At 50.8% G+C, this 121896-nt stretch overlaps 10 protein-coding genes, 2 long non-coding RNA genes and 1 other non-coding gene across 38 annotated transcripts; 3 read left to right on the plus strand and 10 right to left on the minus strand.

Moving 5' to 3' along the window:
• Window positions 1-29840: 29840 nt before the first annotated feature.
• S100A6 (S100 calcium binding protein A6) lies at window positions 29841-31007 on the minus strand. Of its 2 annotated transcripts, none has more exons than XM_045454264.1 (3): window positions 30873-31007; window positions 30360-30518; window positions 29841-30065 (listed from the first exon to the last, which is right to left on the minus strand). In XM_045454264.1, exons 2-3 carry the CDS (start codon window positions 30495-30497, stop codon window positions 29931-29933), a joined length of 273 nt encoding a protein of 90 aa, XP_045310220.1. In that variant the 5' UTR covers window positions 30498-30518; window positions 30873-31007; the 3' UTR covers window positions 29841-29930. The 2 variants fall into 2 exon arrangements, with proteins under 2 accessions (XP_045310220.1, XP_045310221.1); XM_045454265.1 differs by lacking the exon at window positions 30873-31007 and adding an exon at window positions 30688-30857.
• A 957-nt stretch (window positions 31008-31964) lies between these two features.
• S100A5 (S100 calcium binding protein A5) lies at window positions 31965-34197 on the minus strand. The gene is made up of 2 exons (XM_045454266.1): window positions 33917-34197; window positions 31965-32228 (listed from the first exon to the last, which is right to left on the minus strand). The coding sequence occupies exons 1-2, from the start codon at window positions 34052-34054 to the stop codon at window positions 32085-32087; spliced, it is 282 nt and encodes a 93-aa protein (XP_045310222.1). The 5' UTR covers window positions 34055-34197; the 3' UTR covers window positions 31965-32084.
• Window positions 34198-37203: 3006 nt separating this feature from the next.
• S100A4 (S100 calcium binding protein A4) lies at window positions 37204-39620 on the minus strand. 2 transcript variants are annotated; one of them, XM_045454267.1, is made up of 3 exons: window positions 39492-39620; window positions 38466-38621; window positions 37204-37501 (listed from the first exon to the last, which is right to left on the minus strand). In XM_045454267.1, exons 2-3 carry the CDS (start codon window positions 38604-38606, stop codon window positions 37337-37339), a joined length of 306 nt encoding a protein of 101 aa, XP_045310223.1. In that variant the 5' UTR covers window positions 38607-38621; window positions 39492-39620; the 3' UTR covers window positions 37204-37336. The 2 variants fall into 2 exon arrangements, with proteins under 2 accessions (XP_045310223.1, XP_045310224.1); XM_045454268.1 differs by lacking the exon at window positions 39492-39620 and having other exon boundaries at window positions 38466-38843.
• Window positions 39621-41160: 1540 nt separating this feature from the next.
• S100A3 (S100 calcium binding protein A3) lies at window positions 41161-43126 on the minus strand. Of its 3 annotated transcripts, none has more exons than XM_045453282.1 (4): window positions 43063-43126; window positions 42664-42795; window positions 41863-42008; window positions 41161-41491 (listed from the first exon to the last, which is right to left on the minus strand). In XM_045453282.1, exons 3-4 carry the CDS (start codon window positions 42001-42003, stop codon window positions 41327-41329), a joined length of 306 nt encoding a protein of 101 aa, XP_045309238.1. In that variant the 5' UTR covers window positions 42004-42008; window positions 42664-42795; window positions 43063-43126; the 3' UTR covers window positions 41161-41326. The 3 variants fall into 3 exon arrangements, with proteins under 3 accessions (XP_045309238.1, XP_045309239.1, XP_045309240.1); XM_045453283.1 differs by having other exon boundaries at window positions 42649-42795; XM_045453284.1 differs by lacking the exon at window positions 42664-42795 and having other exon boundaries at window positions 43063-43101.
• Window positions 43127-46661: 3535 nt separating this feature from the next.
• LOC123586022 lies at window positions 46662-54465 on the plus strand. The gene is made up of 2 exons (XR_006706542.1): window positions 46662-46762; window positions 53800-54465. It is a non-coding gene; the product is annotated as an uncharacterized LOC123586022 (long non-coding RNA).
• Window positions 54466-55423: 958 nt separating this feature from the next.
• On the minus strand, window positions 55424-78411 carry S100A2 (S100 calcium binding protein A2). Of its 4 annotated transcripts, XM_045454291.1 has the most exons (4): window positions 78406-78411; window positions 77814-77816; window positions 56477-56624; window positions 55424-55663 (listed from the first exon to the last, which is right to left on the minus strand). In XM_045454291.1, the coding sequence occupies exons 3-4, from the start codon at window positions 56615-56617 to the stop codon at window positions 55511-55513; spliced, it is 294 nt and encodes a 97-aa protein (XP_045310247.1). In that variant the 5' UTR covers window positions 56618-56624; window positions 77814-77816; window positions 78406-78411; the 3' UTR covers window positions 55424-55510. The 4 variants fall into 4 exon arrangements, with proteins under 4 accessions (XP_045310247.1, XP_045310246.1, XP_045310249.1 ...); XM_045454290.1 differs by lacking the exons at window positions 77814-77816; window positions 78406-78411 and adding an exon at window positions 59299-59320; XM_045454293.1 differs by lacking the exons at window positions 77814-77816; window positions 78406-78411 and adding an exon at window positions 57900-58024 and having other exon boundaries at window positions 55424-55660.
• A 7985-nt stretch (window positions 78412-86396) lies between these two features.
• S100A16 (S100 calcium binding protein A16) lies at window positions 86397-91593 on the minus strand. Of its 3 annotated transcripts, none has more exons than XM_045454294.1 (3): window positions 91398-91593; window positions 87316-87493; window positions 86397-87063 (listed from the first exon to the last, which is right to left on the minus strand). In XM_045454294.1, exons 2-3 carry the CDS (start codon window positions 87466-87468, stop codon window positions 86905-86907), a joined length of 312 nt encoding a protein of 103 aa, XP_045310250.1. In that variant the 5' UTR covers window positions 87469-87493; window positions 91398-91593; the 3' UTR covers window positions 86397-86904. The 3 variants fall into 3 exon arrangements, with proteins under 3 accessions (XP_045310250.1, XP_045310252.1, XP_045310251.1); XM_045454296.1 differs by lacking the exon at window positions 91398-91593 and adding an exon at window positions 88143-88254; XM_045454295.1 differs by lacking the exon at window positions 91398-91593 and adding an exon at window positions 88102-88213.
• Window positions 91594-92648: 1055 nt separating this feature from the next.
• Window positions 92649-94866, minus strand: S100A14 (S100 calcium binding protein A14). Of its 3 annotated transcripts, none has more exons than XM_045455851.1 (4): window positions 94747-94866; window positions 94221-94329; window positions 93650-93796; window positions 92649-93434 (listed from the first exon to the last, which is right to left on the minus strand). In XM_045455851.1, exons 2-4 carry the CDS (start codon window positions 94248-94250, stop codon window positions 93297-93299), a joined length of 315 nt encoding a protein of 104 aa, XP_045311807.1. In that variant the 5' UTR covers window positions 94251-94329; window positions 94747-94866; the 3' UTR covers window positions 92649-93296. The 3 variants fall into 3 exon arrangements, with proteins under 3 accessions (XP_045311807.1, XP_045311809.1, XP_045311808.1); XM_045455853.1 differs by having other exon boundaries at window positions 94221-94344; window positions 94747-94840; XM_045455852.1 differs by lacking the exon at window positions 94747-94866 and having other exon boundaries at window positions 94221-94403.
• Window positions 94867-97204: 2338 nt separating this feature from the next.
• Window positions 97205-104288, minus strand: S100A13 (S100 calcium binding protein A13). Its single transcript, XM_045455877.1, has 3 exons — window positions 104158-104288; window positions 103388-103547; window positions 97205-97609 (listed from the first exon to the last, which is right to left on the minus strand). Exons 2-3 carry the CDS (start codon window positions 103538-103540, stop codon window positions 97466-97468), a joined length of 297 nt encoding a protein of 98 aa, XP_045311833.1. The 5' UTR covers window positions 103541-103547; window positions 104158-104288; the 3' UTR covers window positions 97205-97465.
• LOC123587034 lies at window positions 98795-98899 on the minus strand. The gene has a single exon (XR_006707104.1). It is a non-coding gene; the product is annotated as a U6 spliceosomal RNA (small nuclear RNA).
• LOC123586670 lies at window positions 99742-103381 on the minus strand. The gene is made up of 2 exons (XR_006706886.1): window positions 102571-103381; window positions 99742-99956 (listed from the first exon to the last, which is right to left on the minus strand). It is a non-coding gene; the product is annotated as an uncharacterized LOC123586670 (long non-coding RNA).
• A 568-nt stretch (window positions 104289-104856) lies between the features above and the next one.
• S100A1 (S100 calcium binding protein A1) lies at window positions 104857-108503 on the plus strand. Of its 2 annotated transcripts, none has more exons than XM_045455878.1 (3): window positions 104857-104969; window positions 106959-107111; window positions 108199-108503. In XM_045455878.1, the coding sequence occupies exons 2-3, from the start codon at window positions 106971-106973 to the stop codon at window positions 108340-108342; spliced, it is 285 nt and encodes a 94-aa protein (XP_045311834.1). In that variant the 5' UTR covers window positions 104857-104969; window positions 106959-106970; the 3' UTR covers window positions 108343-108503. The 2 variants fall into 2 exon arrangements, with proteins under 2 accessions (XP_045311834.1, XP_045311835.1); XM_045455879.1 differs by having other exon boundaries at window positions 104864-104969; window positions 106949-107111.
• Window positions 108504-109688: 1185 nt separating this feature from the next.
• On the plus strand, window positions 109689-119420 carry LOC123586666 (chromatin target of PRMT1). Of its 14 annotated transcripts, none has more exons than XM_045455861.1 (7): window positions 109741-110028; window positions 110660-110741; window positions 112300-112453; window positions 113139-113222; window positions 115312-115498; window positions 116316-116453; window positions 118120-119420. In XM_045455861.1, exons 2-7 carry the CDS (start codon window positions 110677-110679, stop codon window positions 118323-118325), a joined length of 834 nt encoding a protein of 277 aa, XP_045311817.1. In that variant the 5' UTR covers window positions 109741-110028; window positions 110660-110676; the 3' UTR covers window positions 118326-119420. The 14 variants fall into 14 exon arrangements, with proteins under 14 accessions (XP_045311824.1, XP_045311828.1, XP_045311831.1 ...); XM_045455864.1 differs by having other exon boundaries at window positions 115315-115498; XM_045455862.1 differs by lacking the exon at window positions 109741-110028 and adding an exon at window positions 110104-110347.
• The last annotated feature ends 2476 nt before the right edge of the window (window positions 119421-121896 follow it).

Consider the following 121896-nt stretch of genomic DNA (forward strand, 5'->3'; position numbering starts at 1 on the left):
AACTGGTCACTCCGAATCTGTGTAAGAGAAGCCCACCTGTAGCTGCAGAATCTTATGTTAATTCTGCTGTTTGCTTTTAGCTGAATATAAATAAAAACATTGTGTGGATGAAAATTAAATAAAATAAAATAAATTCCAGCTGGGTTAACAACTTGAATGTATAAAAGAAAACTTTAAATCTTTTAAAAGAAAATATAGAGAAAGATGACCTCAGGGTAGTGAAGATTTTCTTAAGCAGAGAGAAAGAGAACATAAGCCAGAAAAGACTTGACTACATTTAAATTTAAAATTTATTTTCATCAAAAGACACCATTTAAAAACATACAAACCATAGACTAGGAGAAAATATTTGTTACACATATAATGGACAACGGTATAGTATCCAAAATATAGAAAGAACTCTGATAAATTAACACGAAGAGACAACAATGTGAGAGAAAATGTCTAAAGGGTAAGAACAAGCAGTTGACAAAAGAGGAATGATGGAAAAGCAAGTGTTGAGTAATCACTTAGATGCAGGGTCAGGAAAAATATTAATCTGACGATTAGGACTTCGAGCAACAGAAACTCATAAGCTGCTGGTGGGAATATTAATTCGCATAACCTCTGTGGAGGAAAATTCAGCAATACCACATGTAGTCAGAAATACACATTCCCTATTGATATTTATGGGATTGCTGTTTGTAACAGCAAAAAAAGAAAGTGGTCTATCTGGTAGGAGATAGGAATAAATAGGAGAATTCCATGAGAATAGATAGATGAATTGCACAGAATTCACAAGGTGAAATAAAACACAATAAAGTGAAAATTAGTGAACTAGCATGATGCATATCAACATGACTCTCACAAAGATAATGCTAAGCAGAGATAAATCAAGTTTCAGAAGTATAAAATTTGAAACAAAACTAAATGAAATACACAAAGGGAACAATACACATCAAATTCAAGATGTCAGTTTCTCTGAGGGTAGTAGAGGGCAGTGGGAGTCAAGAGGATTCAACTCTATTTGTAATGGTTTATACAGTTATTTTAATCGTGGTAAAACACATATAAAATTTGCCATTTTTAAGGGTACAATTCAGTGGTAGTAAGTGCATTTATACTGTTATGCAACCATCACCGCCATTCATCTCCAGAACTTTTTTCATCTTGCAAAACTGAAACTCTGTCCCCATTAAACACTCTCTGCTCCAACCACCCCCCCAACCCCCGACCAACCTCCAGCCCCTGATGTCTGCCATCTACTTTCTGTCTCTGTGAGTTTGACAACTCTAAGGACCTCATATAAATGGAATCACACAGTGTCTGTCTTTTTGTGACTGGCTTATGTCACTTAACATGATGTCCTGAAGGTTCATCAGTGTCATAGCATGGATGACAAGACTTCCTTCCTTCTTAAGGTTGAATAATATTCCATTGTATGTATGTATCACATTCTGTTTATTCATTCTTCTGTTGATGAACACTTGAGTTGCTTCCTCTTTTTGTCCTTTGCAAATAATGCTGCTCTGAACATAGATGTACGAATATCTCTTTGAGACTCTGCTTTTAATTATTTTCAATATATACCCAGAAATGGATTGCTGGATCATATGATAATTCTACGTTTAATTTGTTGAGAAACCGCCACACTATTTTCCACAGCACCTGCAACATTTTATGTTCCCACCAACAGTGCATGAGGGTTCCAATTTCTCCTCTTCCTCATCAACATTTGATTTTTTCTGGTTATACATTATATACAATTATATACTGCAGCCCTAAAGGGTATGAGGTGATATGTCATTTTTTATTTGCATTTCCCCAAAAATTAGTAACATGGAACATCTTTTCATGTGCTCCTTGACCATTTGTATATTTTCCTTGGAGAAATGTCTATTCTAGTCCTTTGCCCATTTTTTAATCAGATTGTTCGCTTTTTGTTATTGCTGAGTTGTCAGAGTTCTTTATGTATTCTGGACATTGACCCCTTAAGAGATGTGATTTGCAAAGGTTGTTTTCTCCCGTTTCATGGGTTGCCTTTTTCACTCTCTTGATTGTGTCCTTTGATGCACAGAAGTTTTATTTTGATGGAGTCCAATTTATCTATTTTTTCTTTTGTTACCTGAGCTTTGAGTGTCATATCCAAGAAATCATTGCCTAATCCAATGTCACAAAGCTTTTCCCCTATGTTGTATTAACAAGAGTTTTAAAGTTTTAGCTCTTACATTTAGGTCTTTGATAATGGTTTACATCTTAAGCTGGCGGGTAATTGGCTATTCCTTGTGTTATTTTTTATATTGTTACAGTGAACATGTGAACATATGCTGTCCCTCTTCTACTCCACTTGCATTTCTAAGATCATATGAGATGAGATCTGATCAAGCTCTCCTTGCCACGGTCTCTGCTCTGCTACCTAGGAATCACCTTCTGTATATCTTATTAAAGCTTATATTCATTTTCTCTGTCTCTGAGATAAGAGCAAATAACAAGCAAAAATCATCTAAAGAATGAGGGTCTTTCCCCCATCCAAGTGCTAACCACCCAGAACACCAACAGCACTGAGCTGGAAGCACTCCCAAATTACGAGGAGTAAAAGAGACAACAGACATGTGTATGGTAAACTGACATTCCCCTCCTCTATTGAATCTCCTGCACTACTCCTTGCCCTAGACTCACAAGGAAAGAATAAATCCAGACACAATTGGGCCTCCTCATGCAACAGCTTGAATATAGTATGGAAATTATAAGAAAGTTCTGGAAAGCTCATGCACCCTGGAGGGAAGCCCAGATGTGCCAGTTTCTTTACTGTATTAAAATCACATGTCCTGGGCTCCTGGGTGGCTCAGTCAGTAGAGCATCTGGCTCTTGATTTCAACTCAGGTCATGACCCCTGGGTCATGGGAACAAGCATCATGCTGAGCATGGAACCTGCTTGAGATTCTCTCTCTCTCCCTCTGCCTCTCTCTCCTGCTCGTGCCTCTCACTCTCTCTAAAATAAAAAACAAAAAATAAAAAATGAATCGCATGTCCCAAATGCCAGGCTTACGATGCAAGGTCTTTGTGTGCTGGAAAGACATGGGAGACTCTGTCTCTGTGCTGAAGAAACAACACAGGTGAGGAGGCTGGTGTGTGGGATCCCACGGTGAATGGCACCAGCCTTGGGAGCCAAACAAACACAGGCTTGAATTCTGGTTCCTTTGCCTCCAAGCCATGTGGCCAAGTTACCTCTCTGAATCCTGCACCCTCACCTGTAAAATGCAGATAATAAAATGGACTTCACACCAAGTGCCTGTCTGGCTCAGTCAGTGGACTACGTGACTCTTGATCTCAGGGTTGTGGGTTTAAGTCCTACATTGGGTATAGAGATTGCTTAAAAATAAAATATTTTTAGGGGTGCCTGGGTGACTCAGTCGTTAAGCGTCCGACTTCAGCTCAGGTTACGATCTCGCGGTCCGTGAGTTCGAGCCCCGTGTCGGGCTCTGGGCTAATGGCCCAGAGCCTGGAGCCTGCTTCTGATTCTGTGTCTCCCTCTCTCTCTGCCCCTCCCCCGTTCATGCTCTGTCTCTCTCTCTGTCTCAAAAATAAATAAACGTTTAAAAAATTTTGAAAAAAATAAAATATTTTTAAACATAAAAAATAAAATAAACTTCGCAGAGTTGTTAAGGATTAAATAAGACAACACTTACAAAGTGGTTAGCATGAAAAAAGAGGTGGTGGGGGGGGCGCCTGGGTGGCTCAGTCAGTTAAGCATGTGACTTCAGCTCAGGTCGTGATCTCACGGTTCGTGAGTTCGAGCCCTGCGTCTGGCTCTGTGCTGACAGCTCGGAGCCTGGAACCTGCTTCCGATTCTGTGTCTCCCTCTCATTCTGCCCCTTGCCCACTCACGCTCTGTCCCTCTCTCTTTCTCTCTCAAAAATGAATAAACGTTAAGACACAATGGTTGGCATGGTGCCTGGCACAGAGAGAGTCCTCCGCGAGGGGTCTGGTGTCCACTGGAGGTGGTAGTAGCAGCAACGGTGGAGGGTGTGATGCCACCAGACCCGCATTCGACTCCATCCACATTTAATCAGGAGAGACAGAGAGAGAGAGAGAGAATTAAAACAGTCCTACCGACTCGGTCCAGGTATGAAATAGGAGGTGGAAATCACAGCTCTTCAGGCCATTGGGCTCGCATGGTGGGTCATCTCAAGATACGGAGGATGACATTAGTGATAACGAAATGTCTGTCATACAACATGGCGCCTCAACCCAAACCGAGTGCCTTATCTGGGGCTTCTCTGAGGAAACAGCCACCCTTCCCGACAACTGAAGAGCCTGGCTGTGTTAGCCGGGTTGAGACACGGTGTGTAGTCTCCGGGGGAACAGCGCCCTGGAGAGTTTGCAAAGATATGAATAGTTAATGCTTATCCTTCAGTTTACTTTGTGCGAGGCACTTTTCTAAGGCTTTACACATGGACTCGTGTGATCCTCACAACAAATTTAAGAGGTAGGAAACACTATCTTCACTCCTACTTCACAGACGTGGGAACTGAGGCACGGTGGGCTTAAGTAATTTGCCCAGGATCACACAGGTAGTAAATGGCAGAGGCTAGATTTGAATTTAGGTCGCCAGCCCTAGGGTCCATGCCCTGAATTGCTGGACTCTTCTATTTTAAATATGCTTATTTTTATGTCTTATGCTAGCAATGTTGTCAGCCATGACTCTACAGTAGCAGAGCAGCAGTGGCAGGGGGGTTAGTATAAATCATAATCAAAGAGCTCAAGAGTATGAAGGGGACATTCAGTCACAACCATAAAGTGGAACCACAAGACTTAAAGACTCTAAAATCGAACCTTGAAATGCTGAAAGAGGAGCTGACAGCGCCCTCCCCCCACCATCTCCTCCCCCACGGATACCCCTGCTGCGTCTCAGCCAGGAAGAGAGGCCAGCAGACATCAAGCCTTTCCTGGCCACTTGCAGGAACTCTGGAGAAATGCAGGTTCCTTCCCCCTGAGGGAAATGCCCTCCTTCCTGGGGATTAACGCCTTGTGTCTCTCCCTGTCCCATGGACTTCACAGACTACAAGACCGTCTCTGCCCCAGTTAGTTCTCAAGACAAGTCAGGGTGGTGGCTCCTTCTGGGTCTCAGCCAGGCCCTCAGTCTAATGTTAATCCCTGTCAATGGCTGAGACGTGACCCATCCTGTTTTGGCTTTGCACTGTGGCTGCTGCTGCCATCAGTCCTGCACCTGGCAAAAATTAGCAAATACGTAGGTGGAGGTGAATGGCAAAATCTCTGAACTGACAGCTCAGCAAGAAAATGGGAGGGGCGCCTGGGTGGCTCAGTCAGTTAAGCATCCCAGCTCTTGAGTTCAGCTGGGGTCATGATCCCGGGTTCACGGTGTAGGGCTCTGTGCTAACATCACAGAGCCTGCTTGGGATTCTCTCTCTCCCCCTCTCTGTCCCTTCCCTGCACTCTCTCTCCCTCTCTCCCTCTCTGCCCCTTCCCCATGCTCTCTCTTTCTCTCTCTCTCTCTCCCCCCCCCCAGTCTCTCACTCTGTCTTGTAAAATAAATAAATAAATTTAAAAAGGGAGAGGGGAAGTTAACATTCACTGAGCGTCAGCCAGGTGCCAGGCACGGCCTTAACCCTCTAGATAACCCAATGCCCATCTCTGGGTGAGAAAACCAAGCACGGAAAGAGGTTAATCTGTCTGAAGTCACCCAGCTAACAGAGGCTGAGCTGTGGTTCCAACTGTGGTCTGTTCCCCTCACCTCCCACAACAGCCAAGGACAGCACCTCTGGTTTACAGATGGTGAAACTGAGGCTGGAGAAACAAGTGGCTTGCCCAAGGCCACACTGCTGGTGAGGGACAGAACCAAGTCCTAGCTCAGAGCTCCTAAACCCTAACCCAGACACTCATGCTTTCCTTGGAGGCATGGGGTTTTTACTCCTGAGAGAGACAACACCTATGCAATTTGCTAACCACTTAGTTGGCAAGGCAAGAAGTTTGCTGACACACAAGATGAGAAGCCTCCTCACTTCTGTTAGGGTGGCCATTCCCAGGGTCTGGAGGTTGGGCTCAGGAGGAAAGCCCATGCTCACCCCCAAGCATGTTTAGAGAGCTGCGTCTCAGACCTGGAGTGAGTCACCCCCTCTTCTGTGCAGCTCTGTGCTCAGCCACGCCAGGACAGTGCAGAGTGAGGTAAGAAGGTTCCTGCTCACACTCACTGGCCCCACAAGGGTCCTGGCAACTCCCAAGGTGGCCAAATGAGTTGCCATTTTGCTTTATAAGCTCTCACCCTAAACTTCCAGATCTGTTCTTCTAACCCCTCCCAGGCCTTTCCCTCGCTGAGCGCACCTGATCCCACTCTTCATCTAGCAACCTATCCAGATTTTCATCACACCCCCAAAAGTCCCCCAGTGAGGGCCCCTGACTTCCAGCCAAGGCCTTATTGGAGTACCAGGTCCCACTACCCCTTACAAAGATGGAGACTCCCCCAGGGCAGGGCTGTTTCCTCCGCATCAGACAGGCAGCTGCCATGTGCTATATTTGCACCACTGTCCTCCTACTGCTCAGGACAAGACATTCAGATTTGGAAATCCAAGAAAGGAACACGTTCTGCTCCTAGTTCTTCATTCCCACCTATGCCCCAGGGAATTCCCCATAGAGGAGGGGAGTATATTGCCAAAGATACAATTCAAGCCTCTGCCCCTTGGGTTCAAGGTGAGTCCTTGTGGTTGAAACTGGCAGGAATTAAAACAAAGACTGAGTTGGCTTCGATCTCATATTTACAAAAACCCCAACATGGGGGACACTCCTCACACAATGCACAACCCTCTGTTACACATTGGACCTGTGTGTTCTGTTGAGCTCCCCACCTCTTCCTCCTGCAAGTCAGAGGACTTGGTCTTCTGGCTTCTCTACAACAATTCTCCTGCCCCTTCACCATCTGCAGCACCCACCAGACCCTTCTTGTTGGCAGATCACCTTCCATGAGGAAGGCTGAAAATGCCAAGACATTTCAAGGCTTTCTTTGCTTCTGGAACCAGAACCTGGTTTTGGCCAGTGGCATGAAAGAGAAGTCTTCCAAAGAATTTACAAGAAAGATATTCTGCCTTTGTAAGAAAAAAAGTTGCAGAAGAAAATGATGTGGGAAACAAAGGCAAAAAAAATTACATTTTCTTGCTGCAGACACCCCATTGACAAGTCCTTGAAAGAGGCAATGACCTTCCTTTAGGAATTCAGCTGCCTTGATGATGAATGGCACTTTGCTCAGGGCAAAAGGCAATCTTAGCTTAACATCCCAAACCCCAGGATCCTGTAAGTCTACTTTAACATACAAAAATTCTTTGGGTGACACCTGGGTGGCTCAGTTGGTTGAGCATCTGACTCTTGATTTCAGCTCAGGTCATGATCTCACGGTTCATGGATTTGAGACCTGCAACGGGTTTCACACTGACAGCACAGAGCCTGCTTGGGATTCTCTCTCTGTCCTACCCACTGCCCCATCAAAATAAATAAACTTTTGGGGCGCCTGGGTGGCGCAGTCGGTTAAGCGTCCGACTTCAGCCAGGTCATGATCTCGCGGTCCGGGAGTTCGAGCCCCGCGTCGGGCTCTGGGCTGATGGCTCAGAGCCTGGAGCCTGTTTCCGATTCTGTGTCTCCCTCTCTCTCTGCCCCTCCCCCGTTCATGCTCTGTCTCTCTCTGTCCCAAAAATAAATAAACGTTGAAAAAAATAAATAAATAAATTCTTCCACATTCTTAACCCTGATCTTATTAAATAAATAAATAAATAAATAAATAAATAAACAAACTTTTAAAAATTTCCTTTGGAAACTTCCTTTATCTCCTCAAACATATGTTAGCAATTATACTCCAAGCATATGTCCCCCTAACGTACATCTGAAGGTCCTCATGACTGAGCTTTTACTAAACAGTAATAAAGAACATTTTCCTAACAACAGGCTCCTCAAGGTCCTAGAAACCTTGCTTCCAAAATTCCTTAGAGATTTACACTATCCCTAACACCCTTCCAACCTGAAGGTATATAATGAGTCACTCTTCACAACCCCAGTACACCTCTTTCTGCCCACAGGTCCTGTCCCCATGTTTTAATGAAACCCCTTTTTTGCACTAAAGATGTCTCAAGAATTCTTTCTTGGCCATTGACTCTGAACCCCAACATTTCCACGTCACTATATCATGAGTCACATGCAAAATTCAACCTTTTCCTCATTTCTGCCCAAGTCAAAACACAATAAATGAAAAACATATGAAGTACTCATGAATGTAAATGATGTTGCTAAATATTTGGAAGGGAAAGTCTCAGGGGAGGGTCTTATCAGTTAGTAAAGAAACGCCAACAGACTTTCCTGAGATTAGAGAAAATGCAGCCCTGCCCTGGGGGAGTCTGCATCTTCTCTGCATCTTCTCTCACTGGAAGAGAGAAGAGGGTATTCTTCATCAAAACCAGGTATTACCGGAAGTGGGTGGAGGTGGAGGAAAAGTCAACCTCCCCCACCCAGAATCCAGTAAGACAGAGCTTCTCAACTTCTGGTGAACAGAGCCCTATGGCAGGCAGCCCAAGAAGACCACTCAAACCTAAGACACAGGATGGGCACCTCCCTAGCTTCCTTTACCTTGTGCCCACCAACTGCCACCAAACTGTTCCCCACCCTCTCTCTGAGAGCCCCCAGGATCCCACCAGCTTCCTCCTCCACCTGTCCATTCTCCTGCTGAAGTAATACTGCTGCCCCCTCCTGGCCTGCCTCGGAAGTGGCCCCAGGCTGCTCTACAGTTGGCTTCCCAGGTCCTGCCTGCTCTTCTGAATTGACAGGCCTGATGTCCCCTCCCTTCATACATACCCTGTCTCCCAATACTGCTCCCAGGAGGCCAAGGGTACATCATTACCTTCATGGCATTACACTGGAGAGCAGGAAAGGGATTGATGTTAGGCTTGCTCTGACCCACTGAGAGAGAAGCCCTATCCCTACCATTAGACCAGCAACTCAGGAGACAGCCCTCTCAGAGCAGGACTTGGGCCTCCCCTCTTAGACTGGGAACTTCCTAGGGGACACTCTGTGGTTAAGGCCACAGCCCCTCCTTCTGCTGGGTTCCTCCGGTGGCTGAGGGGAAGCTAATGGGGCAAAGTGTTTGCAGCCAACCCTCCAGCAACAGGTGAGGGTGAGCACGGTTGGTAAACTCCCAGCCGATGAGGACAGGCTGGGGTCATACCTGCTCTGAACTTTACAGAGACAAAGCGGATCCACTCCCAAGGTATGTTGAATTTTACCCAGAGAATAATCCCAGTATTAAAGTGTGGAACACATAAGCTCCTCCAGACTGCTGTCAAGGCTTCCCCACCAGCTGCCATGAGAGCAGGCAATGACTTCACCCTTCCCAGGGCCAAGGGCCTTTATTACCCCAGTGGCCCATGCCTCACCCCTACCCTCATTCCATCACCTTATTGTTTTCTGTTTTAGTTGAAGTCTCTAACTGCTTGGGGTTTGGGTTTTTTGTTTCTGGTTAAGAACAGACATCTATGTTTTTTACATTATATCACTATATATCTTCCAGTTCCTAATTCCATTGCAAGAAATTTTCCCACTGAAGTCATTTTTCTGGAAACCCACTTTTTGAAATCTTTCTGAAGACACAGTTCTCTCCTACATTTTCTCTGCATTTTCTTCTTTGACTGTAGGTTATTCTGCGTGTTGTTTTCTCCGTTCTCTTTTGTGCTGCCAGTACTCTTCACGGGCTGGTGATTTTATTTCCTTACGAATGAAAGACTAACTTAGTTTTCCTAGGTAGCTCTTCTGGCTGAGGCTTTCTTTCCTATGCGCACATCTGTTTTCCCTGAGTGGGAAGGTCGTTCAGAAGTGCTGTTTACGCGGCATGAGAGCTGCACTTCGCTGAACGGACAGGGAACCAGCTGCTCATGCCACAACTGGGAAGGCTGTATCCTGGGATACCAAGAAAGAAGTTCCAGAGTGCTTGTTCGTTTTCTTTAGACAAGAGCTGGGCCCGGGGAACTACTGCTCTGCAGGCAGGAAACAGAAAAGAGGAGACAGGTGTGGCCAGCTCACTGGTCTGCAGGCAGACTTTCAATTGCCCTAAGCATCACCAGCCCCACTTTTCATCCCATCCTTGGAGCCATTCATCTGAAGTCTCTCTGGGTTTCCAAAGTGGACGTCAGGTCCCCTTGCTTTTTTTTCTCCATGCTTTTTCAGGTCTATAGCCCTCCCTCCTACCATACCGTCCCAGCCGAGGGCCAGCACCTGCACACTGGGGTTGGTGTCTTGACACTGCCCCCAGCCCTGAGCCATGGACACATGGCACCTCTCTGAGTTCCTGTGTCCTCACCTGTAGAGTAGGGTTCACCTGTCCTGCCCAGCCCACCTCCCTCACAGAGTTACTTAGAAAGCCAAATAGGTGAAAAGGACATTCGTACAAGAACAATCTCATAGTTATTCCCAGTTATATGGTCAGCAGAGAGGGAGACAGTGACCCAAGAGTGTGGGGAGAGGGGAGAGGAGTCACTGAGGATTTGAGTTGCTATGATAAAATGTGAATACAGGGCCTGCCTTCTGAGGGGATGTCTTAGTCAGGACTCTGGGCTGGAAAGAACAAAACTCACCAAACAGTACCTTCAGTTAAAAAAGAGCTCACACCACTGGAGAACACAGGAAAATTCCAAGACTCAAATAATACCACCTGTTTTCTAGATGGATGGGTGGATCCCGCGATGTCCTGCCTCTTTTTTGGAAGAACCGGTTGTCTCTTACCTTAGGAGGGCGTCCCCACCCCCCATGAGAAGGCACACAGCTCCTGGCTTTTATTATCCACAAGTGGAAGTCCCAGGGGAAAAAGAACTTGTTTCCCTAGCAGCCCTCCCCCAGGGAAGAATCCTGATTGGCCCCACCTTCAAACAGTCTTGGTGGCCAGAGTGACCTCATCCACAAGAGCTGGATTTGAAGCTTAGAGAAAAGAGTGTTCTGACACTTCCCTTATGCAAAGTTTATAGTTATAGCAAAAGACCCAGAGAATTCTACTCCCACACAACATTCCAAAGGATGTCACTTTGGAGGACGTCCTCCAAATAGTTTTTCCAAATCTCCCTCACGGTCTCAAACCTGTCACGCTGAAACTCCAGCACAGTTACCTGACATGGTTTCAAAACCTGCCTTTAGGAAGCCACATCACCTGGAGCTAAACCTCCAGTGCCCAGATACGACTTCTTCTCGGCTATGAACCCCTTTCTTGCTGCATCATTCACTTACACAGAGCCACACTGCAGCCGGGTCAGGATGGCCAGTTGGCCACCATCTATCAGTGCTCCTCTGTCACAGGGCCAGAAGAGACGGAGAACAGCAGGCTGGCCAAGGCCGTTGGCACCAGGGAACCGTGCTGATGGTCAGCCAGGCCTGCAGTCACATGCCTACCCATGCCGGGGCAAGTAAGAGTGAGGCAGTATAATTGGGAGCACCACCAGAATGGGGTGGAGATGGGGAAGGGAAGTTCCCCCAGGGGGTGAGGAGCGAGACCATCAGGAGAGGAAGAGACAGTGGTCAGACCCACATGGATGGAAACGAATACAGCAGTGACACTGGGGCCCGGCTGGCCTCCATGGCCCTTCGCAGGGCCCCCTGAACTTGCCGAGTCCTTTCACACCAGCCATCTGGTCCAGTGAGTCTCGCCAGCTCTGTGTAGCTGGCTTCCTTCACCAGCTCCATGAAGTAAGAGTTTCCATTTCCAAGACTGGCTAGGGGTGGGGGGTGGGGTGGAAACTTTCGCAAGAAAACTGAAAGAACACGAGTCAGCTGCCCAGGCCAAGGCCCAGGTCCCTATGCAGGTCAGCCAGAGAGGAGAGGCTGAGCCCATGGGGAGGAGTGGGGGAGGGAAGAACTGGGACTAGGGCTCAGAGGGCACAGGACCCCCTTCCCTGCCCACCAGGGCCACTCTCCAGAGGCCGGGGCTCAGGGCTGAGCTGTTCTCTCTCTCTCTCTCTCTCTCTCTCTCTCTCTCTCTCGTAAAAACCAACAGTGCCAATTGTCCCCTCAGACTGAGTGTGCATCCTCAAGGACAGGTGGGGGGGGGGGGCACACACTCAGCAAGGACTTGTCTCTGGCTTTCACCTTCAACAGCCACCCACCCAGGGGCAGAAACTGGTTTCCCCTACACTGAATCCTTCACCGTGAATCCCACCTCCCACCTGTCTTCCTCCTGATGCTTCCAGCCAAGCCAAGAAGCCTGAGCTCTTGACCTCACTCCCACCCACTCCCACAGCTGCCCCACCTCTGAGGAATCAAGAAGCCACACCAATGACTCTACCAGGGTTCCTTCCAATCTCCCGGGAGGCAACCCTGGTCTACCTCACCTCTGCATGGTAGGCTCCAGAGTGACCCTCATTTGAGAGAGGAGACAATTGTGAAAGACAATGAGAGAGTCGGGGTTCACGTCCAGGTCTGTCCTGTGGATCCCCAGCTGGGCGCCCTCCGCTGGTCTCCACCCACACAGCCTCAGCCCCCTGGCGGCAGGCCTGTCCCTCAGTGAGCTCAACCCAGCTGTGCGTGTGTTCTCCCACACCCTAAAATGACTGGGTGCAAAGAGAGAACCTGTTCACAGGCTCCCTCTGCGCTGTTAGCCCAAAGCAAGCACAAAGGGTGTCACGTTCCTACACATTCTGAAGAGAGGCTCTTGACCACCTTCTCCAGAAAAGGTGAGCCAAACGCAAAGTCCGGTGACTTGATGCATCCCTCACCTCAAAGGTAGGAAAGGCTCAGAGAGAGGAGTAAACTGGGGTGTTGGGGGCGGAGGGGGGACAAGGTGCTTCCCCTCTATCCTGAGGCCAGCGAGAACCACTGAGAGCACGGGCTGTGTCCAGGGAACTGGGGCATGACTCTTGACTTGCACCAAAATTCTGCAAGAGGAAGGCTGCCTGCCCCCCATGGGTCTGCACCGCAGGCTCCCAGGTCCTGCAGCCACATGTGGACCCCACACGGGCTGGCCCAGGCCAAGAGTCAGTGTGGAAACTCCTGCTGGAGGTCAGGGGCAGTGCTGATAGGATGGGGAGTTGTCAGGGATCCACCAAAGGAGGCAAGGGGAATCCGGGCAAACCCCCACCACCCAACGAGGACTCCGAGGCCGGGCTGTAAACACACTGGGAAGGAGGGAAGGTGAAGGGGCCGCCCTCAGGCCCCTCCCAACACAGCTTCCCCAAGGCAGGTGGGGGGTGGGGGCCTGACTGGGGCTCTTCCCCTCTGAAGAAACCCGGGCGACTGGAAAGGCTGTGGGACTGGCAGGGTTTCATTCTAGGGGAGAGAAGGATGGTGGCCAAAAGGAGTTATCGGAGAACATTTGGAGAGAACAGGGTTATGTCCATTTGCACCCCACCAGGCCCGTGCACTCAGTAAGCTGGTTATGATTAGCAAGAGGCTGCTTTAGGGCAAGCACGGTGCTGGGCACGAGGCACATGGCCTCCAGGGTTCCTCGTGCCCTCCTGGAGCTCACACGAGAGTGAGATTCTAGGTCTGTGCCCACCGGGAGCCGGGTCGCCCCACCAACCACTCAGCAGCAAGAGTGAGCCCTGACTCTATTCCTAAGATGATGCCTGATGGGGTCAGAGTCCTACATAAAACCCCTCCCACAGGTACTGGCCCCGCCCTTTATCCTACAACACTCTACAAAGTGGAAGCGTGTTCACCCCTTCGACAAAGGCTTGTCAAACACCTACTGTGTGCTAAGCCCTGTACTAACTAAACAGGAAATGGCATGGTCCCTTGCTCCATCCATTAGCTCACAGTGGGTGTCAGGAGAGGGGAGGGAAGAAAGGGGGGCAGAATGTTACACTGCCGGGTGATAAAGACCAGCATGGAGAGGTATGGGAGCTCTTACCTGTGCCTGGGATCTGAGATATCACAAAGGAGGTGACGTTTGAACCTGGGGTGGGCTTCAGGAAACAGGAGGAATCCCATGAACAACTTGTGGAACACACATGGCGAGATCAGAAGACCAGGGCAAGTGTCTGGCAAGTGAGCAGCAGTCTGTTGTCCCAGCGGAGCGTGTCCTGGAAGGACACCAGTCCCGTCACAGGGACTCCAGTCTCATGAGCTCATCCAAACCTGATCACCTCCCAAAGGCCCCCACCTCGAAATATCACACCGGGGATTAGGGCTTCAATATATGAATCGGGGGGAGGCGCCAGCATTCAGTCCATAGCAGAAGCCAGTATAAGATTTTAAGCTATGGAACCAGCTGTATTGGCAGAAAGATAAATGTGACAGCAATGTGGAAGATGAACTAGGGCCAGGAAGTCTAATCCAACTTTTTCCTTACACTGTGGACTGCCTGTCACTAGGGCTGTGTGGTCTGGCCCTAAAGACAAGCGGAAGGGTCTGGCTTCTGCTCCAGCCAGCCAGTGTCCAACATCCGGCCATCGGGTTCCCCAGGCCATCCCAGGGCAATCCGGCCGCCTCAGACCTCTCAGGCCGCTCCCACAGGCCGACCGCGCTGAGTGGCCAGTGAATGGTCAGCAGGGGGAGCCAAAGGACCGGCGATGGGACAGAAGGCTTGTCAGTGCCTCCTCCCACGTGGGGGAAAAGGATCCAGGTTCCAGGCCCTGGTGCAGCCTGATCCCTTGGGTTCCATCATTCCCAACCCTGTGTTCTGACCTCAGATGGGAGCACTAAAAGGGAGGGACGTTTTTCCCTAAAACCGGAGGCAAGGAATGGGGAAACACACAGGCACATATGCATATGCACACACATACCCAGATTTTTGTAAAGGCTTTTCCCAGTTTCTTGGAGAAGTTCTACTTACCAAACTTAATTTCCCCATCAAGTTTTGGATCATACATTTGTGTGTTCCTAAACTAACGCCATGGCTCTGAGCTGTGAAGGACACTTCTCAGAATATAAAATAACAAGCCAGAGCTGGACATGAGCCACAGAACTGACTTTTTCTGGTAATGATTCACACTCTTGAGACTAACTCCCAAGTAAACACTGCATTTATGAATATATTTAGCCCACATAATCTGTAACTGGTTGGAGGAAAGGGCACCCAGAAAAGATGTAAATGTCTAAAATTAAGGGACATCAACAGGGAAGAGCTGTGTGTTGTCATGAAAATGGTAATTATACATTTGTAGGAAGATTTGATAAGAAAACAGAAAGATTTTGTTTAGGGGCATTGCATTAATGAATTTTGACCATTTCTGGAGTTGGTTTCCCCAGGGCACACTGAGCAGGAAGCATCATCTTCCCTCTGCTGAGAGACAAAGCCACAGGGAGGAAAGTGGTTGTTTGCTTGTTTTAAAGGGTAAGTGATTACAATGCCTGGTTTCCATATTTCAGTATTCTGGTATACTGTGTAATTTTTAGGTACCAAAATATTAACATTTTTGTTGGTGTAGCAATATTACTTCAGTATTTTTTTAATCTGAAATTTTAATCATTTATATATTGAGATGTACCTAAGAATTATAGGTGATATCAAAATTTCAAATCAAAGACTTACTCTATCGGGAAACACTCTTCTACACCTTCATAATCTGCAAAAGAAGAAAGAAAATGCCAATCAACAAAGCAAAGTCCCTACGCAAGAATTATTCTTATCTCTGAGCAAGTGGTGGACAGACATTTCAGCACTGAAACTGAAACTAGTTTCTCCTTATTGGAATCTCTATCCATAAATGAAGTAATTAAGGAAGATGAAGCAAATTGATACTCTTTAATACAGAAACTACATCCAATTAGTGATAAAGGCTGCATGCCCTCAAAAAAATTCAAAAGCGTCTCATTTATCAAACACGAATTGGTATCATTTGAAGATGAAGTCAGTCGCCCCCACGTCGATCTCAGTGTAAAATCAGTGTTTTCAGCAGCTGGAAAACTGTCCAAAAAACCTACATTCACAGCCCAAGGACAGCACCATTGATGAAGATATCATTTTACCTTCATTTTCAAAGTTAAATTTTCTTTATTTTTGTATAACATTTAATTTACTTTTTGTCTGATGTTTTGTTAAGTTAACAACTTACTTAGATTAGAATAATAATGCATGTTTAATGTTTATATTTGAAGTTTTTCTGTTTCATTTGACGTTTTGTAGCATGTTTCTAATTTTTTTAATATATTTAATATGTTACATAGCTCCAGGTTCTTAATGTTATAGATCCTGAAAATTTTCACAGAGAATACAGGTGTTCATTTCCATACTTAATAATGTGTGAAAGAAATACCAAAATACAAGTATTGACATTTTGGTCCCATCAATCACTAAGAATGAGCCCTTCTGACTCAACTGGGTTTTGTGTTGCTGTGAACTTAAGGTACAGTTAGAACTGAGCCTCTGGCATGAATAAAGGTGACAGAAGGAAGCCTGGGACACCAGGACATGACAGAGAAGGAAAGCAGTCTGCAGTGTGGGCCACACGGAGGAGCACAACTGGAAGGACTGTCAGAGAGTGAGCGTGCATTGTCCAGGTGGCGCTGGGTGACAGGGCTGAGAGAAGGAACCAAGCATAAGACCTTGGCCAGTGCCCAGAAGATGGAGTGGAAGGCAGCCCCTGAGCATCTGGCCCTTCAATCTTCACCCCATTGGCACCCAAGGTCCCAACTGATACCTGCTCAAGTCTTCATGTGAGTAGAAACTCCTTTCTCTGCCCCAAGCACCCCACCAGCTGACCACCCAGTGAGCAAGACCTGGCCAGTGAGAGTCATCACCCTGACACACACACACACACACACACACACACACACACACACACACACACCAGGAGCACAGCTTTCCATAGCACCCCTGGGACAACTGTACACCCAAAGGGCACCCCTGGACACCTAGTGGGGCAATGGAGAGGAGCTCCTACTTCTGCACCTGAGAGAATAAAGAATTGAAAGCAGAGTCTCAAAGAGATATTCATACACTTATATGAAGTGCTTAGAGGAAGCAAATTCAGAGACAGAAAGTAGATGGTGGCTGCCAGGAGCTAGGGGAGAGGGGGATGGGGAGTTAGTGTTTAATGGGGACAGAGCTTCAGTTTTGTAAGATGAAAAGAACTGTTGGGGTTCCTGGGCGGCTCAGCCAGTTAAGTGTCCGACTCTTGATTTCAGCTCAGGTCATGATCTCACAGTTTGTGAGATTGAGCCCCACATTGCACTGTGTGCTGACAGCGTGAAGCCTGCTTGGGATTCTCTCCCTCTTTCTCTGTCCCTCCCACACTTGTGCTCTCCCTCTCAAAATAAATAAATAAGCATTTTCAAAAAGTAGTAATTTAAAAAGAGAGATGAAAATAATTGTGGAGGTGGATGGTGATTTGCTGCATGACAATGTGAACTGGACTTAACTGAACACTTAAAATGGTTGAGATTGTTGATTTTATGTTACATGCATTTTACCATAATTTTTTAAGGGGGGAGGGGGTGGAAAGAGTGAGGCAGGGAGGAATTTGACACAGACAGAGAGGAGGCAGTGTGACCCAAGGCGGAGTCTGGAGCAGGCAGCCTCAAGCCAAGCAATGAGCCACCAGACTCTGAAAGAGACAAAGAACCAATTCTCCTCTCCAGCCTCTGGAAGGAATGTGGCCCTGCCAACACCTGATTTAAGACTTCTGGCCTTCAGAATAAATGTCTGTTGTCCTAAACCCCCACCCAAAATACCATGGATTATACACTTAAAAAGGGTCAGCTTTATGGTATGTGAATTGTATCTCAAAGCTTTTGTTTGTCTGGTTTGGTTTTGGTTTTTCATTTTATTTTGCTTTTTCCCAGCTTTATTAGGATATAATTGACGCATAACATTATGTAAATTTAACACGTACAACATGTTGATTTGATACATTTATATGTTGCAGAATGGTTACCACCATAACATTAGCTAACACTTTCATCTTGACACATAGTTACTATTTTTCTTTTTTTAAGGTGAGCACCTTTAAGATCTACTCTCTCAGCAACATCCAAGTACATGATACAGTATTAGCTATCATCCCCATGCTGCACATTAGATCCCCAGAACCTGTTCATCATAACCACACGTTTGTACCCTTTGACCAACATCTCTCCATTTCTCCCACTCCCAAACTTCTGGTAAACACCACTCTACCCTGTTTCTCGGACTTTGACTTTTTTAGATTCTGCATATAAGTGCTATCATAGAGTATTTGTCTTTCTCTTTCCAACATTTCACTTAGCATAATGCCCTCAAGGTCCATCCAAGTTTTGTGAATGGAAGGATTTCCTTCTTTCTTGCAACTGAATAATATTCCATTGTGTTTGTATGCACCACATCTTCTTTATCCATTCATCCACTTATGGTCACTTGGACTGTTTTCATATCTTGGCTATTGTAATGCTTCAGTGAACATGAGTGTGCAGGTGTCTCTATGAGATCTTAATTTCAATTCTTCAATACAGTTGTGTTTTTAAAAAAGAAAGACTAGGGGCGCCTGGGTGGCGCAGTCGGTTAAGCGTCCGACTTCAGCCAGGTCACGATCTCGCGGTCCGTGAGTTCGAGCCCCGCGTCGGGCTCTGGGCTGATGGCTCAGAGCCTGGAGCCTGTTTCCGATTCTGTGTCTCCCTCTCTCTCTGCCCCTCCCCCGTTCATGCTCTGTCTCTCTCTGTCCCAAAAATAAATAAATGTTGAAAAAAAAATTAAAAAAAAAAAAAGACTAAGCTGTTTTTTTCTTGAGAAGAAAATATTCCCTAAGTGAAGTGCTGGTCTCTAGATGGGGGGCACCCATCAGGCCCAGGAAGCACCATGCCAAGGGTGCTGGAAATGTGCTCATCTTCATTTCTTTTAAAAACACAAGAAATTTGAATACAACAGTAATGATTATATAATAATGAGTCCTTCTTGGTTTACATTTGTCTTTATACTAACACCGTCACAAAATATAATGTTTAATAGTTTCTGTGGAGAAAAGAGTCTTGGAAGCAGAAGCGCCAAGGGCCGCTGGGTCATCAGTGGCCCTGCTTCCGAATAACCCGGAAGGAAATCAGTCACAGCCGCCAGAGCCGCCATTCCTGGGCATGGAACTCGCCCCCCCCCCCACCACCACTCCAGATACCCCCCCTTCTCCACCAGCCGGCAAAGCCTGGTTAGGGAAGCTCCGTTAGCACTCCGGAGCACGGGGGAAGCCCGAGAAGAGCAAGGTGGCGGCGCCGCAGACAGGCGCAGGGCAGCTCGGGAGCTTCCGGAGGTCGGACTTCCGGAAGAGGGAAGGGTGCCCCCTGAGGCGGGGTGGGGGCAGCCCTTTGGAACCCTCTCTGTCCCAAAGCCGTCAACTGAGCCTGAAGGCAGGAGAAAGCCGTCCAACAGCTGTGACTCTGGCCTTCTTGAGGAAAGGAAGGGGCCCTCTCACCTGCCCTCCTCCCCCTGGGCTCTGGGAGGACAGGGCAAGGAAGTTGGGCTCTCGGAGGCCGGGGCGCGGGGATAAAGAGCTCCTTGGACGTCGCACTGGGAATGACCCCCGGCTCACTAAAGTTTCTCTTTCGCTTGTCCCTGCCCACCTGCCACATAGCATTAAAACAAAGATTTAGCCATTAAAACTAAGATTTAGAGCTCTGCCGGCTTGACTTGAAGGGATTTCCGTGATATATGGCTAAATGAGAAAAAATAAAATGAGAGTGGTATCTTTCATGATCCCATTTTTATAATGTAATTACATTGTACAAAAACACCTATGTTGCATCTTAGTGCAGCTATACATGTAAAGTATAAAGCACATAAAGACATCTACAGAAGAATGCATTTCAGTTCATTAACAGTGGTTGGCTGAGTCTGGAAATAAAACTTCAGGGCAGTGCCCTGTGGTGCAGTACAAGCCCTAGCCTCCTGAGACTCGTCACATACCTTGAGGATTATATTTGTAGCCATTTGTGTAGTTAAGTGCTCTGATCCAAAAGAATAATAAAACTTCTCTTATCTCCCAAGGGAAGGTGCTTACCACCTGGAGTAGGTCCCTATGCCTAAGGTGCCTGGGAGACTGGCAGGCTATCTTGCTAGGTATTTATACTTCAAAAGAGATGAAGAGGCAGAATTTAGAGACATCTCTGGGACCTAAACCAGAGCTGTTTGCTTCCTGGATAAATTTTATTCACATTTCAAAGGGTGGTGTTAAGATTCAGGCCTGTGATACTTCCAAGGAGACTCTTTCAGAAAAAAAGAGGACAACTGTCCTCTTCCCCTTGTTAAAAAACAAAATTCAACAAAGTAAAACTTAAAGATCTTGTTGGCTTTATTCAACGATTCACAAATCAGGCAGCATCCCATCCAACAGATAGGAGCTCCAAAGAGCTGTACAAAATCGAAGGCTTTTATAGACAGAAGAAGGCAGAAGAAAAAGACATTTCTACCAAAAAGGTGGGGGGGGGGGGATTGTTTGAGGCAAGTTCATCTTCGTATGGGGGACAGACAGGGTCTATCAGTGATCACCTCACTAATGCTGGCCAGATAATTCCAGATTGACTAGCTAAAGTTCACCTTCCTGGGAAAGGTTGAGGCTGCAGTTGGGTCAGGTGTTAAGTCTTGGTTTATTGACTCCATTTGTGGCCTGTTCTCTCTTTTTAAACCCACTTTATAAGTAAAGAAAAATCATTTTTCCTTGTTCTAGCCTTGGATGCTGCTCCCAGAATGTGGCCTGGCCCAGGGTGACATCTGAGCCAAGGCAGCCCTGACACCTTGGTTATGTACTTAATTTAAGGTCATTAATAAGAAATCTTGTCTCTGTCTGCAATGCCTCATGTATACATTCAGGACAAAATCAATAAAGATAAATATTAAAAACCCAACATTGAAAGAGAAAAGAAGAGGAGTATGATGTTGTGATATAAGAAATATGTATTTTTGGTCATTCAAATGACCAACGTATATTTCTCATTTATACTTAGACTTTGTCCAGTTTCTGGCTCAGAACTCCCAAAAACGTTGGAATTTCTTGAGTAAGAAGAGCAATGGAAGCATCTTTTGTTTAATATTTCATCTCTTGTCTTCAATTCCTGAAAAATGCTTCGGAGCCATAAAGAGGGTTTCTTACTATCATAACCAGTGCTTTCAGCTCAGGTCATGATCTCACAGTTCTTAAGTTTGAGCCTCACATGGGGCTGACAGCACAGAGCCTGCTTGTGATTCTCACTCTCCCTCTCTCTCTACCCCTCTCCCACTAGTACTCTCCGAGTCTCTAAATAAATAAATAAATAAATTTAAAAAAAAATAAAGAGCATTATTAAAGATAAAATAGTCACATATTAATACAAAAATCCCCCAAAGACATAACAACTCTGAACTTTCTGCATTTAATAACATAGCCTCAAAATATATATAGCTGACGGGGCGCTTGGGTGGCTCAGTCGGTTAAGCATCTGACTTCAGCTCAGGTCATGATCTCGCAGTTTGTGGGTTCGAGCCCCGCGTCGGGCTCTGTGCTGACAGCTCAGAGCCTGTTTCCGATTCTGTGTCTCCCTCTCTCTCTGCCCCTCCCCCGTTCATGCTCTGTCTCTCTCTGTCCCAAAAATAAATAAACGTTGAAAAAAAAATTAAAAAAAAAAGAAAAAAGGAAATAGAAAACTATAGAATACATGTTCTTCTGAAGCTCTACACTTTTTTTTTTTAATTTTTTTTTCAACGTTTATTTATTTTTTTGGGGGGGACAGAGAGAGACAGAGCATGAACGGGGGAGGGGCAGAGAGAGAGGGAGACACAGAATCGGAAACAGGCTCCAGGCTCTGAGCCATCAGCCCAGAGCCTGACGCGGGGCTCGAACTCAGGGACCGTGAGATCGTGACCTGGCTGAAGTCGGACGCTTAACCGACTGCGCCACCCAGGCGCCCCTGAAGCTCTACACTTTTATGCAATTGACTACATGCTAGAGGAAGGAGAATGGACATCTCAACACATTTCATAGGATTGATGTCATACCTGTTATGGGACTACAATTTAAATAAGCTAAAAATTAATAACAAATGGATACCTAGAAGAAAGGCATATGTTTGAAAATTATAGACTTTTAAATATTTTAATACAAATATAAGCTTTTAAAAAGTATTCATTAAAAGATGGAAAATCATAATTAAATTAGAAAATGCTGGGGCGCCTGGGTGGCGCAGTCGGTTAAGCGTCCGACTTCAGCCAGGTCACGATCTCGCGGTCCGTGAGTTCGAGCCCCGCGTCGGGCTCTGGGTTGATGGCTCAGAGCCTGGAGTCTGTTTCCGATTCTGTGTCTCCCTCTCTCTCTGACCCTCCCCCGTTCATGCTCTGTCTCTCTCTGTCCCAAAAATAAATAAATATTGGAAAAAAAAAATTAAAAAAAAAAAAAAAAAAAGAAAATGCTTAGAGCTTAACAATTCAATTACATATTTATATACAACAATACAACAATATACACATTTTGGGGTGTGGCGAAAACAGTTCTTAGAGGAAAGTGTACAGCCTAAAGTCATATATTAGAAAAGACAAAATTTTACAAATAAATGAGTCATCTCAAAATAAATCCAAACTATGCTGAAGGAAGAAAATAAAAGAGCATAATTTAATAAAATATAAAACAAAAATACAATAGAATTGATAAAGCCAAACTTAGTTTATTAAAAACACTGGAAGAAAAAAAAAAGACATCCCTCTAACAATATTATTCAAAGAAAATGAAAAGAAAGGAAAGGCACAAATTAACAATAGGAACCAAAAGAGGAGTTTTCGTGTTTCCAGTGTATAAATAATAAGAGTATATAATGAATAATTTTATATCGATAAATATTTATTTACTTATTTATTTATTTATTTATTTAGGGGGCTGTGGAGAGTGAGGATCTGAAGCAGGCTCTGTGCTGACAGGCTGACAGCAGTGAGCCTGATGTGGGGCTTGAACTCACGAACCGCAAGTTCATGACCTGAGCTGAAGTCAGACGCTCAACCAACTGAGCCACTCAGGTGCCCCTATATCAATAAATTTTAAAATGTAGATGAAATGGGTAAATTCCTAGAGAAAAATCTCACCAATCTGGCACAAGGAGGGAGTAGAGAGACTGAATGGCTCAATGACCATGTGAAATGGCACCAGTAGTTCAAAGTCTATGACAAAGAAAACTCCTGCCAGATTTTACCAATGAGATTCATGAAAACCATTCAAGGAACAAATTTCAGGTTTCTACACAATATGCTTAAGTTTAGAAATGGAGGAAGAAAGGGGTGCCTGGCTGGCTTCGTTGGAGGAGTGCACAACTCTTCGTCTCAGAGTCATGAGTTGGAGCCCCATGTTGGGTGTAGAGATTACTTAAATAAATAAAAGTTAAAAAAAAGAAAGAAAGAAAGAAAGAAAGAAAGAAAGAAAGAAAGAAAGGAGGATAGAAAACTTTCTCCCGTTCATTTTATGAGGTCAGTATAACCTTTATATCCAAACCTGCAAGGATAATACAAGAAAGGAAAATTATAAACCAGTCTTACTCAAGAGTAAAAATCTGAAATACAATGCTAGCAAACCAAATTCAGCAACATATAAAAACTGACCCGTCATGACTAAGATGGGTTTATCCCAGAAATATAAAAATGGTTTAATGATAGAAAGTAGTTATAGGGACACCTGGATGACTTTGTCAGTTAAGTGTCTGACTCTTGATTTCGGCTCAAGTCATGATCTTAACAGTTTGTGACAGCAAGCTCTGAGGCCAGCTCTGCACTGACAGCATGGAGCCAGCTTTGGATTCTGCCTCTCGTCTCTCTCTTCCCCTCCCCCCAAAAAATAAATAAACATTTAAAAATATAGTATTTTTAAAAAGACAATAAAGTTATATAATTCATTAACAGCTAAAAGAGAAAATTAAGCAATCGTCTTAATATATGCAGAAAAAGCATTTTAAAAATATAAATTCATGATTTTAAATGAAAACTCAGAAAACAGAATAAAGAGAACTTTAATTTCTGTTAAAAAAAACTACAGTAAATATCACATTTAATGGTGTAGCATTTGAAAGTATTTCTTTTAAGATTAGAAACAAAAAGGTGTATCCACCAACACTGCTCTTTAACAAGGTACTAACAAAATACAAGAGGTCCTTGCCAAAGCAATAGGAAAGAAAAATAAATAAAAGTCATATGTATTATAAAAGAAAAAGGGAAATTTTGATTTGCAGATTGAAATAATTGGCTCTAAAGAAAACCCAAAAGATTCTAAATTATTAGAAATAATACAATTTTAGCAAAGTTTCTGAATATAAAATCAATACAAAACTCAATAACAAAAAGGAAAGAAATCTTGTCACATGTTATATATGAATGAACCTTGGAGACATTATGTTAATGAAATAAGGCAGTCACCAAAAAAGATAATACTGTATAACTCCACTTACATGAGATAATTAAAGCAGTCAATTCATAGAAACAGAAAGCAGCATGCTGGAGCCAGAGACCAGGTGAGGGGTAGAAAATGGGGAGTCTTTGTTTAATGGATGTGGAATTTCAGTTCTGCAAGATGAAAGAGATCTGGAGATCTGTTGCCCAACAACGTGAACACACCTAACACTACAAAACTGAACACTTGAAAATGGTTAAAATGGTAAGTTTTGTTTTGTTTTATATTTAAGCATGTAGAAATTCAATTACATTTCTATACCAATAACAAAAACAAACATTTTTTTAAAACATGCCATTTGCAACAATGTCAATAAATCGTACAATTAAGTGTGCATTGGTGAGAATGATCACATGCTATTCAAAGACATTAAAGATCTGGGGCACCTGGGTGGCTCAGTCGGTTGAGTGTCCGACTTCGGCTCAGGTCACGATCTCACGGTTCGTGAGCTCGGGCCCCGCATCGGGCTCTGGGCTGATGGCTCAGAGCCTGGAGCCTGCTTCCGATTCTGTGTCTCCCTCTCTCTCTGCCCCTCCCCCATTCATGCCCTGTCTCTCTCTGTCTCAAAAATAAATAAACATTATAAAAAAAAAAAAAAAAAAAACAAAGACATTAAAGATCTAAATAAATAGAGAGGTAAACCATGTTCATGGATTGGAAGATTCAACATTCTCCACAGGCTGATCCACAGAATCTATGCAATGTCAAACAGAACCCCAACAAGTTGTTCTGTGGGACTTAACAAGATCACGCTGACGTGTATATTTTAAAGTAGAGGACCAAGAAACACCAGAGCCTTCAGTGTGTTGCAAACCAAGCCAGTAATGTGTGATGTGCAAAAGAGAGTGGCCCATGGCATCACATGCTCCTGAACACTGTCCAGTGGACTGAAGCAATGTGAGGCCATTTGTGTCATCTGCAGGGAAGATCATCAAGGATGACACAATCACACATGGCAGGTTTTTAATGGACTAGAAGATTGAGGACAGTTTCCTTCTGGAAAATAAAGACAGAAGGAGTAGAATCCAAAAATTAATTAATTAATTAATTAATTAATTAATTAAAGTAGAGAATAGCAGAGATATACCTGAAAATGAAGAGCACGGTGAGAGATTTGCCTCACCACGTGTCAAGGATTATTACAGAAATATAAAAATTTTTTAAAGATGGAGTGGCATTGGCATAGAAGTAGACTGATCAATGGAACAGAAAAGAGAGCTTGAAAACAGACCCTCCTACATTTACTACACAGCGGACATTACAGAGTGATGAACAGATGGAATTTTTAATACATTTTTCTGGAACAGAAGATTAAATATTTAGTATTTAATACTAAAATATTAGTAGCAAAAATATTTTTTAAACACTTCTCTTGTTTAATGTTTATTTGCTTTGAGAGAGACTGCAAGGGCACTCTCACACACAGGAACATGAGCAGGGGAGGGACAGAGAGAGAGAGGGAGAGAGAGAACCCCAAGCAGGCTCCTCACTGTCTGCACAGAGCCCAACTTGGGACTCAATCCCGTGAACTGCAAGATCATGACCTGAGCAGAAATCAAGAGTTGGATGCTTAACTGACTGAGCCACCCAGGTGCCCCAGGAGCACAAATTATTATTGAAGAAAGAAGAAATGATAAACACAATGACGAGGCAATGGTTCCACTGGAAGAGAGGGAGATGAGATGGGGAAGGCTATCCAGGGGATTGCAAAGTAAAAGTAACATTCATTTCTTAAACTCAAGGGTTTTGCGCACGATTCTTATTTCTTAGATGTGTTCCATAGATCATTTTGTACACAATTAAAACACGTAAAAGAAAAAGATGAAGCAAAAATGGCCAAACTACGTCATGATAAGATGCACACTAGTGAACTGAGGGGAGGGGGCGGCCAAGCTCTGACCGCACCCCCAGGTAGAGGCACTTAGTTACCTGTAACTTAGTCTTTTCACTCATTAAATGGGGCTAACAATACATACTACACACAAACCTGAGGCTCACAAAAGACAACGGATACAAAAGTGTCTTATAAAAGTAAAAGTGCTACACAAATGCAAAGTGGCATCATCTCTAACAATTTCAGATTTGTTGGACAGAGAACAGAGCTACGTCCTGTGACTCAGTTCTGCACCCTCTTCCTGGCCCCGTCCCAGCTTACAAAATGGGCTGCCCTGTGGTTTCAGCCTCAGGGTGTCAGGATGACTAGGTCGAAGGGGGTCATCCACGGGGGAAAGAGCCTCAGCTACGGGAATGGGGTCACAGCCACTCCCACCGTCCCACCTGCAGGTGAACTGGACTTCCCAGATCAGCCTCAGCAAAGGGACAGAGCATGAATGAAGCCCCCGGCTCACTTCTGAACGTCTCCCTCTCCTCTAAGCCCAGACGCCCACACCACCGAGTGAGCACACAGGGCTTACTTCAATTTTACGTCAATTAAAGGCAAACAAGATAAAAATGAGCAGTCCGTGCTCATTTCCACCCCCGATTCCACGTTTAATGTCTTCACCTACCAGATTCCTTTAGAAATACTGCTTCCTCCCACCACCATCCCCCCCCCCAGAAAAAACCTTTTAAAATTTTTTTAATGTTTACTTATTTTTGAGACAGAGACAGACAGAGCATGAGCAGGGAGAGAGGGAGACACAGAATCTGAAGCAGGCTCCAGGCTCTCAGCTGTCAACACAGAGCCCCACGTCGGGCTCTAATCCACGAACGGAACTGTGAGATCATGACCTGAGCCGAAGTCGGATGCTTGACTGAGCCACCCAGGGGCCCCTAAAAACCTTTAAAATCATACCCTCAGGTGCATGGCTGGTTCAGACGGTAGAGTGTGAGACTGTTCATCTCAGGGTTGAGTTTGAGCCCCAAGTTGGGGGTAAAGATTACTTAAAACTGAAATCTTAAAAAAAAAATGGGGGTGCCTAGGTGGCTCAGTCGGCAGGACGTCTGATCTCACGGCTTGTGAGTTCGAGGCCGGAGCCCCGCATGGGGTCTGTGCTGACAGCTTGGAGCCTGGAGCCTGCTTCGGATTCTGTGTCTGCCTCTCTCTCTGCCCCTTCTCTGCTTGTGCTCTCTCTCTCTCAAAAATAAATAAGCATTAAAAAAATTTTTTTTAATCACCCTTAAAGCCAACAAAAAGTTTTGCTATTTACTTGGGGTTGGTTTTATTTTTTAAATCCATGCGTCCGTTCCCTCCACTGCTGTGGAGAAGCAGAAGCTGGGGACCACATGCTGTTGATCTAGCAGGTGGGCTGTGTTCGGCCTCTAGGGCTCTCTGGAAACGTGGGCTGAGCCTGGCCTGAGCAGCTCCTCCTCCCTCTTTGCACCAAGTCTTCCCCTGAAAGAGGGAAGAGGAGGTGCGGGCTTCAAATGCTATTTGTCGCCTTTCTTTCCTTGACTCACGCAGGCTTGTCTTAGACAAAGTCGAGGGGCTTTATGTGGGAATCAATTGCTGGAGCCAAAAGATCCCCTGCTGACATTCCCTGGGCAGCCAAGTCCCATCTCCCTCCTCATAAGACGGGCTCCGTAAGGGCCAGAGCTGTGGGTTCCATCCCCCCCGCGCCCTCCCCAGGGCTCAAGAAGACCGATCCCTCTTTCCCCCAGCACGCTGCTCTCTGCCCACACGAGGGCGCGGGCTCCACCACTTGGCAGCCACTGTGGGTGGGGAAGGTACTTTTCCAGAGGAAAATGAGTAGAGCCAAGCAAGGCTTGGACGACGCCCTGCAGACCCGGAGCTCGGGGAGCTCGGGGACCCTGGGTCTCTCCTGCTCCCACCAGTGTCACTTCCTACTCCCTGGAGGCAGGAGAGGCGATGAGAGGAGGGGCTAGTTGCCCTCTTCGCTTCCCCACAGAGAAGGAAGACAACGCCACTAAGTTGGGCCCCCAGGGAAGTGGGGAAGAGACAGAGGAAGGAGACCATGGCCCCCCTCTGAGGTGCCTAAAACAGAGGCGCTGGCCTGGCTCGGACTAGGCCTGGAGGGCTGAGCCCAGTGACTGAGACACGGTTCACCCCGAACCCCCAACCCTGAAAACACAAATGCAAACAATGGACTCAATCATTCAGTCAGTCACCCTCCCTGACGGGGCTGAGAGCCAGGCTGCGTTCCAAGGGTGAGTCATTATGCTGAGGCTGCAGGGATGGGCCAGCTCAGTATTGACTGAAAGACTTGAACCTGCAGTTGGCCCCCCCCCAGGGACCCCCGCCCTGCCCCCTTGGTGAGCACCCCGCCCTGCCCCCTTGGTGAGCACCCCGCCCTGCCCCCCTCGTGAGCACCCCGTCCTGCCCCCTTCGTGAGCACCCCTCACCCTGCCCCCTTGGTGAGCACCCCTCACCCTGCCCCCTTGGTGAGCACCCCTCGCTCTGCCCCCTTGGTGAGCACCCCACCCTGCCCCCTTGGTGAGCACCCCACCCTGCCCCCTTCGTGAACACCCTGCCCTGCCCCCTTGGTGAACACCCCTCACCCTGCCCCCTTGGTGAGCACCCCTCACCCTGCCCCCTTGGTGAACACCCTTCACTCTGCCCCCTTGGTGAGCACCCCGCCCTGCCCCCTTCGTGAGCACCCCTCACCCTGCCCCCTTGGTGAGCACCCCTCGCTCTGCCCCCTTGGTGAGCACCCCACCCTGCCCCCTTGGTGAGCACCCCACCCTGCCTCCTTCGTGAGCACCCCGCCCTGCCCCCTTTGTGAACACCCTTCACTCTGCCCCCTTGGTGAGCACCCCACCCTGCCCTGCCCCCTTCGTGAGCACCCCTCACCCTGCCCCCTTGGTGAGCACCCCTCACCCTGCCCCCTTGGTGAGCACCCCTCGCTCTGCCCCCTTGGTGAGCACCCCACCCTGCCCCCTTGGTGAGCACCCCACCCTGCCCCCTTGGTGAGCACCCCTCACTCTGCCCCCTTGGTGAGCACCCCACCCTGCCTTCGTGAGCACCCCACCCTGCTCCCTTCTTGAACACCCCCTGATTTATCTGTGCAGGTACCTGCTCCTCAGATCACCACCCCCAACACAAAGGACCCTGAACCTAAATACAGGGACAGACTCCTAAAGTAGGCCCCCCAGCTCTGACTGGACTCAGCCATACAGTGTCCTCCAGGGCCTCGGAACACTCTCCAGCCAAGCTTTGGGCCAGATGTGCCCTCTGCTCCGTCTCACCGTGGTGAGAAAGTGGATGGGTCCAACCGAACCCTCAGCACACTCAGAACAAAACAGCTTTGTGTTCAGGGACCCCGGCCAGACTATGTCTGCCCCACTCTGGACCTAGCACGGCCTGGCTCAGGAACCATCTCCTTCGGCACTCCCATCCCAGAACCCCCTCTGCTGGGGACCCTCTACTGGGGACTTCCTTAAGATGTCTTCGCCCCAAGTGAGACCCTTTTCTAATTGATGTAAAGGCACCTTATGAGTTAGTAGCGGCCTTGTTAGGGTGGCCCCAGGCAGGGGACATCGCTGAGTCACTCTCAGAGGTGACCATGAGCAAACCGTATGATGGCTGGTGCAGCACCGAGGGGAACAAATCACTAGGAAGCCAGGACAGAGGAAAACTTGACCAAAAAAGGTATTTATTGAACAATTACCCACCACTGGATTTGACTTAGGACCGACAGAGGGTGTCTCCACCTTCCTGATTTCTTTTCAGCCGTTGAGGGCATCATTGTAGATCAAAGCCAAGGCCCCCAGGAAGGTGACATATTCCTGGAAGTTCACCTCCTGGTCCCTGTTCCGGTCAAGGTCATCCATCAGCTTTGCGATTTCAGCATCCTGCAGCTTCTAACACGTTAGAATGGGAAATCCAGACTCAACAATGGTGAGAGCCCTGGGTTCTCTCCCTTTCCCCCTCCCTCACACAAGTGGCCCTGTGCCGGCTTGTCCACCTCGGGGTCACTTGGCTGTACTGCTCGCTCCTGCAGAGTCACTCAGGGACAGCAAGCACGGGGCTGCATAGGACTGTCCAACCGTCCCAGTCAGGTATGCGACTTGGGCCCCAGGACGTGGACACCTGTGAGTCCCATGGCACCTCCCCTTCTCCTGATCCTGCTTCTGGGGCCCCGGGGGGAGACTCACCGGGCCAATGGTGAGCTCTTTCTGGATAAGCTCCTTCAGCTCCTTCTTGCTCAGGGTGTTCTTGTCGCCTTCCCTGCCCGAGTACTTGTGGAAGATGGCCACGAGGAGGCCAATGGCCTGATCCAGGGGGCACGCCATGGCTGGGCGCTGGGCTGGGAGCTGGGGTGGAGAGGCTGGTCAGGGCCTTCCCACCCTCCCACATACCCCAGAGCTCGGCCCCCACCATCCCGCCTGGGACTGCCTTGCCCAGCCGCGCAGGAGTCAGGAGCCAGCCCAGGACTTGGGGCGGGGGGCGGGAGGGACTGGGGGGAGGCTGGGAGAGGCGGACCTCAGTCCTGGAGGAGAGGTGGTCGGGGCGCAAACGGGGCACCAGCTGAGACCCGGCCTCCAGGGGTCCCGCAAGTTGGGGAGGAGGGGACTGGGGGGCAGCACACACGCGGTGCCGACGCTCCCGGGGCGCACTCGCAGAAGCCGCCCGCCGGCTCCGGGCCGGACTCACCCCAGGGCACTCACCGCGCGGCCGGACAGCGTCGAGCGACCAGCGGGGCGGCGTCCAGGGCGCCTTTTAGCGGCCGCGGAGCGGAGGCCGGGCGGGCCAGCGCCCACCCCCGGGGCCCCGGGCACCCCCCCGCCCCGGTCCCGCCCCCCTCCCCAGGCCAGCCCCGCCCCCACCCCACCCTTCCGCCGAGGCCCGCCGGGCGCCAGCCGTCTACACCACACACCCCCGGGGGGCCCCCCTCCTGCCCGGGGCTGTTCCGGGTTCCGGGGCTGGAAGAGCCGGTGGAAGAACGGGAATCCTACGGGAGGTCGCTGCATCCAGGGACATCGAGCCCCCGGGGCAGGGGGCTGGGGTCCCCAGACGGTGTTCAGGATCAGCCCTAGATGAAGGAGGGGGGCAGCCAGGGGTCTGCGGGATTCGATTTAAAGGTATCTACAGCGCCCACGCCTCGGCAGAACTCCCAGCACCACTCTCACAACCCTTCTTCCTCCCCAGCCCTCAGCCTGCACCCCCTCAGCCCCGCAGCCCCGCGCCCTCCGCGCCCCCCTACCTGGAATCCCACCTGCAGTACCCGCCCCCCCCCCCCGCCTTTGTGTGCACACTGGCCCTGGCCTTAGTTATTTACGCTCCAGTGGAAAGGTTTCCAGATCTTCTCCTGAGAAAGGACTTTCATAACGGGAAGTGGGGACAGCAGAAAGCACTGGACCCCACAGATGGGGGGGGGGGGAGGAGCTTGCTGCTGAGGGGGAATTGGGGGAGACGGAAAGGGGGCTGGCAAGGGTGCTTGTCAGGGTGGCCTCCTGTGGCCTCCGACTGGCTTGCCCACCGCTGCACTCAGGAGCCACACCCCAGCCTCCCCCCCCCCCCACCCCGCCCCGCCCCAAGCTCTTCCCTTAGCTTTCTCTTGGAAGCGAGTGAAACCTGGCCCAACTTCCCCATTTTCTGGAAGCCCAGTAAACTCGGTGACATCCACACTGAAGGAGGGCAGGAAGTAGGGGCGGAGCCCAGGACCCTAACCCCAGAGGCTCTCAACCCCCTGGAAGAGAAGCTCTGCCTTGTGCCACACACCCCCAACCCAGGTGGACAAGATATCTTCAAAACCAGCCTGGAATCAAACATTTTTATTTCCCCTGCCAGAAGGGAAGGCCGAAGCAGGGTCTGTCCGGAAGGGAGAGGAGGGCAAGGGTCCACAGAGGGTCTGTGACGGGCAAGGGGCTGAGCTCTGGTCACTTGCTGTCCTCCAGGAAGAAGTCATTGTAGGCCATGCACAGAGTGGTCAGGAACACTGAGTACTCCTTGAAGTCGATCTCCTGGTCACGGTTCTTGTCCAAGCTCTTCATCAGGTCATCAATGCTGCTCTCCTTCATCTTCTTAGAGAGCCCAGAGAGAGGGTCCGGTCAGCCACCCTGCCCAGCCTTGCCTCACCACTGCACTGTGCCACCCACCCCCTCGGGGCAGCCTCAGGGTGACCCTCGGCGGGGTCAGCAGCACTCTGAACATCTCGACCCCCAGACTCCCCCAGCCCACACCCAGCACAGGCCTGGAACCATGCAAGGGTTCAGTGGTCTGACTCCTGAATCTAAGCAAATGTCAGTAGGAAAGCCCGTCCAGCCTCCCTTTTCCACAACACTTTCCACCACCCAAAGAAACAGTCTCTAGATTTTATACAATGTCTAGCAGAAATGTCTCGGTGACCACGTGGTACTGAGCATGATCCAAGTCTCAGGCTTACCCCATAGAGGATAGTTGAGGACCGACCCGGACAACACGTCCTGAGATCAACGTGCTGGATGTGAGCAGCCGCCCCAGCCTTCCCTTGCGGGGAGAGCCTGCAGCCCAGCCGTGTGGACTGGAGTCCCTGGCTCAGCTACACCCTGTCCGGTCCCTTGCTCTCCCAGCCCTGTTCCGCCAAGAGGGTGGAGACAGGGCCCTCAGGTGGGACAGGAAGAAAATACAGACACACTCTGCCCTCCCCTCTTCACTGCCCCCAGCTCCCGCTTTCCCACGGGAGACAGACATCAGGACAAATGGAGACGGAAACAGCCTCTCTGTGACGAGATCCTTGTCCCCAGTCTGGGCTCCTGTTAAAGTTAGGCCTTCCCCCAGGGCTTCTGTCCCCCTGTAATTAACCCCTAAGGGACCCGTGCCCCTTCCTTTGCCCTCATTAACTCCAGGATGCAGACAGCCTGGCGGGAAAGCAGAGGGCAGGCTCAGTGATACCCACACCTGCTCCAGTCGCTGCCCAAAGGGCCAAACTCAGAGAGAGTCTCTCTGGGGAGGTCCACCAAGGTTCAGGATGTGACCAGAAAGGACCCCACCCTGGATTTTCAAGGAAAAAGGGAGTACTCGCCTCTCACTAGTGTCCTCGGACAAGTTGGATCATGTTTCTGAGCCTCTATTTTTTTTAACTGTAAAAATAATAGAGTAATTTCCTCATAGGCCTTCACTCCCACCCACCCTGGTCAGCTACCTCCCACCTTCACCATCTGGCAAGAAGCAATCTGTCTCCTTCCAACCTTGTGTCACAACTAGCAGAATGACCCCTTTTGTCCCTGTGTCAGTGCCAGCTGGGAGTCCCGGAGACATGGAGAGTCAGGTGCAGGCCCTGGCCTTGAGCTGAACCCAGCTCGAGCTGGACACCCTCGCCCCTCATCCCCCACGATCCCTCTCAAAGGCTCTTCCATGGCTGCCTGGGCCTGGCCTCAACACAGAAGGCTCTCTGACTTCTAAACTTTCACACGGAATGTAATGCGCCCTCTGGACACCACCCTTCCTCCTTCCCAGTGAAACACAACTCATCTCCCAGCATAGAGCTCTTGCATCTGTTGGCCCAAGATGTCCACACTCTGCTTTAGGTCTCTGATGGTTCCCTTGAGCTATCCTGCTCCTGGCTGAGACTAGAGCACTTGGAGGGCAGATGTGTGTCCCTGTAGCTTGGGCTTCCAACAGCACAGGAGGGGAGCCCTTGACAGTGATACGGTGCTTCCCCTTCTCTCCTCCTCCCCCATGATGTACACAGGGAGCACTCGGGCTTTGGGGTGGGGGTGAAGTCACCTACCTCTCCAAGACACAGCTCCTTCTTGATCAGCTCCTTGAGTTCCTTCCTGCTCAGGGTCAGTTTGCTGCCTTCTCTCCCCGAATATTTGTGGAAAGTGGTGACCATAGTGGTCAGGGCCTTCTCAAGAGGTGTCTCCATCAGTGTGTGGCTCTGGAGGGTGAAGGGGGAGGAGAGGATCACCGTCCTCCGGAAGCCGGACCTTCTGCTTCCCCATCACCAGCCCAGCCCCAAGGCTTTCTCTAAAGGACCAGAAACTGGAACCCTGGGTGAGACAGAAATCTACCAACAAATGGACCCAAATGTGCCAGGGAAGGTTGTAATAAGACCCAAGGCAAACTTGGAAGAGCCGGGACAACGAGACTAACCATCCCCCAAAGGAGCCTACGCACTCTCCTGCTTAGGAGATGCTGGAAGAGGGCTCTAGGGGCAGGTGACAAGAGGACTTCCCCAGAAGATGAACTGGAGGCAGATGATGGAGTTGAGAAGGGTCCCTGGCCCATCTAGCTTGGGCACTTGTTTGTCAGAGGCAGCCCTCACCCTAATCACCCTCCTTGGCCTGGGTGCCTGAATCACCTGTTAGTGGGGAGTGTCCCATTATAGAAGTGGAGGACAGGGCAAAGAGAGAGTCCAGAGTTTGGAGGGGGCTGGGGCTGGAACTGGGAGATAATATCTCAGCAGGACACTGGGGAGAGGTCATCCGACTTGTCCAGCTGGTCTCCAGTCTCTGGCCCTGAGAACTGCACACACAGACCAACAGTGGGGCAGGGGCGGGCGGGCACTGTTAAAATCTCCAGCATCACTCTGAAAGCTGGATCCAGAGGTTGGGTTTGAAAGGGTCCCCTGTGTCCCTCAGCATTGTCATGCCCACCAGGGGAAGCGGCAGCTGGAGCTCCCATGACTCAGACTTGAAAACCACTCCCCACCAGACTTGAAGAAAGGGACAGCACCCAAGGAACCTGGGGACACCAGGTAAATCTGTGTGGAGTCCAGAGCAAGAAGGAGGAGGCAGCTGGCTCTTGCCTTCAGCCCAAAGCCCACCTTTTGATTCTTGAACTGGATCTGTCATTCACCTCTTACCACCCCAAAACCTCAGCCTCTCCCCAGCTCCAGGAGACTCAGCCAGGACCACAGCGGAGGGAAGGGCCTCTGGGCGTCTGCAACAGCATCCTGGCGGTTCTGATCACACCTCGGTGCCCAGAGCCACTTCTCCAGAAACTCTGACAGCCACGATTCCAGGCTCCGCCTTCCCTCCTGAGCACATGCCCGCTCATCAGGCCAGGTCTTCCTTGCTGGTGGTCACCACAGCCTGTCACCCACTGACCTCAACGCCCAGCTTGCCCCACCGTACGGATGAGCAAGGAGGTGAGAAGGAACGACTCACCAGGAAAGGAGAGGGCAGACAACAGCAGAAACAGTCCCCCTCCCACTACTCCCTGCCTTTATTCCCTTGCTCTGGTCCCCAGGAAACCAGGGGAAGGAAAGAGCCAATGAGAAGGGCAGGGACCTAAGAAGGCCGGAGTCAGAGCCTCTTGGGATGGGGCTGGGGAGAAACCCCTCTGCCAGGACCTTCCTGGTTTCCAAACAGAGGGGAAGGGAGCATGTAGGGTTCATCATGGCACACACATCGTCAGTCCCAGAAACTTTGTTTTCCCAACCACAGATCACCACTCACAATCTGATGGGACAACAGGATGGAAGAGAAACCAAAATCCCTGGACAAAAGACCCAGGAAGCATGGGCCAAAAACAGCGTATCTCCTCATGCCCTAGTCACTCTCCACATTGGGGCCCTCCCACCCACACCAGGAGCAGAGCAGATACACCTTGAGATGGGTCAGAAGGGAAGATGTTTCCTGCCAAGGGCGTGGTCAAGGTCATTAGCAAGCATGGAGCCTAAGGTTTTTAAAGGGCTTTTAAATGAATGATTTCTTCTAAACCTCACTCGTGTTCGTGGGAAAGAATTGTCAGAGACTTAGAATCAGGGACAGGGAAGGGACCCAGGAAGAGTTAGGGCCCAGTGATGGGTAGAGGCTGCGGATTGAGGAAACAGGTTCAGGGTGCAGGAATGAATGGGGCAAGAGTCAGGGGGAGCTGCCTGAATCGCAGGAGGGACATCGTTCCCCCCTCTGTTCTCCCTCTCTCTGAGAGCAGAGCTGGCCGATTAGGGGCTCGCGCCTGCGGGTGCCACAGCCTCCCCTGGCCTGCCTGGGTGTTCCTTGCTGCCCCCACCCCCCCACCCCCGCCCCAGCTGGCAGGCCTGGAGAGGCCACAGGGACTGGTCGCTGAGCAACAGGAGTTTCCGAAGCAGAGAGATGATGCAGGAGAAGGCTCCCCGGAGGGCAGACGGCAGCCAGGGGGAGACAGAAGGGGAGGAGGCAGGCTTCTTCCTGGACCAAAATCCTACCTGGGCCTCTGCAGTCACACTCAGGGAACATCTGAGTCACCTGCCCCACTCCTCTGACACTTGAGAGAAAAACATAATGTAATGAGAAGAAAAGGGAAAGCTTGAAAGGTCGAGAAAACCAAAATCCCCTGTTGCTGGACACGACCTTTACCCGCCTCCTTCTGAAAGGCCCCCAGACCACCCAGGCGGCCAGCAGTGTGGGGTCAGTTACCCACCAGCCTTTAATCCGAAGGGAAGGAACATCATGACTGATATTTTCTGGGGGAAGGAAAATTCCCATTTCATTTATCAGATCATGTGTCTGGAATTTCATCTCAAAAATTATGGTCACCCCCCAACCCCCTCACTTCCACCCTCCTGTCGCCCCTTTGAGGCCCTTTGTCCTTCTCTGAAGGACCAGGATCCTAAGTGACAACAGCCCTCAGCCCACGGTTTGGGGGGCAGGAACAAAGGTTGAGAGGGTGATATCCTCAGCCTGCTGCAATGGTGTGGCCTCCCAAGGGTGGCAGGGCCTGGCAGGGCAGGGCCCTCCTGACCCAGCCCTCCCCCCGCCCCCCAACCCAGGCATGACCAAACTCCATTCCAGACCCCAGCCAGGAGCAGATATGACCTTCAGTCCCTCCAGAGGTGAGGCTGGGGTGGGAGGAGACAGTGTGCTGGCCAAGACCCCCCAGCTGGGGTGTTCCAAGTCTTAGAGGGTTGTTTCCTTGCCCTCGGCCCCTTGGTCAATTCCATCACGCACACATACACATGGACGCCCTTCCACTCACCCCTTCCTTCCTTCGCTAGTTGGCTCCGCACAAAACAGCTGCCAACAACCAGGGCTCCCCACCCCCACATGCCCCTCAACTCCCACCCATACTCAGAGTCTCAGACCGTCAGCCTCAAAGCTTCCAAGAATCTTTATTGAACTTATCCACATCGTGCACACACCTGCTGGAGCCAGGGTGAGGCCCTGTGGCCACTGCCAACAGGCGAGACCCCAGCTGGCAGGCCCCCCACCCGCATGACGGGCATTCACTTCTTCCGGGGCTGCTTATCCGGGAAGCCTTCAAAGAACTCGTTGCACATCATGGCGACACAGGACAGGAAGACACAGTACTCCTGGAAGTCCACTTCATTGTCCTTGTTGCTGTCCAAGTTGCTCATCAGTCTCTGAAAGGCCGCATCATCCGTCCTTTTCTGCAAGGAAGAGGCGACAGATAGAACCACAAAGCCTGGATGGAGCCGAGTCTAGACCAGGGTTCCATCTCCAGATGGGGGCACAGGAGAGCCACTCCCAGGAGGCCTGCCCTGGGCGCTCTGCTCTGGGCTCTCAGGGGCTGAGCTGGGGCCACAGAAGGCCAACCCGAGGGGTGAGGAAGTCTGAGTACCTGGGTGCAGCTGGAGAGGGGGACCGCAGCGTCTTCCCCAAGGTTGTTTCAAGAATCCAGTCAGACAATAGGCACGAAAGTAAATGTACAATGTTTATTTGTTTACTGGGGGGGGGGGGGGACACCACGAGTGGGGGGAGGGGCCGAGGGAGAGAGAGAATAACAACCAGACTCCACACTCCGCACGGAGCCCAATGCGGAGTTCGAGCCCTCAAACCATGAGATCATGACCGAGCTGAAATCAAGAGTCAGATGCTTGACCTACTGAGCTACTCAGGCACCTAGAAAGTAACGCATAAACTGCATAAAGTTTGATATAGATGGGAGCTGTGATTGAGGGGGGCGCAGTAAGCATGTGTCTCCATAAGTGTGTCTTCACATTCACAAGCCAGACTCAAAAATTGTTCATTGCTGGACTGATGGCAACAGGACAGTCCTGACTCGCGGGTCTCGGCTTTGCACTCTGCCTACCTTAGGAAGTGATTTAGCCTCTCTGAGCTTTTGTTTCCCTTCAGTTAAGCTGTGCAAAGCACCTGGCAGAGTCTGGTCCGCAACCTACCTGTTCATTCCCAGCCCTCTTCCTGCTGGGCTCTAGGAACAGAGTGGTGGGTGCTCAGTGTGTGTCCAACCAAGCCGTCAGGGCGAGCTCTCTGCCCCAACTTCCCCATCTCGGTGACAGATGCCTGCTGTGGCTACAGCCCCCACCCAGGCCTTGCCCCTCCTCGGTGGGGAAGGGGACACATGGGGCCTACTCCCAGGCAGTGGCCACTCACCCCTAAGAAGCTGGGCAGCTCCCGGGTCAGCAGCTCCTTTAGCTCTGACTTGTTGAGCTTGAACTTGTCACCCTCCTTGCCAGAGTATTTGTGGAAGGTGGACACCATCACATCCAGAGCCTTCTCCAGGGGGTACGCCATGGTGGCAGTCAGGATCTGAGGACAGGGTCCCAGAGACACCCTTATCTTCCCCATCCGCACCCTCAACTTGTGTTCAGAATGTCAGAATGTCTCATCCCACTCCCACCCCTCGGGGAGCACTTGATGACACTCTGCTGCCACCAGAGGAGGACCCCAGAACGGTGGGGCTCAGCTCCTGGTGGGGAAGGTGCACAGTGGGAAGCGGATGCTTCAGGCAGCAAACTCGCCAGCCTCCCTCAGGCTGGGCCTCTCCAACAGACGGCTCCACCCCTCACTCAGGCCTCCCGTGACCACAGCAGCCGCACCCTGGTGCGGCTGGAGGCCTGCCCAGGGGCCTGCAGCGGAAAAAACCAGCGACCAAGCCCTAGAGTAGGGAGGGGCAGGGTGAAGTGGCGGGGGGCAGGGATGCAGGGGAGGGGAGGGGAGGCGAGCTGCCTCTGGCCGGGCTGCCGGGTGCAGGGCAGAAGCTCAGAGGACACGACCAGACAAACGGCCACAGTTGCCTTCACTTGGCTCCCCACACTCGAGTGTGCACACACAGGCTTGTGCAACCAGCAAACACAAGCCGATGTGCACACCCACATGCCACACACACACCATCACATACTACAGCAACAGCATGTGCAAAAGCCAGCATCTCAGTACCGCTCAGCTCGGTCAGATCCAGCCACCTGCACTTCTGTTTTGTGTGGGGTTTTTTTTCCCTCTTGCACATGCATGCACACGGGTGCACGCACATCCACACACACACCCCAGGGCCTCCACATCGGAATCTCACACTGGACCCATTTAGCACTCCTGGCCCCCACCAGCCGCTCCTTCTGCCCAGCCTGCCCCAGCCTTGGCCTGACACCCTTGTGTGCTAGTTGGGAGGCCACGACTCACCAGGCGAAGAGGAAGAGACGAGAAGAGAGGGTGAGAAGAGAGGAAGAGTGGGGAGAGCCCAGCGGTCTGTGCTATTTATACCCTGGCCAGGCCCTGCCCATGGCAGGGGTTGGGGAAGAGGGAGAGACAGTCCTCCTGCGGCCCCTCCACCAGCCCTGCTGGAAACCCAGCTCCCTGCCCTGGGTTGGCACACTGGACAATGGGGAGCCCACACGGGCAGGGCTCTCAGGAGAGTGGGCACCCCCCCAGTGGCCCAGCACAACCTGAGCTTTCAGGAGCCAGAAGAAGTCTGTGCCATGGGTGTGGGGGCCAGGGAGGAAGCGGTCCCACTGGGCACCTAGAAAAGGGGGTACGGGGTGGTGAGTGAGACATTGCCCTGGAAATGCGCCCGGCTGGCTCAGATGGTAGAGTGTGCCGCTCTCGATCTCGGGGTTGTGTGATCCCACACTGGGCGTGGAGCCTGCTTAAAAGAATAAATTAGGGGCGCCCGGGTGGCTCAGTCGGTTGGGCGTCCGACTTCGGCTCAGGTCATGATCTCACGGTCCGGTCCGTGAGTTCGAGCCCCGCGTCGGGCTCTGTGCTGACAGCTCAGAGCCTGGAGCCTGTTTCAGTCTGTGTCTCCCTCTCTCTCTCTGACCCTCCCCCGTTCATGCTCTATCTCTCCCTGTCTCAAAAATAAATAAAATGTTAAAAAAAAAAAAAGAATAAATTAAATAAAGCCTTAAACAAAATTTGCCCTAGAAATGTGGCTGCCCGGGAACTATGGGGGGGGGGGGCACCCAGGCTCAGTGCTCGTGCTGCCTTTCCCCTCTCTAGAGGGTTCTCTGACATGCTGAGTGAGGCCCAGGGCAGGAGCTGGGAGTCTGGAGGAGGAACAGGCCAACACCCAAAGTCGCTGCTGGGACCATCCCAGGCGTGTCAGTGGACGAAGGTCCTGGCTGAGGCGGTGATGGAGTGGGAGTCAGGTGCAGGGCTCAGGGATGGACTGCAGCTACCCAGGGTGGTGGGGAAGGGGCATCTGGAGTTGGGATGGTGTTAAGGTGAAGCATGCACGGTGGGGTGCAAAGTTAAAGGAGCAATCCCACAAAACAAGGAAGGCAGGGAACGGGGTCAGCTTCTCAGTGCCGTAGGAACCCGCATTGACCTTCCCGTGGCTACAGCCTCAGGGGCGGGGTCTGTCTGCAGGCGTCCCCTTCCCCCTCCAATGCAGGGCACCACACGCCTCCCTGGCCAGGAGCAGTACCCCAGTCAGACCTCAGACACCCTAATCCTATTAGTTCTGCTCTCTGGACTCCCACAGCCAGGCAGGGACAAGCCCGCCACACCCCTACGCCCCACCCCTACCCTCCTCCTCAGAGTGGCCTCACAGAGGACTGAGCTCTGTCCCCAGGGAACGGATGCCCTGGCGTCCTCCTTGGCAGCCCAAGGGAGCTTCAGAGAGCGTTGGTGGTATAGTGGTGAGCGCAGCTGTCTTCCAAAGACCCCAGAGAGACGGAGAAAGAGAACCCCCCAAAGCCCCTGGACGCTGTCCTTGTATTGACCCCACCGCTCTTGCCAGAGCTGGAGACCAGGCTGCTGCCAAGCTGACACCTGCCCTGAGACCAGAGAGAAGGGAAGACTCTGCCCCAGGCCCCGGCTGTCCTCCCAGAAGAAGCAAACCAGACCAAGCGACACCAGCACTTTATTAGGGGTTGAATGTGCCCTTCCCCACCACAGTCACGGCCGTGGGAGGGGGCGGCAGCTCTGTGACTCTCTAGCTGGGATGCTGGAGGTGCAGGACGGGGGGTGGGGGGACAGGTCCTGCCCGAGCAGACCCCTGTCCTCAGGAGCAGAGCCTACTGGGAGCAGGGGGTCACGGGGGTCACGTCCTTGAAGTAGTCGTGGCAGAAAGTGCAGAGGCAGGCCAGGGAGCGCACGTACTCCACAAAGTCCACCTTGCAGTCCTTGTCGGTATCCAGGACGCTCATGAATGCACTGTAGTCACTCTCTCGGAGCCCCATCTGTGCAGTGGCGGGGGGGGGGGGGGGGCGATGTTGAGGACAGAGCATGCCACCACCCCCCCTCCCCTCCTGGGTGGTCCCACACCTCCCCTGAACCTCAGTGCCCCCTGAACCCTCCTTCTCAGACCCCCCCCCCCCCGCTGGCTGCTGAGTGCCTACTATGGGTCAGGAACTCTCCACAGTGCTGTGAATCAGTCCTCCCAGCAGCCCTGCAAAGCAGCAGGTGCAGTGACTGTCTTCCCGAGACACGGATGAGACCTCAGGGGCCCACGGCCTCGCCTGTACCCCACCTGCCGGGGGCTTGTCCCCGGCTCCGCCTCTGCAGAGTCCAGGCAGTGCTGCCCTGCAGCCTGGGCCCCCAGGGGGCTCACCGGGGTCCAGGTGGGCAGCTCCTTCTGTAGCAGCTCCTTGAGCCCTGCCTGGCAGAGCCCATGCTTGCCCCCGGAGAGCTCTGCGTATTTCCGGAAGGTGCTCACGACCGCAGCCAACGCCTGCTCCAGAGGTGTGGCCATCCTCACTGTGGGAGAACAAGGGCTGACTCACGCCAGAGGCCCAGGGCACCTCTGCCCGCTGCGCTTCCCAGGGTCTGCTCCCAGTCCTGTCTTAATCTCCACTCGGCTTCCAGCCCCACAAGCTCCACCTCCTCTGAGCAGCCCTCTCCCTTAAGCTCTCCGGCTCCTTCTAATTTTCCCCCTACTGACCCCGCTGTTATTCTCCCGGCAGAGGTCTCGTTTCCCTAACATCACTGCACACTTCTCAGGGAGAGTGCCCTGTCCCCTGACTGCACCCCCATCCTGGGGATCCCCGAGGACTCCCCAGTTCTCTGCCTTTGGGCATCCCTGACACCCAGGAAGGGCTCAGCCCCAACCACCCCATGAGATCCACAGCCCCCTGGCCTAAAGGATCCCAGCTCCTTCTGTAGGAAACAGCCGGAGGGGAGGCGGGGCCGTTCCCAGGGGAGCCCAGGGCCTCCCTGCTCGGTCCCCCCGGGGGACAGGAGTCTGCAGCACGGCTGCCAGTGCCAGGGCTCTCTCCCTGATTCCCCTCTGCTGGGCCCTGTGGAGTGAGAGGCGCGCATGGCTGGGGGCTGCGGTCCCTTTGTGACAGCCCTGTGGCGCAGGGCGTCTGGGTTCTCAGTAGACGAAAGGGCCACACACCCAGGGAATAGCAACCTCAGAGGTGCTCAGCGGCCCTTCGGGGCTCCTGCCAGCCGGGCTGATGCCACCGCGCTTGATCTTTCAGAAGCTGGGTGCCTGGAGACTGGAGGGATTCCTCTTCCCGGCGTAGCCCTGGCCTGTCTCAGGCTTCAGCAGGAAGGGGGGGGGGGGGACAACATGGAAAGGGAGCCAACACCAGTGCTTTTAGCCCGCGGCCCCCACCCCTGCAGACCTCAGCTCTGCACACCCCTGAGTGTACAAAGAACCCCTGAGCCCACCATATGTGACTGCCCTCACCTCTCTGGTCCCTGCTGTGCTCATCACTCTGCCCCCAGACCCAGACCTGGGCCAGGAGACAGACCCCGAACTGCCCAGCACCCAATCCAGGGCAGGACCCAAGCAGCTGGCACTCACCACTGGTGTCGGCGTTTCAGTTGTAGGAGGCAAGAGACAGGACATCCCTATTTGTACTCTCCCATGGAAGGAAGGAAGCAATTACGGGGGCCCAAGTAGGTCAAGCTGAGGATGCCCCCAGGGGCTCCCCTGCCTCTTTCCCTGGCGGCCCTTATTACCAGCCCCACTACCCCCCCCCCCCATCCATGCACACATCAAAGGCCAAGTCTGGGCCACAGACACTACCCCCTCATTGCCTGCCCCCAGAGTTGGGGACCGGGCGCAGCACCCCACCCCTGATCTTCCAGCGCCCGTTGGAGGAGATAGGCTAACCCCTCACATCTGTCCCCACCTCTTCACTCTGAACAAGCACCCTAGAAGCATGCAAAGTGGGGGCACACTTAGCCTCACCCCTAGGGAACCCCTGTGCCAACGGGGATCTTGGAGGCATCTGCTTAGCCCCCCCTATTTACAAGTGAGGACACTGAGGTATGAGACACCCTCCCTGCCTGGCCTCTGGATCAGTGTCCTTGGTCACTTTCAGCTGTGAACGGCTCTCCCCCATGTGAGACCTTCTTCAGCGGGCCTGGAGCAAGAGGAAGGCCAGTTGCCGCCAGAGCCCTTCCACGGTCATGCTGACTCCTCTGCGGCCCCCATGGCCCCCAAGAGCTGCGAGTGACCTCAGACCCTGCACGGCCCCCTGTGCGTACAGCCTGAGGTCTGTGTCCTGCCCTCCATTCCGGGAGGGTCCGATGGGGTGGGGCTGGGTTTCCTCTGGCTCTAGCTGGAGTGTGGAGCCCTTTGGGGTCCCAGCATCATGGGGGCTGCCCCTGTGTCTCCTCTCCTCAACGAACGCTGGGCTTCAGGCTCTGTCTTCCTCACTCCACAGACTGTGAAACCAAAGGTCCTTTTGGCTTAGTGGGGCCAGTGCTCTCAGGGCATGAGGGGCCCTGGTGTCCTGCTCACCTCTGGGACTCAGCATTCTCTTACTGCCCTGTGAGCTCTTCATTGCTTTGAAACATGTTATTTTTTAATTCTATCCAGCATTTTTTGTTACTTTTAGCTGGAGCAGGCACAAAGCACCATATTATCAGACGTGGAAATCCCTCCATATCACTTCTCTGTGCCCTCATGCATGCCCCAGCCTGAGAGACCCCTCCCTGTTTCACAGCCCGAGAGCCCAGCACCCAGAGGAGGGTGGGAAGGGGGGGAGGAGAGCAGCACCCAGGCCTCCAAAGAAGCCCTATTGTTTGTGGAGGCAGCCCCAGATCTCACGACACCTTGACCTCAGCCAGGGGGCCCAGCATCCAGGCCCAGCCTGGGCATCATCTCCTTGAGGACTCAGCCCCTGCAGGTGAAGGGAACAAGCAGGGGAGGGAAGGGAGAGCTGTGATTAGCCCTGTTTTATAGGCAAGGTTATGAGGAGCAGGGGGGACAGAAGTGGGGACCAGCAGCTAATCCAATTCCAGGCCACTCACTGACTCCAGCCTGTGATACCCCAGCCTTGCCGGCAGAGCTGAAGCAGGGTCACCCCACCCCTCTGGGCCTCACGTCCCTATCTGTTGCGGATCAAGGGTAATAATGGTGGCTACTTCCTGGGATTCCTTCGGGGCTTACATCAGTCCGTGTGTACAAAACGCACACACAGCGCCTGCTCATAGTCAGGGCACAGATGTTAACTGAGAGGTAGGTAACTTGCCTGAGGTCACATACCTAACAAGTGGCAGGCCTAAGAGCCACTCATTATTCATGTAACTATTTAAGTCACCTGTCTGAGGCACCGTGGGTGTGCTCAGAAACAAGACAGATTCGTCCTGGGTCTGTGGCGATGACAACCAAATGGGGGACACAGGTGACAACAAACAAACGTAGGCCAGGTTGGTGGTATCCGTGCCAAGGGAAAGGGGGGTGGCGGGCTGGCACCGAGTGCGGGGTCCTCAGCCTGCGGCCCCTTCCCCCCCCCCCCCAGTGAGGTGCGCCTGTTTGCCCGCTGCGGGGGAGGGGCGGGCGCTCACCCGGGAGGCGGGCACAGCTCCCTGGATGCTCCTCCTTCCCCACCCTCCACGGTCCACTTGATTCTGTGCCTTGGAGCCCTCACCACAGCTGGTGATGCAGGGGTGGAGCCTGCTGCTGAGGACGGCAGTACATCTAGAAGGTGAGTCTCTGCCCCAGCTGTGGGTGGGAGGGTGGGAGAGATGCCCTCTGACCTGGAAGGACTTCCTACAGCACTGACCCTCCCCCTCCTCTCCCTCCCCTTCCCCTCCCTCTCCCTGCCCCCCTCCCTGCCCTCCTCACCCTCCCCTCCCCTCCCTTTCCCTGCCTCCCCTTTCCCTGTCCCCCTCCCCCTCCCCTCCTTCCCCTCCCCCTCCCTTTCCCTCCCTCTCTCTCCTCCCCCTCCCCCTCCATCTCTCCTCCCTTCTCCCTCCCTTCCCCTCGCCCCCCTTCCCTCCCCCTCTCCTTTCCTCCCCTCCCCCCTCTTCTTTTCTCCCTCCCCCTCCCCCTCTCCCCACGCCCTCCCCCTTCTCCTTCCTCTCCCCTTCTCTCTCCTTCTCCTCCTCCCCCTCCACTGCCTCCACTATTATCACCACAGCCTTTGAAAGGCTCTTGGGAAATTGCATTGCCCTCTGAAGGTCAGTGTCTGGTTCTTCACCTCAAGGAGAAATAAAGAGCACCTGTTTATTCAAGTGCTTGTTCCAGAAGGACCTGGGCCCAAGGGACAGGGTAAGCACTCCCAGTCCCCCAGCCCCATGGAGCCACGAGCTGTTGTCCCTCTGATGCGAGTTATTTCTCATCATCTAAGCCACCTGTGGGGAGGTGAGGAGGGAATGTTTGATTACTGGGGCTGCAGCCAGAGAAACCTTTGCTGGGGATGTCTGAACTGAGACCAAGGAGAGCCTGTGGGGCTTAGACCTGTTACCGCTTTTGATGGCCAAGTCAATGCCAGTTGTGCCCACTTCCCAGATGGGAGCAGTGAGTTGGTGGAGAGATCATGTGACCTGAAGCTAGGAGCATGGGGAGCCCCATTTCAGTCATTCCCCGGTCTCAGAAGCCACCTTGGACTCCAGTACCTCTTTCTTGGAGGGTCAATAGGCTGTCAAGGGTAGGCCCAAAAGAGCAAAGGCTGAGGCGGCAGCAATCCCCGATAGGAGGTGAGGCTCTCCTGGGGCTCTCCTTCCAGCTGTAGCCCCAAGAGCAGGTGGGAAGTAACTTGGCCAACGGTCCTCTGAACAGTGCCATTTTCTGGACCCTCCTGCTCTGCCTCAGCAGAGATCTTCTGAGAGGATTCTTGCGACCAGCTGGGTAAGTCTGGCGTTTGTTAGTGTGTCAAATGCTCAGAAGCAAAAGAAATTAGCCCCATTTAATGCCCAGCCATCTGAGGCCAGTCTCCACCAGCCAAAACAGTCCAAGAATGGGGAACTGAGTCCCAGCAGAAGCCAGGATCCATCGTGAGCAATCAGACCACCACCAAGTGAGTCGGGTTTCCCCTTGATTCAGAATCAAGAGACCAAGAAGGTCTGGACTCTGCTCCCCTGTGAGAAATAAACCCACTGACCCAATCAAAGGAGGGACCATGGAGACTTACAACACAGTGAAGCAAGGCTTTAACCAACATTCTTGCAAGAGCACGTCTGATGGACAGGCAAGCTCGGGGCAGTTACAGCAACTTACCTCCTAGTGTGAAGTCCTTCCCCTGGTTCCTCATTGGCTGAGCACTACAGAGGTAAGTGCCTCCCCCGGTTCCTCATTGGCTGAGCACGACAGAGGTTACAGCCTTACCCAGAAGTCACCTGTGCCCCCATAAGACAAAAAGTAGTCTGATTGGAACAAATGCACATTCCTTGAGGTGAGGCAGAGACTCCAGTTCTTTGGCTCATGCTCATTGCAAAGCCGGCAAAATGGAGAGGGGAAGAAGAACCAGAAAGTGATATGTCTAAGGGTTTGGGACTCTATTGTTTGGGGGGATGGGGTTCATACATATTTCCAATAGGTTGTAAACCTATTGGTAACTAGACAGCACAGCTTTATTTGGTATTTCTGAAAATGCATCATCTCACTTACTCTCACATCACCCAAGTCCCCTTGCCTTCACACAAACCCCAAGGCATTGGACGTAGCCAGAAGAAGGGGAGGAAGACCTTTGACTCCAGTATCCTGTGTCCTGTAGACGTGAGGCCTTTCTTACAGACCAGGGTCAAGTCCCAGCACTGCTCCTTATTCGACTCTCCCAGCCCCGATTCCCTCCTCTTGGAAGTGCAGTTACTACCAGCACAGCCCTCTTCCAACCGTTGTGAGGACTCGAGGAGACAGTGCTCGACAGGCCCAGCAGAGAGCCTGGGCGGAGGGACACCTCCAGGAACTGCAGACGCTGCTCCCTCCCTGTTTCCTCCTCTGTGGAGAGAGTCTAGTGACGGGGCTGAGAGAGCAGCTGTGGGAGTGTTTCTCTCCATCTCGGGCCCTCTCCTACAAGATGGTAGCAGGCGGGCTTCTGTCTTCTTGTCGCTGGGCCTGACCAGCCTGCCTCGCTGGCCCAGACACATGGTTACTCAGAAGCATGAGAACCAGCAGGTTGTCCCCTGTACCTTCTCCCTCAGCTCCCTTCCGTCTTCGGGGCTCTAGTCTGAGCGCCTCCTAAGTGTCTGGCAAGCATCACACTTTCCCATGGAAGTAAGAAAAGTAAGAAAGCAACTGCCCAGCCTCTCTTTCCTTATAATTAAAACCTAGGGGTGCCTGAGTGGCTCAGTTGGTTAAGCATCCAACTTTGGACCTCAGGTCAGGTCTTGACCTCAGGGTCATGAGTTCAACCCTGCATTGGGCTCCATGCTGGGCATGAAGCCTACTTTGAAAATTTTTTTTTTAATTTTTTTTAACTTTTTTTTCTTTCAAAGTGTCAACATACCCAGCTAAAGCTACTTGGTTTCAGCTAAGCCATATTTCATTTTTATGACCAAAGAGTTGCAAGTGGAAATACCTGGAGAGAGTACTTCCTGCATAATAAAAAAGCAAAGTCTCGGGGCACTTGGGTGGCTCAGTTGGTTAAGCGTCTGACTTCACCTCAGGTCATGATCCCACAGTCCGTGAGTTTGAGCCCCGTGTCGGGCTCTGTGCTGACAGCTCAGAGCCTGGAGCCTGTTTCAGATTCTGTGTCTCCCTCTTTCTCTCTCCTCCCCCATTCATGCTCTGTCTCTCTCTTCTCAAAAATAAATCTCAGTGGAAGATTTCTACATCTTACCCTTCCTCTATCTTCCAGACTGGAACATGGACAGTGAAACCTGGGGCTATAGCAGCCATCTTGTGATCATGAAGCAGCATGCAAGAGGGGAAAGGCATATATACTATAGGTTACAAAGAAAAAAGAAAAAAAATGAAAAGACACTTAGTGCCCCTAAACCAACCCTGAACTGCCCACCCCAGACTTCTTGTTATATAAGACAATTAAAGCCGCTGTTATTGGTCAGGTTATCTGCAATTCATAGGTGAATAAATTCCAAATGGATAGACAATTTTACATCTGAAAGTGGAGTTCTAAAGTAAAAGAATCTAAAATGTGGAATTGGCTAAGCAGAGGAGGGAAGACAGAGAGACAGGAGAACCCAATATGTGCAGGCTGGAAAGCCGGGACCCTTGTTATGAAATGACAAAATATTTGGTCTAATTGTCCATTGGTGTACCTTGGGATGCAGACCAAATGGAAACCTAAATGTAGTGATAAAGGAATTGGTACAAAAAGTGTAGAAAGTTAGCATGAGGCGGTTCCTTGAATCTTTCATCAAAGACCTGCAAAAGTGGGATGCTGCTATTACAAAAACCTGAAGCACGTGTCATTGGCTTTGGGACCAGGCAATGACTGAAAGCTACACGGACCTCCAGGAGGTTAGTAGTAATAACTGGAAGGACAGTGAGGAAATTGTTACTGAAGCTAAAGAAAAGTGACCCCTGTTGTGTAGCAGTGGAATGTCTGGGAACATTACTGTCTATGGTAATATGGAAAACAGAAAGAGCACCTAATGAACTCATGGGTTTAGCTAAGGAGAAGTTTAGGTGGGATGTTGCAAGTGCCTGCTTCTTCTGGATGCCTATGATAAAATATGATATGAGAAGGAAGAGATGAACTAAAAGACTCAGTCTTTTTAAAGGAAATATAGAGGGCCCCAAACAATCTTTACAGCCAGCAAATGGCTCTCGAAGTAATAAATGGCTTCAGGACAAAGATCAAACCCAGGGTCTTGCCAATAAAAAGAGATCGGGGAAAAACTGAAGTCAAAGTAGAGACTTAAAAAGATTTAAGGACAAGTCTCATAGATCTAGATAAACAAGTTGGCTTCTAATAATTTTAGAAGTGTGCCTCTTTTCATGCAAAAGCAGCAGAATACACATTCTTCTCCAGTGCACATGGAACATTCTCCAAGATAGACCACATACTGGCTCACAAAACAGCCCTCAATAAATATAAAAGAATTGAGATCATACCATGCACACTTTCACATCACAATGCTATGAAACTTGAAATCAACCACAGGAAAAAGTTTGGAAAACCTCCAAAATGCATGGAGGTTAAGGAACACCCTACTAAAGAATGAATGGGTCAACCAGGCAATTAGAGAAGAAATTTAAAAATATGTGGAAGCAAATGAAAATGAAAACACGACAGTCCAAACACTTTGGGATGCAGAAAAGGCAGTCCTAAGAGGAAAATACATTGCAATCCAGGCCTATCTCAAGAAACGAGGAAAATCCCTAATATAAAACCTAACTGCACACCTAAAAGAACTAGAAGCAGCAAAGAAACCCCAAAGCCAGCAGAAAAAGAGAGATAATAAAGATTGAAGCAGAAATAAACAATATAGAATTTCTTAAAAAGTAGAATAGATCAATGAATCTAAGAGCCGGTTTTTTGAAAGAAGAAAAGAAGCCAGGCTTCTCAAAAAGAAAAGAGAGAGGACCCAAATAGATAAAATTACGAAAATGGAATTATCACAACCAATCCCTCAGAAATACAAACAATTATCAGGGAAATATAAAATACTATGAAAAATTATATGCCAACAAACTGGACAACCTGGAAGAAATGGGCAAATCCTTAGACACCCACACAATACCAAAACTCAAATGGGAAGAAATAGAAAATGTGACCAGACTATAATCAGCAAAGAAATCGAATCGGTTATCAAAAATCTCCCAACAAATAAGAGTCCTGGACCAAATGGCTTCCCAGGGAAATTCTGTGACATTTAAAGCAGAGTTAATACCTACTCTTCTCAAGCTGTTCCAAAAAATAGAAATGGAAGGAAAACTTGTGGACTCATTCTTTGAAGCCAGCATTACCTGGATTCCCAAACCAGACAGAGACCTCACTAAAAAGGAGAATTACAGGCCAATATCCCTGATGAACATGGATGCGAAAATTCTCAACAAGATACTAGCAAATCAAATTCAACAGCATGTTAAGAGAATTATCCACCATGATCAAGCGGAATTCATTCCTGGGCTGCAGGGCTGTTTCAATATTCGCAAATCAATCAATGTGATACATCATATTAATAAGAGAAAGGATAAGAACCATATGATCCTGTCAATAGATGCAGAAAAAGCATTTGACAAAATACAGCATCCTTTATTAATAAAAACCCTCAAGAAAGTGAGGATAGAAGGAACATAACATCATAAAAGCCATATATGAAAAGTCCACAGCTAATATCATCCTCAATGGGGAAACACTGAGAGCTTTCCCCCTGAGATCAGGAACATGACAGGGATGTCCACTCTCACCACTGTTGTTTCACATAGTGTTGGAAGTCCTAGCCTCAGCAATCAGACAACAAAATGAAATAAAAGCCATCTAAATTAGCAAAGAAGTCAAACGTTCACTTTTCACAGATGACATGATACTCTACATGGAAAACTCGAAAGACTCCACCAAAAAGCTGCTAGAACTGATACATGAATTCAGCAAAGTCGCAGGATACAAAGTCAATGTACAGAAATCGGTTGCATGTCTATACACCAATAATGAAGCAACAGAAAGAGAAATCAAGAAATCAGTCCCATTTACTACTGCACTGAGAACCATAAAATACCTAGAAATAAACCTGACCAAAGATGTAAAAGATTTATATGCTGAAAACTATAGAAAATTTATGAAAGAATTTGAAGAAGACACAAAGAAAAGCAAAAACATTCCATGCTCATGGATTGGAAGAACAAATATTGTTAAAATGCCAATACTGTCCAAAGCAATCTACACGTTCAATGCAATCCCAATCAAAATTGCACTGGCATTTTCCTCAGAGCTAGAACAATCCTAAAACTTGTATGGAACCACAAAAGACCCCAAATAGCCAAAGTAATGTTGAAAAGGAAAACCAAAGCAGGAGGCATCACAATACCGGACTTTTTAGTCTCTACTACAAAGCTGTAATCATCAAGACAGTATGGTATTGGCAAAACAACAGACACATAGACCAGTGGAATAGAACAGAGAACCCAGAATTAGGTCCACAAATGTATGGCCAACTAATCTTTGACAAAGCAGGAAAGAGTATCCATGGAAAAATGTCTCTTTAGCAAATGGTGCTGGGAGAACTGGACAGCAACATGCAGAAGAATGAAACTGAACCACTTTCTTACACCATATACAAAAATAAACTCAAAATGGATGAAGACCTAAATGTGAGACAGGAAACCATCAAAACCCTACAGGAGAAAACAGGCAACAACCTCTTTGACCTCAGCCGCAGCAACTTCTTACTTGACACATCTCCAAAGGCAAGGGAAGTAAAAGCAAAAACCAACTATTAGGACTTGATCAAGATAAAAAACTTCTGCACAGGAAAGGAAACAATCAACAAAATTAAAAGGCAACCGACAAAATGGGAGAAGATATTTGCAAACGACATATCAGATAAAGGGTTAGTATCCAAAATCTATAAAGAACTTACCAAACACAACACCCAAAAAACAAATAATCCAGTGAAGAAATGGGTAGAAGACACAAACAGACGCTTTTCCAAAGAAGACCTCCAAACGGCCAACAGACACATGAAAAGATGTTCAACATGGCTCACCATCAAGGAAATACAAATCAAAACCACACTGAGATACCACCTCCCACCAGTCAGAATGGCTAAAATTAACAATTCAGGAAAATACATGTGGAATTTCAGAGGATGTGGAGAAACAGGAACCCTCTTGCATCGTTGGTGGGAATGCAACCTGGTGCAGCCAGTCTGGAAAACAGTGTGGAGGTTCCCCCAAAAAATTAAAAATAGAACTACACTATGACCCAGCAATTGCAATACTAGGAATTTATCCAAAGGATACAGAAGTGCTGATGCATAGGGGCACATGCACCCCAATGTTTATAGCAGTACTATCAATAATAGCCAAATTATGGAAAGAGTCTAAATGTCCATCTACTGATGAATGGATAAAGAAGATGTGGTTTATATATACAATGGAATCTACTTGGCAACAAGAAAGAATTAAATCTTGCCATTTGCAACAATGTGGATGGAACTGGAGAGTATTATGCTAAGTGAAATAAGTCAGCCAGAGAAAGACAGATACCATGTGTTTTCACTCATATGTGGAACTTGAGAAACTTAACAGAAGACCATGGAGGAAGGGAAGGGGGAAAAATTGCTTCAAACAGAGAGGGAGGCAAACCATAAAAGACTCTTAAATACAGAGAACAAACTGAGGTTGCAGGTGGGGGATGCAGGGGAGAGGGGAAAGTGGGTGATGGGCATTAGGGGAGTACTTGTTGGGATGAGCACTGGGTATTGTACATAAGTGATGAATCATGGGAATCTCCTGCTGAAGCTAAGAGCACACTGTATACACTGTACATTAGCTAACTTGACAATAAATTGTATTTAAGATAATAAGATAAGATGGAAAAGAAAAGAAGAGGAAAGGAAAGGAAGGAAAGGAAAGGAAAGGAAAGGAAAGGAAAGGAAAGGAAAGGAAAGGAAAGGAAAGAAAGAAGTGTGCCTCTTAGACCCTTTCAGACAGGAGGGCCTTTCTCCCAGCTCCCTGTCCCTCAGTGTAAGGTAGGGAGGCACCAGTCTCAGAGAGATTTGTTAAGTGTGGCTTTTGTCTAACTAAGTGAATTATAAGTTGATACACAAGAAGTCCACAACCTTTTCCCTTTTTTAAAAAAATTTTAAATGTTTTTTAAATTTATTTTTGAGAGAGAGAGAAAGACAAAGCATGAGTGGGGGAGGGGAAAAGAGAGTGGGAGACACAAAACTGAAGCAGGGTCCAGGCTCTGATCTGTCAGCACAGAGCCCAACATGGGGCCAGAACCCACAAACTGTGAGATCATGACCTGAACTGAAGTCAGAGGCTTAACCAACTGAGCCACCCAGGCACCCCAAGTCCACAACATTTTTAAAGGAATTACATAAGCTTTGACTGAAAGGGATAGAGACAATTCAAACAAAAGAAGCTTTGGGTGATCGACTTCCTTGGGCAGAAGGCCCAAGGCTGAGAAAGCCGCTTAGCTACAAACACAGACATTGCGTACCGAAAATAAAGAGTTAAAGACAATGAAACCGAGAGCCAAGAGAGTGGATCCAAGAACCACTTATAGGAAGCAGAACTGGACACTAGTCAAGAATCTGGTGGCATGTGTCTGACTCAATTTCAGAATTGCTATGGACCAATGGCACTTTTGTGCCTTCAATCTACCACCACTCTTTTTGACTAGGAGTATTTATTACCTGTCTCACCTTTGTGTGTTGAATCTGTTCTTCATAGATCTTCAAGTCAAGGAGAACCACTCTTGATGAGGTACATGCAGAGATGACATCCAGATTCAGACCTGACATGGATGACAAGCCCCTCGGCCTCACATTGATGCCTTAATGAGGTGGATTTGGGGAAGGAGGTGACTGCATTTTGTACATGGTTGCTAGAAGTCAGACCATGGTATACAGTCTCCAAAGATGGCCACTGTTAACTTCATGCTACTGCTCCTCACATGAAAAGATGGGGCCTAATTCTCTTCTCCTTGAATCTGGGCCAGCATAATGACTTACTTGATCAACAGAATGCAGCAGAAATGATGCTCTTGGATTTCTGAGATAAATCTTAAAAAGCCTCATAGCCCCCTTTGGGGCCTCTTGGGCTGCTCACTTTGGGTACACTTCCTCTCAGAACCTAGATGCCATGTTCTGAGAAGCCCAAGCTACATAGAGAGGTCACAGGTAGGCATTCCAGCTGACTCCCAGCTAACAACTGGTGCCAAATGCCAGGGTAATTGAGTGAGCTACCTTGGAAACTGAATTAATTTGAACTTTCTGATGACTCCAGCCCCAACATCTGTCTTCAACTGCATGAGAGGTCCCAAATGAGAACCCCATTGACTGATTACAGTCTACTTATAGAACCTTGAGAGATAATAAATTTGTTTTAATTTAACAAGTGTTGGGTGGTATGTAATGCAGCAATAGGGGACAGAACAGCATCTCTGAGTCTGAATTCTGAATCTCAGACTTATTTTATAAGGCACTTAAATGCAAATTTCTTTATGCCATTGTTAGTCAGGTTTCCTGTGCCTTACAACTGAATACAGTCGTAACTGGTAGAGAATTTGGTAACTAGAAATGGGATCCACTAAGAGAGAGAGAGAGAGAGAGAGAGCCTAACATGTGTAATTAATTGAAGAGAGAAAGAATAAATATGAGGACCTCACCTTTGCCCTCTGGAAAGTCAGTGACTTTGTTAGCAGGTGGCAAAGCATTTGGCTGTCACCTGATGCGCCACAGTGTGCAGAACAGATGGCAACCTTGCTACAAGTTTAGGGAAAACGGTAGAAAAAAATCAGGATGTTGATATGAAGTAGCACCTGGTAGTTTTCAGTAGAGACACACAGAAGAAGAATGAACTCAAACTAGAGCCAATCTAAGAGCAAATATCAAAAGAAATACAGCTTTGCTGAAATAGGGCCACTGCCTGTGGCCTGCAACCTGACAGAAGTCCTCAATGCAAAGGTCTGCCAGGTGGATGAGACTAACTGATGCCTCTTGAGCTGATTCCAGTACAACTGATTGCTCATAGTATTGAATGTCAAGGTCTGTCCTTTGTTCTGAAGTTATATCCTTCTTTGTTGGGACTTTCTTTTCATGAAATGACAGCAATGGTAGATGGTTTTGCCCCTTTTAATATCGTCATGGGGGGGGGGTGGAAACTTTAGCAAACTATCTCAAATTTTTACCAGTATTTGGAATCCCAAAGTCTGGGACCTAAGGCACAGCTCTGGCCTTGGTGAGATTTCCAGAAAAGTCAGGGCCCAGAGGGGGTGGGATCTAAGGAAGACCTCATTTTCCAGCACCCCAACTGAGCCAGCCAGGGTACAGGGCATCAATGAGCAAGTAAAAGATGATCAACAGAAAAGTTTATTGAGTACAAAAGGGTAAGGAGAGTCCTCATGGGCCCATCAGGGCCCTGGTAGAGTGAGAGCTTTGCTTCAGGGCCGGTCTGGGGAGTCCTGGAAGAAGTCATTGCACATGATAGTGACCAGGGCCAGAAAAACAGCATACTCCTGGAAGTCCACCTGCTGGTCACTGTTCTCATCCAGGTCTCCCATCAGCTTCTTCAAGCCCTCCTCATCCACCTTCTCCTGAAAGCAAGAGGGAATGACTCAGCAGGTTGCTTTCCACACACCCCTGCGTCAAACACACACTTACTGGTCAGAGCCCAGCCCTCTGTCTGCACTGGGCAGCAGGCAAGTAGTGGGCAGGGAGCCCCCGGAAGCTGCAAAGGAGCCCTGTGAGTGAGGACAGGTAGCGGCATGTTCATCGGGGAAGGTCTCCAGTGCTCACTGCTGGGAGTGAGGAACATGCCAGGATTCCCTGGGCCCAGCGAGGTAGGCATTATCACTACCCCCATTTTGCTCATGAAGAAACTAAAAATTTCTGAATTCAGAAAAGGAAAACTTTTTAATACCTGCCAAAGGGAAACAAAATTAGAAAATTTTAACCAAAAACAAATTTGAAAGGAAAAAAAGGCCATGCCTCACAAGTTCAAAGCCTTAGACCTGACTTTGTAATTATCCAGGAGTCACTACGGGACAGGTGAGGGGCCAACTGAAAGTTGACTGCATTTTTCTGCAAAATGTCCCAGGGTACATGTGTTAGCTGGGCTTTTCTGTCCCTATACACCTTCTTAGTTTGGCACATAATATGGAAACTAAGATTGACAGAACTGTGGGCTCTTGGGCCAGTCATTTCCCCCTCTCTGGGCTCTGGTTTGTTCAATTCAGGGAGGGGGTGGGACAGATGGATGCCGAGGGCCCTGACAGCACACACACCCATCCTGTGGCAAGCTGCAGGGACAGCAACGATAGGACACTCACACTTGGGCCTCACCCCCTTGGTGAGGCTGTACCCCATGTTTGGTCAGCAGGACCCTCCCACCAGCTGGCCCCACTCACCCCAACAAAGCTGGGCAGCTCCTGGTGCAGAAGCGCCTTCATCTCCGCCTTACTCAGCTTGAACTTGTCACCCTCTTGGCCTGAGTACTTGTGGAAGGTGGTGACCATCACAGCCAGTGCCTGCTCCAGGGGACTGGACATCTTGGATCTGGGGCCATAGGATTGCAGGTGATGGAGACAACTTCAGCCCAGCCAGGGGGACCCACCTGCCCTCGTGTCCTAAACTCCATCTCCAAACCCCTCTCCACATCGCCCCGGAGACAGGGCCTTCCTAGGCAGGGCCCACTGTGGACAGATGCTAAACCTTCCCCTGTGTTTGGAAGTCACCAAGGGAGGGGCCTCATGTCTACTCTGGTCACACTTGTGGCACACCCCTGAGGGCAGGGCTCCCCACTCTGTCTGTGGGAAGGGAAATGGCAAGGTGGCTGGAGTCCCACTTGGGTCCTCTCTATGGAGCCCCTTCCACAGGCCAGCACTGGGGAGGTGGCCTCTCCATGAGCCAGTGAGTGGGGGCTCACTGGGCTCTGGCAGTAGCCATGGCTGCAACCCAGGGTATGAGCTTCCCTGAGGAAACACTTCTGCCCCCCACCCCCACCCCTCAAGACAAGGGACTCCTAAGGCTGGGGGGGTGAGACTGGAAACGCCCTCGGGCAAGTATGTTTCCTCCACTGGACACGGGACTCTCAGAGGGATGTATTTCCCATCCCACTGGAGACCTCTGAGCCAGGGGGTGCTGTCTCTATTGGATGTGGAACCAGGGAGCGTCCTATTGGGATTGGAATTAAAGAAATTGCGTGTCCTGTGCACCAGGATCACAAGGACAGAACTGAGAGGTCATCTTTTCCAAGGCTCTGCCTCTGAGAATGCTCTGAGCAGCCCCGGGAGGCTTAGAGGGTGTCCTGGGGTGAGGCCACAGTAGCTGGTGTCAGGGGCAAGGACAGCCCTGGGCCCATCCTGCTAGCTCTCAAGGCAGAGGAAATGGGAAGGGGCGGAAGGCAGAGCTATGGAACCACACAGGACAGGGACCCAGGCAGCCCACACACTTGACATCCCTGGCCCTTGTCCCTTAGTCTTGCTAGAATCCTGGACTTTGCAAAAACAAAAAACAAAACCAAACAAACTCAGGACTCTCATTAAAGCACCCACACACATGTCATATTCCAGGGCCAAGGCCCCCAAGAAGGGTCTCTAGACTGAGATGCCCAGACCGTGAGACCTAAGAGAAGGCCACAGAGTAACCCCTAAATGAGACCTCACAGAGGAACCTGGAAAAAGCCCTCAATCAGACACTTCACAGAAGGTCACCCAAAGGGAGAGGCCCTGAATGAGAAAAGCAACTATGGAGACAAAGATTAAGACAAAGGAACAAGGCGGAGACCCAGGGGGCCTCCTAACCAGCCCTGGGCAGGACAGACACACTCACCAGACCAGATGGCAGAGAGGTTCTGGAAGGAAAGCCAAGGGCCAGGTGCGTACAGGGGGGTTTATATCCCGCCCCACTGGCCCCCGACCTGCCCTAACCTGATCCCTGCCAAAGCCTGGCCTCCTGCCACCCCCACCCACTCCCTGCTGGCCCCCTCCCTCCGAGAGACGGCTAGCTCCAACCCAGCCTGCCAGCCAGAAGAGAAGGCCCCTTCCAGGCCACAGAGGGGGCTGGGAGGCACCATGGGGAAGGGGCAGCCAGGACCCAGGGTGAGGGGAGACAGCCCCTGTTTGTGGGCCTAGAGACTCATGCCAGCCTTGCTCTTAGAACACAGGCCTTCGAGTCACAGCTCATGTGTGAGTCAGGCTACAGGCACCCAGGGACTTCCCAGACCTCGTGTGTGTGTGTGTGTGTGTGTGTGTGTGTGTGTGGAGTGTGCGAGCACGCATGTGTGCACACGCGCGTGTGTTCGAGCTGACTGGGGCGGGGCAGGGAAGCTTCAGAGCTGGCGGCACAATTCTCCTTGGTGAGGTAATGAGGGAAGCATGTGCCTGAAAACACCTTGACAGGCCCCCTTTGGGTAGGGAGGCGCCTGGAAGGAGGCAGGAAGGCAGGGAGGGACACCAGTAGCCCGTGTGCACAGCAAGGAAGCCCCTGCAGGTTTGGAAGGGAGAAGGGAAATCTCGGCGCCCTTCTCCAGCTCCGAGGGTGGGTGAGTGAGGAGGGGCGGCGGGCGGGCCTCCGCCCTCCCACACCCCGTCCCTGCAGACTCCTCCCCTTGCCCAGAGAGAGGCAAACATGCCGCGGGGGCGTTCGGGACCCAGCCCAGGGGAGGGGCTCTCCGGGAAGAGCTGGCTTCTTGCTGCCCCCTCCCAAGCTCCCCCTCTCCCCCCACCCGTGTGGGCACCGCCCTTCCTGCCGGCCCATCTCCCCTCCCTCCTCCAGATGTCCCGAAGCCTCTTCCCCTCCCCCAGCGCCCCCCCCCCCCCCCCCCCCCCCCCCGTCCTAGGTGACTCACCCACCCTTCCAGGCCCAGATGCCCAGGCAGTGACTCAGCGACACCAGCCTACTCCCTGGAGGCCAGGGCAGCGGCGGAAACCCCTACCCAGCCTGGGAGGAGACCCTGCGCGGGGCCCACCCTGGGAGCTTTGAGGTAGACAGCACAGAGGAGCTGGGGCCAAGGGCTGACGGGATCAGAGGGAAACCCGGCTGCTTTCTTCCAGGGGTCACCATGGGACTTGGGGCAGCCTGAACCGTGCAAGTGAAGCCAGGCCTTGGAACCCACATATTTGCACAGCCACCCAGTGTCCCCTCCTGTCCAAGGCACTTGGACCCCTCATGCTACTGCTCCTCCCTGTCAAACCCTATGTCACATAAAGCCTGAAATAAAGTCTCTCACCCCAAGGGCAAGGCCCACTGTCTTTCAAAGCACTTTGTCCGGGGCGCCTGGGTGGCGCAGTCGGTTAAGCGTCCGACTTCAGCCAGGTCACGATCTCGCGGTCCGTGAGTTCGAGCCCCGCGTCGGGCTCTGGGCTGATGGCTCAGAGCCTGGAGCCTGTTTCCGATTCTGTGTGTCTCCCTCTCTCTCTGCCCCTCCCCCGTTCATGCTCTGTCTCTCTCTGTCCCAAAAATAAATAAACGTTAAAAAAAAAAAAATTAAAAAAAAAAAAAAAAAAAAAAAAAAAAAAGCACTTTGTCCGTTTTCACTCTGGACCCGCTCACACGGGGCTCAGACGTGGCAGTGGTGCCCACGCCTTCTCCGCCAAGCCTGGCAGTGAGGTGCGTGGACTCTGCCCCCACCCTGCTTTCCAGCCTCCTCTGCACACACCCTTACTGCCTGCCCATCGTCCCCCGGTGCGCTGAGACCCATCGCTTCTGCTCACCCCTGCTCCCCACCTGTCCTCCTACCAAAACCCCAACGCTCTCTCAAAGTCTGGTTAGATGCCACCTACTCCATGGAGGGTTCCCAGGCCCAGCCAGACTCCACATCTACCTGCTGTCCCACACACGGGCTCCTTTTGTCCTTGCGCACTAGACAATCTGCCCCGGTTGAATCACTTGAGGGCTTGTCTTCTCTTGCCCTCACCCCCACATGGTGAGCTCACTGGGCAGGGACTGGGTCTTACCCGTTCCTGCAGGAACAAAGGGTCTCACCCACACCCAACCAGTGCTTGTGGTTACTCAAAGCCATGGGGGGCACTGGGGAGCCCCCCACTGGGATAGTATTTAGGAGCCAAGGGGCGTTCTCACCTCCCAACATCACACCATTGGTTCTGCTACCAAATCAAAACTTCTCCGGATCCCAGGAGTGGCACAGAGACACTGGGCTAGAAAACAGCCACAAACCCCTGGGGAGGCAGCTGAGCACGCTCCCCCAGCGGCAGGGACAGGGACCTGGAAGCTGGGAGAGAAGGTCAGAGAGCCACAGAAACAGAGGGACTGTGAGGGGATGTGAGAGCGGAGAGCAGCTCACGGCCAAGGTCAGCACCTGGACGCCTGTCCCTAAGCAGGAGGCCAGGCCGGGATGGGGCCCAGCAAGTGGCCGTATTCCTGAGCTGGGACATTAATTTGCACTAACGCACAGTGTGACCTGAGCAACTCCCTCCCAGTCAGCAGAACAGGAGGGTTGAATAGAACGGCCCCAGGGTCCAACCCCGGTCCACGTCCTCCCAGTAGCCCTGAAGGCAGAGAAGCCGGTCACAACCGGGCAGCGGGCACCGCCGGGCCTTGGGCACGTCCCTGGCAGTGACCCTGCCCGTCCCAGCCTGAGATGCTGGGTCCAGGCTTCCCCTCCTCCCAGCTCTGCAGCCGCAGGCGACCGGCCCCGCCGGGTGGCTGGCTTTCCCCGCCTGGCTCCTGCCCCCTGGTGGTTGAGACCTGTCATTGCGGGCTGGTCCCTCCCTGCTCCACGTCCTGCCTCCCACCTGACCTGTTCCCCAGCCCTTACCTGCCCTGCTCCTGACTCACCCAGGAGGAGGCAGTGCTGACTCACCTCCAAGGGGCCTTCCCACACCCACACCCTCACACCTGCCTGACTTGCAAGGTGTTCCCTGGACAGCCTGCTGAGCAACACAGGCAGACTTCTGACGGAAGCTGGATGAAGAGCCTGGGGTGAGGGGCTGGGCACTGACCAGCTCTGCCCACACACCCCTTTCCCCAGGGCCGCTTGGCAGAAAGAAAAACGGCTGCAGGGTTGGGGCCGTGGGCCCACCGTGAGACCCCCGCCAGGGCCACCACACCTCCGAGCCTCCACCCTTTCACCACAAACATCTATTATCCTTCTACCCCCCAAAATATGCTTTGAAATATTTTCTCATGACAAACTGCATTGAATAATTTGTCTAACTACCCCTGTTCGCATAGTCGGCACCAGAAAGCCTGATGATCCCACCACGCAATGAGCTCATGCTGGAGGGGTGCGGGGCTGAGGTTACCGGGCACAGGTGCCAAGGCGATCTCGGTGTATTATTCCATTTAACTTACACCACCATCCCGGGAAGCTGGTACAATCTCACCCACTTGACAACGGAGGAAACTGAGGCTCAGGGCAGTTTGCCCAAGTTCACACAATTAACAAGATACGGCTTGCACATAGGTGGTCAAATGGTAAACTCCCTCTATAAGCCCCAATCACTAAGAACCCCGAGAGCGCTAACCTTCCAACTTCCACACTGACCACCCTCGGTCTCTCTGCCATTCTCTCCCCACACCCACCCCTAGCCTCTTGGACTCACTTCTCAACTTCACCAGTGCCCAGGGGCCCATATCCTGCACCTGCTCTGGTCTGGCATCTCCAACCACCCCTTTTCTCTTGCCTCCAATTGCACTCGGCCTCTATTTTCAGCAAGCTTAAAAGAAGCCTTCACTGGACCTCCCACCTCCCTTAGGACCCCTCTTGGCCACAAATAACACCACCAACCACCTGAGAGAGCTGGCTGTCCTCCTAGCCTCCTGCTTCCCCCTCACTGCCCTCCAGATGGTGGTCATGCCACCTGCCTACTCAATACCACTCATCTCTGTCACTGCCTGAGCTGCTGTCACATCACCGTTCCTGAGCCGCTGTACGCACAGCTGGACTCCCCTCCCACCCTGCCCCTGCCCCTGCTCCAACCCCTTCTCAGCTCTGCCAGGCTGATCTTCCTAAATTCAAATCTGAGCATGTAACCCCTCAGGTGAAAACATAATGATGTCTTATAACTTTGAGGAGAAGGCCACCAAGCACGACACGCCTTCCCCGGGGACCAATCTCGCTGACGCACAGGCCACAGGCTCCCATGCCTGAGGGCCCTTCCTAAGCCATTCATTATCTCAGTTTGTCCCCTGTCGCTCAAAGATCACCTCCTCTGTCCACCACCCGAATCTGCTCTCCAGCCTCCCCAAATGCTAGAGCGCACACGCACGTAGTTTTTAGGGGTTCTTCTGGCCCCCTTCCCCACAACAGCAACTTTTATGAGACTGTTTCTTTATGTGTCTCCCCCACTAGCCTGGGCTGCTGACAAACAGAATGAGTATCGTTCATTCCCAGTGTCCCCAGTGTCTGATGCAGAGCAGATGTCTAGCGAATGGCCAGTGCTGTCCCTCATTGCCACCGTCCTCCCCCCTTCCTTCAACACCACATTTCCAGACCAGGCTGTATCTGCCCCCCTAAACCTTCTAGATGCCAACTTGCTACCATTGCACCCACCCAACTCTCTCCAGTGTCACCAGATGCCTCCTTGCCCATGCCAGTGCTTTGGGAAAGAGGCAGTTTAGCTCCCCACCACCCAGAAGGGCTTCTGGCGGGGAGGAGCCCTTCTGCTCTTCCCCCTGTCAACAAGGAAGAGGTGAGAGTCTAGCTGTGGCTCCTGCTTTCTCAGTCAGCACCTTCCTCACCTCCCTGGTGAGCCCAGCCCCGCTGGGCAGCTGCCCTCTGTGCTGAGGTGGGGAAGGTCAGTTCAGGAAGCAGCAGGAGAGGAACACACCATTAACGAGGCTCATTCCTCAGGGGATCTGGTCAGGAACAAACCACTTCTTGTGCCCCCAACCTCCAGCCACGCCCACCAGCATCCATGTCCTCGTGAAGAAAGCAGTCAGTCCCCTGTACTGCTGGACCTCGGGTTTGGGGACTGGCCTCGCCTCCCCACAACTCTTTACAGAGTCAGTGTACAGAGGCCTGTAGCTCCTGGGGTCTGGTGTCTGTCTGACTCAGAAGCCTGAGCTCTTCACCCTGCCCCCACCCCTGCCTGCAGCTCCCTCACAGCCTCGCAGCCTTGGGGCCAGCTGCTATCCCAGCAAGCAGCAGGCCTGGGTTGGCAAAGCTCTACCGTTTGCCAGAATGGAGGTTCCAAGGGTGGAAGACGTTACTTGGCAAGACTGGTGCCAACAGGAATCAACATAAAGCAGAAAGACTAACGCTATCCCCAGAAACACCCAACGTGAGAGATGCATTCTGATGAACCCAGGAGCTTCTGAATCTCAGAAAGGGAACAGGGCAGTTTCAAAAAGAAGAAAGTTGACTGAGGAAGGTGAGCAGTGACTTTAAAAATTACAGCGTTGCTCATGAGGAGGTGGTTTAAGGAGAGACGTTTTAAGAGATCGATGCGCAATGCCAGGAAACGGTGGCAGCAGAGAAGACGCTGAATTCTGGGTTTTCACCTTGACCTCACCATGTTCTCATTCTATCAGTCAGGGTCTTCCAGCTGTAAGAGACAGAAGCTCAATGAGGCAAAAAAGGGAATGTACTGTGTTACATAGCTGGTAATGTCACCGAGATAATTCAAAGGATCCATGAAGCATCGCCTTGGGGCTAGAACAGGGAACTCAGCACCATCCATCCATCCACCCATCCTTCTCTCATCCCTGTTCATCTCTTTGCACGTTGGCTTTACTCTTACCACAGCAGAACAAGGAAAGTAGCCACAGTCTGTCCCAGCTTTATAAACCCAGTGCTCTTCCCAGGAAGAGCCCTCATGGGCCCTGCTTGGTTCACACACTTAGCCATGAACCAAGCCCAGTGTCTAGGGAGTCAGGGTGATATGACTAGCCAGGGTGGGTCAGGTTCCCAGCTCTGTGGTCAAGGGACTCTCACCAGAAGAAGGACGAAAGTTACCGCAGTCACTACACTAGCCATTGACATTACAGACGGTCCTTAATCTCCCTCAAAACATCAGTTTCCTCTCCTGTATTGTGAGGATGCTATCACACCCCTCACAGACCAAATAAGATGACACATATAACGCACAGAGTGAGCACCCAATGAGTGTTTCAGATACAGCAGTAGAAGAAATCATGACATACAGTTAGAACCAACGTCATCGCCGAGATGGGGTTGTCTGACATCTCAGCAACATGAAAGTACAATCAAACCCCATACAGCCCCTAAAACATAAGGACAATACTTTAGGGGTGGCTGGGTGGCTCAGTTGGTTAAGCATCCAACTTTGCCTCAGGTCCTGATCTCAGGGTTCGTGCATTCGAGCCCCACACTGGGCTCTGTGCTGATAGCTCGGAGCCTGGATCCTGCTTTGGATTCTGTGTCTCCCTCTCTCTGCCCCTCCCCTGTTCTATACTGTCTCTCTGGCTCTCAAAAATGAATAAACATTTAAAAACTAAAATAAAAAGAACAATAATTTATCCCCGTTTTCCTTGTTAATATTTATTTGTCCTTTGAAACTTCATTTGGTCATCTGCTAATATCAGATATTAACAGTTTAGGAAAACATAATAAAGTAAATCAGGGGCATCTGGGTGACTCAGTTAAGCACCCGGCTCTTGATTTTGGCTCCGGTCATGATCCCAGGGTCATGGGATCCAGCCCCATGTCAGGATCCACACTGACCCAACCTCTGCTTGGGACTCTCTCTCACCCTCTCTCTCTGCTGCTCCCCACTCACTCTCCCACTCTCTCTCAAAATAAGTAAATAAACTTTAAAATAATAATAATAGTAAAGTCAATCTTAAAATTGAGAAAAATCTGTTCATACGCTTGATTGTTTCTCCTAGCTTTGAAATTATCACACTTTTCCCACTATAATTGGCAAAACACCCAGGTCCAGCTGCAAAAACAGTGGAGTTTTGCTGATCTGGTTCAATGCCTCCCTACACTCCATCTCATAGACAAGCAAACCGATTCCGTGCAGAGGGGTAGACACTCACACCACCCTGCCGGCTTCCTCGGGTAACCCATTAAGACCACCCACCTCCAGTCACCCTGGCTCTCTGTTCACCAACTAGCCTCTGGCTTGCATTTGGATTCTCAAAGGGACTTTCCTCCTGGGAAGAAATTGAGCTGATTTCTGGAATGTTTGGGTTTCCCATGCAGTTGTAAGAATGAAGAAGAATTAATCTCTCAGAACAAGATCATCACTAAGTGAAGTGATAAAAAAAAAAAAAAAAAAATGACCTTCTGAACCTGCACAGCCTTGGGCTAAACATCTGCTCTTAAGAAAGAAAGAGGGCAGCAGGCAGGTAGGAGGGAAGAAACCAAAATTTACTGAGTGCTTGCTCTGTGTAGCCATTGTTTTAAGTACAATGCATACATTACCTAACTTAATCCTCCCAACCACCCTATACTGTGGGCAATGTCTGTGATTAATAGATCAGAAAACAGAAGCTCAGGGGATTAAGTAAAGAGCCAGGATCTGAACTCAGGAGCCCCGCTCCTCAGTCACCTTCACGGCCACCTCTCCACCTCAAGCCCCTTCCCTGGCTACTTCCTGGCTCCTCTTCCTGTTCCTATGCCTGCTGGTGGGGCTGTCATTAGTCTCTACACTTCTCTCTCTTGCTTGTTTCTAGTTGTCTCTTTCCTCTCTCTCTCTCTCTCCCTGTTTCTCAGAGCATCATCATCCTTCAGTGTAGACAACTCCTAAAATGAAAGGGTTTGAATCTGTGCTCAGACAGCCCACCAGCCCAGCCCCAGGTCCTGCTACTTCCCCAGACATCCCGGCCCCAACATGGGCATCATCTCTGCGTTGCGCTATAAAGCCTCAGACCAGGCCGGGCAGCCTTGCCAGCCACAGTGCGGCTGGACTTTCCTGGGAACCCACCTCGCTGATCCTTCCTCTCTGTGCCTGCAGCTGCTGCCTCCTGGCCAGTCTCTGCCTGGACTCCCTTCTTCAGGGAGTCACCACGTATCCACGTATCCATTCTGTCACTCACTTGTTCAAAAACCTTCTACGTCTCTCTACTGACCAACACATCACTTAAACTCTTCAGTGTGGCTCTCAAGGATCCAACTCTTCAGCTCGTTCCTTATGCATGCACTCAGCAAATATTTATTTGGTAGTGACATTGCACTAGGCCCGAGGGACACATCAGTGAATAAAACAGACATATCCCTGGCCCCAGTGGAGCATGTAATCAAACAGGGAAGATGGGACACAAATATAAAGTGCAAGTTGTAGCAAGAGCTATGAACGCAAACAAGGGGCACGAGACAGAATCGTCGCCTGGGCGGGGAAGCCAGGAAAGGACTTGCGAAGGAGGAGGCCTGACAGATGAGGAGTCACCCACACGGGGAGGGGAGGGTGTGCACTCCAGGCACGGCCCAGGGATGGGAAGGAGTTTGGGGTGTGAAAGGAGAAAAGAGCGGTGTGGGTGGGCCATGGATAGTGAAAGCGAGAAGGGCAGGAGATGGAACTGAGGAGGTCAGGAGGGGCCAAATCATGCAGAGCCTTGTAGGCCAGCATAAGGACTTTGGGTTGTACTCTGGGTACAACAGGAAGCCACTGGGGCGCTTTAAGTAAAAGAATGGCATAGGGGCACCTGGGTGGCCCGGTCAGTTGAGCATCTGACTTCAGCTCAGGCCACGATCTTGGATTCTGTGTCGCCCTCTCTTTGTCCCTCCCCTGTTCACACTCCGTGTCTCTCTCTCTCTGAAAAACAATAAACATTAAAAACATTTTTTAAAAAGAATGGCATAATCTAATTTAGGTCTGAAAGATGATTCTGGGGGAGCAGGGCACCTGGCTGGCTGCCGGTAGAGCATGTGACTCTTGATCTCAGGTTTGTGAGTTCAAGCCCTACATTGGGCACAGAGCCTACTTAAAAAATAATAATAACAACAATTAAAAAAAAAGAAAGAAAGAAAGATGAGAGGCACCTGAATGGCTCAGTCAGTTAAGCGTCCAACTGCAGCTCAGGTCATGATCTCATAGCTCATGAGTTCGAGACCTGCATCAGGCTCTCTGCTGTCAGTGCAGAGTCTGGAGCCTGCTTCGGATTCTGTTTCTCCCTCTCTCTCTCTGCCCCTTCCCCACTCATGCTTTGTCTCTCTTCCTCTCTCAAAAATAAATAAAGATTAAAAAAAAAAAAAGATGATTCCCAGGCATCTGGGTGGTTCAGTTGGTTGAGCTTCCGACTTTCACTCAGGTCATGATCTCACAGCTTGTGGGTTCGAGCCCTGCATCGGGCTGTCAGCGCAGAGCCTATTTTAGATCCTCTGTCCCCATACACTCTCTCTCTCTCTCTCTAAAAAATAAATAATCATTTAAAAATTAATTATTTAATTATTTAATTAAAAAAGATGATTCTGGAAACCCTCAGAGAAGGGTGGCAAAGTGGAGGTATTTTTTATTTGTCCACTTCAGAACCTCACTAAGAATCACCAAACGAAACCACATGTAAAGGGAAGAAAAGGCCATGTTTCATGAAACTTGAATAGCTGTAAGCCACACGTCCTGAAGGCACCTGCCAAGCGTTGTTATGTGTGAGTCTAAGCAAGGGCATTCCGTGACAGCATAAACATGCTCCCCGAGCCCTTGGATAGAACACAGCCAATGTCCCTTTGATGGAAGCAGTAACACTGAGAACAGGCTGAGGAGAGGCTTCCCTGGAGACCTCGTTTGACAGGAGAGCAGGGAAGGGGTAGCTTAAGAAGAAACCATGCTGGCATGACAGTCCTACTGCTTTGTCACATGGCCTCCCGGTCAAGCATGAACCGGGGCGGGCAGAGCAGAACAAGAGGCAGAGAATGTCAGATGGAGTGCCACCAAGTGCTACTGGGACGCGACCCTATCTCCCAAATCTCCCTCTCTCCAAACACTGAGAGGACACATCTCCCTCCACACACCCTCAGGTACAGCAGAGCCACTGCACTCCCACCCACTCTACAGCACACCACCCTTCAGGCAGTAACTGGCTCCACTCAAAGTAAATAATTACCCAAAAAGATCTTTCTATCTTTTAATGTTTATTTATTTTTGAGAGAGAGAGAGAGAGAGAGCGCAAGTCAGGGAGGGGCAGAGGGAGACACAGAATCCGAAACAGGTTCCAGGCTCCACAGAGGCCCATATGGGGCTCAAACCCACGAACCATGAGATTATGACCTGAGCCAAAGTCGAACACTCAATAGACTGAGCCACGCAGGCTCCCCAAGGATCTTTTTTTTTTTTTTTTAACATTTTATTTTTAAGTAATCTCTACACCTAACACAGGGCTTAAACTGAGATCGAGAGTCACGTGCTCCACCTACTGAGCCAGCCAGGCGCCCCCGAAAGGATCATCTTCTTAAAAAATTCATGTAACGCAACATCCTTTCTAAAAATAAGTTTTAAAAAGAGATACAAAGCTTCAAAGAAAAGATTATATAGCAAAAGTAGGTGGAGAAGGGAGAATTAGAAGAATTCCAGAGTGAAAAATAAAAGGGAAAGATCAGAACATTACATAGATAAAGACCATATTTTAAAGTAAACACAATGGAAAACAAAATCAGCATAATGAATAGGTTTAAGAAAATCAGGAAAGGGGACTGGAAAAACACAAGAATGAAAACGTCATTTTTGGATAGAAGGTGAGATGTGGCAAACTCAAAGTCCAACCAACATGGAACTGGTACTCCTAAAGAAGAGAACAAAGCATGGGGCGCCTGGGTGGCGCAGTCGGTTAAGCGTCCGACTTCAGCCAGGTCACGATCTCGCGGTCCGTGAGTTCGAGCCCCGCATCGGGCTCTGGGCTGATGGCTCAGAGCCTGGAGCCTGTTTCCGATTCTGTGTCTCCCTCTCTCTCTGCTCCTCCCCCGTTCATGCTCTGTCTCTCTCTGTCCCAAAAATAAATAAAAACGTTGAAAAAAAAATTTTTTTTTTTAATAAAAAATAAAAAAAATAAAACAGAGATGATTTTTAGGGGCAAGTTTATCAAATAATCAAGAGGAAAAAAACTTACACAAATTTACATTTCCAAAACAGAAAAGAGGCAATACTGCCCAACTTTATGTGGCAGGTATGAAGACAACTGCTAGTTGTCCTACTACCTGTTCTCCCCTTGCTTCCCACAGCAAGAGACCCCTTACTTGGAAGTTCAAATAAGGCCGTGCTCTCCTGTAGCCCCTGACTGAGCTCCGGCCAAGAGAAGACAGGAGGTGTATGCAACTTCCGACTCATGCTGCTGCTTAGAAAAGAGATGAGTAACTTTGACCATACCAACTAGGAATAGCTGAGCAGAACCACGAAACCAGCCCTAGACCACCAAGCCCCAGAGAGCACACGGCAAAGAAGTAAACTTCCCCCTCCTTCAAGCCACTGACGCTCTTGGTGTCTGTTATACAGCCAAATCTGCATACTAGATACCAGACACCAGAAATGTCCCGTATAAGAAAGGAAGATTGGAAGGCCATCTCAATTATGCTTAAAGATGAAAAATCGAATGTCAGCAAATGGAATCTGGCGTTAAACATCATGGGGTTCCTGGGTGGCTCAGTCGGTTGAGCGTCCAACTCTTGATTTCAGCTCAGGTCATGATCTCGTGGTTTGTGGGTTTGAACCCCGCATCGGGCTCTGTGCTGACAGCACGGAGCCTGCTTGGGATTCTCTGCCTCCCTCTCTCTCTCTGCCCCTCCCCTGCTCTCTGTCTCTCAAAATAAATAAATAAACTTAAAAAAAAATACATGATGACTAAGTTTATGTCATGAATGCGGGGATGGTTTTACCATTAGAAAACATATTGGAGCGCCTGGGTGGCTCAGCTGGTTGAACGTCCGACTTCGGCTCAGGGCATGATCTCGCGGTTCATGAGTTTGAGCCCCAAGTCAGGCTGTGTGCTGATGGCTGAGAGCCTGGAGCCTGCTTCAGATTCTGTGTCTTCCTTCTCTCTGCCCCTCCCCCACTCGCACTCTGTCTCTCTCTGTCTCAGAAATAAATATTTAAAAAAAAAAAACAACAGTCTGAGAGAAGGCACTCAAATGAGAAGAGAAATAAACCCAAGGGAAACAGATCAGGATGATGCCTGAGATACGTGGAGTCAAATTGGCTAAACTGATTATCTGAAAGGCCAAACGGGGAGGGAAAGGGAGCGAGAAGAGTGATTGGTCGGAGAACAGAGTCTCCTGGGGGCGGATGGCATTTGCATCTGGACTCTGGCAATGGATGAGCTGGAGCCAAGGGGCCTTGGCACAGGATGTCATCATCAGCCTGAGGAACAGCACTTGAAGGATAAGAGAGCTGGCCTTTGGCTTGGGGACTTACACAAAAGCAGAATTAACTGAATATTAGGAGCTGTCAAGACAACGAGACAGGAGGGAGGAAAGAGTGAGACTGAGGGTATGGAAGTAATTTTCCTGCTAAGGGAAGTATCATCAAAGGAAAGACACACTTGGAAATTATTCAAAGTAACACAGAGTTAAATTAAAACAACTGCAACATTTTTAAAATACAGAATGTGGGGCACAGGGGTGACTCAGTCCGTTGAGTCCCGACTTTGGCTCAGGTCGTGATGTAGCCGGTCCTCAGTTCGAGTCCCGCACTGGGCTCGCTGCAGCCAGCCTGTCGACACAAAGCCCACTTGGGATCCTCTGTCCCCCTCTTTCTGCCCCTCCCCTACTTGAGCTTTCCCCAAAATAAATAAATATATATTTGTTTAATGTTTAAAATAAGGGGCACGTGGGCGGCTCAGTCAGTTAAATGTCGGGCTCTTGATGTCGGCTCAGGTCTAGATCTCAGGATTGTGAGTTCAAGCCCCACCTTAGGCCCCATGCTCAGCACGGAGCCTACTTAAAAATCATAAAATAAGGTAGGCGCCTGGGTGGCTCAGTCGGTTAAGCATCCGACTTCGGTTCAGGTCACGATCCCATAGTTCGTGGGTTCGAGCCCCGCGTCGGGTCTGTGCAGACAGCTCAGGGCCTGGAGCCTGTTTCAGATCCTGTGTGTCTGCCCCTCCCTGCTCAAGCTCTGTCTCTGTCTCTCTCTCAAAAATAAACAAACATAAAGTAAAATTAAACTAAAACTTACAAAATATTTAAAATAAAAGAACAGGAGAAAATATACCAGGCAAATATGAAGCATAAGAAATACCAGGAAGTAACCTTGATGTTTGACAGTGGGGATTCCAAGATGGAAAAAATGACGCTTCCGCCCGTCGGTGCCGCCAAGCAAGCACACCACGGCCTCCCGTCCCGCCGCCCTGTCTGAGCCGGAGTCTGCGAAAGAGAGAGCCGGAGCCGCTGCGGCGGCCCCGCAATCGGAGGCCTGAGCCGCGGAACAGCGGCCGAGCGTGTGAGGAGCCGCGGGGAGCACTCACGGACCGCGTGGGGCGAGAGAGCCCAACCCCGAGCGCTCCCGAGGCTTCGGGCTCCTCACCTCCCTGTGGAGGAGGCGGGCGCAGCCACGAGCGCAAGGCCACGCAAGGTGGGCGGAACGGGGGTGGGAGCGAGGAGAGCTGTCTCGACAGAAGATTCTCCAAGACCGCGCCCACGTGACGGTGGGGGAGATTTTTATCAGAGGCCTTAAAGAAGACACTAAAGAACATCATCCGAGAGATTATTATTGTTTTAAGTCTATGTATTTAGGGGCGCCTGGGTGGCTCCGTCGGTTGGGCGTCCGACTTCGGCTCAGGTCACGATCTCGCGGTCCGTGAGTTCAAGCCCCGCGTCAGGCTCTGGGCTGATGGCTCAGAGCCTGGAGCCTGCTTCGGATTCTGTGTCTCCCTCTCTCTCTGCCCCTCCTCTGCATGTGTGCGTGCTCTCTTTCTCTCTCTCTCTCTCAAAAATAAATATTTTAGGGGCGCCTGGGTGGCGCAGTCGGTTAAGCGTCCGACTTCAGCCAGGTCACGATCTCGCGGTCCGTGAGTTCGAGCCCCGCGTCGGGCTCTGGGCTGATGGCTCAGAGCCTGGAGCCTGTTTCCGATTCTGTGTCTCCCTCTCTCTCTGACCCTCCCCCGTTCATGCTCTGTCTCTCTCTGTCTCAAAAATAAATAAACGTTAAAAAAATAAATAAATAAAAAATTTTTAAAAAGTTTATGTATTTATTTATTTTTTTTTTTTTACGTATTTATTTTTGAGAGAGAGAGAGAGAGAGAGAGCAAGCAGGGGAGGGGCAGAGAGAGAATCCAAAGCAGGCTCCTCACGCCCGATTTGGGGCTTGAACTCACGAAGGGTGAAATCATGACCTGAGCCAAAATCAAGAGTCAGACACTCAACCGACTGAGCGTCCCGGGCGCCCCTCTTCAAGGTTATTTTGAACAGTATGGGAAAATTAAAGTGATTGAAATCATGACTGACCGAGGCAGCGGTAAAAAAAAAAAAAAAAAAAGAAAAGAGAGAGAGAGAGAGAGAGAGAGGTTTTGCTTCTGTAATGTTTGATGACCATGACCGTAGACAAGATTGTCATTCAGAAACACCATGCCGTGAGTGGCCACAGCTGTGAAGTGAGGAGAGCCCCATCTAAGCAGAAGATGGCTGGTGCTTCCTCCAACCAAGGAGGGCCAAGTGGTTCTGGAAACTTCTGTAGGTGAGGTGGCTTTGGTGGCAGTCGAGGTGGTGGTGGATATGGTGGCAGTGGGGATGGCTATAGCAGATTTGGTAATGACAGAAGCAACTTTGGAGGTGGTAGAAGCTACAATGATTTTGACAGTTACAAAATCAATCTTCAAATTTGGGACCCATAAAAGAAATTTTGGAGGCAGAAGCCCCGGCCCCCGTCACGGTGGAGGCCAATGCTTTGCCAAACCACAAAACCAAGGTGGCTGTGGCAGTTCCAGCAGCGGCAGTAGCTGTGGCAGGGGCAGAGGTTTTCATTACTGGCAGGAAACAGAGCTTAGCAGGAGAGGAGACCAGAGATGTGACAGGGGAGCTGCAGGTCACGACAGATCCGTGGACTCAGCCGAGCACAGTGGTGGCAGGACCCGGCTGCTACCGAGAAGACGTTTTAGACAATACGCGTGTGTACGGGCAAAAAACTCCCGGACTGCACTGGGGACTAATTGTAAACCAGGTTATTTCAGTTTCTGTTCTAGGAAGCGGAAAGCACTCCAACGAAGGGTTTTAATACAGATTTTTTTGTGTACCCATGCTGCTGATTGCTAAATGTAATAGTCTGATCATGACGCTGAATAAATGTGTCTTCAAAAAAGAAAAAAAGTTGAAAAAAATGAGACAAAGAGAAACATGATCGAGTAAAATACAAATATCATAAATATAAAAATATATAAATCTATAGCCTCAAAAAATAAAAAGCAACAATGAACAAACCTTTTGGAAGAAATAAATAGATAAATTATGGTTAGAGATTTTAACTTACTCTTCTCAGAAACTGATTGATCAAGGAGATAAAAATAAGCAGAGATATGAAATAGCTGAATAATCTTATTGATAAATTCAAGTTATTGGAAAATAGAGACTTCTTCACCTGACAAAGAGAAAATACACATTCCTTTCTGACACATGTAGCTCATGTAATATTGAATATGTTCTAGAACACAAAAGAAACCTCAATAAATTCCAAAGAATCGTTATTATATGGATTATAATTATAATTATGCTTTCTTGCTCTTATAAAAATGTCTAATTAATAGATAATAAATAATTTTAAAAGAAAGGGAAAAAACTGAAACAGTCCTAATGTCTATCAACAGGTGTATATATAAATTACAGCACATTCAAACATTGAAATATAATGCGATAGTGAAAACGAGTGAATTCCATCAATATGGATAAATCTCTTAATTTCAGCAAAAAATAATTTTCAGAGGCGTCTGGCTGGCTCAGTCAGCAGAGCATGCAACTCTTGAACTTGGGGTTGTCAGTTTGAACCCCACATTGGGTGTGGAGCCTACATAAGAAAAAACAAAAAAGAAAAGAAAAAAGAATTTACAGAAGTTGTACATTATAATATCGTGTAGAGTGCAAAAACATACAATACTAAATAATATATTGCTTAGAAATATGTACGTTATATGATCAAAATTATTTTTTTGCAAATTGAGGGAATCATAAACCCACAATTCAAGATGGTGGCTATGGCCATCGAGGGGCCAGGCAATATAAGGCCTCACATGGAAGCTTTAATTAGATCTGTAAGTTTTGTTTTATTTTAAGTGATCTAAAGCAAATATTTTTAATTTTTTTAATGTTTACTTATTTTTGAGAGAGAGAGTGAGCAGGGGAGGGACAGAGAGAGGGAGACACGGAATCCAAAGCAGTAAAGCAAATATTTTTTAAATGGTCAAATTCAGTAAAGCTTATAGTTAGATATTGTGCTATTTTCTACTTTTCCATACACTTGAAATATTTCATCATTAAAATAGTAGGAAAAGGAAAAGAAAAGAAAAGAAAAGAAAAGAAAAGAAAAGAAAAGAAAAGAAAAGAAAGCATCCATTGAGAAAAAGCAAGCCGCAGATAAGGTATGAAAACCGTGTTAGACCATCCTAAGGGCAGCAGAAGGCGGAGCTCAGAGAGAATGTGTGGCCCCAGGCATCCTTGCAGGCTGAAAGGACTCAGGGAATCCAGAAGCCAAGAGCCCTTTGAAATCCCACAAACAAATGAATCAGATAAAGGCCGCAGGAATGAATAAGCCGGGCTGAAAGATCCGTCTGTGAGCGCTGGATTCTTAGAACCAAGACTAACGTTGCCTTGGAGATCATGGTTACCAAACAGAATATAAACACCAGAAACGTCGACATTTTAAAATTAACTGATAGAACTATCAGAAATTGGTAGACTGGGGCAGGGAGAAGGGAAGCGTAAATGTACTATTTTCCTCATCTTTGCAGCAGAGTCCAAAGATGTCGTCTAAAAGGAAAATGTGATTAGGAGTTGTTATGTTTTTAATTAAAAAAATTTTTTTAATGTTTATTTTTGAGAGAGAGAGAGAGAGACAGAGCGTGAGCAGGGGAGGGGCAGAGAGAGAGAGGGAGACACAGAATCCGAAAGAGGCTCCAGGCTCCGAGCTGTCAGCACAGAGCCCAACATGGGGCTTGAACCCACAAACCGCAAGATCATGACCTGAGCCAAAGTCAGATGCTTAGACGACTGAGCCACCCAGGTGCCCCAGGAGTTGTGTTGTAATCTCTAGAATCTTTTACAAATTAATGTTTCTCGTGATGAAAAACATTTATCTGAAGTTCAGTATTTTGTTCCTTCTCGGTCTGACATTTTCCTCTTTTGTTATCTGCAAGTAAAACTTAAATTATACTTTTTATTATAAATAACATGTATTATGGTCCATTTTTTGTGACTTTTTCTTGCAGTCTATCTCTCAGTCTTTCTAGCTGTCTATACCGCAAGAGATACACGTGGTGTTCATCCAACGTTAGTGCTTATTTCTGGGTGGTGGGGATAGCGATTACTTTGTTGCATCAAGTATTTCAACACTTTGCTTAATGTTGTGTTATTGCTGCTACTGCTGAGTGGGGAAAGGGTTAACGCTAGGCCGGGAGATGGGGGGGGGGGGGGGGGGCGCGGCAGGCTGCAGGGGCAAGAGGGAAGCTGAAGAAGTGGTGGGGGGTTGCGGAAAAAAAAGGATAAACGTATTCCAGACCCGCCTGAGCCAGGTGCGTGCCTCGAGTCTCACAAACTTTCCGATAAGGTCCCAATAGAAAGTTAGGGACAGAAATCCTCAGTGGCTCCCCAGTTGGGGCCCCTGTCACTCTTGAGAGCTTCATACTTTCCCTCAATAAACTCAGTTTGCTCACTCTCTGCTGTCGGGGAGATCCGTTCTTCAACTCCGGGAAACAAGGACCGGCGTCTCTCCCGCCTCCTGCAAGGGAAGTGGGTCGGGGACATTCTGAAAAAGAAGCGGAGGGCCACCTGGGGGGTGCAGTCAAGCATCTGCCTCCGATTTCGGCTCAGGTCACGATCTCACCACCCGGAGATGGAGCCCGCAGTGAGGCCTGCTTGGGATCCTTCCTCTCTCTCCCTCCCTCCCTCAAAATAAATACATAAACTTAAAAAAAAGAAGCAGAAAAGATGAGCTGAGCAGTTGTTTCTAAGGAGAGGTTGAGGGTTCTGTGCTGACAGCCGGGAGCCTGGCACCTGCTTCGGATTCTGTGTCTCCCTCTCCCTCTGCCCCTCCCCTGCTCACGCTCTGTCTCTGTCTCCGTCTCTCAAAAATAAATCAACATTTAAAAATTTTTTTAATGAAAAAAAAAGAAGAAGTTGAAGCAGGACAAGCAGGAAGGAGACTGCCCGTGCAGGGTGGGGGACACAGGGCCTCAAATGATGGGAAGAGCATTAGGGAAAGAAGTGGGACACATGAGACTGAGTTTTGAGGCAGAACTGGAACTCCCGGATGAACTGGATGTGGGGAGGGAGGGGAAGGAGGAGCGCGGGGAGACATCGACTGCACCCCGAGCCCGAGTCGAGTGGCTGGCGGGGGGAGGAGCTGGAGGGAAAACCAGGAGGCCGGTTTGGGACTGGCGTGTGGACACCCATGTGGACACTCGTCGCCTCAGCAGGGACTGCACCCTTTCCGTGCGAGGCACGGAGGACCCCCCAGGAGACACGACCGGCAAGGTGCCCTCCCTCCTGGAGCTCACCTTGTGGGGGTGGGAAGCCACGAACGATGAGTGAAGCACACAGAACTCCAGAACTTAAAGCGCCATGTGGACAAATAAAGCCGGAAGGAGGAAGCGCCCGCACCGAGGTTCAGTTTCAAGGACAGTGGCCACGGAAGGCTCCACGGGAACAGCCACATTAAGCAAAGGCCTCAAGTAGAAGAGACGGGTCCCAGGGGAGAATGTGGGGAAGAGTGAGGGGAACGGGAGCCACTGGCAGAGGAAGGACGCGATCTGATTTACATTTGGAAAGAATCGCGCCGGACACCCGGGTGGCTCAGACTTCAGCTCAGGCCAGGATCTCGCGTAGGCTCGAGCCCGGCATGGGGCTCTGTGCTGACAGCTCAGAGCCTGGAGCCTGTTCGCATTCTGTGTGTGTGTGTGTCTCTCTCTCTCTCCCAAAAATAAGCATAAAAAAAAGAGGAAAGCATCACTCTGGCTGCTGTCTGAGCATATGAGTATGTAACACAGGCGTCGCCCCCGTCCGTGGGGAGTGTTTCAAGATCCCCGTGGCAAGGCCGGAACCCGAAACTGCTGGTAGCACCCAACACTACACGCTGTTTGCTCCTGTATGTGCATAGCCCGTGATAAAGTCTAGAGCACACATCAGGTTCGTGAGAGATGAACGGGGTGACCTGAGGAGGTGGATGGCGTGTGGACTCGCGACCCGCCGTGAGGCTGCCCTGACCTCTGACCTCACACCTTCTGCGCGCTGGTTGCTGGCAGGTAACTGAGAGCGGGGAGAGCAAAGCCACAGATGAGAACTGCTGTCTAGTCCCTCTACAGGCGCAGGGGGTGGGGACCCTGGGGGCTCAGCAGGTTAAGTGTCCAACTTTGGCTCAAGTCATGACCTCACGGGTCGCGGGTTCCAGCCCCGCGTGGGGCTCGCTGCTTCAGATCCTCTGCCTCTCTCTCTGCACCTCCCCCGCTCGTGCGCGCTCGTTCTCTCTCTCTCTGTCTTTCTCTGTCTCTGAAAAATAAATAAATAAATAAATAAATACTTTCTGGAAAAATGAAATAAAGGGGCAGGGGAGAGGCTGGGAAATCATTAGAAAACTATTTCAAAAATCCGAGTGAGGGACGGAGGATGTACAGTGGATGTGGCTGCAGTGGAGGCGGAGAGACGTGAATGGTGCTGGATGCATCTTGAGGGTAGAACTAGCAGGCTACCAAGACAGACTAGACGCGGGACGTGACGCGTAGAAGGGAACCCAGGACACTCCGCACTTGTGTCCCGAGAAGTGGGAGGGGCAGGGCAGGGCACAGGGAGGCCCGCAGGAGGGCGCGCTCGGACATCTGAAGCTCCAGCCGCCCTTCAGAGAGGACCCGTTCTCTTCTCGCTCCGGCTCTAACCCTTGACAAGCTCGTGGGCACCCAGCACCTTACAGGACCCACTAGCCCTCTGTGTTTAGGCTTCTTTATACACCGGATGGTTTCCTGCTCGCTTGCTGATGCTGTCTCTCCAGGGAGACGACAGGCTCCACATGGGCAGAGACAGAGGAGTGCCTGGCGTGCAGGGAGCACCCAGTAAGTCCGCGTTGACCTCACGAATGAGTCTCCGCTGTCACCACCCTCGTCCCGGGGACGAGTGTAGTTGAGAGCGACAGCGTGGAATCAGAATGCCTGGGTGCCACCGCTTACTGCTCTAGGGTCTCTGGCAAGCCGTGCAGTTCCTCTGAGCCTTGGTTTCCTCATCTACGAAATAGAGGAAGCAGAAGCACTCGCCGCATTGGGCTGTGGGGATTAGGGAGTTAATCATGCAAAATACTCGGAACAGCACCTGGTATAGAACAAGTAGTTGGTAAAAATTAGCTGTTATTTGTCAAAAATCACCGCCTCACTGGTGTCCCTGCATCCGCCCTGCCCTTCTCTCTTAATCTCTTCCATATTGCAGACTGAGATTATTCAAAATGCAGCTCTGATCACATCACATGCTCAAGTGCACAGACACACATACTCACATCACTGAAAAAACCATTCGGTGGCTACCGATCGTTAACATGCTCCCTAAGTCCCGTGCACATCTCCAGCCTTGCCTTGCATCTCTGTCCATTTTGCACACTTTCCCTCAGAAACTCAGGCTCCTCACGCTCCTTCCTGCCACAGGGCCTTTGCATGTGACAGTCCCTCTGGGAAGCCCGTCTCCCCTCAGTTCTGCCCTTTGTCTGTCCCGCTCATCTTGCACATCTCAGCTCAAGCATGGCTTCCACAGGGTGCTCCCCACTCCCAGGCTGTCATGTTTCTTTGTTAAAAATTACCACAAGTGTGATCCTCCCGAAGTTGCCCACACTTGTAACTATCCATTTGTTTGTGTGATCATGTGGTTATTTGCTGTCCTCCCCTCTAAACTGAAAGCCTGTAAAATCAGGAAACACCTCTGTTCCTACTGTCTCTGTTGCATGTCTACAATGTCCGCCGCATACAAGATACTGTATTCTGAATGAATGAATGAATGAATGAATGAATGGGTCTGCAGCAGAAGCGACCACAGCCAACATACAGGGGCACTCTTGGCCCTTCATAATTACTGGGGCCAAGACGCCGACAAGAGTGTCTGCCCTTTGGGTGGTCCCCACAGAAGTTAGTAAAAGATGGGGCCTCTGGTGACCAGCGGTGTGAGTATGCGTGTGTGTGCACCTGTGCACATGATCAGAGCTGCATTTTGGACGATCTCAGTCTGCAGTACGGAAGAGGTTAAGAGAGAAGGGCAGGGTGGATGCAGTCACAAGTCGGCCAGTAACCAGAAGCGTGTCCTGCCTCAGTCGTGTCCCTTAGTTGAGCCTTCATGTCTTCACCTGTAAAACATGGATCCAGATTCCCATATCACAGGGTTGTCAGGAGGACCCAGTGAGCCTCGGATAAGGAAGTGTTTTTTAAAACTCTTAACATTGGGGCGCCTGGGTGCCTCAGTCGGTTAAACATCTGACTCTTGATGTCAGCTCAGGTCACGATCTCATGGTTTGTGGGATTGAGCCCTGATTCTTCCTGTCTCTCTGCCCCCCCAACTCTCAAAACAAGTAAATTTAAAAAATAAAATAAAATAAAAGTTTTAACATTAAACAAGATGAAAAAGTGTTTCATTTTTCAAAGGAACTTTACCAGGAATATGAATGAAAAGAAAAACCAAACGCACAAGGAAGTACAAAAGTTGACATCGGTCAGCTCCTTGCCCTAATGTGACCAGATAATCCAGGATCTCACCTACAGGTGGATTTGAGGGGCACAATTTATTGGGCACCCACCACCTCAGTGTCAAGTGGTTTAGACGCAAGACCCGGCCACTGTGAGACCCCAGACGGAGGGACCCATCTCAGCCCAACTCTGGAACTCCCAAAGAAACCTGCTTCTGTCCCCACACTCCCTGGGGCTGAGGGGGCCCCCAGCTGGGCTGTCTGGTCCTGCAGAGGCTGCTCCTGCCCTCTGGGGCCTCTCCGGCCCCCACCGAGCCTCAGCACCCACCTCAGAGTCAGGACTCAGGCTCAGACCCCTAGACCTGGGGTCACACACGTGGTGCTTGTTTTCATGGGTCCTAAAGTCTCAGGGAGTGGTTTCCAGACACTGGCCAGGGGCAGTGAAGGGAGCATAACCCCTTCTCTCAAAGAAGCGAGAGTGGGTCCTGAGGAACAGGGCTAGGATTGGCCCCCAGCCCCCAGCTCTCTCTGGCGTCTGACCTGGAGGTGACACTTGCATTCCTCCCCTTGGAAGGACGGATGGAAATGTCGAGTGGGTGGGAGGGGATGGGCACAGGTAGAAAGCGAGGCAGGAAGGGCCGTTGCATTCTAAGCTGCCTTGGGATTTTCATGACACCCCACACCTGGGACTTCCACCAACCTCATTCCTGCTCCACCCAGAGTCTCTTTGCCCCCTTTCCCCCCACAGGGTCTGCCCCTCTCTTGCCTCCATCCCAGCTCGCTCAGGTCTCCTCCCGAGCACCCCACACCCGACCTCAAGTGCCGGGGCCGCTCCCTGAAGCAGCGGTCTGGGGTCACAGGCTTCTCTTCTGTGCTCCCTGAGGGAACTTGGAAAACAGCTGTGTGCTGTCTTGTGCGCATTTTAAGCAGACAGCTGAGATGTTTTGTCATCAGTTTCAATCATTACAGAGGGCATACTTTCTGAAAAGTTTTAGATGTTGTGACATTTTAAAGTAAAACCGCTAAGGCTGTTAAATGGGTGTTCAGTGAAATCTAAACAGCATACTGGTTTGATGCCCTCCATTGGCTCTCTACACACACATAGTAGAACTAGACAGAAGGTCAGCAAGGAGACACACACACTGGGACAGCGCCATCTACCACTGGGCCCACCCGACTCGCACAGAACGCCCCACACACAGCAGCAGGACAAACATTGTCCTCAAGCACACGTAGAACGTTCTTCAGGGCAGATCACACGTCAGGCCACAAAACAATTAAGGAGATCGGAATCATACCAAATGTCTCTTCCAATGACAAAGGAGTAAAAGGAGAAATCAATAGCAGTAGGAAAACCAGACAATTCACAAATGTATAGAAATTGAATGACCAACGATCCAAAGAAGAAATCACAAAGGGACTTAGAAAATACCTCAGGACGAATAAAAATGAAAACACAGAGAGGGGCGCCTGGGTGGCTCAGTCAGTTGAGAGTCCCACTTTGGCTCAGGTCATGGTCTCACAGTTTGTGAGTTCGAGCCCCGGGTCGGGCTCCGTGCTGACAGCTCAGAGCCTGGAGCCTGTTTCCGATTCTGTGCCTCCCTCTCTCTCTGCCCCTCCCCCGCTCACGCTCTGTCTCTCTCTGTCTCTCAAAAATAAATAAATGTAAAAAAAGAAATTTTTTTTAAAGATCAACAAAATTGGCAAATCCTTATCTATATTAACTAAGAGAAAAAAGAAGGCTCAAATTGCTAAAATCAGAAATGAGACAGGAGACATGGCAACTACTGCCAAACAGAACATAAGGGATCGTAAGATACTACCATGAACAGTTACACACCAACGAATTGGACAACCCAGAAGAAATGGATAAATTCCTAGAAACACCTACCTAGAAACCTACCAAGGCTGAATCATGAAGAAATAGAAAATCTAAACAGACCTATAACTTGTAAGGAATCGGTAATCAAAAACCTCCCAACAAAGAAAGACCTGGGACCAGATAGCTTCACTGGAGAATTCTACCAAACGTTTATTTTTATTTATTTTATTTATTTTTTAACGTTTACTCATTTTTGAGAGGCATAGAAAGACAGAGCATGAGCATGGAAGGACCAGAGAGAGGGAGACACAGAATCTGAAACAAGCTCCAGGCTCTGAGCTGTCAGCACAGAGCCCGACGCGGGGCTCGAACTCACGGGCCGCGAGATCATGACCTGAGCCGAAGTTGGCCGCTTAACCGACTGAGACAACCAGGTGCCCCTCTACCAAACATTTAAAGAAAATTAATGCCGGGGCCCCTGGGTGGCTCAGTCGGTTAAGCGGCCAACTTCGGCTCAGGTCATGATCTCGCGGCCCGTGAGTTCGAGCCCCGCGTCGGGCTCTGTGCTGACAGCTCAGAGCCTGGAGCTTGTTTCAGATTCTGTGTCTCCCTCTCTCTGGTCCTTCCATGCTCATGCTCTGTCTCTCTCTGTCTCAAAAATAAATAAAACATTAAAAAAATAATAAAGAAAATTAATGCTAATCCTTTCCAAACTCCTCCAAAAAATTGAAGAGGAAAAAACACTTCCAAACTCATTTTATAAGGCTAGAATTACCCTGATACCAAACTAAGACAAAGACACTACGAGAAAAGTACATATCGATATCCCTGATGAATATTAACACAAAAATCCTCAACAAAATACTAGCAAATTAAATTCAACAGCACATTAAAAGACTCGTACACCATGACCAATTGGGATTTATCCCTGGGACTCAAGGATAGTTCAACATACAAAAATCAATGAATATAATACACCACATTAACAGAATGAAAGAAAAAAACACATGATCATCACAATCACAGAAAAAAATTGGACAAAATTCAACACTTTTTCATGATAAATACTCAATAAACTAGAAAAAGAAGGAACGTACCTCAACACAGTAAAGGCCATGCATGAAAACACAGCTAACATCACACTCAACAGTGAAAAAACTGAGAGCTTTTCCTCTAAGATCAGGAACAGTGCAAGGACACATCCCTCACCACTTTGTTTCAACAAAGCCCTGGAAGTCCTGGCTACAGCAATTAGGCAACGAAAGGAAATAAAAGACATCCCAATGGGAAAGGAAGAAGTAGAGTCACCTCTGTGTCCAGACGGGATCTTATATGTGCAAAACCCTAAAGACACTGTTCGAATTAACACATTCAACGAAGTTGCAGGGACAGAATCAACACTCAAAAATCAGTTGTGTTTCTATACACCGGCAGTGAAAAGTCCAGAAAAGGAAATTAAGAAAATAATCTCATTTACAGCATCATCAAAAAGAATAATAAACTTAGAAATTAACCAAGCATGGGGCGCCTGGGTGGCGCAGTCGGTTCAGCGTCCGGCTTCAGCCAGGTCACGATCTCGCGGTCTGCGTCAGGCTCTGGGCTGATGGCTCAGAGCCTGGAGCCTGTTTCCGATTCTGTGTCTCCCTCTCTCTCTGCCCCTCCCCCGTTCATGCTCTGTCTCTCTCTGTCCCAAAAATAAATAAACGTTGAAAAAAAAAAAAAAGAAAAGAAATTAACCAAGCAGGCAAAAGACTTGTACACTGAAAACTACAAAACAGTACTGAAACACAGAAGAGACAAATAAGTGAAAAGAAGCCCTGTGCTCATGGATTGGAACACTTAATATCATTAAAATATCTACCTCACCCAAAGGGATCTACAGATTCGATACAATCCCTATCAAAGTCCTAAAGGTGTGGGGTTTTTTGCACAAATAGAAGAAAACTATCCTAAAGTTCATATGGAATCTCAAAGGACCCAGGTAGCATAAAAAACCTTGAGAAAGAGGAACAAGGCTGAAGGCCTCACACAACCTGATTTCAAAATACGTTACAAAGCTACAGTAATCAAAACAGTGTGGAACTGGCATAAAGACAGACGTACAGACCAAGGGAGCAGAATGAAGGGCCCAGAAATAAAGGCTCGCTTATTTGGTTGAATGATTTTCAACAAGGGCGCCAAGAGTACACAAGGGGGAAGGGCAGTGTCTTTGTCAAACGGTGCTGGGAAAACTGGACACCCACACACAAAAAGAATGAAGTGGGACCCAGACCTCACACCACACACAAAAATTAATTCAAAATGGATTCAAAACCTAAACATAAGACCTGAAACCATAAAACTCCTAGGAGAGAACACAAGGGGAAATTCTCATGATATTATAAGGGGCAATGACTTCTTGGATATGACACCAAAAGCAGGTAACAAAAGCAAAAATAGACAAATGGCATTACATCAAACGTTAAAACTTCTGCAGGGCAGAGGAAACCACAGGGTGAAAAGGTAGCCTACGAGAGGTGAGAAATATTTGTAAACCATACATTGGACAAGGGTTAGTAGCAAGAATACACAGGGGGCGCCCGGCTGGCTCAGTCGGTAGAGTGTGCCACGACACTTGATCTTGGGGTTGTGAGTTCAAGCCCCACGCTGGATGCAGAAATTACTTAATTTTTTTTTTTTAATTTAGACAATAAAATAAGAAAATAAAATCTTTTTTAAAAAGAATGCATAGGGGCGCCTGGGTGGCTCAGTCGGTTAAGCGTCCGACTTCAGCCAGGTCACGATCTCGCGGTCCGTGGGTTCGAGCCCCGCATCGGGCTCTGGGCTGATGGCTCAGAGCCTGGAGCCTGCTTCGGATTCTGTGTCTCCCTCTCTCTCTGCCCCTCCCCTGTTCATGCTCTGTCTCTCTCTGTCTCAAAAATAAATAAACGTTTAAAAAAAATTTTTTTTTAATAAAAAAAATAAAAAGAGTGCATAAAGAACTGCTACAGCTCAATATTAACAACAACAAAACACAAATGACCCAGTTTAAAATCAAAACCCTAGGCACTGTTTATGGGAATGTAAAATGAGGCAGCCACTCCAGAAAACAGGCTCCTCAGAAATGTAAAAATGGAGCTACCTGCAATTCACTTCTAGGTCCACCCCCAAAAGAACTGGAAATAGAATCTTGAAGAGCTGTTAGTGCTCCCAAGGTGTAGAAGCAAACCAAATGTCCATCGCCAGAGGAATGATGAAGAAAATGTGGCAGATTAGAATAGAACATCGTCCAGCCGTTCAAAGGGAGACGCTGTCTTGCGCAACAACAGAGATAAACCGTGAGGACGTTGCAATAAGTGACACAAGCTGATCATACAAGGGCAAATATGGCGTGATTCCACGTATCCGAGGCACCCGAAGTACCCAGACGCATAGAAACAGAAAGCGGAAGGGTGGTTGCCAGGGGCTGAGGGGCTTGTTGTTGGGGGGTAGCGAGTTCCAGTCCTGCGAGATGAATGAGGTCTCGAGACACGCTGTGCAACAACGTGCGGGTGGCAACACCGTGAGGTACACCCGGTGGTTGAGGGTAAAATTATACCACGTGATTTCACCACAATAAAGTGTCCATTAAAAGGCACCCCAAAGAAGTGTGAGCAAGTTGTCCCCTGTTTAGTCTGGGCGGCACAGCGACCCTCAGGAGGGGACTCTGGGCGGCACAGCGACCCTCAGGACAGGGACGCCTTCCGCTTTTAACTGGGGGGTCACTGCGAAGGGAGGTGAGGACACAGACTGCTCACCACCTTGGCCACAGGCCTGTCCTGAAGCAGATTACCTTACAAACCTGAGGATCTAGAAATGGAGTTCAGTGAAACTGCCTGTGCATCTTTTTTTTTTTTTTTTTTTAATTTTTTTTTTCAACATTTATTTATTTTTGGGACAGAGAGAGACAGAGCATGAACGGGGGAGGGGCAGAGAGAGAGGGAGACACAGAATTGGAAACAGGCTCCAGGCTCTGAGCCATCAGCCCAGATCCTGACGCGGGGCTCAAACTCACGGACCGCGAGATCGTGACCTGGCTGAAGTCGGACGCTTAACCGACTGCGCCACCCAGGCGCCCCGTATCTTTTGAAAACAAATCTGAAACTGTGGAGTGCCCCTTCCGAGCCTGGAATCGAGCCCACGGACGGGGCTCCTGCTTGCGGGGCTCCTGCTTGCCTCCGGCCTTCCCAAGGGGACAGGTGCTGTGTCTCCACAGCAGGGGCTCCCTCAGGGCAAGAACAGGGAGAAGCCAGCACTGTCCCCTCCAGCAGCGACAGGCTGCCACTTCCCTTCGCCCTCGCAGTCCAGCTCCGGCCTCACCCAGCCCTCTTTCCTCCACGCCTGCTTCCCCACCCCACAGACTTCTCCGGGTGTTGGTAACCTGCTGACGGCGGCTCAGGACCCCGGCACTGCTCACGACGCCAGGCCGAAGACTCACGGCCTCTCTCTCGTGGAAATGCAAAGAGGCCTAACGGGACCCACTGTGGCCTGGAAGTGGAGTCTGAGTCTGGGTCGTGGGGATGAGGGCCCAGAGACGGTGACGCATGCATGGCCTCTGGCCCCTCATGGAGGGAGAGGGAGGCTGCTGCTGGCCCAGGGCTGCCGGCCGCGGCTGGCGGGGCGGGGGGTTGGAAATCCAGGCACTGGGGTTTCTTTCTTTCTCTCTGCCCTTGGGGTCTCCTGAGGTGAGATTCCCCCTTACCTCAGGGTCCCAGGGCAAAGACCACCAAGGAATGAGGAGGTTCCACGGAATGGAAAGGTTTCAATGAGTGTCACAAAGGGACTGGGTGAGGGGGTACAAACTCCAAATCCAGCCTTTATTGCCACCGCATCAGTGGTGAACAGGAGCGGGGGTGGGGGCAGCCCTGCTCGACTGTTCCCTGACCCACAGTCCCTGGAAATCTTCTGTCCCCAGCACACAGGCTGAGAGAAAGAGGAGAGGCCTCTGCTCCTGCTTCCGGGGGGGCAGGGAGACCCCAAGCAGAGGTCAGGAGACACCCAGCATCAGGCAGAGCATCAGACGCTGGAGGGGTTGGTGGACTGAGCAGGAAACTCGCAGGGACCCCAAGCAGCCCTGAAGCCTCACAGAGGGGCCCCCGGGGCCTGCTGGCTCCAGGGACGAAGACCCTTTGGGAGGCACCCCCAGACCACGACCCTCTGGAGGGGCCCATTCCCCTGTTCAGCAGGGGGCGTGCAGGGAGGAGGGAGGAGGGGGGCCTGGGTGGGTGGAGGAGGCTGCGGGGAGCCCGGGAAGAGTACCAGGGGCTGGGCGTGGAGGGGCGGTGGGAGGGGTCCTCTAGCTGCTGCTCTGCTGCTCCTGCTGGCGGATAAGATTGGCGATGGGGCCCGTGATGCCGCCTATCAAGGTCCAGTACTCGTCAAAGCTGATGCGCCCATCGTGGTTGGCGTCCAGGTTCTGGATGAGCTTGTCAGCAGCCTTCCGGTTACCTGTATCCTGGAGAGGAAGTGGGGGGGGGGGGGGGGGCGGTGGTCAGCGGTGCGGAGGGCGGCAGCCACACACAGTCCCAGGACCTCCCTGGTCAGGCCTCGGCACCCCAAGAGGACCGGGGCCTGGGCGGTGGTGAGACGCTGGTTCAGGGGGTCACTCTGAAAAGACAGAGGCCGAGTGGGGAAGGACACCACCACACGAGGATCAAGACTGGGGGGGCTGGGGGGTAGGCAGGGCCCTTGGGCGAGGGGACCTCACCGTCAGCATATGGTTAAGCTCTTTCTGAAGCATCTTCCGGAAGCTGCTTTTGCTGATCTTGTTCTTGACCAGACTGTGTTTAGACACATATTTGTAGAAGTTTTCCACCAGGACCACAACGGCCTTCTCCAGCTCTGTGTAGCAGTCTGCCATCTCACCGCCTCACTCCTCGCGGGGCCTGGGCGAGGAGAAGGGGGCAGGTGGGGAGACCCCACAGGCCAAATTCGGGGCCCCCTGCCCTCATCCTCCTCCTGGGCCCCTGGGCTGGCGGGTCCTCAGGGAAAAGGCAGCACCGGGGTAAGCCTGGAGTCACAACGGTGTGGCTGCTCTGATACAGGTGCTCGCCAGCCCAACCGCCCAGGCAGGTTCTCCAGGCCCTGCCCCGGCCCCAGGCACTGGGCCTGTCAGAGCCCCAGTGAGAGCAGGAGGCTCCCGTGGGAAGGGGGCAGAAGAGGGGCCCACCCCTCTGCTGTCTCCACAGCTGACCCACCCAGGGCCCCTGCCCAGAGAGCGCGCACAGCTAGAAACTGCTCGGGTGAGCCAAAGGGGCTGGGAAGCCCACAGCTATATCCCCCAGCCCCAGCATTGTCGGAGACCCCCGCCCCAGGCCACAAAGCAGGAACCTAGGCCCTCCTGAGTCCCTCCGGCCAGGCACCAGGGCAGGTTCTGCAGGAGCCCGGGCCATGGTTGTCCCTCTCTGGGAAAGGACAACGCGCTCCCCCCGTGGAGCCAGACTTTCGGCAGGCCCCCGCCACACCCTGCTAGCCTGCCCTCCCTCATACCCACCTGGAAACACACAGCGGGACTCGAGGACCCCCCCCCATTACCTAAAGAGGAGCCAAGCCTGCTTTTGCCCCAGCTGGAGACACAGCTGCAGCCAGCCAAAGGCCACACGCGTCACCCCCTCACCCAGGACAAAAGGCACTCACAGTCCAAGCGGATACAGCCTTCTGAATAACAGGATATGAGGGGAGCAGGCGGGTCTATTCTGTCAGTCGCCGCCCATGCCCAGAGCCCCCCCAAGTGAACCCCGGGCAAATGAGCCTCCCCTCCCGCCCCCAAGCCCGGGAATGAGCTACAGCCACCCTGCCCATTCGGTCCTGGCAAGGGAAGGTGGACACAGCCTCCATCCGGGCCTGAACATCCTGCGGCGAAACTCGGAAGACAGGTCGACTTGGCCGGGCCTTGCCACAGCCCCGGCCCCTGCCCCCAGCACTCTGCTCCCGGGGTCCCACAGATGCCAGCCGACAGTAACAGGGCCCATAACTGCTGTGGGTCTGCTGTCCCCTAACCCTCTCCTTCCTTGAGGCAAGGACAGTGTTTCTTACATGCAACCATTGCGTTGACTGAACCAAAGGACACGACTCGTTGACTCGAGGGCCATTTTTTTAAATCCTAGGTAAACGCAAGCTCCCAGCTTTTAGTTTCTGCACCTCCCTCACCTGCGCTGTCTGGTCCGACGGCTTCCTTAAGACAGATGTTCTATAACATTCTACCTCCTTCCAGCCCTGCTACCAGGTATCCAGTGACCCTGACCACCCTTCCAAGTTATTTCTTTTACGAGGCTCTTTCTGAAGGAAGGGTGTGACCCGGAGGGACTAGGCCCTAATGTAGGAAGGAAGGAGGATGGAGAGAGAGGAGCAGGCTGGGGCGTCTCCGACGGGAAACCTGCCCTTCCCTCCCTGCCTCACCTGCCTGGCCACTCTGCTCTTCACCCAGAAGGATAAAGTGTGGAACCAGGGCTACAGGAAAGCACGTTCCTTCCCCTGTGCTCTTCGTTCATTAAGTGTGTGACTGTGAGGCTCAATGTCCCTGCAAACACCCCCATACTCACAAGTGAGAAGCGAGGAGGGAAAAAGTTCCAATCCATGAAACTGTCCTCTGCTGCCCTTGACTGCAGAGTGCTCCAGACCCAGGGCCAGAACCCTGGGTTCCGAAAGCTGCACCCACTTCAGCAAGGACTCAGCCAAGCCTACTCCCAACCAACTTTGGGAGTGGGAAAAGGGTTCAGAGAACCACCGCCCCCCCCCCCTCAACCCTTAACCATCCCAGACCTGTTCCCTAAGTGAGGAACCCTGCGGGGAAATAGTCCCCGAGAGGAAAGAGAAAGAAATGGGGGCTGGGGTGCTGTGCCTCTGCGCCTCCCCCTGGCCCACCCACCCTCCTCACCACGTGTCTTCTTAGAATCTTGTCTCTCTGACCAGGGGAGCCTCCTCTGGCCCTCCTCGATCCAGGTCCCAGCCCCCACCTGGCCTCTGGCTGCCTGCCTCAACAGCCCAGGTTCTCAGTCCCCAGTAATCCACCCCCCACCTTCTTGGAGATAACCATCTGGATAAGCGCTTTTCCAAAGCTTTTTCTGAAGGAAGGATGTCAGAGGGGGCTAGTCAGGTGTCATTAGCCTCCTCCTCCCTCCTTCCCCTGGAGGCCAGGAGACAGGCTCTGCCACCACACCCACCCACAGGCACCTGCTCCTCCCTCTGACCAGGCCCAACCAGGCGGGAGGGTCAAGCTGTCCCGTGAGCCTCTCCTAGGAAGGGTTGGCAGGAGGTAGGTCCTGGCCTGAGAGCTGGCGGGGTGGACACGTATGTTAGAGCCTTCCCCAAAAGTGGGGGTTGGGGGACCACTTGTCCTCCAAAGGGCCCTCCCACCAGGAGCCCCCAGCCCTCCCCTAGTGTTTTCCTGGTCTCTTCCTTGGCTGACTCATCCTGGAGCAACCGAGAGGCCCGCCCCCATCCCCGCCCGCCTCAGCCCAGCTTGCCGACTTCTCCCAAAACCTCCAGGGCCCTGAGCCTTGCCCCTGGATCTTCGCCCCTGTAACCCCACCGCCCCACCCCAGGCCCCTTCGGTCTGGAGCCCTGAACACCCAGCACCGTCCCCCCAGTCCACCTTCTCTTCCCACCACACTCTCTCCGCTGGAATCCCGAACTGTTTCCAGGTGTTGTGAGACCTCCCTGAACTTCTGTGCCTCCTGGTCACCGTCCTCTCTGGAGTCTGGCCTGCCCCCAAGCCTACATTCGGCCTTCTCTGTGTCCCTTCCATCGACCTCAAACTCGTTCCCTCACTCCTCATCATTCATTTCCTGATTCATTCACTGATTCACTCATTCACTGAACCGGTTTTCTTGCTCACCCACTCCCTTGATTCACTCATTGGCCCCAACTGCCTTCAACATGCAGGGAAGGTGGCATCCGAACTGGGCCGGTAACTTGTCACTCTATTTGCAAGGCTGTTTCAAAGTGAAGTCTCCCCCAAGTGCCCCTGCCTCACAGGACTCGCTGCCTGGAGTTCACACATCCGCCCACCCGCTCCTGCTGGACAGGACAGGGGGTGCTCCTCTGGAACATTTTCCAGACAAGTGGGGTCGGACTGAGGTGTGGACACTCACACGCACTGCGGGCCCTGGCCTCACCGACAGCCACCCCTCTCTTTACCAGCTGCCAGGAGGGCTGAGCCCCACTGGTCTGCACCTCCGGAGCTCCCTCCCGAAGCACCCCTGCCCTATCGGGCTGGGCACAGGCAGACGGTGCAGGTGGCCCTGCCAGGCAAAGCCAATCAAGCCACAGCCTGCCTGGGTCCTGAAGTGGAAACAAGCCTCCGGCGCCTGCCTCCTCTCACAGGGCCCTTCCCGGTTCCTCCTGGACCCCATCACCTCCCAAGACACAGATCCCAGAGCCGGCCCGTGAGGCCCACATCCAGGTCTGACCACCCCCAACCGCCCCCAAACACGCATTTGCCCTTTTTCTGTTAAGGGAGGGTCGGAGCAGCTGCGACAGAGCTCCTGAGCTCTCTGCCCCGTGGCCCAGGCCCTGGAGAAGAGCCCAGTCCGCGGCTGGGTTGGGGAGGGGGGGGTCTCGCCACCCCGTCCACCCCTCTGAAGGCCTCCCCACCTCCCAACCCCACCGAAGTCTCCATTCCCAAACCAGCCTGCTGGAAAGTTAAAAATTAACAGACCCTTCCTGCCCAGTCTCTAGCAGGGCCCCCTCCCCAGGCCCTCCTCACCGCCCCCTTCCCCGGGGGCCCCCCACGCCTGCAGGACCTCTCTGGCAGCCCCAGACCTCCCAGGACGGGCCTGGGGTGCTCACCTGCCTCCCAGGACTGCTTCCTCTCCAGCAGGGCTCTGGGGCCTGGACTCAGGCACCGCCAAGCGGCTCCCCACTCAGCCGACCCAGGACTCCTCCCCGCTTCGCTCCCAGAATCTGTCCCACTCTGGCCGTGCCTGGCGGAGCTGGCTCGGTGGGGAGGTAGTGACTGAGCTCCCTCTGACTTGGCCCTGGGGTTGGGCCCTTGTTAAAGGGATACACACCTTTTTTAACACCCCTCCACCCCCACCCCAGAGGGAGTGGTGGAAGCTGGCAACCCCACAACCCCACCCTGCTGGCCCTGCAGGGCCTGAGCGGAACCCAGTCAATGGAGAAAGAAAGGGGTGTCACCTGCCCTGCTCACCTGGGTCGCTGGGAGCCCAGTTTCAGGGCCCCCAACAGACGATTTCAGTTAGCATTCCAGGCCAGCCTGGCTGACCACAGACTCCTCCTTGCTGCTAGGGTTTCAGGAGTAATGCCTGATTTCTGTGGGCCCCAGTCAGAAGGCAGCAGCAAAACCTGGCCCCTGGTCTCCGTCTTCCCGTTCAGACCACCAGGAGCTGACGCCCATTCCTAGGACCTGTCATGTGCAGCAGAGGATTCTTCTGCACCCCTCCAGCCCTTCCCCAGTACACCCAAGGAAACTGGCTAGTCAACACGTGGAGGCGGCAGCTGAAAGTAGAGGGGACCCACCCGTCCACTCCACTCCGACAAGGGAGACTCCAGCTCGGGGCACTCACTCTGTGCCAAGCTCTCTGCTAAGTACTTCACGTGATGTGTCCATTATCCTCCTAACAAATCTGATTTATTTCAGAGATATTAATACCCCATTTGACAGATGAGCAAACTGATACTCTGAGAGCATGCCCAACACTCCAGAGACGGTAAGTGGCAGGGCTGGCTTCAAGCCCAGGCGGGTCAGCCTGTTTCTCAGCCCCACGTTCCCCTCGCTGCCGGTCGCCCAGGGAACACCTGGGGTCATAACTGTCTGGGGTCTTAACTGTCTCCCCAGGTGAGCACACATACCCTCTCCTCCTGGCAGAGGACCAGCCCCTTGGCAAAGAAGAGCCTGTCCTTCAGAGAGGACCAGCTCTCCAAGCTCTGGGGCCTGGTACCCATCCTCGACCCAAATCCATTCACTTCTGCCACAGCCACTGCAGCCCCACATGCCCTGTGCCACCAAGGGCTCTGCCACTCACCCAGCCACCCCTTGCCCGTGGACTGAGGTAGGGCAGGTATCCAGTCAAGACAGCATTTCACTTTTTCCGTTTTTTTTTTATTAATCACATGTTACAAAACAACCATCATTCTTTAAATGCCCAAGCACCCAGCTGGTCCTCTCCCAAAGTCACCCCCTCCTCAGCCTCCCCTCTCCAGCCTGCTCTCTCTCTTCCCCTGCCCTAGCCCAGGGACAGAGTCCTGGAAAGAGGCTGGGGCAGAGCTAGAAGAAGGAAGGCGTAGCACTGGACGGAAGTTATCATTTGGGTTGGGGAAGAGATAAGGAAGGCTAGGTTCTCAGAGACTCTTTTTAGTACCAAATATCCAGCCCCATTCCCCGCCCTCTTCTTCAAATCCTATCCAGTAGCCCAGGTCCTCTTTGACCTTCCCCGCAACCAAATTACTTGGCCCTTAGCCCATCCTTATCCCTCCAGCGTCTCGCCACATCCATCCCTGGGCCCAACCCATCCCCTGAGCCTCCCTCTGGCCATGGAGCTCCCAAGGATGAAGTACACAGAGACCCCTGGGAAGGCTCGCTAAGGACTTGAACCTTGCAGAGGCGAGGCAGGTGCAGACTGGGGAATAGTGTGGCGGCGGCGGTGGTGGTGGAGAGGCGTCTCTAGGCCCACGGTCTCTAACGTCCCCTTTCCCCAACATCCCCCCAAGAATTCCAGAAGAAGGTTTTCAACTCCCCTGGACAGGGCTCTCCAGCTTCACGCTCCTGGCTGCTTCTCCAATCAGCTCCCAGAAACTCCCAAACTCCAGTTTAGAGTCGTTACAGCTGCCCAAGTTGGCGATTTTCTCTTCGAGGCCGCAATTGCTCTGAGGGGAGGGAAGACACCACAGCTCAGGGAGGCAGCACCCTTTGATCCTCCTGCCGCACCCCTGCCCAGGGGCAGGAGGCGGGACCTGTGCCTACCTGGCACTGGCAGTTGGGAAGGGCTGGGGTTGCTAGTGCCAGGGGCCGTGTGGGTGGGGCCTTGGAGACCCGGAGGGGAAGTCAGGGCGCTGCCTGGGGCGGGCCGCTCCCTCAGTACCGGCATGAGGTGGGGCAGCTGCTGGCTGACCAGGTCCCGTAGCTCGGAGGGGGTCAGCGTCTCCTTGCCACCCTCCACAGAGTACTGGTGGAAGTTCTTGATGAGGGTCTCAATGGCCCTCTCCACGTCACTGAATTCCTGGGCATCCTGAGGGCAGGGGACATCACTCATGGCAGGGAGGCTATGTCCACCCTGGGACACCCTACTGCCCCAAGGCCCTCAAGGCCGATAGGGCAGAAGAAAGCTGGGAGGCACAGAGGCTCCCACCCACTCCAGAGCCCGCCATCCAACCCCCTTCCCCCCACTGGCCCCTGCCCTGCCTGAGCCACAAGTTGGGCAAGGCTCCCACCCCGTCACCCCCCAGCCCCCACCCAGGGCAGGTCCCAGCGTGCGGCAGACTCTCTCTTCCCAGGAGGGTTCCTTGCGTATCACCCCTGTGGGTACGAGAGAAGAGTCTGGGTCTCCCGAGCAAGGTCTAGAGTGCGGGGCAAGGCCAAGAAGAGGGGACACAGACCCTCAGGGTCGGGGAGTGGAGCATGGGAACAGAAAGTCCAGGCACGAATGGGCCCACCTCAGCATTGGCTGACCGACACTGCCCCATGGTGACCGGTGTGCTCGTCCCGGTGAGAGCGCTGTTGTCCCACAGCAGGCCTCAGAGGAGCCGATGGCTCATGATCTGCCTGGAAGGAGGAAGACTGAGGGCAGGGGATGGCTCGGCATATCTTTCTCAACTGTCCCCTCTGGCTGGACCCTCAATATTCTGTTCCTTGCTCAGGGGGTCGGAGCCAACTCCATACAAGGCCTGGTTCCTATGAAGGATCCAGGAGCTGAGATCACAGCCCCCAGACCCCCCTATTCAGAGGGAATCCCTTGGGCCTCACCTTAGGTCAATCTTCCCAGTTCTTCCCACCATTCTCCTCTGCTACACACACACATACACACACACACACACACACACACACACACACACACACACACATCGTCATTGTCCAGGACCTGGCCCCCTGCCCTTCTCCTGGCAGGCCAGGGTAGAATAGGCTACTTGTGTCCTCTGGACAGGGGCAGCCCTTTGGGTGAAAAGGCCTATGTCTCCTTACCTGCTGGCAGCTGCTGGGACCGGACGCTAGGAGTCAGCTCACCTGAGCTCAGCTCTTATACTTGGGGGCAGGGAGGGAAGGCAGAGGGCTGAGCCTCATCCCTAAGCCACCCCTGCTATTGCAGCAGCCTGGGCTGTGAGCCAGCCCTGTTGGCCCCACCCCCCATTGGCCAGAGCCCCGAGAGCCTCCCCACTCTGCCATTGGAGGGAACCCTTGGAGGCTGGGGCTGGGTGGCCTCTGGCCCCAGACCAGCAAGCAGAATCAAGGCAAGAGAAAGGGAAGGGGAGGTTGGGGAAGGCAGAAGGGGGCCTTGGCAAGACTGTGGGGTCGAGCCTGGGAAGAAAGGCCTGGAGGAATTGAAGCGGAGGGGCTTTGAGTCAACATCAGGAAAGAAGGAAAAGCAGAGACTGATCAAGGCAGGGCTTGTGGTCCGGAGACATGTGAGTTGAGAGAGGTCCCCAGAGACCTCTCTGTCCTTTGATGTCTCTCTCTCTCTCTCTCTCTCTCTCTCACACACACACACACACACTCACTCACTCACATTCCTCCCACCAGGGCCAATTTGGGTAGTGACACCAAGCCTGCAGTCCCCATGGCCAACAGGTGAGGAAGGAGCCAGAGAAGGGCAGCCTGGCAGAGGGGCCACACTGAGTGTTGTCCTGACCCCCTTGGGGCTCCCCTCAGCCAGCATGCACAGCATGTGTGAGCCAGCATGTGTGAGGCCCAGGTGAATGATCTGGCTGTTAACGACCTCTCCAAACTGGTTGGGCTGCCTACTCCTCCCTCCCCCAGAACCCCATGCCTTTCTGAACCCAACTCCCCCAATCCAGTGCGGGGGATGACATCCCAGGAGGCCTCGGCACACCCCAAGGGACCTCCTCACCTGACAGGGAGATGACGGGGAGAGGGAAGGGAGAGCAGCAGCGGGGGAGTTAGTGTGGGCCAAGGCAAGGATGAGGCGGGACCCAAAGCTGAAGTGTGTCTCCCAGCGCCCCTCCCTGTGTCTCCGCCTAGGCCTCCCCTGTACTTCTGGCCTCGATCGAGCGCATCTAAAAGTGTCTCTCCATGAAAAAGCCCTCCCTAGAGTACCCCACTCTGTGTTCCTCTGAGAGCTCTCAGTCTGGGGACCTCTCTGAGGGTCTCTCAATCTGAGGGCTTCTCCAGGAGTGCCTCAACCAGGGGTCCCTCTGAAGAGTTTCTCGTCGACTCTCCTAGGGTCTCTGGTTTGGGGGAAGCCCCCTGTGAGACCCACCCTGGAATGTCTCAGCCAAATGGCCCCTCAGTGCCAGCCTAGGGGTCCTTCTGAGGTCTCTCAGTCTGAGGGCACTTAGATGGAAGGTCTCAACCTGGGAACCTTCCTTGGTGTGCGGTGGGGAGGTTGTCTCAGCCTGAAGGTTCCTCAGGAGTAATGGCTGTCCCAGAGGGACACCAGGCAGCGGCAGTGACAGCTGCGGGGAGGCGGTGCCTGCTGGGCTGCCCCACCCCTGCCCCCTCTGGTGGCGGGCAGGTCAAACCACAAGCCCCTCAAGCCAAGAAGGGTGGGGAGAGGGGCGCCCATCCCACAGTCTTCGTACCAGAACCTTGTGTCCATTCTTCTGCTTCACCCCTGCTATGGAGGGAGGGAGGAGAAGAGGGCTCAGTGGTCCCACACCACCCATCCGGAGAGGATCCCAGTTCATCACAGAGGCTCTGGAATTTCAACCCAGTTCCACCTCTTCTTGTCTGCGAACTTCTCTAAAATCTGTTTCCTCATCTTCAACACAGAACTTAAAAACAGTACCTTTCCTCAAAGGGCTGTGAGGATCAACTCACAAAGATACCGCAGGAGGGGCGCCTGGGTGGCGCAGTCGGTTAAGCGTCCGACTTCAGCCAGGTCACGATCTCGCGGTCCGTGAGTTCGAGCCCCGCGTCGGGCTCTGGGCTGATGGCTCAGAGCCTGGAGCCTGTTTCCGATTCTGTGTCTCCCTCTCTCTCTGCCCCTCCCCCGTTCATGCTCTGTCTCTCTCTGTCCCAAAAATAAATAAACGTTGAAAAAAAAAAAAAAATTTAAAAAAAAAGATACCGCAGGAAAAGTGTCTAGTACTGTGCCTGGCACACAGCAAGTCCTCAACACAAGTTCACTGCTACCATTATCGTCCAATGACACAAACCCCGGGTAAAAGGAAAGTGTGAGCTGAGACCATGCCCCTGGGCCCCGGGAGGCACCTGGCGGGGTAAGAGTCACTTCGCCTGCCCCGGGTGTCTGTTCTCTTCCTTTCGTATACTCATTCATCCACCATTTGTTTATTTTATTTATTTATTTATTTTGAGAGAGAGAAAGAGAGAGAGAGAGAACCCCAAGCAGACTCCACACTGTCAGCACAGACCCTGATGCCGGGCTCAAATACGCAAACCATGGGATCGTGACCTGAGCCGAAGTCAAGAGTCAGACGCTCGACTGACAGAGCCACCCAGGAGCCCCTCCTCAACCATTAATTTATTGAGCACCTCCCCGGTACAAGACCTGGGGCTCGATGCTGCAGAATGATATTCAAAGATGAGTAACGTCCCTGGTCTACAAAGAGCTCAAAATTTTTGGACCCACTCTCAGACCACCTCCTCTCAAGAGAAGAAAGCAGGGTAGGGTGGGAACAAGAAACATTTGTGTTTCAAGGAGGAAGCTATACTGGGGGGCGTGGGGTTTTGCCTGGCCAGCCTGGCCCTATCCTGGTCAGAGGCGTTACTTCTTCCGGGTCTCCAGGGCCTTCTCCTTCCGGATCTCCTTGGCCAGCTCCCCTATCAGCCTCCAGTACTCGTGGAACTTGAGCTCGGAGTCCTGATTCACATCCAAGCTCTCCATCTTCTCGTCTAAGGAGTCCACATCCTGAGGAGACATCAACAGGAAACGTGGGGTTAGAAAGGAGAGTTCCTGAGATAGGGAGAGAGGAAAGAACTGCTAATGTCCGTTCCCTTCATCTAGGACCTGCCCCAGGTGTTGAGGACGAGGCTGCAGCCCCGGAACAGTGCCGCCAGGGTGTCTGGCAGTTACTAACCTCTCCAAACTGGTTAGGCTCCAAGGGCAGCAGAGAGGGAGGTAGAGGACCTGACGTGCAGTGTTTGCCAGCATGCAAATACTCCCACCGTGGCCGATCATGAACCACAACCATGAAGTCACCGAACACAGAGCTGGGAAGAGGTGCACACAATGAACTGTCGCCTACAGGTAAGATGGGCTCCGGCACAGCACGGCACTTGGGGTTTGCTCAAGGATGCTCAGGGAACCCATGCAGGCCATCCTCAGAGCCTTCTCAGGCCACCTTCTTCCTTCACAGAAAGCTAGGGAAATTCACAGTCCTAAGCCACTCGTTTGTATAACCCTAATGTAGTCTCATTCTTTCCAGGTCGGTTATTAGCCTGGTGGATCAGGCGAATGGCAAAGACATGGGGTATCTGGTTTTCTGCAGGGTCTTTGACAAAGCCTCTCATGACAGGCCTGTGACATCAAAGGATACTGTAAACTGAACCCATGATCAAAGGGTCTGTTGCGAGATGAACGATCACAACCAAAACATAAGCTGTTGAACGATGGATCAATGTCAAACTAGAGAAGGGCGCCACGGGCAGAGCCCAATACTCAATATTTTAATCAATGTGTGAATGAAGGCAGAGAAGTCTTGCCAAATCTACAGAAGGCACGAAGCTAAAGCTCATTCATAGAAAAGCTAAGAAAGACCTTTTAAAAAGCCACATTCATGCTTAATCGTAAAATACTTACAAGCATTACCAGTGGAAGGCAAGATGCCCAGTGTAACATTATATTGGGAGGGGAAAAAACATACAACTAATCAAGAGAAAGAAATGAAAGGTGTAAGTACTAGGAAAGAAAAGGAAAATTCACCTCTTATTATATGAGCAATTACATAATTGCTAATTATAAAAGGAAAAACCAAAAGAGTGATAACAGCTAACATTTCACCAGTTGTAAGCACTTAATAGTGCCGACTGTTCCAAGCCTTATGCTAAACGCTTTACATGCCTTATTCCATTTATTTTTTTTTATTTTTATTTTTTAAATATGGAATACTTCACAAATTTGCGTATTATCCTTGCACAGGGGCCGTGCTAATCTTCTCTGTATTGTTCCAATTTTAGTATATGTTGTGCCGAAGCAAGCACAATGCCTTACTCCGTTTAATCTTCATGATCTGCTAAAATGAAAGGGACCTTGTCCATCTTGTTCACCGTTGTAACCCAAAGCCTACGACAGCATCAGGACGGGACATAATAGGTGCTCAATAAATATTGACCGAATAAATGCAAGACCAGTGCAATGAGGAAGGTATTATTATGAGTCCATTTCACAGATCAGAAATGAAGGCTCATGGGGCATCTGACTGGCTCAGTCAGTTAAATGTCGACTTCGGCTCGGGTCATGATCTCACAGTTTGTGGGTTCGAGCCCTATGTCTGGCTCTGTGCTAACAGTTCAGAGCCAGGAGCCTGCTCTTGATTCTGTGTTTCCCTCTCTCTCTCTCTCCCCCTCCTCTGCTGATGTTCTGTCTGTCTCTCTCTCTCTCTCTCTCAAAAATAAATAAACATTAAAATAAATTTTTTAATTAAGAAAAATAAATTAAGGCTCAGAAAGATTAAATAACCAAGGATGACAAGCTAGAATCTGCATTTGAACCTAGATTGTCTGACTTAAAGCTTATGCTCTCATTCACTACTCTCTATTTCTTTCCCCTTTTTAAAAAACTATTAGAGGGGTGCCTGGGTGGATCAGTCGGTTGAATGTCTGACTTCAGCTCAGGTCATGATCTTGCGGTTTATGAGTTCGAGCCCCGCGTCGGGCTCTCTGCTGTCAGCACAAACCCCGCTCTGGATCCTCTGTCTCCCTCCCCCTCTGCACCTCCCCTGTTTGTACTCTATCTCTCTCTAAAAACTAAATAAACATATAAAATTTAGAAAAAGAAAATCTCTTTAATGAAAGAAATAAACAAGCAGTTCACAGAATAAGGATTATGCATATCTGTCAAAAATATTTTTTAATATTCCATCTCACTCAGAATTTTAAAAGTATAAATCAGAACAAGATATCATTTTCACAGATTAGAAAAAATTGAAAGTCTGATAAGACCCAATTTCGGCAAGGACGTGAGTAAACAGGCATTCGCATGCCCTGGTGGCCTTGAAGCCTGATGACAACCTTGCTGGGAGGCAAACTGGAAATATCTATAAAAAAGAAAAACAAACATGCCTTCTGACCTAATATTTCTACTGGCAGACATTTACCCTATAGATATTTTCCCTCAAGTACGCAAAGATATATAAACAAGGATGTTTGCAAAAGGGAAAAAATGGACACAAGAAATGTCCATCAACAGCAAGTTCGCCACATAAATTTGTGTTAGTCTACATACCATTACATACAGTGCATCATTTTCTTCAAATGGGAAATATCCTTTATGCACTGTTACATTTTATTTGGTTTTTTTTTTTAATTTTTTTAATGTTTACTTATTTTTGAGACAGAGAGAGACAGAGCACGAACGGGAGAGGGTCAGAGAGAGAGGGAGACACAGAATCCAAGGCAGGCTCCAGGCTCTGAGCTGTCAGCACAGAGCCCGACGCGGGGCTCGAACTCACAGATGGCGAGATCATGACCTGAGCTGAAGTCCGAAGCTCAACCGACTGAGCCACCCAGGCGCCCCGCGCTGTTACATTTTAAAAAGGCATTTGTAGAACAGTAGGTGAGATGTTATTTATTCATTTACTCACTCGACAAAAATTCTTCCTTTTTTACACTTTCACTCACTCGATATTTTGCTGAGCACCTGCCAGAAGTCAGACGCTGCTCTAAGTGCTGGAGATAAAGCGGGGAGCAGATTCCTTTCCTTCATGGGACGCACACCCTTGGTAAATGTAAGTATGTGATGGAAGTCAGGTTGTGATAGGTGTATTCTGGAAGGAAATAAAAGAGGGTAAAGGAATAAAGCACAAGGGAGGTGGTCTTTGCCCTCAGAAGTGAGGGGAGGCCATGATGGGGATTTGCCATTTGAGCAAAAATCTGGGTTCAGCGAAGAATAAGCCTGGCAAATGCCTGAGGAATGAGCATTTGGGGCCAGGAGAGCCCAGAGTATAAATAACCCTTGCTGCTTTTGATTTTTGCAGAGATGGAAGGCATAGCTGGAGAGGGTTACAGAGTCAAGAAAGGGTGTTTTTTCTTTTTTTAAGATGGGAGATATTACAATATATGGGAAAACTGATCAGAACAATCTGGTAGAGAGGGAGAATTGATGATGCGAGAGAGAGGAGGAACCGAAAAAGTCGAGATTTTAGCTGGGGAGGAGGAATGGAGTCCGGCAGCAGAGGAGGGCTTGGCCTCAGGGGCAGAGACAGATGCTTCAGGGAGCAGGAAGGAAGGCAGGGTGCATGCTGACCTTTGGTAGACTTGGGAGGCAGTACAAAGAAGTTTCCTGACGGCTGTTATTTGTCTGAGAACATTGTTCTCAGTGAGAGGGAGACTGTGGAAAGAGGGACTGGAGTTTGAGGAGGGAGGAAAAGTTGTGAAATTACCATCTGAAAGAGCTGGTCAATGAACCAACTGCGGAAACGTAGCAGAATTGGCAGGCTGTGCCAAGAGTTCCCTTGGAGTTTGCGGGCACAGATTTAAAGACAGACAAGTCAACATTGTGTGTCAACTATACTTCAATTTAAAAAATAATATTAATAGGGGCACCTGGGTGGCTCAATCAGTTGAGCATCTGATTTTGGCTCAGGTCACAATCTCGCTGTTGGAGAGTTCGAGCCCCACGCCAGGCTCTGTGCTGACAGCTTGGAGCCTGGAGCCTGGAGCCTGATTCTGATTCTGTGTCTCACTCTCTCTCTGCCCCCGACCCGCTCGTGCTCTGTCTCTGTCTCTGTCTCTCTCAAAAATAAACATTAAAATTTTTTTTAATTTTTTAAATAATATTGGTAAAAATGGTAGAGTCTGACAAGTAACATGGCAACATCTTTTTATCCAGCCAGATTCAGCTACACAAAAGTGCAGACACAGAAGGGTAGGTGGACTGGTGGATTGATTGATTTTTTTTTTTTTTTTTTCCCTCTGAGAGTGGAAATTTGGCTTTATTTTGGATCTGAGAAAGAATGGTAGATTTGACCATCAAGCTAATGAACATGAAATACTGGACTTAACCTGGGTTGGGATTCTGCCAAAAAACCAGGACAGAGAGGAACAGAATCAAGGGTGGGCCGTGACCGGGGGACTGATTTCCCTGCTAAGCCTTACAGCCCAGCTGAATGAGGAGGGACTGCAGACATGAGGGACATGTGGAAGGACAGGCGACAAGGTCCGAAGACTGAAGGTCCTGGTGGAGTCCAGGAAGGGCTGGAGTGGAGGGACAGAACTGGAACAGCAGGAGGTGATGCTCTGAGAAAGGAGACCGAGATTTGGGAGGTGGGGCATTATGCTGGTAATGACAAGATCTGAAGCGACAACAGAGAGGGCTGCTCAGAAGCAGGACGGAGTCTTTGGAAGCGAGGGGTTGAAGTCCCTGAAAGGCCCAGGTGTTGCATGAATGGTCTGTGTGCACACTGCAAAAGCAGCGATGGGAAGAAAAACATCAAGGCAGGAGCTGCAGAGTCATAAGGGATTCAGGAAGGAGCGGGGCAGGTGGCACAGGAGCTTCCCAGAAGCTGCACGTCTTAGGAAGAGGAAGGAACTGAGATCTGGAAGCAGTCACCAAAAGCAAAGAGGTCACTTCCCGCATTTCCAGGCCCAAGGGGAGTTGGGTTTGGAGGAAAAACCAGTCAGTATTTGACACAGCTCTGGGGAACACTGCACCTTGAGTGGTGTCTCGTTTCCTGAGAGAAGAGAAAGGGAAGGAGCCGAGAAGTCTAAGAATGTAGGGGATTTTGCAGATGATGGACTGAGTCTCCAAAACTTGCTGGTGATGTTGCTTTTTTATCCATATTCACACCCTCCTACGTGCCTGTGAATTCTCAGCAGGGATGAAACAGAAACTGTTAACAGACTGGGATGCTGAGGCAACTCAGAGTGGATGAAATTTAAATCCCTACTCTGTCCAGTGAGTAGGAGAGAAGGAATGACCCTACCAGGCACATTATTGAGGGGATTCCCAGAGGGGGTGAGAAGCAATCATGGATTACTTACAGGTCTCTCCTACTCTGAGATCTATCTCTGCATGAATTTGACTGTGTTTTTATTGTTCACAAACCCCTTTCTACACACAGCTGAGCCTCAGTTTCCAAATACGTGAAGTGAGGGGTTTGGACTGTTTTGTCTTGGCCTCCTTCCAGCTCTGATGGTCTGTAAGTCTCCTGGAAGCCACCTCTGGGTCCACCCCTGTGTTGGGGAAATGAGACCAGAAAGGCACAGAGCATACTCGAGAACCCAACAGCATTGTCTGATGGGAACACAAAGCCCAATGACACACTTGCACTCACACTGACACAGTGTTACCTAGTTACACACACACACACACACACCCCAGAATCCTTTACACATGTAGTCACCCACACCCTTGTCCACCGAATACCTGGGGTCACACGATCAGGCCCAGAATATCACCCTGCCTCATATACCCGGCGTCTGGCAGCCACTGTCCCCCTAAGTCTCAGGCCCAGAGACCCCCACCTACCTTGAGCAAGTGAGGCAGCTGCTGAGTGACCAGTTCCTTAAACTCATTGATGCTGAGGCTGCCCTTGCGGCCCTCCTGCCCTGCAAAGGTGAAGAAGGTGGTGACCACTGTCTCGATGGCCGCCTCCAGCTCAGTCAGCGGCTCGGCTGCCATGGGGACCCTGGAGGACAGGGAAGAGAGAAAGGGAGAGTCAGACTAGGCCAGCCTGTCCCAGCCCACAGGGAACCTTCCCGGGCAGGTGGGAGGGGACAGGGATGGGGCCTGGGGCAGGGGGCCAGGAAACAGCTCAGTGCAGGCAGAGGAAGAGGTGTGTGCTTCCAGAAACCCCATCCTCTCCAGGTCTGAGCTGGGTGGTCCTTTCCAAGTGTCTGTGTCCTAGAGCCCCCTCCGTGCTGGTCTCCAAGTCTCCAGACTCCTCTGCCAGGAGGCACTTTGGTCCCTAGGGCCCTGTCTCGGAGGTTCAGCCGGCCCCCAGGGGTCATGAGGCCGGCTGTCTCCAAAGCTTGTTTGTACAGGGACCCGGCCCGCCCACATGCCCCGGGCTGTGTCGCGGGCGGGGTGGCCGGGGTCAGGCCTGCGGTCGGGCCGCGGGGACCCCGCCGGGCAGGGGCAGGCGGCGCAGGCCCGAGCCCGCCGCTCCCCCTAGCGAGGACGGCGGCCGGGCGCCCCCAAACCCTCCCGCACCCCGGTCCGAGCTGGCTCGGGGACGGGCCCGCGAGCCCCACGACAGAGAGGCGCCCGACCCCCCAGGGTGGGGATCCGGGACTCACCGCGGCGGGGGAGAGGCGCAGCGCCCCAGCCCAGCCCGGAGGTGTCCGCTTCTGCCCGGATCCCGGAGGGAGGAGACCGCCCAGGCCCGCCTCCCGCCGCCGCCGCCGCCCCCACCCCCAACCCCTGCCCTCGGGCGGGGTCCCGGGGTCCCCCGGCCCACCCGGCCTACGCGCGCGCCCCCCGGGACCCCTGCCGTCCCACCACCACCCCCCACCACGTCCACTCTGGAGCTGAGAGACCCCACAGAGAGCCCCTCCGGAGGGGAGGATCCTGAACAGGACCCTGCAGCCCCAGACCCCCGAGAGGCTCCCACGGAGGCGGGGCGGAGTGGGGCGGGGGTCCGGCCGAGACCTCCGTGCAGGAGGCCCCGGACTGAAATCTGTCAGCGGGGAGTCAGACTAAAAGTCCCAGGATTAAATGATTCACGGAGGCTTAGGGCCCCTCGCTGAGACCCCCTCGGCGGGATCCTCCCCTGTGCTGCCCGTGCTGCACGCAGTGGTAGTGAGAGGCCTCTCCGTGACCCTCCCAGGACCTTTCCCACCTCCCTGGGGCCCAGGAGCCGGGGGAGGCGCCCGAGGCTGGAAAAGAGCACACAGGGCGGCCTGTTCCAGCCCTGGAGACAGAGGGCGCCTCTGTCCACTCCTGGCCCCTCGCCCCGGCGGGGTGTCTGTCTGCGAAGGGGTGGAGCTGGCGGGGAGGGGGGCCGCGGGGGAGGGACCGAACACAGGTCTCCCCACACAGCTCTGGTAGCCACATTTGCAGACTGGTCTGTCTGTCCAGAACCTGTTCCCACCTCAGGTCAAGGCTGACAGTGAGTATCTGCTCCCTCTGCACGGGGTCCCTGCTGTGGCCGGCTTGGGGGGAAAGGGGACTTCAGCAGAGCTCCTGAACAGCGACACTATTGGGGCAACAGCATTGGGGTGCACTGAGCGTGTGGGAGGGGCTCCCGCCACAGCAGTTTGGGATCTGGGGGAGACAGGGTTTGGACAGTAGCACAGGGAGGCCAGTCAAGTTCAGAGGGAGGTCTGTGGTGGTCCTCAGGGAAGGAGGAAGCTTCCAGGAGATCAAGTTCTCCTACTAGCGCCCTCAGAGTGCTTTCCCAAGGCTCCCCGGATCTCCCAGGGCCTGCGGAGGGGACCCAGCTCCCACTTTGCTTCCAGGAGGCTCAGAAAGCAAATGGGACTGCTGTTTCTGCCCCCACCCCCACCGGCACCCAGCCTTGCCAAGAGCCCGGGTCCCAGAGAAGCCGCGGGGTAGGAGAGCATGGGCCGTGACGTATCAGGAGGAGAGGGCATTAGGGTACTCTACCCATTCCCAACTCTCCTTTCACATGACCCCCTCTGTCTCCTCCTCCTTCCTCGGCCCAGACTTCCAGACTTCTCTTTCCTTCAAGTCTTTCCCTTTGTCTTCCCGTCTGCCCACTCCCTGCCAAAGTCCTCTCCAAATGGCCCCTGCACAACATCCCCGGCTCCTCAAGGGCTCCGGGCAACCTCTAAGTGCCCCTCCTGGATGGGCCAATAACCGAGCCACCAAGAGCCCTCCCACACACGCGCCCCTTATCCCCTCCATCAGCCCCAGCTTGGGTTCCATCTCCCCCATGTCTCTGTGACAACTGCTTCTCATGCCCAGAGTTCAGGTGACACTCACAAGGTCCCCATTGTAAAGCTGGAATGTCATTCGATCAGGGCCCATTGTTCAGCCCCTTAGGCCTGAGGAAGGACAAGGACACCTGATCTGAGACACCTGAGCTGCCCCCTGAGGCTGTGGAGGGGCTGACCATCCTAAGGCCAAAGGAAAGAGGCCTCCTGAGTTGGCCCCCTCTCCTCGACAAACCCCTCCATTTTTTTCTTCCTTCTCTCCAGCCCCTTGAATTCAGAGGATGCACTCAGCTGTTTACTCCCAGCCCCCAACATTTACCAGCCCTATTCTGCCAGCTGTCACTGTCCTCACCTCATCCAGCCTGGGCCTAGGGGTGGGAGTAAGTAGGCAGGAGCAGGGATGAAGCCCTGGAGGTCTCCTCCCCCTCCCTGGGAGCCCTGGCTCTGGGGAAACGTGTCCACATTCCTTCTCCCTCCCCACCATCACCCGATGGGAGGCCTGATTCTGCAGAGAAGGAAGAGAAACCAAACTAGAGGCCATGGAGATGCACCCCAGGGAAGCTGAAGTGACATGTTCAGGAGAGAGCAGAGTTGAGGGACTGAAAGAGGTCCCAGTCTGCTGATAGGAAAGTCAGAGGCAGTGAGATCCCCCCTCCCCATGAAGCCTTGGGCCAGCCACGCGGGCCACCACTCCCTCCTGTCAGGCTGACTGAGGGCACCAGACAGATTCCTTGTTAGGGGCAGGCAGCAGTCAAGGCCGTAGAGGGGGGTGCAGCCCACCACCCTCAACAGCAGAGCTTCAGGCATAGCAGGGTAAAAATAGAGCCAGAGGCAGCTTGGCAGGGTCCTGTGACCATCCCTGCCTGCCGGCCCCACCCTTCTCAGTGTCTGCCCAGGCAGCCAGGAACCACCAGAGTCCACCGCAGGCCTCTAGAGCCAGCCACGGCTGCTCTGTCTTCGTGCCCCAAACACCGACTACCTCTGGCTGGGATATGGACTGAGGGGCACAGGGAGCAAGTCTAGATTCAGGTCTGTTAGGTTGCCATGTCATAAAATCTCAGTGAAAGATAAACTGTGGTGTGGCTCTGATCTCGTGGCTATTTCAGGTGTGGGACCAGGGCTAGGCTGAGGGCTCCCCTCGCCCTGACTCCAGATAGCCTGAAGCATGGTCCCTAACTTCCTTCCGTGGTGGGGGTGGGTAGGTGAGCTGCACAATGGGCTCAGAGCTGGAGACGGCGATGGAGACTCTCATCAACGTGTTCCACGCCCACTCGGGCAAGGAGGGAGACAAGTACAAGCTGAGCAAGAAGGAGCTAAAAGAGCTGCTGCAGACCGAGCTCTCTGGCTTCCTGGACGTAAGCAGAGTGGGGTACAGGGTGGAGTGGGTGAGGGGTGGAGGGACACCTCCCTTCCATCTTCCCAACACAGCCCAATTGTCTCCTTCCTCTCCCAGACTTCTCTCCTGGGTTTTTCCAGGTTTCCCTACCCCTCCAGGCTCAAGACAAAAATACCCTAACTTATTAATCACCTGTTAAGTGCTAGGACCTATGCAGATGCATCAGTAACAAGGCTCACAGTCTAGAAGGGAAACACTGACACATGAAAGTAAACCATGAACGCCAGGAAGTGAAATGTTCAGGAGAGAGCAGAGTTGGAGGACCAAAAGAGGCCCCCGTCCGCTGACAGGAGGCAACGAGATCCCCGTCCCCGTGAAGTCTTGGGCCAACCATTCAGGAAGTACTCAGAGCTTGAACAGAATTGCCAGAAAGGATTATGGGAAATAGTAACCTGACTGAAGTGGGCTCCTCCGAAGAGGTGGTACTTGAGCCACAGATTTCCACTGGAATATTATCAGGGCGAATGTAGACATTTTGGGAGGTATCTGCATGAACAAAAGCATGGAAGAAAAAAGAATATGGAGCATGCTCAGTGGTTTTGACCTGAGTGAAGGGTGCAGAAGAGTAGGCTGCAAATGCTAACAGGGGCTTATATGGTAAAGAAGCCAGTAGAAAGTCAACCAGCTTTGAGATTTTATCAGGCCTGGGTTCCAATTCGGACTCGGGCAGCTTCTAGCTGTGTGACTCGGGAACATTCTTTAACCACCAAGTGTTAATTTGCTTCTTCTCTAGCAGGGGAATAATGAAAGCTGCCTCATACTATTTGCGTTCCAATTAGACAATGCTTGTTAAGCTTGTTGCATCCTAGGCACCAAACCTATGGTAACTGATGTTATTACTCTGCCTCATTAAGAAGCCTATTCTGCAGCCAACAGGAGGCCACAAGTGTGTTTTGAAGGGTGACTCAGAAGAATCCCATAATGAGATGTAGTTCTCCCTCTTGTTCGTCTCTGCCTCCTTCTTCCCGATCAACCACCCCTCTTGCCCCTGGTTCAGTACTATTCCCCTCTCTATATGCCTACCTCTCCATCTCCCCCCTCCACAGGCCCAGAAGGATGCAGACGCTGTGGACAAGGTGATGAAAGAGCTAGACGAGAATGGAGATGGGGAGGTGGACTTCCAAGAGTATGTGGTGCTGGTGGCTGCCCTCACAGTGGCCTGTAACAACTTTTTCTGGGAGAACAGTTGAGCAGACAGCCCCAGGGGGCAGCGCCCTTTCCCTTCTCCCTGCTTGCCCCTTACCCCGTTTTTCCCTTCCTACTCTCCTACCCTGTCCACCCTCCACCCAGGGCGCAAGAGTAGTGGGCCCGGCCTGCAACTCATCTTTAATTAAAGGCTCTTCTCTCGCCAGCTGCCGTGTGTCTCCTTTGCAGTCTGGAAGTGAGTGAGAAAGTCAAGGTACCTCACTCCCAATTCACCTTATTTGGGAAGGGATCTTTTTCGGAGAGAGGTCAAGGAAACATTACATCTTCCTAGCTGAGGATTGCTCAAGGCGTAGGAAGGCGGGCATTCAAGGTTCCAGCTGCAGATGTAGGAGACTTCAGCTTCTCAGCCAGAAAGCCAGAAGGAATTTCCCTTCAATCTCCAAAGAATATCTACTGCGGACCTACTATATGCTAGGCATCGTGTAGGAACTGGGGACGTAGTAGTGAACAAAACAAACACGACCCTTACCCTCTCATAGGTAAAGTCCAGGATGCCAGGCCTTTAAACACATGCACGTAAATGCTAGGAATGAAAACGAAAGCATCCTGAGGCACGTAAATGGAGAAGGGTTGAAGATGTGTTCATTCGCTCATTCTTAAAACATTTATTTTTATTTGGGGGGGGGGGGGCGAGCTGGGGAGAGGGGCAGAGAGAAGGAGAGAATCCCAAGCAGGCTCCACGCTCAGCCCAGAGCCGGAAGCCGGCTGGATCCCACAGCACTGGGATCATGACCTGAGCCGATATCAAGAGTGCCAACTCAACTGGCTGAGTTACCCAGGCGTCCCAAACGTGCGAGTATTTCTATTGCATCCCTGGGCATAAGAAAAATCCAACGCAGGTAGGTCTGCATCAAAATGCGGATGACTGACAGGGGGAGAGGGCGTGGGAGGGGGAGCTGGACGCAGACACCGCCGTGAGAACTAACGACGTTCTGGAAGAGACAAGAGCGCAGGGTACTGGTGCCTCCCCCCCACCCCCACCCCGCTCTCCCGGCTCGCGGCAGCCCCCCCCCCCCCAACAGGGAGGGGGATGGCAAATCCCACTAAACAGTTTTACGGGGTCTGCCTCGGCCAGGGTTGGGGCGCCGCAAGGAAACACAACCACCTTCGCCCGCGAGGCCGAACCTCCGCCAGCGGACCAGAACACAACCACGCGGCCGCGGTCGTAAGGCCCTGACGATCCCCGACAGCAACCACTGGCCACGCCCCTCCGTGGGCGGAGCAGAGAGCACCTCGGCCACCGCTTGGCTAAGGACCTGTCTTCTCCCTAGGGCTCCGCCCCAATCCCCGCGCAGGCGTAGCGCAAATCTTCCCGCCCCCTCGCTGTGCGCGGATCCGGCGTCATACGTAATTGCGTCGACGCCATTTTAGCCGGTCCCACTCGGCTCTGGGCGTGGCGGCCATTTTGTTTTGGGCAGCGAGCGGGAGGCGGCGGCGGCGGCGACGGCGGCTGTGGTGGCACAGACTCAAGGCAGGAAAGGGCTGGCCGGGCGAGCAGGCGGACCGGCCGACCGGACAGCCGCCCGGCTACAACGAGCTAACCTAGCGACCTACCGCTTACTCCTCTAACCAACCGCCCACCCCGTCAGCTCAGGTTCGGCCGGACCCCGGCCCGCGCGCCGCAGGCGTGGTGGCAGCCCCGGGAGGCGCACTGGCGTCCGTTTCCTTCGGTGCGTTTCCGCGGCGGGGCGGCCCGGGAGGCCCCGGGGGGCGGGGCCTGGGCCGGCGGCCCTGACTGGGCGGTGAGGGGGCGTCGGAGCGTCGAGGCGGCCGCGGGCGGCCGCGGGTTCGGGAGACCTTCCCTGCTCCCCCCGCCCGGCTCTCGCGAGGGCTCCCGCCTGGGTGTGGAGTCGGAAGCCAGTTTCCAGACGGCTTTGCCTGCGTCACGGTTCTCCGCGTTGGCTGCCCGTGAGGAGCGCCTGGCCAGCCCTCCCTCCCCGCCGCTGGCCGCGGACCTGGCCGCCGGCGATCGGGGTCTGCTTGGGGAGGGTGAGCAGCTCCCTGCAGCCAAGGTTGAGGAGGACTGTCCTGGATGCACTTAGCCCCCCTCAGCTTGCCCAGCTTGGCGTGCGTCTGCCATCTTGGGGGTTTGGGAAGACACTTTCCTGCGGCCTCGAGATGTAGCGGTTTGCGGTAACTATGGTGGAGACTTAAGCACCCGATGTGCGTTTTGGTGGGCTCTTCCACAGCCGTTGACACAGGCCTTTTCTTTTCATTCGCTGTTGGGTGAAGCCCTTGATGCCTGTAGAAATGAGGAGGTCCTTTTCCTGACTTGCTCATTCTGCCTATTGTCCTTTGTAGATTCTCGGGATTTGAAGATGGCTGCACAGTCAGCGCCGAAAGTTGTGCTAAAAAGCACCACCAAGATGTCTCTAAATGAGCGGTGAGGCAGCCAACAGCAACTTCAGCTCGTTCATAAGAAAACATTACTTAAATTGGCCCTGGGGTCCAAGGCACAAAAACCAATTTTAAACTAAATACCAACAGAAGGCTACAGACCTCTGTGTTTAGTTGCATCTTACGTGGTACACAAAACAAATTGGGCGGTTGTTTCAAAACCCCTTGTCAGTAGATTTTTATGTTAAGCTGTCTGAAAATATTTCTCTGGTGGGATGTATTTTAAGAAGACTCCTCACACCCTCTCTCTCTTCACATTTTTTACATTGATACAGGGGTGGTGCAGCTCGGTAGCATGGTACCGTGGCTGCACTAGGCTTGCTGCCCAGTCCGAGGCCGGCAGTGTTGTGTCTGGTCTGTAAGAGGCAGGTAGCAAGCTGTGGAATGTCCAAAGGCCCTCGAATGCCATTCTTGGGCCTTGTAAGAGGCACTTGCTTTGCTCCATTTCTCTTTCTTTCGATACTGCTTTTAGTTTGTTTTTGTGTTAGATTCCTTTACAGTTAAGTGTTGTTCTTTTTCGTTCCATTAAACTTACTTTGACAGGAATAATAGAAGAGTGTCTTCACAAGCTGTTCGGTGGCTAAATTAATCTTGATTTTCTCAGAAGCAATCACTTGGAATCAGGAAAAGTAATTTAAGCCTAAGAGAAGTTAAGGTACTTAAAGCAGTTTCTGTCTCTGAGAGCTCTTTACTGACTGCTTTTGACCAATGACTTGATTTTTTATTTTTTGATGTTTGTTATTTTCGAAATGGAGAGAGACAGAGCAAGTGGGGGGAGGGCCAGAGAGAAAGGGAGACCTAGAGTCTGAAGCAGGTTCCAGGCTCTGAGTTGTCAGCACAGAGCCCAACATGGGGCTCGAGCCCACGAACTGTGAGATCGTGACCTGAGCTAAAGTCGGACCAATGATTTTATTAAGTTGATGTTAGATCACTAAAAGATTTAATTGACGTTTATTTTTGCCTTTTCCGAAGCATATGTGCTGCTTATATCTTAGGGTGTGATACACACTGATTCTCCATATTTACATGTTATTAAGTTACATGTTTACATGTTATTCTCCATATTTACATATTACATGTTATTAAGAAAATATGTTACACTCCTGTGATTTATATGGGGGTGCTAATCCTGTGGTCTGTGAGGTGCTCTAGTCCTTCCTTACATTTGTTCTTACAGTGCACCCTCAGGTTCCCCCAACATTTTGGCTTTCTTTGTTTGTCTTTGAAACCACATTTTCTGTCTTTTGTTGTCATCATATCTGCTTATTGCGTGTTTTTCATATCTTCCACCTCTCTAAAAGCCTGAGCCCTTGTTATCTTTTTTGATTGAATGTGCTGCACTTAGCTGCATTTCTAAGTTTCTGATTCTTGCAAGTTTGTGGAAGCAGAGGAGTCTTTAACCCACATCAGCCTTGATCTAAGTGTACCACTTTACTTAAAAGTTCGTGGGATCTGGAGCTCCTGGTCTAGCAAGCCATGAAAATGCCAATAAATGTTTTGTAATAAAGCTTTTATTTAAACATCCATTTTGTTCGACCTTGAAGCTTTACTAATATGCTGAAGAACAAACAGCCGATGCCAGTGAATATTCGGGCTTCGATGCAGCAACAACAGCAGCTAGCCAGTGCCAGAAACAGAAGACTGGCCCAGCAGATGGAGAATAGACCCTCTGTCCAGGCAGCATTAAAACTTAAGCAGGTGAGAGGATGGGTCTTAATGCTCCAGAAGCAGCTGGTGATCTCTGTCAGGCAGTCCACTGAGGCTGTCAGGACATGATGGATGATTGCAAGGTGGCTCAGGGCAAAAGCAGAAACTTCTCTGGAGGAAAGAGAAGTTCAGAGAATTCCCATTTTAGCAGGTACCAATAAGTAACTTCTTGTCTTTCTCTTTTAGGTAGTTTGCCATCAGTATGACCTGTGTCTATGTTATCAATGAGTATTGATCTCTTTTTTCCTGATCCTTTGGCCTTAAAGTAGATTTGCTGGATTTTACCACAAAGAAATTTTGGGTTTTGTAGCCTCCAGAACTGTGAGAGAATAAATGTCTTTTGTTTGAAGCCAAAAAATAGAAAGAAGAAAATTTTGATTTGTTTTAGATGATCTCAGAAAATCCTTTATTCTCTGTTAAATGAGTTACAAATTATGGAAATAACTTTATTTTTTTCTCCTAGCACAGGAAGTCTGAACAGCCTTAATCAAACGTTTTCAGTGCTAAAATATAGAAAGAATAGGGTGGCCTTCATCTCCACAGCACCTAAAGTTTTGTCAGTAAAATGGAGTGAGAGCACTGAGTACTTAAAGAATAAGTGGGTTCTCTTTCAAATTACCAGTAAGAGAGAATTCTGTTCAGACCTGAAATAAAACCTGCTCTTTATTATTCATAGACTTTATATGCGAGTCCGGAGAGTGGCTGTGGAAGGATATGTCCAAGCTGTGGCTGGGCGTCTGGAGGGCGATGCCATGCAACTGTAAGGACTTTAACTGGTAGCACTGCATGGCTGTGCATAAATTCAGCAGTTAAATATAACACCCTCCCACCCCCACCCTGAACTGTTGGGCTCACTGACCAAAAATAAACAAGGCCTTCTGCTTCAGCTACCTTAAGCCTTGGGAGTTCTTATATTTTGTCCCTGACTTAGGAAAGCCATAAAAAAAGGCACCACCATTTTCCAAGAGTAGGTATTATAAATTGCTGAAAATAAGCCCCTGACAGATCATTCCAGAAGACCTTTCAAGAAACTTTTTTCTTTTCTTCTTTTTTCTGTTCTTTTTTTTTTTGGTTAAGAGAGTGTATGTGAGCAGGGGAGAAAGGCTGCAGAGGGAGAGAGAATCTTAAGCGGACTTCACGTTCAGCGCGGAGCCAGATGCTGGGCTCCAACTCCCAGATTCTGAGATCATGACCTGAGCTGAAATGAAATCAAGAGCTGGGCGCTCAACTGACGGAGTGCCCCAAGAAGAAGCTTTAAATGTAGCTGTGCAGAAAGCAGCCTCTGGAGTAGAGCTGACCAATAGAACCTTACACAGTGATAGAAATATTCTTTATCTGCTGTCCAGTATGATAACCCCTAGCCATGTGTGACTATTGAGTACTCAAAATGTGGCTGGTGTGACTGAGGAGCTTTTAAAATTTTATTTACTTGTAACTGAAATAGCCACGTGTGGCTAGTGGCCACCTTAGCGTAGAGCACAGCTGTCGAGTGAAAACTAGGTGGTATAGTTGACATCCTTAAGCTTCCTGTCTGTTAGAGTCCAGTATTGGCTGGCAGCTAAGGATTAAGAAGGGAGGACTTGCAAGCACTGTGCATTCCCCACTAAAGCACAGATTTTGGGGGGAATATGCTCAGAATCACTGAACATAAGAGATTTGGAAAATGAATGAAGTCCTGACTTCCTAATTGTGTGCTGTCAGGGTGACACGACAGGCTCTTAAGGTCAGTTATGCCTAAGTGCATAATGTTCAGAAACTGCCCCTTTGTTTAGCTTATTATCTTGTGCTAGAAAGCTAATAAAAAAATCATTGGTAGTCATTTATGGGTGAAGCAGGAGGACATACAGAATTTATTTTCATTCCTATTGGCTAATGGTTTTGTGGGAAAACAGGTTTGCTGGGGCCTTGGTTGTGTTCAAGGCTACACAGTTTTGAAGGATTTGAAGGATCCTTTTCTTTTGAAGGATTTTTAACTTATTAAGATGTGGTCTTAATAGTTTTTCTTTGAGGGACAGATTATTGAATATCTCCATGTGCAGTATGCCGTTGTCCTCAAATATGTCCTTTAGTTTCGTGATTATAGCTCACCTGTCTTAATTCCAACACAAGTTTGGCTATCTCTCTGGAGATACAGTTGAGTTACATGTTTATTTTGAATTAAAAGTTATCGTATTGGCTTAATGGAGCTGTTTGCAAGGGTAGACATGGAATTAATGGCTATTTAAGAAATGTAAGGAAAGGTTTGACTTTTTTGTGTTTATTTACATCTTAAGGTAAAAAGTGGATCGTCTGGAGATAGATACTCAGAGGAAAAATGGAACACACTGGCCTCTTTGACTGAAAAATCAAATCTTGTTTTTAAGTGACAAGAATTCAGATGAACTTGTAATTTAAATTTTTCCCAGAGTGTGATGAACTTCATTTGGTGTTTGAGTAAGCCTTTGAAGACAGTGGTAGTCCTTGGGCAAGTATGAATCCAGTCATATCATTGTCGACCTGTGGTTCAAAAACAGAATCCAGGATTTGAAATACAGAGTTCTTACTAAAACTTACGTTTCATGTTAGTGGTGTATGGCTTCTGTAGCCAAACTAGTGAGGTAATTTGTGTTGATGCCAATTTCATGGGACCATACTCAAGCTTTCATAAAAGCTCTGGATCAGAATTCTTCTTTTCTACCATGTTCTGAGGCAAAGGCTAGTTTCTGGATTAGGTTCTTTATATGACACCTACGGCAAGTTTATCTCCCTGCACACAGCCATCTCACTGCTTCTTTTTCTCTGCACTTTGAGTTGCTAGATGCCACTGGAATGCTTTTTTGATCTCAATCCCCCAACACCTTTTCTTCCAGAAGAGCTTAAAGCAGCGCCTGGGTAAGAGTAACATCCAGGCACGGTTAGGCCGACCCATAGGGACCCTGGCCAGGGGAGCAATCGGAGGACGAGGCCTGCCCATAATCCAGAGAGGCTTGCCCAGAGGAGGACTACGAGGGGGACGTGCCACCAGAACCCTGCTTAGGGGCGGGATGTCGCTCCGAGGTCAGTGCTGTGTACTTGAACATTGTCGGGCCCTACCCCTTCCCTTTTCTCTTGGGCTGCTTATGGACACATTTGTTTAACATCTTTAAGCCTGAATTTGTATTAATATAATTAATAACCTTTGAAATCACGTATTTTTAATAGTGCTGCATGTCTTTTATCGATACCATTCCTTTTCTGATAATGTGCAATGGTGAGAGGCTATGACCTGCGTAACAACAGGTAATTCATGTCATCTCCATTCCATTTTGAAACACCCTGCTGCTGCTTAAATCAAAAGCACATTCAAGTTCTAGAAATAAGTCGAATCTAAGAAATTTTTGGTCTCTTGGCCTGTATCTTAACTATCTTTGTTCCCAGTACTAGTGAAACACGCTGTTCTATTTGGAAAAAAGAGAGGATGAGTTGGTCCATAGCACTTAGCTACCTGTTACATTTTGGGCACTGTTAACGCTGTTCCCCATGTTGTTCTTGTCCCTTGTGAGAACGTATTGAGAGCAGGAACCATATTATTGATTTTTAAATCTACCTTAATGCTAGGCACATGTCTGATTATTCAGTAGATATTTATTGTATGTACTTACTAATTAACTTAACTCCCAGCTTCTTCCCAAAATGGGTTTGTGGTCAGACTTTGAATTGATTGAATAAAGAGCAGCTTGATCTATTCACACTTGGTGTGCAGCTTGCCCCCCCCCCCCAACCTAAAAATTAACTGAATTAACTCTCATTTAACCTTCACCGCCTTCCTTTGGTTAGAGTCTACTTTGTCTCTCTTGGATTTACCTGCATATACATTGTATGCCTCCTCTCCAAGGTCAAAACCTGCTCCGAGGTGGACGAGCCGTAGCTCCCCGAATGGGCTTAAGAAGAGGTGGTGTTCGAGGTCGTGGAGGTCCTGGGAGAGGGGGCCTAGGGCGTGGAGCTATGGGTCGTGGCGGAATCGGTGGTAGAGGTTAGTCAGCTACCAACTTCAGAGAATAGCTCCCTTTTACTTCTCTCCCTTCAAAACTCAGAGCCACCTTTCTGCACAGCTTCAAGTCATAGGCAGGCTTATTTGTTTGTCTTGTTTTGTTTTTTGAAACTGGCTTACTTTCTAAATTCACATGCGGTAGTGCAAAAGTCTGTCATGGGTTGTCTAAGAACCAGTCAGGTACATGTCAGAGCCAGATCATATGCAGTCTTTTTCCAGGTTCTTGCAAACTTAAATTGTATCGTTAAAATGACAAGATGGTCAGTTTGAGGTTTTACCTTTCTCTGTCCTTGCCCCACCACCACACACCCCATCCCATAGCTCAAAACCCCACTTTGAGTCTAAGATAAGAATAAAGAAGAGGGAGATGTACAAAAATGAAAGAGTGGAAAAGGATGGTGAGGTTGGAGCTGGGTATTGATGTTGAAGCCAAGTAAATTCAAGGTAAAGTTTGTGTCTGTGGGAAATCAGATGACTTTTTTGATCAAGGTAGAAAGCAAGAAGGTACCATGTCAGTTAACTGACTCTTGTTGATAATCTTACCTTTGAGACTTAGTGCTACTTGTCTTGTGACCTCATCATGACCCAGATTGGAAAGGCATTTAATGGTGTTGCTGTTGTTAATCCAGACCTCATGGGAGTTTTCTGATACAGAGCTTAGTGGAAAACTCTCAACAACACCTGTCTAGGGTGGGAGCAAATCTATTCCTGTAGCCCCTGTGTATATCGGCTTTGGTCCTTTTATAGTGTGTGGTGGGTCTTCCATAATTTATGACCTTGAAGTTGCCAAAGGCCAATAACTGTTAGAAAAGGAAATTTGATAGCCAAGGGCTTAGTTTCTTCTCTCGAGACCATTATATGTTTGGCTCACTGAGTGAAGTACAAGCTCGTTTGGGTTTCAGGATGAAATAGCATGTTTCCAAATTATCTTGACCTGGTTTCTGACATCACAGGGGTGGGTGGGGGGTCTAAAGTAGCTTTTCAGAAAGCTGTGTATGTTTTGTTAAGTGGATTGAAACCACCTCTCAGATAACCATAATTGTTAGAAGGCAATTAGAATCTGAGATAGAAGTGGCTGGGACGACTATAAATATTCTTCCCCATCTTCTCACATTGTTCCTATGTCATAGTAACTCCTCAGTCTCCTGATGTGGGGTCAGCTCATTAGTTTTAGTAAGTTTGAGGAGAGATGAGCTGATTTTCCAGAAAGCTCTCTAATAAGGCTTACCTTAAAAATTGTCTAGCCTTACACCTCCGTTTCTCTGTGCCCTTGTTACTTCTTCCCTGTCTTACTAAATGGGATTATCTATAATGTATTTTAATTAATAAACCTCTAGTGGGCCTCACAACTTTAGATAATTTCTTTGTTTTAGGAGAGATTAAGATTCTTTTGTCAGTTATTTTACTTTTGTCAACAGAATAAAAAGTCTTTAAATAGCATTTAGAGATGAGCATGTAAATAGGGATTCATTATGTGTGCTTTCCATGTGTTGCTTTCTACCCAATGTGTTTCCTGTTTTTCCAGATTTCTCCTCTTTGCCCTGCCCTTTCAGCCTTTCTCAGCTAGGCCCCACTGCTCTAAGGGGCACTTGCCGTAGCACCCATTAAACCTACTTGTAACTGTTTTCTTTTTTTCCCCTTGGGCCAGGTCGGGGTATGATAGGTCGGGGGAGAGGGGGCTTTGGAGGCCGAGGCCGAGGCCGTGGACGAGGGAGAGGTGCCCTCACCCGCCCTGTGCTGACCAAGGAGCAGCTGGACAACCAGTTGGATGCGTACATGTCAAAGACAAAAGGACACTTGGATGCCGAGCTGGATGCTTACATGGCACAAACAGATCCGGAAACCAATGATTGAAACCTGCCCGCCCTCCTGGGAGAGACTCTTGTTCAGAAGTCACCACATGTGTAAATAACCTTGAAATAACAGACGGAGAAGACACCTGATTGATGCTGGAAGGACCTATCACAATAGGCTATGGACTCACCTTGCCACCAGTTTGTGCATTTTAGTGTGTTCCTTTTACTTTTTTGATACTGTGTTGTATGAAACCCTTTTTTCCTCTGACTTGGATTTTGTTTGGTTGTGTTTGGGTTGTTCCTCCACCCCCATCGCTCTGACTTCTCTTTGAACACGAATGTGGTGGCCTTGTGGCTAGAACACTCTCTTCCTCCTCTGCCTCCCTTCACCTGTCCCTATGCTCTGACGTTCTAACATTTCAACTCTGTGTTCCCATGAAAAAGGCCTAGTAAGAGCCCGTCAGTGTTCCTTCTTAATGCCTAGGTTTCTGTGAAACAATTCTGTTCTACATTTAATAGCCTCTTAAAAGTGTTGAGAAAATTTGGAGCTCAAAAATGCATTCTGCTACATTGATATTTTTAGCGTAGTTAATTAGGAACACCGACATAGCCGCAGGGCCACATAGGTTACACATGGTAGTGCCTCTGATTTGATTGAAGTTACTTCTGTGGGCATTGACACCATATAAGGAGTGTGCTGGGTTGGGTGTGTGCACTTTGTACCCTGGAGTTAGATGTATAAACTGTCCTCTTTGTATCCTGTCCAAAGAGATACTTTTGGGTTCGCTTACACCTGCAATGGAGAGGAAATAGCCATTTGATTTGGCACATGCTTCAGAAAAGGGGATGGAATGGCTGGCAGATCCCTTCTGGGAGGGCTCAGAAGGTACCCACGCTGAAAGGCTGCTATCCTTATGTTTATCCCAAACCAATCTTGGGCTTCTCCGTTCAGTGGCTTTGTTTGACCCTCTTTTTTATTTCCCTTGAAGGTTTAATTAAGTTCAACTATATTCTGTCAACTGTTCCAGTTCTCCGTGGAATCTTGTATTTCTGGTTCGTCATAACAAGAAATTGTTCTCAAATCTAGCCAGGCCTACTACTATTATTGGACTCTTTGAAATGCTGTGGCCAGTATAACAATATTCTGACCTGCCCCTTTGTGGAGTTGAGTCCTTTTCTTCATAGTTGTCTTAAAATCAGGGTGGGGCGGCAGGTACTGATAGGGCTTTGGGGCAGAAAGTGAAGAATTTGCCCCCCGAGTAAGCCTATGGTAAAATGATTAACCAGGGTACTAGCCTGTTGTCCCACAGGAAGCTCCAGCACAATGTTCTTTGGCAATATTCTGGACTGTCCTCTTGGGAAAGAAGAACCTAACAACGTTCTACCAAACCAGCTGCCATTGAGGTGCCTGGCTCCCAAAATGGGAGGTCGTGCATGTGGCAAGCTGGGAAGGAAATTTTGGTTAAGACAGCCTGGACTTGAGTCCTGGGCTTCTTAGCCTCTGGGTTGTAAAGCAAGGGGTTTTAGTTAGTCCTGTAGAAGTGTGAACATGAGAAAACCACGTGGCGTTGGAGGACACAACCGCGCTTGCAAAATCCAACTGGTACGGTACCTGAGCGTACTATAATCCCTTTATATTTATATTAAAGAATGAACTGTGAGACTGGAAGTCTTTAGCTTGGACAGGTATTCCTAACCTGTCATTGGAAGAGGTGGAAACCACTTTCATGTGCGCAAGTCCAGTTGTAACCCCTTAGGTGGAGCCCAGACTCCCAAGACCTCTGTGAGGGAGGTGCCAATTGGCAGTGGGCAGCAACTTTTTGCAAACATTTCCACTGGTTACAACAGGCACCTCTCAAGGCCCCCAGGACAGCTTTGTGAAGAAGGAAAGGGAACTACAGGGTGAGTAGGTTCCTTACTCTCTTCACACAACCTTGGTTGACCCTTCTCGGATTTTTCCCCAGCCTTTTTTGTTGACCTACCACTTGCATTCTCGTGTTTTTGGACCACTCCCTGTGTACCCCCCACCCTCCCATAACCCGCTGAGATGGTCTAGGTCAGCCTCTTCTGCCCCCCTCCCAGGGTCCTTTCAACCCCACCACTCTGCTGACTCTGCTCCTCTTGCCCACAGGTGGCTGTCAGGACCTGCCCCATGTCCTCTACACCCAACTCTTGCACTTGCCCAGCCTGCAGTGCAGTGAGCTAAGGCCAGCATCTGTGCGAACCTTTACTGTGAAAATGTCACAGCCCGACCTGGTGGTCAGGGAACCCTGAGGCGTCCTGGTGCTGGAGGCCACTTGGAGGGTCTTCGCGGACCCTCTGTAGCTGTCCTCCCACCTCATGAAGGAGTTCGTTCCCAGCAGTGGGCAAAAGGAACTCCTCTACTGGGCTTGGGCCCTCTAAGCCCCCTTGCTGCTCACCCTGGTTCCCAGCATCTCCTCAGCCCTGTTCCCACTTCTGCAACCCTCAGTCCCAGGTGAGTGTCCAGGGTAGAGAAGGACAAGGAGATACCGCCCAGCTCCTCCTTCAGCCACCCGTCTACCAAGGGCTCACCAAGCGGACACCAAAAAAGCATGATTTGTTAGAGGGGCCTTGGGACAGGAGGGGGAAGAACATACCAAGTGTAGGGAACAACAAATACAAACAGAGGCCTCAAAGTGTTGTGCATGCTGGGGAATGAGTGTACAGTGGGCCTCCGAGGTGGGTTGGGAGACGCTGCTGATATGATCAGGTAGCCCACAGTCTGTCGCCAAAGAGCTTGGGGTGGTGGGGAGCCGTGTAAATTGTGGGGTGGTTTACACAATGCTGGTGGGAGATGCAGATGGGTTAGAGGGAGCAAGGGTGGGGGCTGGGAGGCCAGCAGGGCTGTTGGGTTTGTGCAGTACCTGGAGCGGTCTGGGCCTGAACCTGGGGAGAAGCCCACACCCTCGACACCTTCCTCCAACGTCTGGGTGTCTGTTGGCCTGAGCAAGGACCTGAGGGAAAGCAGGGTGTCGGCGGCTCCCTGTCCCCCTCCCCTGCAGCAATCCCACGACACCTGGTGTGGAACCAGTGGCAACATTGCTGCCCACTCCCCGTGGCCCCATGCCCTAGAAGGAGCCAGGCCTCCAGGCAAGAGGCTCTGGCTGAGCATAGGACCCCGGCCTCCATGGGCCCAAACAGCAGCACCTACCTCCCCTCTTACAGGCTTCCTGGAGCCTCATCAGGTAGCTCCAGCCGATACACAACCCACACCAGCATGGTAAGTGGGGCCCAGAGAGGCTGGGACCTGGGATGAGGGCCTGGCCTCTGCGTCCCTGTTCGTCTTCCCATGGGCTATCCCATCCATCCCCTGTGAAGCCCCAATGCCTATCCCACTGGTTCTCCAGGCAACGAGGGAAGAGCAAGGGAGCCCAAGCCTCCATTTCCCTGGGCTCCAGGGACCTCTCAAGGGTCCACTCCCTCCCTATACACAAACAGACACAGTGGCCACAATGGGGGTATATGGTCTGATTTCTGACCTTCCCCGGACACCATCTCCCCATTTTTACCTGGTGGTGGGAGATGTTCCAGGAGCCATCTGGCTACCCTATACTCCTGCTTGGGTGTGCTCTCCAGCCTGCAGTGTTCCCTGGCTCGTGAGGGCCTTT

The sequence above is a fragment of the Leopardus geoffroyi genome, chromosome C3 (genome assembly GCF_018350155.1).
Source record: "Leopardus geoffroyi isolate Oge1 chromosome C3, O.geoffroyi_Oge1_pat1.0, whole genome shotgun sequence".
NCBI classification, from domain to species: Eukaryota; Metazoa; Chordata; class Mammalia; order Carnivora; family Felidae; genus Leopardus; species Leopardus geoffroyi.

What these genes read in the sequence shown, in the direction of transcription:
- LOC123586666 (XM_045455860.1), top strand. Translation starts at nt 110,391, where the DNA reads ATGCACTTAGCCCCCCTCAGCTTGCCCAGCTTGGCGTGCGTCTGCCAT. An exon ending in GAGGGCGATGCCATGCAACT is followed by an intron (nt 113,223 to 115,311) that starts GTAAGGACTTTA and finishes CTTTTCTTCCAG; the next exon opens with AAGAGCTTAAAGCAGCGCCT. An exon ending in TGGCGGAATCGGTGGTAGAG is followed by an intron (nt 116,454 to 118,119) that starts GTTAGTCAGCTA and finishes CCCTTGGGCCAG; the next exon opens with GTCGGGGTATGATAGGTCGG.
- S100A3 (XM_045453282.1), bottom strand. Translation starts at nt 42,003, where the DNA reads ATGGCCACACCTCTGGAGCAGGCGTTGGCTGCGGTCGTGAGCACCTTC. An exon ending in AGCTGCCCACCTGGACCCCG is followed by an intron (nt 41,492 to 41,862) that starts GTGAGCCCCCTG and finishes GCCACTGCACAG; the next exon opens with ATGGGGCTCCGAGAGAGTGA.
- S100A1 (XM_045455878.1), top strand. Translation starts at nt 106,971, where the DNA reads ATGGGCTCAGAGCTGGAGACGGCGATGGAGACTCTCATCAACGTGTTC. An exon ending in AGCTCTCTGGCTTCCTGGAC is followed by an intron (nt 107,112 to 108,198) that starts GTAAGCAGAGTG and finishes CCCCCTCCACAG; the next exon opens with GCCCAGAAGGATGCAGACGC.
- S100A4 (XM_045454268.1), bottom strand. Translation starts at nt 38,660, where the DNA reads ATGGGGAAGATAAGGGTGTCTCTGGGACCCTGTCCTCAGATCCTGACT. An exon ending in AGCTGCCCAGCTTCTTAGGG is followed by an intron (nt 37,502 to 38,465) that starts GTGAGTGGCCAC and finishes TCTTCCTTGCAG; the next exon opens with AAAAGGACGGATGATGCGGC.
- S100A13 (XM_045455877.1), bottom strand. Translation starts at nt 103,540, where the DNA reads ATGGCAGCCGAGCCGCTGACTGAGCTGGAGGCGGCCATCGAGACAGTG. An exon ending in AGCTGCCTCACTTGCTCAAG is followed by an intron (nt 97,610 to 103,387) that starts GTAGGTGGGGGT and finishes ATGTCTCCTCAG; the next exon opens with GATGTGGACTCCTTAGACGA.
- S100A6 (XM_045454264.1), bottom strand. Translation starts at nt 30,497, where the DNA reads ATGGCGTGCCCCCTGGATCAGGCCATTGGCCTCCTCGTGGCCATCTTC. An exon ending in AAGAGCTCACCATTGGCCCG is followed by an intron (nt 30,066 to 30,359) that starts GTGAGTCTCCCC and finishes CTAACGTGTTAG; the next exon opens with AAGCTGCAGGATGCTGAAAT.
- S100A2 (XM_045454291.1), bottom strand. Translation starts at nt 56,617, where the DNA reads ATGTCCAGTCCCCTGGAGCAGGCACTGGCTGTGATGGTCACCACCTTC. An exon ending in AGCTGCCCAGCTTTGTTGGG is followed by an intron (nt 55,664 to 56,476) that starts GTGAGTGGGGCC and finishes TCTTGCTTTCAG; the next exon opens with GAGAAGGTGGATGAGGAGGG.
- S100A14 (XM_045455851.1), bottom strand. Translation starts at nt 94,250, where the DNA reads ATGGGGCAGTGTCGGTCAGCCAATGCTGAG. An exon ending in GTCGGTCAGCCAATGCTGAG is followed by an intron (nt 93,797 to 94,220) that starts GTGGGCCCATTC and finishes CCCTGCCCTCAG; the next exon opens with GATGCCCAGGAATTCAGTGA. An exon ending in AGCTGCCCCACCTCATGCCG is followed by an intron (nt 93,435 to 93,649) that starts GTACTGAGGGAG and finishes CCCTCCCCTCAG; the next exon opens with AGCAATTGCGGCCTCGAAGA.
- S100A16 (XM_045454294.1), bottom strand. Translation starts at nt 87,468, where the DNA reads ATGGCAGACTGCTACACAGAGCTGGAGAAGGCCGTTGTGGTCCTGGTG. An exon ending in AGCTTAACCATATGCTGACG is followed by an intron (nt 87,064 to 87,315) that starts GTGAGGTCCCCT and finishes CTTCCTCTCCAG; the next exon opens with GATACAGGTAACCGGAAGGC.
- S100A5 (XM_045454266.1), bottom strand. Translation starts at nt 34,054, where the DNA reads ATGGAGACACCTCTTGAGAAGGCCCTGACCACTATGGTCACCACTTTC. An exon ending in AGGAGCTGTGTCTTGGAGAG is followed by an intron (nt 32,229 to 33,916) that starts GTAGGTGACTTC and finishes GGGCTCTCTAAG; the next exon opens with AAGATGAAGGAGAGCAGCAT.